The sequence below is a fragment of the Pantherophis guttatus genome, chromosome 2 (genome assembly GCF_059756535.1).
Source record: "Pantherophis guttatus breed Tessera chromosome 2, ASM5975653v1, whole genome shotgun sequence".
In the NCBI taxonomy this organism is placed as follows: domain Eukaryota; kingdom Metazoa; phylum Chordata; class Lepidosauria; order Squamata; family Colubridae; genus Pantherophis; species Pantherophis guttatus.
Genome location: NC_142064.1, coordinates 119,526,383 through 119,658,249, shown reverse-complemented (window position 1 = coordinate 119,658,249; position 131,867 = coordinate 119,526,383). Strand labels below are relative to the sequence as shown.

At 42.4% G+C, this 131,867-nt stretch overlaps 3 protein-coding genes across 8 annotated transcripts in view; 2 read left to right on the top strand and 1 right to left on the bottom strand.

The window, feature by feature from the left end:
* Window positions 1–3,414, top strand: part of UBL4A (ubiquitin like 4A) — a 9,641-nt gene extending 6,227 nt beyond the window's left edge. The window contains exons 3-4 of one of the 2 annotated variants that reach the window (XM_034434147.3): window positions 18–223; window positions 1,832–3,414. In XM_034434147.3, the coding sequence (XP_034290038.1) occupies window positions 18–223; window positions 1,832–1,942 (317 nt within the window). In that variant the 3' untranslated portion in view covers window positions 1,943–3,414. The remainder of the gene's footprint in view (window positions 1–17; window positions 224–1,831) is intronic. The other variant, XM_060683368.2, reaches the window with a different exon arrangement.
* A 5,874-nt stretch (window positions 3,415–9,288) lies between these two features.
* On the top strand, window positions 9,289–12,675 carry LAGE3 (L antigen family member 3). The gene is made up of 3 exons (XM_087886590.1): window positions 9,289–9,392; window positions 10,810–10,938; window positions 11,512–12,675. The coding sequence occupies exons 1-3, from the start codon at window positions 9,364–9,366 to the stop codon at window positions 11,621–11,623; spliced, it is 270 nt and encodes an 89-aa protein (XP_087742716.1). The 5' UTR covers window positions 9,289–9,363; the 3' UTR covers window positions 11,624–12,675.
* Window positions 12,676–54,549: 41,874 nt separating this feature from the next.
* PLXNA3 (plexin A3) lies at window positions 54,550–129,233 on the bottom strand. Of its 5 annotated transcripts, none has more exons than XM_034434155.3 (34): window positions 129,102–129,233; window positions 128,833–128,982; window positions 127,770–127,889; window positions 123,395–124,624; window positions 122,880–123,062; window positions 110,163–110,291; window positions 108,498–108,598; window positions 106,628–106,751; window positions 105,076–105,226; window positions 104,401–104,500; window positions 98,038–98,152; window positions 95,879–96,079; window positions 86,595–86,691; window positions 84,676–84,866; window positions 83,471–83,616; window positions 81,110–81,230; window positions 80,782–80,918; window positions 79,177–79,350; window positions 76,829–76,922; window positions 75,161–75,400; window positions 72,898–73,041; window positions 70,799–71,033; window positions 68,885–69,027; window positions 67,772–68,028; window positions 67,427–67,493; window positions 66,940–67,086; window positions 66,043–66,202; window positions 65,789–65,892; window positions 64,368–64,464; window positions 62,256–62,449; window positions 60,122–60,291; window positions 59,576–59,788; window positions 56,263–56,413; window positions 54,550–55,419 (listed from the first exon to the last, which is right to left on the bottom strand). In XM_034434155.3, exons 4-34 carry the CDS (start codon window positions 124,565–124,567, stop codon window positions 55,324–55,326), a joined length of 5,655 nt encoding a protein of 1,884 aa, XP_034290046.2. In that variant the 5' UTR covers window positions 124,568–124,624; window positions 127,770–127,889; window positions 128,833–128,982; window positions 129,102–129,233; the 3' UTR covers window positions 54,550–55,323. The 5 variants fall into 5 exon arrangements, with proteins under 5 accessions (XP_034290046.2, XP_087744756.1, XP_087744754.1 ...); XM_087888630.1 differs by lacking the exon at window positions 128,833–128,982 and adding an exon at window positions 125,954–126,010 and having other exon boundaries at window positions 129,102–129,119; XM_087888628.1 differs by lacking the exon at window positions 128,833–128,982 and having other exon boundaries at window positions 129,102–129,187.
* Window positions 129,234–131,867: the final 2,634 nt, after the last annotated feature.

The following is a 131,867-nucleotide window of genomic DNA, read 5'->3' as shown; positions in this document are numbered from 1 at the left end:
CCTTCCTTTTTTCCTAGATGAACATCGTTTGTCTGATTACTCTATTGGACCTGAGTCAAAGCTCAACCTTGTGATCAAGCCTTTGGAGAAGGCATCACCTGAGGATCCTACCAGCAGAGCTGGCCTCCCACAGAGTTCAACCATCTGGCACATGCTGGCCCAAATCCTGAGCAGGCATTACACTGTGGCTGATACTGAGAAAGTGCTGGAGCAGGTACAGAAGGTAAATTTTCCTTTCTATATGAATGGAAATATAGTGGGGAGATCTCTAACTCTGATAGCATTGTGCGACTCTGTTTGTAGGCATGCCAACATAACCGCAATGTAGCAGTAGTAGAAGGTTACATGGGTATTAGATTAGTTTTGAAAGGGCTCAGCAAATTTAGGCCTCTTAAGAAGAGAGGGATTGGTCCCAAGAGTCCACTAGAAAGTAGGAAAAAAAGAATCAGATGGGGTATTATTTGGGGGCAGGGAGAGAATTGTAAATAAAAATAAGTTCATTCATACATAGAACTTATTATTGAATTTTATCTTGCATGTTTGCACTAAGCCATAATGTCTGGCCTGAGAAGATTAAAGTAGCAGAACAGACATATTTTAATTGAGGTCTCCCGAGTTAAAATCTATCACTCTATTTAAAGAATAGCATTATGTTTACTTTTTGTAGCTTTCTACATAATATAGAAAGAGGCCATATACCCACCATTAGAAGTACTGCTACAGAGCAGGAAAGTAATCTGTCTGTTTCCCTCTTTATTCAGCCTATAGAAACCTGGGTTCTTTTTAACCTTCTAGAGCAGGGGTGTCAAACTCAAGGCCCGCGGGCTGGATGTGGCCTGCGATGTGGTTGGATGTGGCCCACAATGTGGTCAGATCTGGCCTGCGGGGCTATCCTGGAAAATGTAAGGGGCCAGCCCACGTTGCTTCGGTCTGGTCTACCCGCATCGCTTCAGCCCTGTCTACTCAATGCAAAGAGGAAACATCGGGCCAGCATGGCTTCGGCCTAGTCTACCCAATGCAACGAGGAAACATGCCAGCAGTTTGGGGAGTGGCATCAAGTTGGCCACACCCAGCCAGTCGGCCACGCCAACCCAGCCCCCCCTCCTCTCCCGAGGTCAACCATAGCCCTGATGTGGCCCTCAATGAAATTGAGTTGACACCCCTGTACTAGAATCTGCCCAATTGCTCATGAATCTGCTTCCTCTTTTTATCCAGAGATGAGGTAATAATAATGAGGTAATTGTAGAGCATGAGATAGCTCATATACTGGCAGAGCAAAGCTACTTTCAGGTTCCAACACCAGAGCATCCACAATATCCAGGTTTTGCTGTGTGGGAATGAACAAAGCTTACGGTATGTTTTGTAAGTACGTGCTGGTTACCAGGCACCCAAATTGTGATTGCACAACTGTGGTGATACAGCAATGATCGTAAGTGTGAAGACCGAGGACGGTTCACAAGTTGCTTTTTTCAGTGCCATTGTGTCTTCAAATGATCTCTAAACAAATGGTTATAACTCGACCATTGTATTTCTTGGTGATTTCCCATTTCAGTGCTAACCAAGTTCAGTCTTGTTTTGCTTTCTAAAGTCAGCCAAAATCAGCTAGATGCTGCCACCTAGTTGTTCTCAGGGGAGGAAATGCAAAGAATCTTTCCTGGACCATCTTCCCAGGAATTTTAGGATTGCAGCCTCAGTGGCTTTAAATGTATTTGCATTAATGCATACACCAGTGTCTGTCTGTCTCTCTGTTTTTATTTGGAAATGTTTTGGCCATTGCCCAACAATTTTATTCAGTCCTTTCTCTTTCTCTTCCTCTCCTTCCCTTCTCTAGGATTATGAGCGGAGCCTTCGATTGCTGAGCCTAGATGACATAGAGCGTTTAGCCACCCGCTTGCTTCATCCTGAAGTAGCAGAGGCTGTGGAAATGGGTTTTTTGGATTAGCTGCTGGAGAATTGAGCCCTATTCATCACTTTGGACAGTAAACCCCTGGGCAGGGCCCAGTTTGGGGCCTAATGCGAGTGATTTCTCTGGACTGCTGTTAAAGGGTCACGGAGCATATGTAACTTCTCCCCATCAATTAAAAGTGGTGATAGGTGAGATTAATCTGTTCTGTCTAGTATGTTCAACAGAAGTGGGAGAATGGCATTCTTTAGAGAAATTGTTTGCCTTTTCTTGAGAGACGCAGTTACCTTTGCAGTTGAGGGTGGCTTTGTTTATATTTGAATTTCTTGTTTAACCCCAAAGCCTGGTTGCATCTAATAGACTCCTTTTTTATTGTTTTACTCAAAGGCTTTTCTGGCCATAAAAGTTCACTGAAGCTTCCAGGCAGAAAATCAAATCTGAATAATACAAATTTGAATTATGACTTTTCAAAACTAGCATTGATACTCTCCAGAATGACTACGCAAGCTTTGACAATGTAAGGGACTTATTCCGAGTCCCCTGTTTAATTAGCATTGTTAGATAGGAAAACATTTGTCAGATATTTTAGATTGTTAAATGTTTCAAGAAACAAGATAACTGAATGTTAATCAGATGGCTAAGCAGTGTTTACTGGCAGAGATCTGCATATATTCTGTATGTTTAATATTTCTTAGGTAGATCAATTGAGCCCTTGTAGCAATGCATTCAGCTGCAATCCAGAGTACACCTAAATTTGCTGGTTCACTGCCCAAAACACCCTTCCCCAAATTAAGTGCAATCCAGATGTGTGGTGGGGTTTTTTCAACTTCCAGAATTCCCAATCAACATCTGGAGAGCACTTAATTTGGGAAGGCTGGGCTCAGGAATTGTTAGAATAAGGCAGCAGATGTCCCTAGAAAAGCAGATCTACTGCCTTGGCTAAAAGCCAGGCCTCTCTACCTAAGCCCTCCCCTTTCACCTGGTAGTATTTTTTATTGCAGATCCTGAAAATGGGGTAGAGTTACAAGTTGATTATGAGCCACACAGAGAAGGATTGTGTCTATGACCCCTTATTTTTATTGATGTATCCATATTCCTGAGTTATACAAGAACAGGATTTGGTTAAGTAATTATTGACTCCAATGAAAGAAGAAAAACAAAAGACCTCCTACTAAATTTGTCTGTGTTGTTTTCTTATCCTTACGGAGATGGTTTAAATGAAGCAGACAAAAGTATGGTATATCCAGCCTTCCATGAAAATGTGACTTATGATTGCTCTTTAAATCATTGATAAATGAACCTCACTTTTAGAATTATGTTTTAGTAATCTGTCCATGCCATGCTTGATTTTACATGTCTCAATCAGGTTCCTCCAATGTCTCTTGTTTTTTAAGATAGGATCCCAAATGCTGTAGCCTATTAAAAAAAAATTCAAACATGGTTATCAGAATTGTCTGGAATATTACAGATGTGGATGCAAGGGTATTAAAGTTTTGGCAGTTTTACTTTGATCTTTTTTGCAACAATCCATAATCCGGAATGTGCTTCTTGCATATTTCTGCATAACTCACACTGAATCAGCATCTTTATTGAGCTATCAACTGTGTCTCTGAGATTAGCTTTTAAGGGCTCAAACCACAGCCCTTACAGAAAATGGTGAATGTAATTATTTTTTACCTTCTAACAAAAATGGGAGCTTCTCATAAGTTTTCCTACTGGTGGTGGAATAATACAGGCTTGGTCACCCGGAGCCATATTTTTAGAATGGAATAAAAAACAGAGCTGGGTGTTTTCCACAATGCTGTAATCTCAACAGTATTCAATACCACAAGTTGAAATGGATACTGTACAGCAAGAACTAAGCTCTGCTTTTGATTAGAGCAATGGCACTGGGAGGTGGAAAATTCTCTGCTGCTGCTTCCTGCCACAATACTTAATGCCATTATGTGATCAGTGTTTCCTCCACCAAATACGACGCTGTGAATGCCTAATTTAGGAAATTACTAAAAGTGCTGTATTGCAGTTGTGTGTTTGTGTGTGTGCACATATGTGTGTAAATATTAAGAAATTCAGGAGTAGTAAGAACTCTTGATTTGTGCATATGTGGTAAAGGGAAATAGTAACACTTAGTATTCCACCTCTGGAGGCACTTTCCCAGATCTCCTACATCATATATGTTTCAATTGCAGGATTGCATCCACATTCACATGCATAAGCTATATAGTAAAGTTTATACAGTAGCTTATGTGGCAATGGCAATTCAGAATAATCAGCAAAATGTCTTCACCTTAGGTTTCCAGGGTCAAAAGTAGTAGCATTATAATAGTATTAATTATGGTCTCAGGTTCAATAGTAACTAGACCAGTGTAGCTTTTTTCCTTTAGAGTTTAGACCTTTGAATGGATTGGGTCTGAAACTTTAAAAATTCCCACCCAGCATTTGGAGAGACCTAAACTGGGAGAGAAAAAAATCAATTGATGACGGTGTTGCCTGACCCAGGTTATTGCATTAAGCCAAATATTCATTTGTTTGGGCATATGGTGTAATGTATGGTATATGTGTTTGCATGGGTTTAGTATGTGGTGTGAGTCAGACACAGAGGGGGAAATGGAGCCCGGATGAGAACATTAGGGTAGCATTGAAATACAGAACCATAGGGAAAAAAAGAATGGTGTATGAAAAGGGTCAACAGCTTGATATACCCAAATATTTGAACTTTGGCTTCCAGTAACCCAGCTCGTATAACCAATGTCAAAGAATGTATTGGGATCTTGGTGCTACTTATTAAGCCTTTCATGTGTGGAATTTTTCATGACTCTACTGTTTATTTTTTGGTTCTTTGAGGGTTTTTTTTTAAAAGGAAAAGGTATAGTTTGATTAAATAGGAACTAGAGGAAGCAAGGTTGTATCTGTTCACTAAGTGACTCTCCAGAGAATGAGATTCAAGCAGATGGCTCTTTAATACCTTTCTCCCCAATAATCAGCTTCAGTTTAATTGTAGCAACGTTTTTCCCTTATGCACTTTAGCCGCACAGCCCAATTCATATTGTTTTGCTTTTGGTACAGGAGTGAGCAGCTGAGGTGTGCAAAGGGAAACATTATCAAAGCTGCCAGGGTTACAGATCTTTAGGTATTTCACTGGGTGGAAGCGATAAAGAGTCCTTTGCTAGAGACTGGGTAGAAGCAGGGGTGAAATCCAGCAGGTTCTGACAGGTTCTGGAGAACCAGTAGCGGAAATTTTGAGCAGTTCAGAGAACCGGTAGCAGAAATTTTGAGTAGTTCAGAGAACTGGAAAATACCACCCCTGGCTGGCCCCAGAGTGGGGTGGGAATGGAGATTTTGCAGTATCCTTCCCCTGCTATGCCCACCAAGCCACGCCCACCAAGCCACACCACGCCCACCAAGCCATGCCCACAGAACTGGTAGTTAAAAAATTTGGATTTCACCACTGGGTAGAAGGCAGGTGATGCACATAATAAACTTGGAGTGCTCTCCCTCCTCAAGGGACCAGGTTTTGGCCTCTGGGTTACCGGATAACTCTCCTGTACAATGGTTAATTTAATATATGACCCTCAGTTCTTATCTGCTTGAACAAAACAACCTACTCTGTAGTGTGTCAGTGTTGTGATTGCATTTTCAGATCAGATCTGTACTAATGGGTTATTTATTTATTTTTATCCTGCCTTTATTATTTTTACATATAACTTAAGGCAGCAAACATATCCTCCTTATATTTTCCCTATAACGGCAGCCCTGAGAGGTGAATTGGGCTGAGAGAGAATGACTGGTCCAAGGACACCCAGCTGGCTTGCATGGCTAAAACAAGACTAGAACTCACAGTTTCTGGTGCACCCACACAGTAGGAAGGGAAAACATGGCTGCAAATGTCTGGAGATGCAACATTTGTTTCATGTCTTGATTAAAAGTAGAAGCATTTAAAATAATACTCTGAATGGAACCTACACTTTTTGTTCAGACCTTTCATTGTGCCATGATATAGTTGTATAAGAACTGTATTCCTGTGGGTACTGGGTTCACGAAATCAGAGACAATTTTGCCCTGGGATCAAAAAATGGCTTAAAAATAGTTGAAATATGAAGTGGATGGGATAATTATAAGCAGCTGCATCTTCAGTTACATAAGCTGCAGTAGCTTTTCCTGGATTTTGGGCAACCTTGGTAGCTATTTTTCTAAACTAACTTTGAAACTGTAATTTTGGCTCAGCCTTTGGGTGGGACGGGAGTCACAAAAAGAACCTTGATTGTATCCTAAATGCTTATATGCTCAGAGAAAAATTAACGGCAAAAATCCAGCAAATTCAAGTTGTTATACCAATATGGCCCAGATTTTAACAATTTTATTTTGATGTCAAATCACTTACTCAGTGAGATAGTCACTTTTTAAGTCACTTCAAAGTCAAGTCCATGGAACCTACATATTCATTTTTATACAAACACGTGTTTGTGTTTCCAGTAAGGACTTGAAAATGTGAATACTATAGATCTGCACAGGTCTAACTCTGCAGACAGAATGTATCAACTCATTTCCTGTCAGGCCTAATATTTTCTAACAATTCACACATTCCGTAATAAGAAAGAACTGATTTTTAACTGTAATATCTATGAATAACTTGTGTATGTGAATGACCATCATAGATGTATTACCACAAATGGAACTTGCACAATGCCTCACAATGATTCAAAGGCAAACTTTTCCAGCATTTCCTATTCATATATTCTGTTTCCTCAGAAAGGGATTCATACATGGATGCTTGTTACCTGAATTATGAGAATGGGTAAACAGAGATACAAAAATCAGAAAACTGATACCTCAGAACTTTTGGGTGGAGAATCCATTAGAATCCTTGGCCTCAAATCACATAGCATTAAGCAGGGTTGATTCTGTCATCATCCCAACTAGCTAGAAAAATCAGATGATGAGAAATGGTTTGGCATAGTTCCTAAAATGCTGGGAAGTTTTTTTTTTAATGGCAAAGATTCAAGTTACAGAGTCAGAGATACTTTGATCTCAAAATGGGAAGTGATACATGCCTTTTGAAGGTGCTTTCCTGTTAAAGATAACACACATTGATGCCAAGAGATAAAACTCCCATTTATATTCTGCTTTATCCCTAGGTATCAAGGCAGATTTATTTTGGAACATGAAAATGTAAACTACAACAGCTACTGTTTGAAAAACGTAGGTTGGTCCCAAGTCTGTTTGGTGCCTTATTTATCTCTCCTCACTCATTCATTCATCGACACTGTCTTGGTTCACACAGACGTATCTACTGTTTAATTTCTTAGTACATGATCCCAGCATCTCTGGGGCTAGTTGACAAGGGTATAGAAATCATGGCCAAGACAGATTGAATTATCATAATTGCCTTCAGTACAGTATTTTATTTCCAAAGGAATTGGTTTGCATATTCAAGAGACAAGTTGTCAGAAAACTCAAGCAATTGATATCATGATCATGAAGAAGACAGCAGCCTAGGGAAAACTTAAATTGGTTAGATGTTTATGGTGTGCCACGTTTAAAATGCCACACAAAAATATAAAATGAAAGCCTGTTTGGTTTAGCGGTTAAAATGCTAGATTAGAATCGAGGAGACGATGAGTCTAATCCTGCCTTATAGATATGAGTGACCTTGGGCTGGTCACTCTCTCAACCCTAGGAAGCAGCCAAGGACAAACCACTTCTGAAATCTTGGCAAGAAAACTGCAGATATTTGTTTTTGTGGTCACTGGGAGTCAAGGTGACTTGATGGACTAGTAACAAAATGCAAAACATGATAGAAATTCTGCCTTCCGGATTATAGCCTTAAGAAATGTGGAGGGAAAGGTTTTATGATTTGGGGTTTACCATTTTTATCTTGCGTGCCACGGGTTACATGCCATTGTTGATGCTGTTTGATCTTTGTTTGCTGTCCAGAGTCCCTGTTGTGAGCTTGACAGTTACAATTAATCTAAATAAATAAAAATAGGTCCTACATGAAAGAGAACGGGTTTGTTGCCCAAAACAACTGTAAAGATTTAGCTGAGTTAGACATAGCAGAGAATAACTTGAAACTGATGAGGTTGGGTATGGTGTTAGCATTTCAGAAAGCAGCTAATCTGGATTGCTGTTTCTAGTATTTTTATTATTAGAGTTTTTTAAAATCCCACTTTTATATAACTCAAGGCAGCAAACGTATCTGATATGCCTGCCTCCTATTTTCTAAACAACAACCTTGTGAGGTGGGCTGGGTTGAAAGATAGGAACTGATCTGGCTTTCATTCCAAAGGCAAAACTAGAACTCATCTCTCTTCGTTTCTAGGCCGACATCTTTACCACTTCACCCTTCTGGCTCTCCTTTTTTAACCTGCCTATTTTTTAAAATTTAATCTCTATATTTTAATTTACATATCGAATTTGTAAATATTAAAGTAGAAGGTTATTTGTAATGCTTTTAACCAGTTGGTTAGCCGATTTGCTCCCTAGTGGAGAAGCAGGATAAAAACATTGTAATTTTTTTAAAAAAAAATTCAAATGAATCTAAAAGTAATAATAGAATAGAATAGAATAGAATAGAATAGAATAGAATAGAATAGAATAGAATAGAATAGAATAGAATAGAATAGAATAGAACAGAACAGAACAGAACAGAACAGAACAGAACAGAACAATAGAATTTTTTATTGGCCAAGTGTAATTGGACACACAAGGAATTTGTCTTGGTGCATATGCTCTGTACATAAAAAGAAAAGATACATTTGTCAAGAATCATAGGGTACAACACTTAATGATAGTCATAGGGAACAAATAAGCAATCAAATCATATTAGGAAACAGTCAATATAAATCGTAAGGATACCAGCAACAAGGTTACAGTCATACAGTCATAAGTGGGAGGAGATGGGTGATAGGAACGATGAGAAGATTAATAGTAATGCAGGTTTAGTAACTAGTTTGACAGTGTTATTTGTTTAGAAGAGTGATGACGTTCAGGAAAAAAACTGTCCTTGTGTCTAGTTGTTCTGGTGTGCAGTGCTCTATAGCGTCATTTTGAGGGTAGGAGTTGAAACAATATATGTCCAGGATGCAAGGGGTCTGTAAATATTTTCACAGCCCTCTTTTTGGCTCGTGCAGTATACAGGTCCTCAATGGAAGGCAGGTTGGTAGCAATTGTTTTTTTCTGCAGTTCTAATTATCGTCCGAAGTCTTATTTTATTATTTATATTTTATTTTATATTTTAAAGATCTAACTCTCCACACATACACACACACGAACATACACTCCGCTACTGAGCAGATGAAAAACCGCGATTATTTGACTGTGATAACCTGGATATAAATATGAATTAAATACATCTGAATTAAAGCGGTACAAAAAAAATCTTTCTCTCTCCGCCCCTGACAGCCGGCATCTCCGGAGCCTTCCCTTTCCACCCACGTGGCTGGGAGGAGCGACGCCGAGGCATGGCTGTTCCGGGGTCCGGCCTTGCCTTGTATCCAGAAAGGGGACACGGGATCGTGAGAAAGACCCGATCCGAGGCTGGGCTGGGCTGAGCTGGGCGGGCGAGAGCGGGATGCAGCCGTGAAAGGAGATGGGCTGGGGTTAATTTCCCAGGAGCGGTTAGGGAAAGCTTCCTTTACTCAGCAGGGACGATCCCCTCGTTCTCATAAGCCTGCCGATGCCATCCCTTCGCGGGTGAGCGTGGCTAGAAGCTATTGCTTGCGGGGAAATAAAGAGGCGGAAAAGGCAAGGGCGATGGGGGTCAAAACGCGTGTAATTACGGTGTGTCCAAGTCCCCGCGTGTTTGCTGTTGAGATCTGTGTTGAAGCAACAACTTTAAAATAAAACCTAGATTGCAATTGCAGTTTGGCGGGAAAAGAGAAACGTCTAGGGGACGACTATTCGTGACGCTTTCCGAAGCTATGGGCGGAGCAATGTCCCACCTAAAAGATGGGGACGCTAATGAAAATATTTAATAATTTCTTAAAGTTTAAATCAACCCTACAACCTTTTAAAAGCAATAAGTGGAGCTGAGGTCAAACAAGAGGGCCCCTAGTGTCCTGGCGTTTTCGATCCATTAAAAAAAGGGGGGGAAATGCTCCTTTGAGTCAACTTCAGTTCCTGGTGACTACATGGATATGTAATTTCCTTAGCCACAATATGAAAATAGTTTCTTTTACCTTATTTTACAATGTTTTTTTTATCTTCCCACACTTGTCTTCAGATGTTTGCCAATCCTCATACTAACTAGTCCAAATATGCTTACGTTTTTATAAACTCAGCTATCAAAATGGACATTATTAAATACATATACTGGAAGGTATTAGAAGCTCTAACCGCTTATTTATTTGTCTATGTAGTACAAAGATAACATTTATTTACTAAGAGGTATAGCTTAATAATACAGCATAAAAATTTAAAACAACAGAAGAAATGAATGCAATGTTATAAATAAAAATAAAATAGTAAAAAAGTTAAAAATAAGCTAAAAATGATTCCCCAACATATGACGGCATTAAGATAGCAATAATTAAAAGATTCTGAGAAATTCAGGTGTAGGGGAAGAAAAACAAGAGAAAGGAAATCAGGTTGGCGCCAGGTGAATTTCCCCAAGGAAATGATACTGACAGAAAGCTATAATTAAACAAGTCCTGTCTCTGGTCTCCACTGCTTGAGGTTCAGGATGAAAGGCTTGGTGAAATGGTGGATACTGAGATCACAAGCTGTGAAGAGGCCTGTCTATCTCTTGAACTTTAGCTTGAAAAACATTGATTAAACAGAGATTAATATATTTCCTTTTTAAAGATAGGGAGAATGTATGATGTGAGAAGATAGGGTGAGGAAGTGGGGAGTTGCCCTATATACTCTTTTTCTATATTTTATGTTCCTTATGATTATCTCAACATCAGTGAACTGAAAATTCCTTTTCCATCGTCAACATTGGCCAAGATTGCCTTGGGTTCCCTGGCTCCAGATCCTGAGCCTCGCAAAGGAGGGATCACCAAAGAACTGAATGTGACAGACAACATTTTACATGTGTGAGTGTGACTCAGGCCTCCATCTATAGCATAAACTCTAGAAGAGGCAGGAAGCATGATCTATCAAGAGATACAGCCTTAGAGGAACCAGAAGGAGGGGTCTGCGGGTTTCTGCTTGCTAGTGCAATTTCATGTGTGATGTTGAGTTTGCCATTGAGATATTGGGTTGACAGAGCTCATCCTTGGAGACTTGAAAGCAACAGAGTTTAGTGGCCAGGGCTAGTTTGATGAAAGACCCAGCATGCTGTATGGTTTAAAGTAGTGGATTGGGACTGGAAAGACCTGGGTTCATATTCTTGATCAGGCATAAAGCTCTCTGAGCCAAGATTGGTCAGCTTTACTTATTTTATAGTTGTTGGGAGGGTAAAATTTGAGAGAGATTATTACATATGCCACCTTAAATTCCTAAAGGAAGGTGAATTATAAGTGCAAAAAGTAAGGGAAATCAGTCAGAACTGCACATTCAGACAATAAAACTTAATATATGGTATTGTAGAAAGTACAGAGTCGATGTGAGACCAGTCTTGTACAATTCATTATTCATTCATTATTTTTGTTACTATTAATTTCTAGGCAATGGAGAGCAGAGGAAGCTAGGATCCTGCGTGTTTCCATTAACTCCTTCTTGGAGCATCTCTCCTTGGTGGTGGAAACTATGGATCTATTTGGACCACCCGTGGCTTGATAAACTGTTACACCAGATCATGAAAGATTGTGGATTTTGTTGGATACTGGACTTGGCCATTCAATGCTGATTTCAGAGGAGGCATTGGACAGCCCTTTCTTGGAGCCAGGATGGGAAAAAAGATGTGTATTTGCACTATGGTGCTCAAGAATCTGATAAACCATTGTGCACCAAGAAGTAGGCAAGCTTAGAACTGTCTTGGCCTCTCCCCCCCCCTCCCCAACCTGATGTTCTCCAGATATGTTAGACTTCAACTTCTACAAGATATAAGCAGTCTGGCTAAGATTCTAGATTGGGAAGATAAATTTTAATAAAAGTTATGTTTATATGATATGTATTTTTATGACATCCCATTCATCTTAAACCCTGCATGTGTTTACTAATAAAATATTTTTGACTATGGGAGAAAACTGCTGGACCAATGACATGGTCATAACAAAATCTTAAGAAATATGTTTTTGGAAGTGGCCTGAATTAAAAGGTTTATGAACATGATGCAAACATCAGGGGACGCTGATGCAGTATTCAGAAGAGGATGCCATCTGTGATCTAAAAATAGAAACAGGAAACATCATCTATTCTTTTTATTAAATATGTCAAGCGGGAAGTCCTGCAAGGCTTATGAGTTTATGACTGGTGATTTCTCCAGTAAATGAAATGGACAGATCTATGATTGGTTTTTCCATCCAGCTGGTTTGATAGGGCTGTTTTGAAATGTAAACAGGACATTGGACATCTGAGTAGTTTTTTTCCAAATCAAAGCCAAAATATGTTGGAAACATTAGTTTTCTGTTTTCTGTTGTCCCCTTGCTACAATATTTTTTCCCTTGAAGGTTATGCAACAATATGAGATTGGTAGTTTTTAACACGAGGAAATCCGTCAATTCCTAATCCCATTTATCTAGGAGTAATCCCGGTTGAATTTAATGGAGTTAAAACCCATGTAAATTTGCACAGTTATAACTGACACTGCACAATTTGTCTGCACTTCTGCTGAAAGCACCCAGCACTTTGTGTAACATCTTAAGTGAATAAATCAATTTTCTCCCAAAGTCAACTTGAGATAGTACAAAACTGAGCAGAGAATATGGGTAACACAGTAACAAAAATATGAACTGACATTGATATGAATGGCAGCCATTGCCAGAAATATTGGGAAAATGCTTTGGGCAGTTTACTTTCTCAACAGGGGCTCATGGCAACAATACATAGATACGATTGCTCTTATAACACATCCTTTCATCCTCCACAAATCAAGCTGCTTAATACAGAGAGCTTATTTGGGTGTCAAGTACCTCCTTTGACAGGTATGTAGCCTTCCAATATAGTACCTGGAAGCTGATAAATCACCAAGGATGCAGACAAGTGTGGCTTTGCTTTGCTCTGGTTGCTTACACCAGAGCCCCTCCCCCAACCTTTTGGGCACTAGGGACTGGTTCCATGGTGAGAAGTTTTTCCTCAGACCAACACGTTTCATGTGTTGCCTGCATCCTGCAGATGGGGTTTTGCTGGTTTGCACGGCCCAGTTTTTGGCATGCCAGGCCCGGTACTGGTCCATAGATTGGGGGTTGGGGATCCCTGGCTTACACAATGGGGAACATACATGGCTTGATTTTGAGTCACACTTGGCTGGCCCATAGTCTTAATTCCAAAACTCTGCCATTCAGAATGATAATGACAATTTGCTGTGTGGAAGGACATTTAGAAAGGACAAAGGGGAGAACTAACCAATGGGTTGCCGCTCAGGTTTAAAGGTGGGTTGAATCTGGTGGGTTTCAAAATTTTTTACTACCGGTTCTGTGGGTGTGGCTTGCTGAGTTTGGCTTGGTGGGCATGTCAGGGGAAGGATACTGTAAAATCTCCATTCCCACCCCACTCCGGGGAAAGGATACTGCAAAATCCCAATTTCCTCCCGATCAACTGGGACTTGGGAGGCAGAAAATAGATGGGGACGGGTCCAGTCAGAATTTTACTACCGGTTCTCCAAACTAGTCAAAATTTCTGCTACCGGTTCTCCAGAACTGATCAGAACCTCCTGAAACCACCTCTGGATTGAATACATTCACAGCAGAAAGATCTACCTTTTTTGAAAAAAAATTGAGGTCTTTAAATAGTAAAAAACCAATTTAAATTAAAAGAAAAAAGTGTGGAAAGAAGGGGAAAAATAATAAAGAAGTGACTTCCAAATTCCACCATATTCAGCGTAAGTTGTTATTATTATTATTATTATTATTTATTGAATTTGTATACCGCCTTACTCCCAAAGGACTCAGGGCGGTGAACAGCCAAATAAAATACATATAATACAAATGTTAAAAAACTATTAAAATACAATTAAATAATTGGCCTGAAAAACAAAATTTAAAACACCCCAATTCATAAGACAAATTTAAAATTTAAGAATTTAAAAAAATTTAAGTTTAAAAGAAAAGTTAGGCCAGGCCGGCCTGCTGGAAAAGAAATATTTTGATGCCACGGCGGAAAGCGTGCAGGTCCGGGATCCTCCGTATCTCCGGGGGGAGCTCGTTCCAGATGGCGGGTGCCCCCACAGAGAAGGCTCTCCCCCTGGGGGCCGCCAGTCAACATTGTTTGGCCGACAACACCCTGAGAAGCCCCTCTCTATGGGAGCATACTGGTCGGTGAGAGGCCACTGGTGGCAGAAGGCGGTCTCGTAGATACCCTGGTCCTAAGCCATGGAGCGTTCTAAAGATGGTAACCAAAACCTTGAAGCACACCCAGAAGACCACCGGGAGCCAGTGCAGCTCGCGCAGGAGGGGGGTCACATGGGAGCGCCCCGTCGCTCCCATAACCACCCGCGCGGCCGCATTCTGGACCAGCCTCCGGGTGCTCCTCAAGGGGAGCCCCAATATACTTTTTCACCCCTTTTTAAAGTTACAAATAGAAAAACTCACTCTTCTCCACATAGTTTAATTCTTATTTACTGTATAAGCAGTCCAAAAATTATCTTTTCAATCCTAGTTCAGCAAAAAGTTCATTAGGAGTAGGTCCAGGAATATCAAACAAATTGTGTATCCCTGGTCAAACAGTCCAACTGCACAGTATTGCTTCTTCTTGCCCTACAGAATCTTGACCTTTAAATCATTCATATGGCATCACAGGATTTCATTTTTCATCACTTTCTGGTATTTAAAGAAGCCTTCACCACCTTTCTTTGTAAATCTCACAGAAGTATCATTCATAGTTTCTTGTTGCAGCTTTTTCATGTCCAGAACCTTTTCTTGATTTGGCTTCTGTAATCTCATTTTAGTAATCTCAATTTTATTGTCTTCCATGCCTTCAAACTTTATAATGTTTATGTCAGGTTAAAGTTTTTTTTTTAATTTTCTCACTAGCTTCTAAAAGTTTATCCATTGAAATATGTAACCGTTCTGAGATGCTAATTATGAATACTTCAATCCATGTAAAAAAAAACCTCTTTAAGATAAGAAAAAGGTCTATTGTGGCTGGTTTAGCCATTTTAGCTCTTTTCTGCCTGGCCCTTTAGCTCCCTCTAGCGTTCATTTGCAACCTTCATCAAGCCTCAGTTACTAATATGGATTTAGTTCAGTTTCAAGTCATTTCTCACGAATATATTATTTAACCATGTAATTTTTCAAATCTTACAGCAAAACTAATATTCCAAATCTCTGTGGTCTGCCAATCCATTTAAAACTTTTTTTTTTTTTTTGCAAATGTAGCTGACAGATGTGGCTGGCATCTGAATAAAGGCCGCTTGGTAACATACAAACCTAGTTGAAAGTTTTTTTAAAAAGTTTGATGAAGTGATAATGGTTACACCTTCACTATAGTTTTTTTATCCTCTTCTCCCCATTAATTTCACCCCCTCAAACTCCATCTGTTTCCCTTCCAGCCTCAGGGTACTTTTTTGGGGGGGTGGGGTGGGGCTGTCCAACCTCTTGAACTTCCAGACATGGTGCTAAGTTCAGGGATACTCCTTATGAGCACTCAGTATCCCCTTAGTCAGCAATACCAGTTAACCAGCCTCCCCATTATCTTTCTAGCTGCCTCCAATCCAGTGGTGAAATTTTTAAACTACTGGTTCTGTGGGCGTGGCTTGGTGGGCGTGGTGTGGCTTGGTGGGCGTGGCAGGGGAAGGATACTGCAAAATCTCCATTCCCAACCCACTCCCGGGGAAGCATATTGCAAAATCTCCATTCCTACTCCACTCTGGGACCAGCTAGAGGTGGCATTTGCCGGTTCTCTGAACTACTCAAAATTTCCACTACCGGTTCTCCAGAACCTGTCAGAACCTGCTGGATTTTACCCCTGCTCCAATCTATGCACTCCACGCCCTATCTACTAATTACCTGGTTCTTATTAAGATAGCAGGGAGTGGGGATAGAGGTAAAAATCTAACAAGATAAGTTGGCCCATATCACACACCTAGGTTTCCATCTTTTAACTGGGAAATTAAAGGTGCCACCTGGGTCAACACTCGCCCAACATCAATATCTCCCCAAAACGTTCCAATCTAAAGCTCAAAAGTCAAGGAGTTTAGAGAATAGAATAATAGTTGGAAGGGACCTTGGAAGTCATCTAGTCCAACCCCCTGCTCAAGCAGGAGACCCTATACCATTTCAGATAAATGATTGTCCTGTCTCTCTTTGAAAGCTTCCAGTAATGGAGCACCCACAACTTCCGAAGGTGAGTTGTTCCATTGGTTAATTGTACTCACCATTAGGAAATTTCTCCTTAGATCTAGGTTGCTTCTCTCCTTGGTTAGCTTCCATCCATTGTTTCTTGTCTTGTCTTTTGGTGCTTTGGAAAGTTCGACCCCCTCGTCTTTGTAGGAACCCCTTGAATATTGGAACATTCTTATCATGTCTCCCCTAGTCCTTCTTTTCATTGAACTAGACATACCCAATTCCTGTAACCATTCTTCGTATGTTTTAGCCTCCAGCCCCGTAATCATTTTTGTTGCTCTTTCCTGCATTCTTTATAACTCTTTATATATAAAGAGTAACAGAATCTTAAAGTTGATGTTAAACAAAGTCCAACATGATAAATTAAATTGGTCGCTGATTCATATGGATAATTCAATGGAAGCTGCAGATCCACCAGCCTGCTCCCACTCCCACTCTACTCCATATTCATACCGGCCAAAATATTTAATAATTTTAATGGACTTTTAATGTTTGTATTATCTGTATTTTATCTTGGTTGTTCACCACCCTGAGTCCTCCGGGAGTAGGGCGGTATAGAAATTTGATAATAAATAAATAAATGAATGAATGAATGAATGAATAAATAAATAAATAAATTAATTAATAAATAAATACCATCCTTGAGCTTCTGCATCTACTCTAAAGATTAGGGGGAAAAAAAACACAATAATGTTGGCCCTGAAGAGCGCTTGACTACCTGAATCTGTTTCCCCATGAAGCTCAAAATAGATTGTTTCTGCATTTATGTGACTTTCAATAAGGAAAAGGTCTACCAGTTTCTATCATGTGGCCACAATCTAAATTCATTTATTGATGGTTAAATTCCTACAGGAACTGTTTGTGCACAGTAGCAGTACTGCTTCAGAATGTATTCATGTAGTTAAGATGTGCTGAAATTTCTCCAGCATCTCATTCTTAGCATAAGCATTTATCTTATTTTTAGCAGAGAGAGAGTGATTTGTGCAAGACCAACTGTCTTATTGCACGATTTATTACTATGGGCTGCATGTTCATTTACATATACGCGACTAAGAGTAATCCTTGGAGTGGTGCATTATTAGACTTCAAAGTTGACTAAGCCTTCTCATTTTTAATCAGCCTGCTTTTAAATTCTGTGACTGTACTTTTAAATTATTCCTAAATTGTAGTGATCCTGCAGGCTTTATCCTTGTATTCGTAAGATGGTCAGCTTTGTAAGTCTTGGATTTCCTGTAATTAAACATTTGTTCTACAACATAAAACAAATTTTAATAATAGAAAAGTAATATGTGAAGTATAAAAGGTCTTTTGTGACATTCCAGACCTAGAATCATAGGGCTGGAAGAGATCTTGAAGATCCTCTAGTCCAAGGGTGGGCAAATATGGCTCTTTTACAACCTGTGGACTTCAACTCCCAGAATTCCTGAGACAGTTGTCTCAGGAATTCTGGGAGTTGAAGTCCACAGGTTGTAAAAGAGCCACATTTGCCCACCCCTACTCTAGTCCAATCCTCTGCCCAAAGCAGGGGGTTCTTATGCCATCCTGCACAAATGGTTGTGCAATCTTTTCTTGAAAACCTCCAGTGATGAAGCACTCACAACTCTGGGAGGCAAGCTACTTCCATTAATTAATTTCTCCTTATTTCCAGGTCCAATCTCCCTCCGATAAGCTTCCAGCCAGTTTCTTGTCCTGCCCTCAGGTGCTATGGAGAGCCCTCTTCTCTGTGACAGCCCTTCAAGTATTGGAAGATTGCTATCATGTCTCCACTAAGCCTTCTTTTCGTTAGATTAAACATATCTAGTTTCCTTAGCCAATCATCACATAATTTAATCTCCAGGCCTCCTAGCTCTTTTTATGCTGTTGATACAGAGTTAGAATAATCAACCTCTAAGTGTGATAGCATTGGCCATTCAGTACTGGCTTTTTGAGAGCTCAGTCTGAACTAGATGTGGATCCGTAATGCAGTGGTGAAATCCTGCCGATTCTATCCGGTTCGCCCGAACTAGTAGCGGTGGCGCGTGGTTCAGTGAACCAGTAGTGGCGGCAGTGCGAGGCTCCGCCCACCCATCCGGATGTCATTACTTCCTGGTTTTAACCAGGAAGTAACCTGTTTTTGACCCTCTGCGCATGTGCAGAGTGTCAAAAATCAGATGTGACGAAGAGTGTGCACTTCTGAACCAGTAGGGAAGGTAAGATTTCACCCCTGCCGTGATGGTGAACCTATGGCGTGCGTGCCAGAGGTGGCACACCGCGCCATCTCTGATGGCATGCAAGCCATCGCTTCAGCTCATCTCCATTGTGCATGTGCCTCCCACCAGCCAGCTGTTCTTCAGGTACCAGCTGTGCATGCATGGGGGGGCAGGACATGTGCAAGAGGTGTGTGCAGATGTGCAGGGGTGGGGCACATATGGGGGCTGTGCATGCATGCGAGGGGCAGAGCGCGTGCAGGGGGTGCGTGTGCATGCATGGGGGTGGGGTGCATGTGGGGGGATGTGCGCACATGGGGGAGGTGGGGCATGTGCGGGGAGCATACATGCATGCACGGGGGATGAGGTGCATGCAGGGGGCCATGCGTGCATTGTATTTTGAGGGTCCGGGCACACATGCATGCATTTGTGTGCACACGCACGCGCTTTGGGCACTCAGTCCAGAAAAGGTTAGCCATCACTGATCCAGAAAATGTTCATCACCCGGGTCTAATGGAATGTTCAAACAACAGGTGAGGGATCACCTAGTCAAAGAACTACAGACCTGACACAGATTGGCCATCAAGCCTTTGTGACTAAAGGAAATTGCAATGAGGAACTAAGAGAATATGAGAAGCCTGTCAGAATTGATTTCTGCATAAGGGAAGCCTGTCAGTATTGACCTCTACAGTAATTTTTCTTCCCTTTGGTGTTTTTAGTTCAAGGCAATTACTGGCCTAGAATTTGCATCTTTATTTTGCCAGAAGTCAACCCAAGCAGATGTTTGGAACTCTCTTGCTAGTGGAAAAGAAACCACGGATCCTTCTCCCAATTTCTCTCTTCCTTGGCAGGCTCCAACCATTTCCCCTTACTGTGGTGATTTCAGGAATCTACAGTGGGAGGGGAAACCTGAGAAAATTTTCCTCTTTTGCTCAGCTAGTGGAAAAGCTGGATGAAACGGTCTGCTGGCTGAAAGTATCTTTTGGTGCACGGGGAGCCTTTTTGTTGGATCAGGCCCAGAAAAATAGATGTGTGATTATCTCTTTCCAGGGTGGAATGTGGATAAGTGTGCGTGTGGAGAGGGGGGAGAGTCTAGACTGGGTCAAGATTGTGCCAAGTCAAGCAATACACTGGCCACATTTTCTTTGTTGTGTCTTGAATATTTTCTGCTGCCCAACCCTTCTGCTCCACCCACTCCTGTGCATTCCATCTTTCCACCGTCTCCTCTTTCTGCTGGATTCTTCTACCTCTTCTCCTTCAAAAGAGCCACCTCTTGAAAAAATAAGGAAACAATGTCAGTGCCTTGCAACCACCTTATAAAATCAATTTGTTGGGGGCACTGGGAGGAGCAGGTCAACCCATTGATTGCGCTGAATTATTAAGGCCTATCTCCTGAGATCCAAACTAAAGCACTCTTCTCTGGTATTTATTAGGGTAATTATTTATAAAGTGCTTAAGGTGTGCTATGTGCAGAATATAGATTAAAACTCATACTTGGTGATAGCACCTATCTGATCTTGGCAAAAGGTAAGCAGTATCAAACCAGGTTGATACTTGGAGGGGAGACCATGGGGAAGCACCAAGGGAATAGACGAGACTGAGAAGGCTAAAAAACATCCTGCAAGAACGGCAAACTACTTTGTATTCTTGTCAAGAAAGCTGCATGGACATGGACATGAAATCTCCAGAAACTGAGTCTGATTTCAGAGAGACTTTATAGATTGAAAAGTCTATAAGTCTATAGTTCCCACCCAGAGGCTTACAGTCAGTCTAATAGACATGATATGAAAGGAAGAAAAGCTGAAGAGGGAAAAGAGTAACCAAGCTTGCAAGCACCAACTTTTACTGGCTTGCCTTAATGATACCACAAGGTTAGGGGGGCCTGAGTAAGGTTTCCGAAAGCCAGTACTCTGCTTTTGCCAGATATCATGGCTTTTGTATTTTAGGAAAAGATTCCTTGACTGAACTGCATCATCTTCTGAAGCTGTTCAAAGGTTTGGACCTCTACATTTAATTAATTTTAAATAAATAATTTTTACAAAGTTTTATGAAGATCATAAAATCAACTAATGGAGAATAAGAACGATAAAGAAGGAAAAAAAGTACAAAAAGAAAGAATAGAAAAAATAGAAGTTTCCAATTTCCTTTCCAGCAAATATAAGTACAATTGCAAAATTATCTATGATTTAAAAAAAAAAAAGCTCATTTTTTCTTATTATCCAGTCAAAACCACACATCATGAGCGCATTTTTATTTTCATTTCATGCAAAAAAAAGTCTGTAGGGGTTTCCAGTCAGCCATAAATGCAGATATTGTTTTTTTCTCTAATCAAAGAGGTTAATTTAGCCATCTAACATTTCATTAAACTAATAAGCGTTGTGGTGAACTGAGGGCAGAGACGAATAGCCACGCTCCTGACTGAGTGGACCCAGGAAGGTGATCAAGAATAAAGACTCAGGGAGAATAAAGAATAAAGATTGCTGTTTCTGGCTCCAGTTGTTGGAAGCCTCCCATCTGCCTAAGATTGTCTGCTCTTGTGCAAATCTCGGTCACAGCTTCAGGCCTGAATAAGCAGACTCAGGTTGTGGTCACCTTAAAATCGGCTGCTGTCTTGAACGTGGTTTCCACAATCATCTGCAAGCCACATTTGTCAGCCCATTTGACCAGCAAGCAGAGCATTCCAAAGCCACACAAGTTTTCAGCTTTTCCTTAAATGTATGTATAGGCAAAATTATGATTACTTCAGGGGAAATGTGAAATAATTGCCTGTAGTAACAGTCTCTTTGCAAAATCTCGTGTATTGTACTGTCCCTCAGAAAGAGGCCAATGATGGCATTTAGCTGTGAGGAAAATAGGGTTTTCTTGCCCACAGTCACTCAGAGAGGATGCTCCCCTGACCCGTCTGTTTCACCCTCCCTTTGCTTCCCCTTTGCATACAAAACGAAATTTGCCCGTTCCTAAAAAGGGTTTATGGCAGGATCTCAGAATTCCAGCCCTGTGAATCATCCCACACCAGGTCTCTCGGTGGTGCCAATTATAGCTCGCCCGTTTTTTGTTTTTTGTTTTAATCCTCCCGCTTGGGCTGCACCAATGGGAGTTCCTCCCTTTCCCTTGTTTACTCCTTTTGGATGCCTGCGTTGAGGGGGTGGTGGGGGTAGGGAAAGGATAAACGAAATGCCCTGTTTAGCCTCCCACCATTTTTGTACCTCTATTGATAGAGATTATCGGGGGGGGGCGGGGGGAGGACCAAAAGAGGAGGGGGCAGATTCCTGAATCCGATTCCTAGTTCCTTGGAAATGTGGGTGTGCGAAATGGATGATCTGATGCTCCAGAAAAGGGATCAGAATAGGCTGGGGATGCAGACGCTTTCTTACTATAAAAGGAGCGCGTTGGAAGAGGGGAGGGCGAAGAAGGTTGCTAGATGGTTCGGCGACAGATGAAAGGGTGTGGAACATCTTTTTGTGCCGGGGAGGGGCGGCGTGCAAAATTAGCTCCAGGCGCTCCCTTGCTTGTTGCTCAAAATGGATCGATGGCCCCCAGATGGCGCCATTGCCTCGCCGAATTACACTGGCGTCACCTTGGCTCTCCGAAGCCCCGATTTAGGGTTTCAGACGCAGGAATCGACCCGTGTGTGTTGGCGCCCCTTTCTGACGACCAACCCTCCCTCCCCACACGATGCTGCGCCGCCGCGGTTAACTCGCAGGATCTCTTTCCTCGTCGAAGGAAGCTGCAGTTCAGCATCGGGAGAGCGGGGAACCCGACCAGCCCAAGACCTTTTGCACCCCATCCCATCATCCCCAGCTGCTGAAATGCTGCCTCCCAGGGAGCCATGAAACGTCTTTCTTGTTTTGGGTGGTTAGTTTTTTCTGAGCCTCCCTCCGTTTTTTGTTTTTGCTTTCTCGAAAGGGAGGAATCATGACTTCCCGGCTCTAGAACCCTCCCCCTGAGTTGGGGGGGGGGGGTGTTGACCGCAAGGCCCGGGCAGAGGGTCGAGGAGCACGTGCCTCTCTGGAAACAAGGCGAGGGTTCCAGCCCTCATCTGCAACCCATTTCCTCAGGCGGAGGTCTCTAATATCACACATAGCAAGAGGGGAAAAGAAAGCATTTACCTCCCAGATCTTTTTCCTTCTTCAGATCCCACCACCTCCCTCCCTGCCTGGTATCTTCACCTACCCCGAAACGCCCTAGATAGAAGAAGTCAGAAGTGGCTGCTGAGGCCACAGAGACTGACATCATCCTGCATCCCAAAATGTGCCTTTTGTCTTGGATTCTTATTATTGATGCTTACTTGTCTCTCACCTTGCCCTTACTAATAGCAATAAATAATAACCGAAGACAAAAGAAACAAGAAAGGAGATCATAGTTCCCTCATCTGGGCCTGGGGCTTCCCATCTCTGGATTTATAATCAGCTGTTATTCTTCAAGGACTGTCCTACTAGAACAGCTATTCCTGTGGGAACCAGATTGGGGCTTAATTGTGGGAAGAGGAGAGCAGGGAAAGGATTCAGCACTGCCTCTCTGCCGGCTTGAAATGCTGATTTGTTGATCAGCTTTCATCCTGGGCTCCCTCTGACTGAAGCAGATGGATTTTTCCTGGCTCTCCCAAATCAAGCCCTTGAACCCCTGACTGCAGCTTTGGGATACCGTATTCCTCTCTCCCACTCCCCCCTGTCCTTGTTTCTGAATCTGAGGTGCATGGCAGGGGAGTCTCTTCCATTCCCACCTCTCCTTGGCTGAAGACACAATTGGCACACAATGCCAGCGCAGTACGCAATTAATGTTCTAAAAGGCCCCTGATTGTAATTAATCTTTATGAGGCTGCTCTGAACTTCTAGCCGATTCACATTATAATCTTTTGCATCTCTCTACCCAGAGGCAGAAATGGAGGGGGGGGACGTGTGAGGGGGAGAGAAGGGGGGAGATGCTGAGGATGGAGATTTTTACAGGCACACAACAGTCTGTGGCCTAGTGCTAGACTTTTTTTAAATTAGAGAGAAGTGTTTAAGGCCATTTGGGTTTTTTTTCTTCTTCTTTGGGACCACACCCTGGTTACTGATGAGAAAGCAAGTGGGTGGGTGGGTGGGCTTTGTCAAATGGGGGTCTTCCAGAGATATGGAATTGCCATTCTCATGATGCCAGAATACAGAAAGATTACAGGGCTGGTCCTATTAGGGACAGGCTTGGGTTTCAAGATTCCTTCCAAATAATGTAGGGAAACTACTAAGGACTTTATTCCCCACCCCACCCCTCCCTGTCTGCTATTTGTGGCAAAACACACTGCAGAACTGGGGGGCTTAGGTTAGGGGTGTTGCTTACTACATCTTTTGCTACTTAAAAGTTTTTTTCATTTGCTTCATCTTAAAGCTCTCTTGTGGCCTGTGCAATGGCCAGTGGGGCTGGGGCCTCCACATGACTAGAGTGGCTCTCTTTGTTCAAACCACAGGTCCCCTTGTTCAGAAAAACCCTCTCCAATAAGGAATGTTGTGTTGGATGAACGTAACAGTCTGCCCAGCCCAGCTATAGGCCTCAAAGGAACCACTTCCTTGCTTCCAGTCCTGGGGGATTGATATTCAGAGATAGGATGCTTCTGATCCAGAAACAGTAAATGGCCAGCAGTGGTAGTCAATGACATATGCTTGTTTCCCAGCATTATTATTTTGAAAAATAAATCAAGGCGACCAACATACCTAGTACAGTGGTAACCAATCGAATTTCGTACTCAATGCATTTTGACATGAACATTTTGTTCTGTACTCATCATTTGTTTGATACTTAACGCACAACCTAGAACCTATCAATGTTGGATGCTTGTGACTTACTACATTATTCCCTATGGGAAAATCTATTTAGCACTCATCATTTTTGGTACTTATCGCGCCTCCCAGAACCAGTGAACAATGAGTACCAAGGTACCATTGTACTTCTTCCTCTTCCCTATTTTTCCCACAACAACTTGGTGAGTTGGGCTGAGAGACAATGGTGATATTCAAACAGCAAAGCAAGAATAGGAAGTCAGATCAACCAATCAGCAGGTAGGATGTGCACCTTTGCACATAATTGGGATTTGGGAGGTGTGTGCATTGGCCCCTCTGCAGCCATCTGCAATCTACGCTTACCTATCAATCCCTTTGCAGTGTAGGTATGTTGTGACACCTATGTATAGTTGCGGAGAACTCTAAATCAACCCTTACGAGCCTTGGTGGCACAGTGGTTAGAATGCAGTACTGCAGGCTACTTCTGCTGCCTGCCGGCTGCCTGCAGATTGGCAGTTTGATTCTCATTGGCTGAAAAATTGATTCAGCTTTCCATCCTTCCGAGGTTGGTAAAATGAGGACCAGATTGTTGGGGGCAATATGCTGACTCTGTAAACCGCTTAGAGAGGGCTGTAAAGCACTGTGAAGCGGTATATAAGTCTAAGTGCTATTGCTATTCCTGTGCTGCATTGCAAGTTGAAACAGAGGCAATGGATGATGTTGATTCTTTCTAAGAAGTGGAGAAGAAGTTCATTTACAAAAGGCTGCCTAAATAACTGAAGAACTGGAACTTTTTCCTTATTTGCAATTCCTCATTTTTTCCCCCCTTTGCAGGAGAGAAGGAAGGGCATTAAAATAATTTTCCATTTTAGACCCAAGTGATCAAAATTCAGACCCAGTCTACTATATAATTCTCCTTCATAGGGAGGAAATACTGTTGTGGGAAGCAGACAGCTATTTCAGAATGGAATGCTAAAAATATCAGTAACCCAATCCCATATTTCTCAAAAGGGAATACAAATAGTCCTTGTTTAACGACTGCCTCGTTTAGTGATGATGGTTCGCAGCTATGGTGATGATAAAAAAAGTAACTTTATGACAAATCCTTGCATCTGCAACCTTCTGTAAAGCAAATGAAATCTGAAGAAAGTTCATAAACACAGTCCTCATTTCACTTAGCGACCGCTTTGCTTAACGGCTGAGTTGCCAGTCCCAATTGTGGTCACCAAATGAGGACTACCCATAGTTAATCCAGCTGAATTGACAAAGTAGTGCATGTATTTGAAATACGGTTTTATGATCATTTTCATTTCCGTCTTTGTTTCCCTTCCAAGCCAGCATAATGTCATTCAAGGGTGTTGCAAGGCCAGTATGGCTTAATACCACATATGTTCGACTATGAGGTTGTTTGTGGCTGGAGCTCAAACCTACACATCCTGTCCCAGAGCACCATTCTCCTGGTTTAGATTACCGCAGTTCACTCTATCCCTCCCAGCTTTTTAAAAAGCACAGAAATCTTTATTCTGTTATAACAGAAGCTCAGGCTGGATTGTTAATAGCTACCCTTTTCATTCTAGCCGCTGCCCCCAAGCCTCTTCTCAGGCAGGGAAGCAATTAACCATGTTAAAGCATTTATTAATGCTTCCAGGAGCCCACAAGGTGAGGCCTAATGAAGCAGGGAAGTACGGTTGCAGTATGTGTGGTTTGGCGTCTGTGGCAAATGGAGGGCAGTGGCAGGATTCATCTGCAAGTCAGACTCCTTAGCTCAGAAAATACAAAGTCATTCAAGTATGGGCAATGGGCACAGGCTGTATTTGCATGACCCTAAACCACAGGTTAGCTAACCACATTGCAATCCTAAGCATTGTGCAACCCCCCCCCCCACCCGGTGCCTTTAGTTCAAATTAGCCATGAGCAGGCCTGTTTTGTGAGCACTCCCTCTTACAAGTCCAAGCTTCTGTCTCTTGGTTTACATTAAACAATTCAGTGCAGTAAAAACAATTTCAGTAATGGTGTCTGATCCAAAGCCAGCTTTCTCGCACCTGGGGCTTCCTGCTCCAGTGTCAATGTACATTAGAGCATAGATGCCATGGGTGAAATGCTTGAGACTCCAAATATGGTCAGACTCCAGCTCCCAGCTTCTTTCACCGTCAGGTTGTTAACCTGGAATTTTTTCTTTAGCTTTTTGATAAAGGTGATAATAGCATTTTAGCATGGCATCCTTGCTTCCTTTTGAAGTTTGAGAGACCCATGTTTTCTTTTCAGCAGAAGCCATATCTTTTAATGTGTAAAAACTAGCCTATTCTGGAAGTCCTTGAATATATTTGCAAGTATTAAGCAAGATACGAACTTAAATGGGAAAGGGTGATGTAAAGCATAAATTTGTCACTAGTGGGACGTTATGTAAAATCAGTGTTTTCTATTGTCTAATTCAAGGGTCTCCAACCTTGGCAACTTTAAGACTTGTGGACTTCAACTCCCAGAATTCCCCAAGTCTTAAAGTTACCAAGGTTGGAGACACTTGGTCTAATTCTTAGGGTCTAACTCAGTGGCTCCCAACCATTTGGGCACCAGGGACAAGTTCCATAGAGAGAGCTTTTTCCGCAGACCAGAGGGGGCGTGGTTTCGCATGCTGCCTACATCCTGCAGATGGGGTTGTTTGTATGGACTGGTAGCTGGCATGCCGCGGACTGGTGCTGGTCCATGGACTGGGGGTTGGGGACCCCTGTTCTCACTAATGTACCTTATTATTTGAGTTGTTTCTTTCTGACGCATCACAGATATAGGATGTATGTATCATCTGTGTCTATACCTTACAAGACTTAACCTTTATATACAGTAGATGAAGAAAAAACTTTTCTTTTTTTATCGGAAGTAGTTATGATTCACGCTGTTGAGAGGGGTGACTAACTTTGCAAAGTTAGTCTCTCTCCCAAATTCAGAGATTAAGTTTTAATTAGTTCCATGCCAAACTCTGGTGCCTGAGTTTTAAAGTCAACAGGGTAAGCTAGCAGGGGCTATTGGGACTGTAGTTCAACAAAGTCCCATTTTGTTGGGACTTTGTTCATCCCACTTAGGATGAATCCCACTAAGATCAATTTTAATTCTTCACCCTGAAAATTATGGACTTATGGACAAGTATGTTGGTGGGTCAAACATACCTGGGGCAAAGGAAGACTGAAAAAGCCAAACCCTGAAAACTGGTTAATTTATAACGACCGCCTTATTACTTGAGAGCAGCTCATTTGTATGAGCCCTTAAAATTCATATATCCTCACAAATTATGTATTTCTATCACCTTGCCATCTTTGAAGAAGAAAGTGATGCCTGTTCATGGATGGAATTATTTTAAATTCTTTGAATTATTCTAAGCTAAAAATATAAATGTATAATCCCCTACCCAAGATGAACCATAAACTCCGCATTTCCCTAATTCACTTTTTTTTTTAAAAAAAAGTCTTTAGTTTTGATCCCATCTGAGGCTCTCCAGATTATAAAATAAAGGCTGTATCCCACCCTAGGATAAAACTCCCACTTTTAAATTAGTCAAATAATAATTTGCAAAGGCTGACACGTATAGTCCAGAGGAAAAGAACTATTTGGTTTTATCTCATTTTAAGGTTTTTATTGATTTTGATAGAGCAGAAGGCCAACCTTTGAAGAACCATGCTTGCTGTCCAATAAAATATAGCTGAAGAGATCAGGGATCTTACAGGATACATCTAAAGCAAAAGTCAGAATGCAAGGATTTGCTTGAGCTTGTGAGCCTTTAAAAATATTACCCTGCCAATGCAGATAAGCTCCTTCCTTCTTTTGCTGTTACTGTAGAGGCTGACCTGTTAATATACAGTAGCTACTTCGTTAAGGAAGAGGGGCAGGCATTAAAGTAATATATAGTAAACCTGCAACAAACTCTCTAATTGCGAGATTTTATTTATGTTCCTTTATGGAAATGCCGCTGTGGGAAGGACTACAAAGTTGATGAGCGCAGCAGTAGAGGGCTGGAGGAGTTATGGAAGCAGGAGCATGTGAAAAAATGTTTCCTAATTTCTCCATGATCCGCTGAATGCTACCATCCTGCACCAGTCCAGGGGCAAAGACCTGGGGCAGATTAATAGTGGTCTCTAATGCAAAACATTACGGCATATTTATGCAATAGCTCAGAAGGCAGCATTGTGAAACAGTGCCAATCTTGGGAATTGTGCTTTTGACAAGGCGTACGTTAGATAGCAGTCACTTAATCAAGGGGGACATATGTTTCGGGGCAAGTACACTCACATATGTTTCAAATCCGGTAAATAGGTAAAAGTCACGTGCCATTTTGCCTGGAAATTCATTGACAGGAAAGTGCAGACAGAAAGCATAGCCCACCTCTGGCCTTTTCCGGCAGAAACATATGTGAGCACGCAGTTATGACAGCTCAATTTATTGCTTCAGCACCCGCATTTTATCTCTCCTATGTTTATTTAACAATATTTTGAATATACATAGCTGATGTTGATGCAGTGGGTTTGCAGTTTGGACTTTATTGCTTTGTTTTGTATTCCAGCTTGTGCTACTCAAGGAATCTCCTTGGGGTCCCAAAGAAGAATAAAAGGCGTCTTATTTCTCCATGTAAAATGAGACCAAATGTAGTCGAAAACCACGTTTTAGTGTTTCAATCTGTTCCAAGGCAGCTAAAAAGTCTCTGGGATGTTCTTACTACTTTTAAAAGACTTGCAAACATACCTTTTGAAAGAACTTGTTGTTCCAATAGCTAATTTATTTCTTTACAGTTAGATCTTAAGTTACAGCATGCCCTAAACCAGCATTTCTCAACCTTGGCAACTTTTAAGATAAACCTGACTCCAATTCAGGCTGGGGTTGGAGAAAATGCTGTGGCTGGGGAATTCTGGGAGTTGGAAGTCAACATATCTTAAAATTGCCAAGTTTGAGAAATACTGCCCTAGAGGTTTGGAGTTGAAAATTTGACTTATTCTTTCAAATCAGCATGTAGATGTGCCCTTCCTGTCACCAGTGCGATCTTAGTAATCTGCAATTGTTCTCACAATTCTCCTCCCCTTTCCAACCTGGATTTTCAATTTTCCACCAAGGCTTCCTCTGCCAAATTAATCCCCTCAAAAACTAAAGGCAGGGGTGAAATGCTACCGGTTTGCTCCGGTTTGGGTGAATTGGTAATGATGAAAATTACCGGTTTGGGCGAACCGGTAGTAAAAAAATGCTTTAAAAAGAAAAAAAAAAAAGGTTCCGACAATCACAGCTGTGCCACGCGATCATCGGAACCTTTTTTTTTTTTTTACTTTTTCAAAACGATTTTTTACTACTGGTTCGGGTAAATAGTAAAAAATGCTTTGAAAAGTAAAAAAAAAAAAAAAAGGTTGGCCATGCCCACCCAGTCACATGACCTCACCAAGCCACACCCACCAAGCAACGCCTACAGAACTGGTAGCAAAAAAATTTGCGTTTCACCACTGACCAGAGGTCTTGTGAGAAGACGTGTTTATCTGAAGGCACCAGTTCCAAGTCTAAGCTAAAGATCAAGAATCGTAAGAGTAGGAGGGAGGAATCTTGGAAATATCGAACAAGCAGCAGCCCCTGGAAAGCACACTGATACTTCATCAGGCTTTTCCACAGCAGGGAGACATACAGGTGGTCCTTGACTTACAACAGTTTGTTTAGTGACTGTTCAAAGTTACGACACTGAAAAATGTGACCTATGACTGTTTTTCACACTTACAACCGTTGCAGCGTCCCTATGGTCACGTGGTCAAAATTCAGAAGCTTGGTGGCTGGTTCATAGTTATGACGGTATCCTGCAGTATCCTGGGGTCATGCCATCACCTTTTGAGATCTTCTGACAAGCAAAGTCAATGGGAAAACCAGATTCACTTAACCGAATTATTAACAACTGCAATGATTTACTTAACAACTGTGGCAAGAAAGGTTGTAAAATGGGGCAAAGCTCACTTAACAAATGTCTCACTTAACAACAGAAATTTTGGGCTCAATTGTGATAAGTCGAGGACTACCGGTGTTTTTCTAGATAAATTAGACAAGGCAATTTTTCCTTGCTGGAGAAAGGACAGGGAACATCAAGTTTACCAGCAGTTGGTATTCTTTTCCTTGGTGTTTTGATATCAAAGGGTTATTTCTTTTTTCTAATGGCATTTTCATTAGTAGTACCTTATTTGCGTCCTTTCTCAGTGAAGAATTATATCCTCAATTTTTTTACAGTGAGGCCCTTCTTCTTTTCTTGCTTTTTTCTTCCTTTTGTGTAAGTAGAACTTTCCTTTCCTTTCCTTTCCTTTCCTTTCCTTTCCTTTCCTTTCCTTTCCTTTCCTTTCCTTTCCTTTCCTTTCCTTTCCTTTCCTTTCCTTTCCTCCCCTCCCCTCCCCTCCCCTCCCCTCCCCTCTCCTCTCCTCTCCTCTCCTCATTCCCTTCCCTTGCCCTCCCCTCCCCTCACTTCTTCCAGAATACTTCCACCACTGGGCAAACTATTGCATCCCTGAAATAGAAGCCAGTGACTTACTAATGTCTCACTTCCCCCAATGGGGTGCCCCACTGTGAATAGGCCTGGGGCCATATTAGCATCATTTGAGCAACTATCAAAAGAGCCACTACACAAAAAGTGGAGGCAACCATGCCCAAACTGGGGTGGGGGTGGGGAGAAGGAGAGTCCACTGGAAGATAAATGCAATGCTTAAATTCTCTGTCTGCTTTTGTGTTGCTACCTGCTGGGTCAGTCCTGACCATTTTGCTGTAAACAGACCTACTTTTTTCAAGCCTCCTTTTGTCTCATTTTCTCAAGACTACTTTCCACCACCATTTTACTGACATCTGAGGAGATGAGAGGCATGATATGCTCAACCCAATTTGGACAACGGGTGATATAATTTTGCAGAGCAAATGCATACAGTGTACCTAGCCTTGGCCCTTTGGTTTGGATGGCGGGAAGGCAACAGTAACAACAATTAACAATATTTGCTAAGTCAGGAGCAGTTGAGTTTTGGTAGATTGTGGTTGTGAAACGTATCATTAACTGTTGAGGAAAGAGCATCAGAACAGGCAGAGAAACTGAGGTAGGGATGGGCAGGAAGAAGGGTTCAGCCCCCAAGCCCCATCATTCCTTTGGCTGCTACCTCCAGGTCAAAAATCCTCTTGTGAAACATTTTTGCTTCCTTTGGCAGATGGAAAAGAATTCCATCTCACTTCCCTACCTCTGTGCTCATGGTCCCCGCTTCCTGCAAGAGAATTTACTTTTATTTAGCCAGTCTCAGTGCAGTGAAGGATTTGGTCATTTCAGACTAGGATCCGCTATAATAATCATGCGTCTTGCTGACTTAGATTTGCATTTCCCACTAGACTGCCAGGACTGGGGTTGGGAGGGAGAACGCTGAATTATAGCTCTAGAAATCTGAGCTTCACCAGGATTTGGATTGCTACTGCATTGTTTAGAGATTATTACAGGCCAAGGAGCAAAGATGTTGCAAGGCGGTCTGTTTCCACTTGGAGCCCTAGATTCTTTGCACAAAAGACAGCGAGATTGTCCTCCAGATCCAGATTAAGTTAAGCCTTGGCCCAGTTTGGGATTCTGTCTCAATAAAGTTGGGAGCAGGCAGGGAGCGTGGCAATCCATAACGCCCTCTCCTCAAATGAGTTGTAACTGAAGAGCAGGAGAGTAAATTCAATTCTTCCTTCCCTCTCCTCATTCTGAGATCATTGCCCCCCCCTCCCCTCTCCACCCACCCACCCACCCCTTTGCAGGATTTATATCTTGGCTCTTTTTCTCTCTGGATTTTTTTTTTTTTTTTTGAGACAGAAACAATAAAATTTCATTTACGAGGCCATTAGCGATGGCTGGTGGGTGAAATCACCACTGGGGTGAGGGGAGAGGCAAAGAGGGCTATGACAGGCCTTGGGTAGGATTGATGCACCCCCCCCCCCCACCAGCCACCCTGCTTTCTGCTCTTGATAAAATGTTATGTGTGGTGCTGCCAGCCACTAATGGACACCAGCAACTGGTGACGGCATGAATCACACATCGTGGCAATTCGGGAAATGTAACTACACAGCAACTCTCTTCTCTCCTTACCTTCCCCCTTCCCGCCCCCAACTCCCTTGGATGAAGTAGAAAGGCAGATGTGAGTTTAGGGAAAGTGCTTACGGAAAGGCTGACCCAGATGACGGAGGCAGTGTGCTCTTCCACAACATCTTCTGCAATCTTCTCTGGCAAGGCCTGGCTCATAAAGGGAGTACTATATAAATCAGAGAAGTGCAGGCCACTACGAATTCCAGAGAACACTTTCTAAATCAGTTCAAACTCGGAAAGTCTGAGAGACAGAACAGCCAGACTCAAAAACCTTGTCAAAGGTCTGGACTGCATTCGAAACAGTTTTTTCGCCCAACCCCGTGATTAAGAAACGTCCTTCGACAAGCGTAGTCCTCAAAGAGAATAGCGGGATTGACAAAGCTGAATGTTCTTCACTTACCCAGGAAATAATAAGGATATACCTTAGAACAGGGGTCTCTAACCTTGGCAACTTTAAGCCTGGTGGACTTCAATTCCCAGAATTCCCCAGCCAGCAAAGCAAAGCTGGCTGGGGAATTCTGGGAGTTGAAGTCCGCCAGGCTTAAAGTTGCCAAGGTTGGAGACCCCTGCCTTATAGAAGAAAGGTAGCAACAACGAAAAAAATGTTTTTTTAAAAAATGTGTAAGCCTATTGTGGAGGTTATGCTACTAGTTTTGTGCACTTTCTTCCTCAAAATTTAATTTCTCTTCCACTTCAATTTACCAACTGAAGCAGGACTCTTCATTCAGCTAACCAAACATGTGTCTTTCTTTATTCTTCAGCTGTGTGATTTATATCCTGCTTAACTACTGAATCTAAGCACTCAAGACAGCTCAAACGTTCCCAATGCACACATGCCTACTACATCAGCTATATATAACCAACAGTATATACACTCCCTTAATTCATGTTTAGGCATGGTAGTGACAACTTCTGTATCCGCATTAATATCAAAATGGACTACTGTAATTTGTTCTGCTTTGGACTCGCCCTGGAGGCCAAGTGGAACATTCTGATGGCACTATATTGTCGTATACCTCCAGTATTATAGCATACCGATTTAATAACTAAGTAAATAAACCTGCCACTTTGTTTCTGGATGCAGTTTGATGTGTGAATAGTAACTTATAAATGGTTGCACTCAAACTGTTCATAATATTTTTTCTAACAATCTTCCAGAATCTGTCTCCTTACATTTTATAGCCATGATTCTATGTTGTACCTTCTGGAACAAGAGAACAAGTCCAGAACTCCTTCTTAGTGGCACTCCTTCAGTTTTTAAAGAGTGTTACCATATCTGCCGCCTACTTCCCTCACATCTTCTGAAGATTTAAACTTTTCAAGCTGTTCAATCTATCTTCACACTTTTTAATTGTAGTACCTTGATATTCCTGCTGCTTTCCTCTATAAATCTGTCCCAAATTGTCTGAATCTAGACTGGTGCCCATATCTGGACACAACATTCAAGATCAGGGAGTCTAACCAATGCAGAATATAGTGGAAATGCTACTTCTCATGATTAGAAACTATACTTTTTTTTTTTTACATGGATGATGAATAGTATTTGTTAGCAACAAATCATGCTGCCGATTCACATTTAGCTTGCAATCAATAACTATTGCACTTTTTTTCACCAGTGCCAAGTATCCTTCATTCTATAGCTGGGCATTTGCATTTAATTGCTTAAGACTTGTATGGCCAACCATCTTAGAACCACACATAATTATATAAAACCAGATATCATACAAAAATAAATTTAAAAAAGAATCAAAAGCCAATAAAAACAAGAGGAACCTGGCACCACAACCAATCTTCCTTGATGCAACCAGCAGCAATATCATCCAACTCTCAATCATTCAGTTCCAGTGATTGGGGGAAGAGCCACCTCTTCACAGCTTTCTGGAAAGTTAAGAGAAGGGAGGGCTGCTGGATCTCAGGCGAAAGGTGTTCAGAAGGGGGCTACCACTGAAAAGGCATATTTCTTAGGCCCCACTAGGTGGCAGTATTTAAAAGAAGGCCCCTGGAGTGTGCCTACTCTATGAGATCTGGTGGAATGGCCAGATTCTATTCTCAATAAGAGGTAATTCTGCAAATAATCTGGCCCTGTGCCATGTAGGGCTTTAAAAGTGATAATTACCAACTGGAATTGCACCCGGAAGAAAACTGGGAGTCAGTGCGGTTCATTCAACAGAAATGTGACATGGGTGAATCTAGCAGTACCCAACACTATGTGTCCTGGCCAGGGGTGGGTTCTAAAATTTTTTACTACTGGTTCTGTGGGCATGGCTTATTTTGTGGGCGTGGCTTGATGGTCATGTGACAATTATTTAGGATTTAGCAGAGGTACTGGCCTACCAGGCTTTTAACTGCTTGCAGAGCTGTACCGATCTACCCATTTATTTTTGCAGGCACTGATCTACTCATGTATTTTTGCAGGCACTGGTCTACCCATTTATTTTTGCAGGCATCGATCTACTCATTTGTTTTCTTTTAACACTGATCAGCTGTAGGGCGGCCCTTTGAAGCCCTTTGAAGAGTTTAAACAGTTTTTTTCCCTCTAGCCATCAGCTGGAACTCAGGAGGCAGCAATAGATTGGGGGTGGGGCCGAATAAAAGGTAAGAATAACGTGGGGGGGCCCAGAACCGGTTCGGTGATGTCATATCGTCACCGCTACCAGCTCGGCGGAACCGGGCGGAACCCACCACTGGTCCTGCCACATTCTAGACCAGTTGTAATTTCCAGGCGGCTTTGAAGGTCAGCCCCTTGTAGAGCACATTGCAGTAGTCCAACTGGAGCTACTTTGCTTCCCTAAGTAAAGAAATCTGCATGTGTCTTTGTTAAATTTCATGTCTTTATTTTTAGTCCATTTCTCCAACCTAGCAAGACTATTTGATACTTTACTCTATTCCAGGCATCTTTATGCCATCCAGTTTGACCCATCTGGAATTTGATCAGCATCCCCTTCCCCTACTTATCCAAATCACTGGCCAAGGACTAAATCTTGCGACCCACTGCTAGATCCTTGCTAAAGTTTTATGAGAATCCTCTGAGTGTGACTTTTCAATGAGCTGTGCATCCTTTTAATTGCCATTCAGCCCACACATCATTGCCCAGTACACGATTCAGAAGAAATACAATACAGGTAATCCTCAATTTAACAACCATTCATTTAGTGATTGTTCAAAGTTACAATGGCACTGAAAAAAAATGACTCATGACCAGTTTGCACATGTACGACTGTTGTAGCATCCCCAATGGTCACATGATCAAAATTTGGGCATTTGGTAATTAGCATGTATTATTATAAAAGAGAATGAAGGCCCTAAAATCATCCTGTTGCCTTCATGCTGGCATTTCCTAAACATAACCGGTTTAGCCACTGGGTTGTATTTCCTAGGAATCCCCCTTTTTTCTATCTAATATTAGCTCAGGTATGCTTTTAAAACTCTCAATAGGGCAACCAAAGGCACAGCTAATGCCCCATTAAATACAGCACAATCCCTTCGTTCTCTTACCTACATTTTGGTTTTTGCATCCAAATTTAATGATGTCCTTAGCCTTTCTATCAAGCAAAAGTAAAAATGGTGTAAGACCATAAGAAGGGCTTTGCTGGAAAGCGTCTCACTGTGGCCAACTAGATGCCAATAGTCCCAAAGGTGCTTTTTCAGGAGGCAACTGGACTTCCTTGTTTTTTCTGTTGAAGACATTTCACTTCTCATCCAAGAAGCTTCTTCAGCTCTGACAGGACAGTGGGGAATGGAAGGACCACTTTCCTGTCAGAGCTGAAGAAGCTTCTTGGATGAGAAGTGAAACATCTTCAAATGAAAAAACAAGAAAGTCCAGTTGCCTCCTGAAAAAGCACCTTTGGGATAACCATGACCTGGATGACTGGGAATCTCTACAGACTCCTAGATGCCAATAGGGGTTCATTATCTTCTTCCAGAAGTTCTCAGAATGTGGAAACTTAAATAGCCAAAACAGTATCACCCATGAAGAAAAGGGTAATAGCACCACACACACAGAGAGAGAAACACAACTATATACAGTTCAGGAGGGAAAAAATCCTTGAGATGCAGACCAATGAGAATGGAGCCTGCTTAGTAATCATTGAATAATGCTTGGCTCTTTGAGGTCTATGTTCAGCTCCTTCTGTCTCCCCAATCCTTGTGTGACCTAGCAGATGGAGCCAGCACTGCACCCTCCCTCAGCTCCTAACCCGTCACTGTCTGCTTCCGTTGATAATTAATTATTCATCCCCTCGGGTAAACAGCTGACACAAGGTTAATGGATGAAGTCAGCAATGGGATTCCCAGGTCTTCCTCTCCACATAAGCTATTGCTTAAAGTGTGGGGAGACCTGAATGTTGATAGGAAACACTTGGGGGGGGGGGGCGAGAGAGGAGGCTGCCCTGTCAGATGGAAAATCTGTGTTACTGAACCGTTCCTTGCATAGCTCTATGCTCTTTGTTGTCAGATTATAGATGAATCCCTGTAAATCTTAAGTGAAAACATGCAGGGATGCCCAGGGCAAATCATTATAAGCCTAATGTGAAGGTGACATTTCCCATATAATCTTACAACTCTTGACGTGTCAACACTAGAGATAGTCTCAGATTTCTGGGACCATTTTCCTGGCAAAGCCTTGAATGAAATCTTGAACTTTAGAAGGTAAGTTGGGAGCGGCTTTGCTGGGAAGATGGATCCCAGCCGTACAGGAATGTAAACACATGGGCACAGATTCCCAACATAAGTGCATGGCTTCCCTTCTTTCATGCTTACCTGTCCTTGAACGTCATCATTTTTATAGACCAATAGGGCTTCCTCTGCTTGGTGGACCTCTTGGAGAACCAAACCAGTACATATAGTCCTCGATTTACAACATTTTGTTTAGTGACTGTTCAAAGTTACAATGGCACTGAAAAAAGTGACTTACGGCCATTTTTCACACTCGCGTCCGTTTTTCACACTTACGTCCATTGCAGCATCCCCATGTGATCAAAATTCAGATGTTTGGCCACTGACTCATATTTATGATTATTGCAGTGGTCCAGGGTCATGTGATCCCCTTTTGCAACCTTCAAAGTCATTGAGGAAGCCAGATTCACTTAACAACTGTGGCAAGAAAAGTCATAAAATGGGGGCAAAACTCCCTTAAACAATGTCTCACTTAGCAGCAGAAATTATGGGCTCCACTGTGATCGTAAGTTGAGGACCACCTGTAAATGCTACTGACTGTATTTGAAATTACATTTATCTAGAGCAGGGGTGTCAAACTCGATTTCATGAGGGCTGCATCAGGGTTGTGTTTTACCTTGGGGTGTGTGGCTGGGGGTGTGGCCACCCCAATGTCACTCATGTTGCGATGGCCTCCTGCAGCCCTCTGCCAGTGAAAACGGAGCTGCAGGAGGCCATCATGGCCAAAAACAGAGCTAGAGGGTGCTGCGCGCGACACCCCTGAGCTCTGTTTTCACTAGCAGAGGCACTGCGGGCCTGTCCTTTGCTGTTTCCAGGATGGCTCCACGAGCCAGATCTAAGCACCCCAAGGGCCAAATCCGGCCCACGGGCCTTGAGTTTTGACACCTGTGATCTAGAGGCATCTCTGATGGGATTAATGATGCCATTGACTTTTTAAAAAGTAAATAGCTATGGTTAGTATACCTTCAAATAGGCCAAGAAAAGACTGAGCATTCTTGTGCCCATGTGGAGCCATATTGGATTCTTCTACTATAGTGAGAAGAGATCAGACATGCTCATTTTACAGATGAGAATCCGGGAGTTTTATAACAATCATAATTCCAAAGGGTTATGTCTTAACCCTTTATAGTCTGGCCCAGTGGTGGGTTTCAAAATTTTTTACTACCGGTTCTGTGGGTGTGGCTTGGTGGGCATGGCATGGCTTGGTGGGCTTGACAGGGGAAGGATACTGCAAAATCCCCATTTCCTCCCAATCAGCTGGGACTTGGGAGGCAGAGAATAGATGGGGGTGGGGCCAGTCAGAATTTTTACTACCGGTTCTCCGAACTACTCAGAATTTCCGCTACCGGTTCTCCAGAACTGGTCAAAACCTGCTGAAACCCACCTCTGATCTGACCTCGTTTCTTCACCCCAAATGCAATTCCAAACGGGACTGTAGTTATTTAACATCTCGGCTCCCTTTCAAAACAGAAGTTCCTGCATAAAAAGGAAGAGGACTTGTCCCACCCTTGCGCAATGTTGCCTTTCCCCTGGTGGCACCAGAAACAAGTCTCTGGAGCTCAGCCCTGTCTTTAGCTAATGGGGGTCTTCCCTTTGCCACAAGGCAAAAGGTTTCACTGGCTGCAAGAAAATAACTTCAAAGAGGCTGGATTCAGACAGCTCCTGCAGGATTAAAGGCACAACTGCTGCTTCCCCTTAATAAGGGATAATCTTGTGAAGGGGGGAAATGCCAGGGAGAAGCTGAAAGGGGGAAGGGTTGTCACTGATGGGCTGGAGATGAGAAAGAACATAGAAGATTTAAATTCTCTCGGCTCCAAGGATTATTTTACGGATGATTGGGTGGCAGGAAGCAAAGGGGGAAGAGAAAGAGGCCTTGAAGGAAGCAGCAAGCAGGAGCCAAGGAGGAGCTGCATGCATGCATAACCGGAAAGGCATAACCGGGGAGAGGTCTGAAGTGGGGAGGGCATGAGCCATGCAGTAGCTGGATTCAGCTGCAGCCTGTCAGCAGAGCAAGTTTAATGGGACTGAACATTTCATTTCCCTGAGTGGCCCTTTGTGGGCTGCGCTGTCAAAGCTGATGGAGCCAGATTGAATTAGCTGAGGATGGGTGGTGCAGTGTGGTGTTTACGGCTCCCTGTCTTCTCCTTTAAAGCCCCAGGGTAAGAAATGGCACACATCCATGGACCTCCTTCTTTTTTTTTTTTTAAACAGGGCAGGTAGATAGCTTCCGCTGTTCCTTTTCACAATGTTCCTTTGCAGTCCTTTTCATAGCACTGCGAGTGGAAGACAATCCAGCAATCTTAACAAAGTCTGTTTCCTAATAAGAAATCATTTCCAGGGTTAAGGGGAGTATCACCATCTGTACCCAATGCTCTAGGTCCATGATGGCGAACCTATGGCACGTGTGCCACAGGTGGCACGTGGAGGCATATCGGTGGGCACGCGAGCTCAGCTCTGGCGCACATGTGCGCGCCGGCCAGCTGATTTTCGGACCTTCTGGGCCCACTGGAAGTCAACAAACAGGCAGTTTCCGGCCTCCGGGGGGTGGGGAAGGCCGTTTTTGCCCTCCCCAGGCTCCTAGAAAGGCTCTGGAGCCTGGGGAGGGTAAAAAATGGGCCTACCGGGCCCACCATGCCATCATGTGCCAAAAGGGAAGCGCGGGGCGCATAGAATTATGGGTGTGGGCACACACGCGCATGACCCCCACATGCTCCCCACGCTTTTGGCACACGATGGCAAAAAGGTTAGCCACCACTGCTCTAGGTGTTGGTTATCCCTTCCTTCAGCCTTCCCAGTCAGGTTCCCTTGTAGGGAAGTCCAACAGAGTTGGGGGAAACCAGGTTTCAGAAATCTGCATACTTAATGTTGATCCTGGGATTGGCAGACAGGAAGGGAAGAGAATCCGGAAGGATGGAATTAGCAGGGGAGTTGCTAGTTGTTAGAAGAGGTAGGGGTAAAGAAAGGATAAACATACATGTTTATAGAATAGAGTTGTTCCCGCCCACAAACATAACCACAGGGTTTTATCTCAACAATCAACCATCTCTTTCCTTTGCAGCCTTTGCAAATCAAAACTAAAACACTTCTCGTTTTGAACGAAGTACAGAAAGTCCTCGACTTACAACAGTTCATTTAGTGACCGTTCAAAGTTACAATGGCACTGAAAAAAGTGTTTTCACACTTACATTTGCAGCATCCCCTTGGTCACATGATCAGAATTCAGACACTTGGCAACTGGTTCATATATATGAAGGCTGCAGTGTTCTGGGGTCCTGGGCTTCTGTGATCTTCTTGTGACAAGCAGTCAATGGGGAAGCCAGATTCACTTAATAACACCGTTATTAACAATCACAATAATTCACTGAACTACTGTGCCAAGAAAGGTCGTACAGTGGGGCAAAACTCACTTAACTAATGTTTCACTTAGCAACATAAATTTTGGGCTCAATTGTGGTCATAATTTGAGGACTACCTGTGTTTTATATAATTACCTTACAGATTAAATAACGGGGGAAGACACATTTATACACAGATAAGGCAGTGGCACTTTCTTGTGCAGATGTTAAGGAACAGAATCTTAAGACTTGCAGATACTTTTGGATATATTCTAGGTTTATATTTATTCCAAATTCTCAGAATGACACATCTCATAAAATGATTTTTGAAATCTACATTCAAACTTAACCTTATTACATCATAAACAGGCGTGTCAAATTGTGCCCTTCTAAGTCCCGGAATCTTCTGTCTCTTAGCATAACCCATTCTTTCAACCAAATTAAGCAACAAGTTATAAGGTACATTTTAAAATCCAGTATGGCTAGCCCTCTGCTGTCTTTTAGAGTAATGCAGGAACTTATACCTACTTCTTGTTTTTTTTTTACCTTGACAAACAAATTTAGGTATCTCTTTCTGCTGTTGTTCAAATTGTAAATCTGTAGTCAAAATAGGCCTTGTTTGAAAAAAAAAAATAACATTCTGGGTAAAACATTCATTTTGATCATAAAGATTCTTCCCTATAATGGCAACTATAATTTATCCAATCTTAAAATACCTTTTAAAAACTTCATTCGCTATCTTAACTATTATTCTTAAGCAACATATAGTTCATGTTAGTCAAGGTAACATCCAAATATTTTACTTTTTTCTCAGTCTTGAGCCCATTCTATTAATCAATTCTACTTGATCCCATGTTTTCTTTTGTGTTAACATCTTTGTATTTTATTAATCTTAAAGTCAGCTAACATACAAAATTCTTTTCTCTTGAACACTTCTGTTCCTTTCAACAGATCTTCCAACATTAACATAACATTATCTGCAAATGTTCTCAATTTATGTGTCTCTTAAGCTTTACCCATTATTCCCTCATCTTCCTTTATGTCTGTATTCAACACTTCCAAGACCAGTGTAAACAAAAGTGGAAATAATGGGCAACCTTATCTCATTTCTTTTTGAATCTCACAGGGTGTTCTTAAGTCTCCATTTGCTTTCTGTGATGTATATATCAATTTTATCCATTATTTTATCGCACAGTTCTTATCAAAGTCTATAATTTCTATTAGTTTAAACAAAAAGTGCCGCTTGAGATTAAACAAAACTATTTCTGCCTCTAAAGAAGCGTTTTATAGAAAAGAAATGGCAACTACGGTAGAAAGAAATGGTGAAGGTATGGTATACTGCTAGAATACTTTCAAGATGTATTTAAAATAAAATCAAGAGATGTGGCATCAGAAAAATATAAATTTCAGTGATTTCATATATGCAACTCTCAGAAAGATTTAAAATTGATAAAAGAATATGGCTTTGAAATTGATAAAACATTTGAAATGGAATTATACAGTAATGATAAACATTGATAAAATGTATAAACTTTTTTTGAAACAAAAGTTCCATTGAAGATGAACAAGTTAAAAACTGCATGATAAAATGGACTAAAAATTTTGGAAGTAAGATACAATTGCAGTAATGGGAAAAATGTGGACAAAGGAATTGAAATTTATTGTATGTACAATCTAAAAGAGAATTTCATAAAATGATGTATAAATGGTATTTATCACTGGAAAGATTGTTAAAAATGTATAAAGGGACCTCAAAGATAAGCTGGAAGTATAAACAGCAAGGAGGGACAAGATCTTCGGTGAACTTGTAAAAAAGCTAAAAACTACTGGACTAAAATATATACAGTATATTAACTTTAAGAAAACATTGAGGCCAATATGCAATTCAGACCCATTTTTGTTAGGATGGACAAAAACTTGGAAAAATTGCATGGTACCTTCCTATTATTATAATGGCAGAAAGGCCTATATATGCCCAATGTTGGAAAGATTTGATACCTGCAATGAAAAAGTAGCTGTTAAAGCTGATGGAGTTGGCTGGAATGGTGAAACCGACTGCTTTGATTAGAGAAAAGACAATAACTAAATTTATAACCAATTGGAATCCTCTTTTGGACTTTTTGCAGAAAGTATAAAAAATGAAATTATGACATATGGATTTGATGACAAGCAATTTTCAGAGATGATAAAATGGATGTTAAGCTTGTAATTTTAGAGTTAAGAGTTGAACTTAAGTTTCATTTCCATCTGCTGTAAAAGAAATTGGAAGGCATTTTAGAACTCAAACTCCCTTCTCCCCAGAATTATAGGCTGTGGCCAGCTCACGCAGATTATGGATTTTGACATGATGTGTGAAACTTGGAATAGCCCTGAAAAATTTCTTCCTTGACTTCAACCAGAGGAATGGCTTACCAGCTACATGTCTCTCTTGGTGGCTTCTCCGTGGCCTGCTGAAGTATCTATAACTCTTCACCAGGGGTGTCAAACTAGATTTCTTCGAGGCCTGGATCACTGTAGTTCTCCTCCGTGGGTCGGCCAGGGAGGGAGGGAGAAGGGAGGATGTTTTGGCCAGCAGAGTGCTGCAGGAGGCTGTCCATGCGCGGCCCGCACCCTGTTTTGGCTGCCAGAGGCATTGTGGGCCAATCCTTTGCTATTTCCAGGCCAGCCTCGTGGGCCAGATTTAAGCACCCGGCAGGCCGGATCCAGGCCTTGAGTTTGACACCCCTGCTCTTCACCAATTGCGCCTTCCTGCCATCAATTAACTACCACTGTTGACAACCAATCATTTTTGGGAAGAAGATGCAGCCTAAAATCTCTTAGCTTCCTCTTTAGCACAATCCTCAAAGTTTCTCCTTTCCTTTTCCAGTGTTTCTAACAAGATAGTTGTTTCCTTGATTATAGTAGCAGGCAAACCACATTTCCCAATGGGGTCGTTGGAAATGAAGGAAAGAAACTTAGCTCCTACTATGCTAATGAGCACTATTAGCTCTAGTGGTGCAGTGGTTGGAATGCAGTATTGTAGTCTAACTTTGCCCACAGTCTGGAGTTCGATCCTGATGGAGCTCGAGGTTGACTCAGCCTTCCATCCTTCCAGGGTCGGTAAAATGAAGATCCAGATTATTGGGGGCAGTACATTGACTTTGTAAAGCTCACAGAGTGCTGTAAAGCAGCTGCCCCCAATCTTTTGGGCAACAGGGATTGGTTCCGTGGAAAGAGGTTTTTCTGTGAACCGAGGGGGGGGGGGGGCGTGGTTTCACATGCAACCTGCATCCCGCGAATGGGGCTTCGCTTATTTGTATGGTTTCTGGCATGCAGCACACCAGTGCCAGTCCACAGACTGGGGTTGGGGACCCCTGCTGTAAAACAGTGTGGAGTGGTATATAAGTGCTATTGCAATTGCACAATACAGCCAAGATTGTGGTTTCCCTGGCAGGGAGGGTGCCTGGCTGGGTAGTTTGGAATGCTTTCAACCCACCCCTCTGTCTCTGCTTGATGATCCCTTTTCTTTCTTCTACCCATCCCGCATGGATGTAGCCCAATCTAACATCAAGTTGAAAACATAACATGCCAGTAGGATAAAAGAGCAAAAGAAAAATGAGAACAAATGACTCATCATAACATATACCAAAAAAAAAGGAGTATTCTGAAGTAAATAAGTAATCACTGGAGTGCACAAGTTTTCACTCCTTTTGTGAACAAAGAAGAGGAAGATGACTGACAATTACATACCTGCCTTTGCAGTATACATTTGAGAAGGTAAGTTCTACATCACAGGCCTTTAGAGACTATATATCCCTTCTTTCCTCATGTTCACATTACAGCTGAGTTTAAAACGCTGTAATTCTGCAAGGCAGAATGATACTTTGGAAGCACAGTCTTCCCCCCGTACCCTGGAGCTTCTGCTAATGAGGCTCCTGATGCATCCATGACTTATTCATAAACCGCCACCAACAATTTCCTTTTATCTCATTTCTGTCTCCCCTACAGCCGCCTTCCTGGGTGCTGCTTGTTTGTTCATCCCCACATCCAAAAATCAAAATACACACCATCTTCTGCCATCCCCGCCACCACCTCCACCAGATAGTCACAAGTGCCTGAGGAAACCTACAATGCATTCTTCAGCACAATCCCTGGGCCCTCTTCCTCACTACCAGTTTTTTTTTTTAATTAAGAAAAAAATCCTCTCAACTCGTCCCTTCTCCTAGAAGGCCTCAGTTGCTGATAGCTTCAGAGGCACTGAACCAAGTTCTATAGCAGCAGTCCCCAAACTGGTGTCTTCTAAGTGATGGGGGCTGTACAGATAGTCCTCGATTTACAACCACAATTGAGCCTAACATTTCTGTTGCTGAGTGAAACCTGTGCTAAGTGAGTTGTTAAGTGAATCACTGCAGTTCTTAAATTAGTAACACAGTTCTTAAGTGAATCTGCCTTAGCCATTGGCTTTGCTTGGCAGAAGGTCCCAAAAGGTGATCGCATGACTGTGGGACACTGGAATCGTCATAAATGTGAGTCAGTTACCAAGTGGCTGAATTTTGATCACGTGACCAAGGGGATGCTGCAACGGTTGTAAGTGTGAAAAATGGCCGTAAGTCACTTTCTTTAGTGCTGTCATATCTTTGAATGGTCACTAAATGAACTATTGTAAGTTGATGACTACCTGCAATCAAATAAAGCTGGAGGTCTCCAAATCCAGAAAGGACGGGCTAAATATGCAACTTAAAATGATACCCACTCACACCAGAGGTGGGTTTCAGCAGGTTCTGACCAGTTCTGGAGAACTGGTAGCGGAAATTTTGAGTAGTTCGGAGAATCAGTAGTAAAAATACTGGCTGGCCCTGCCCCCATCTATTCTCTGCCTCCCAAGACCCAGCTGATTGGGAGGAAATGGGGATTTTACAGTATCCTTTCCCTGGAGTGGGGTGGGAATGGAGATTTTACAGTATCCTTCCCGTGCCACGCCCACCAAGCCACACCATGCCCACCAAGCCACGCCCACAGTACCGGTAGTAAAAAATTTGAAACCCATCACTGACTCACACCCTTTCATGCAGGTGAGGTGATTGTTAGCCTCTTTGCCAGCCCTACTGGGCACAGGTGATTTGAAGCACTCCCTCCCACCCTCCCTTGAGTCAGCAGGAAATTATTCTGGCATGCAATTTGCTCTTCCCTATTGCCTACTTTAATCCTGTCTGCGTTTCCTATTTCTACCAGTCCCAACTTTACTCCAAGTCATCAGGTGACAAATCCTAAAAGATTTTGCACCTGGAGGGTGTCTGGACCATATTTTATTTTAGCACAGGTACACCTAAGGATGCCTTCAGCCTGTCTCATTGATGAGTTAGGGATGAAGTGAAGACAACAGTTATATAGGGCGGGGAAGGGAGGGAGGAAATATATGCCAGGGCATGTTTGTGCTGTGGTTAGGGACAAATAGGGAAGGCAACAAAGTATGTAGATTTTCATACACTTGCTGCTAGTCTGTCTACAGTAGGGTATTGTAATAGCAAACAAAAGAATAGAGAGCAAGAGCTGTTCCAGAAAAAGCTCTTTGAGTAACACGGATTGCCAACCGATTGGAGTAGGAGGAGGGAGGAACCAGACAAAAATATTTTCTCCCATTTCCTAAAAAAAATCTCCCTTCAAAGTGTATGCCATAAATGAACAGATTGAGGGATTTTGCCTTAGGCTCCATTCAACTATCAGAACATTTTAATTCAAGAGCTGACAATTATCTCTCTCTCTATAAATATATATTTGGTCCCTGTTGGTATAAGCAGATGTAGTATGCTTATACATACTGTCAAGGTAAGCATGTAAGTGATATATCTTTCTGTCACATTCCATTTGAAACAAGGCCACAGCTTTGCTCTCAGCCTTCTACACAGAGGCTACAATTTCACAACTGCCCTGGCTCTGTTTTCTGTGAATACTGGGATACATAATGAAATCTCTGATATGAAGCATACAGAAGAGTTGTTAGTTAACTAAGGTTGTGTTAGATATAAATGCCTCTTTCCCTACTCTGTAAATAATGTATATAAGGAATATCAAGGGTTAACTGACTCTCTGACTTATAATATATTCATGACTCATCACTTGTACATATAGCTCCACCCATTGTATATATAAGAAGCTGATCACCACTTTTACCTTGCTTCTATCTGTAAATATTCAGTGAATATAGAATGCCATCTGTGATTAAACAGAGCTTTATTTGAATATATAATTCTTATCTTAATTATTGAGTCTGATCCTGAAAATATTGCAACAATCTGGTAGCAGAGGATGGTTTGATAGACTCAATAAGGACTCGATAATGCTAAAAAGAGATAGACCCAACACCAGAGCATACAGTAAAGAGATGGAAGAAGATTCAGAAATAATAGATGAATCCACAAACGCTATTTCAAATGAACCTGAAGAATATACTACAGAAGATGAAGAAATAATAAATGAAGATGATGAACAAAGCGAAGTAGAAAACAACGAACTCAGGTCAGAAATATTAAAGATATTGAAAAGTCAAAAGAGTGATGAAAATCTCATCGCGAAACTCCAAGATGTAATAAAGAACAACGGAGCAGCGAAAGAGAAACACATCACCAATAAAAAGACTAAAGACCCAAAAACAGTAAGTGCTGAATTTGTAGACAAAAATACAACGAAGAGGGAGAACAGCGGTCCCGCGCGAAATTTTGAATGGCGGCCATCTTCATTGCAACTGACTCCCATAATGGATGAAGCTGAGCCAATCAGAAAGCCAGATTCAAAATGTCTGGCGCGAAAAACTCTGCACGACATGAAAAATGAGAAAGAAAAATCGCACACCTCTGAAGAATCAGAGACGGAAAATGAAGAAGACTCAATAAATTTACAAATAGAGTCTGCCATGAAAACGCTGTTTGCTGCATTTGGACCGAAATTAAAAATATCCAGAAAGTCACCGGAGAAGCAAGCAAGCAAGCCAGCAAATCGAAGACTGCCTGACACTACCCAGAACTCGAGGACAGCGACGCCCGAGCCCAGAGAACCTTGCCGATTCTACCCCACTCCGAAATCTGAAGCAAGCGACATTATCCGGGAGAGAAAGAGAGAAACGATCGCTGCAAGCAAAACACCAAAGACTGAGCCTGAGACCGAATCGTCTGAGGAAGAGCCGAACGATCGGGCGGCGATGGAGAGAACCTTCTACGACGAAGCCACGAGCAAAATGAGAACTGCGCATGCGCGAAAACTCAAAGACAGCCCGGGAAGATTTGAATTTCTGGAAGAGCCACACAGACTTGTTGCTGACATCCCCACATCTTTCTGCAACTTTAGACATTTACAAGATCACGGACTGCCTCAAGTTGTGAGTAACGGTCAAAACAATATAGGGAACTTGCCCAGCGATTTTCCAAAATTGAAGGTGGATGGAAATAACCTGCAAGAATGGTATCAACAGCTTCAGGTTATTTTCATGAAAGAGAATCTGCTATTTTTCATTACCAATCCCCCAAGAAGACCTTGGGCTTTAAAGATAGATAACCTACACCATAGAGCCTTTTTTATAATAATAGCTAGTATATCTCCTGCAATGTATTATAGCATCAAATCAAATTTGACTGTCTCAGAAATCATTCAATATATGTTTAATTTGTTTCACAGCAACAGTGTAGCCACTACAACAAGGATGTCTAAAGATTTCTTTTCATCCAGAGTAAAACCAGGGGTTTCTATAAGTGAACATTTAATATATTTAAACAGAGTAAGAGCTGAACTGCAGTTAAGAGGGGAAGTAATCTCTGACCAAACAATGAAAAGTGTTATTATCAATTCACTTGATTCATCATGGGACAATTTTATGTCACATTTAGATACCATTAACCTAGGATATCTATCAATAGAAAATCTATCCAATAAATTGATAACTGAGGATAACTACAGAAAAAGTCGCTCTAATAATCATACGGAACATAGAACTCTCAGAAAAGTAGCTTTCCAAGACAGACATAATGAATCATATAGATGTCATAATTGTGGATCCAGAGAACACAATAGAAGAGATTGTCCCAGATTTTCAAGAGAAAGGCGTAGACCAGAATACACAAACAGATATAATTATAGGCAATCTTCTGTAGACAGACACAGATATAGAAGCCCACCAAACCACAGAGAAAATAGAGGGGGCAGGGAAAATTCAAGAGATAGAAAATCTGGTTCACTAAATGGATTAAATAGACATGACAATACAAAAACAATGCGAAATGATAACAATAATTGGCTTATAGATTCTGGGGCCACAAATCACACCACCAATAATAAAAGTATATTGTCTTCTTTCACAGAAGATAAGTTTATAATAAAAGTAGCTAACCAAGAAAAGGTTCAAGTATTAGGCAAAGGAAATGTAACTTTACCTGGTTTAGGAGAAATAGAGGGGGTATTGCTAGTACCCAAAATACCACAGAATATATTGAGTGCTTTAAAACTTAGCAGAGAATCTAACATTAATATTACTTTCTCAAAGGGAGAAGCAATCCTTGAGAAAAATAAATGCAACATAGGTACTGTAATGATTAAAGGGGGACTACCTTACTTCATAGCAAAGGAAGAATGGTTACATAATGTTGATTCAAATGTTGAAGAATGTATAGAAACTGATGATGAAAATGTCAGCAATAGTGACAATGATGATTGTAAAATAACCCATGATCATAATGATACACATAATTTAAAAAAACCAAAAATAGGAAAGCCTATTCATGATGAATGTGCTCATATATTGCACAGAAAGTTAGGACATGCCAGTTTTCCTGTAGTACAAAAAATGACTGAACACGCAGAAGGTATCAAAATAAAAAATTGTGAAAACTATTTAGAATGCTCAGTATGTAAATCTACAAAGCTGAAAACTAGTTCCAAACCAAAAAAATCTACTAGAACAACCAATAAAGTTTTTGACTTAGTACACATGGATCTAGTAGGACCGCTTACCCCATCAATCACATATAAGAAACGTTATTTTTTAACAATAGTGGATGATTATAGCCGCTATGGTTTTGTTTACACATTAAAACATAAAGATGAGACCTTTCAAAAATTTAAGGAATTTTATAAACGCATAGAGACACAACACAATATTAAAATAAAACAGATCATGACAGATAGAGGATGTGAATTCATGTCTCAAGAATTCTCTCAATGGTTAAAGGATAGAGGAATGCTACATTACACTTCCAGTCCATTTTCAGCATTCCAGAACGGAATTGCAGAAAGAAAGAATTCCACATTACAAACCATGATTAGATGTACATTAGAGGATGCTGGTTTAGGCAAACATTTTTGGTCAGAAGCCCTACACTATTCAAATTATACACAAAACAGGACATGGTCCAGCATCATAAATAAAACACCATACGAGGTGATGTATAATAGAAAACCAAAATTGGCACACATGCATATCTTTGGGGTCACCGCAGATGTACACATACCTAAACAATTGAGAAGGAAGGGAGAAAATGTGTCCAGAAGGCTTAAATTTATGGGATATGAAACTGGCACAAAAGGATATAGGTTCATTGATAGTAATAATAAGTTTATAGTTTCCAGATCAGCCGTGTTCCATGAACAGGCCAACTGGTCTAAATTACACCTTAATGAAATATTCCCAAACAAACACCTAGAAACAAAACACCATAAAGAAAGAACTGTAAACATACAAAATACTAACAAACATAAGAACAAAACAAAAACGTGGACGAATAGCCAACACAAAATAAAAATTGATACATTAACAAAAAAGGAAGCAAGATATATGCATGACAACAATAGTAAACCAGAAAGAACTTTTAGAAGCAACAGAAATAAAATGCCAAACAAATATAAGGATTACATAATGAACATGAATAACGAACAAACAACTCCCAATACATATGATGAAGTTCTAAAACTTCCCCAGGAAGAAAAAGAAAAATGGGAGCTCGCTATGAAAAAAGAAATGGAAAGTTTGCAAGGATTAAATGTGTTTACACCCATAACTGCTCCTAAAGATAAAACTATTATTGGCACCAGGTGGATATATAAAATTAAAAATTTGGAAGGAGGCAATTCATTATATAAAGCTAGATTAGTTGCTCAAGGCTACGCACAAAAATATCCAGAGGACTATACAGACACTTATTCCCCTACTGTAAGGACCGAGAGTGTCAAAACAGCTTTAGTGGTAGCATCAGCACTCAACCTTGATGTATTCCAATACGATATACAAACTGCGTACTTACACGCAAAATTAGATAAGGAAATATATGTAAGGGCCCCTCATAGTCAATACACTAATAGGAATGAGACTTGGTTGTTAAACAAAAGCTTATATGGATTAAAACAATCCGGTAAAAGATGGTATGATTGTTTAGTGAAAGTACTCAATACCATGGGTTTTAATGCAACCTCTGCTGATAACTGTTTCTTTATCAAAAGGAGTAATGATTGTATTGAATTTGTGTTAATTTACGTAGATGATATATTGTACATTGGTAAACACAAAGAAAAAAGAGAAATGTTTGTAAACAAATTAAATGAACATTTCTCACTAAAATCATTAGGTAAAGTAAACAAATATCTTGGTGTACAGATCAGTAAAACAAAGAAGGGTTTCCAGCTCACACAAAAGGATAAGATTTTAGAACTCTTGAACAAATGTAATTTGATGGACGCTAAACCTTGTGATACACCTATGCAAACTGACTTTCTTAGAAATACTAATGAACCATCTTTGGAATTCAAAGATAACACGTTTTATAGGTCAATTATAGGTTCACTCCTTTATATATCTAATTGGACTAGACCAGATATTGCTTTACCACTCAATTTATTATCTAGGTATGTCAGTAAACCAACAACATATCATTGGGAAGCTATCAAAAGAATTTTAAAGTATTTAAAAGGCACAATAGATTTTTGTCTTGTATTAGAACCAAATTGTAACAAGGAACCGAGACTTGTATGTTATGCAGATGCGGATTGGGCAGGAGATACATCTTGCAGAAAAAGTACATCAGGATACATTTTCTTTCTAAATAACTGTCCAATTTATTGGTACACCGGCAAGCAAGAACTAGTAGCTACTTCAACGACTGAAGCAGAATACATTTGTTTGTCTAAAGCTGCAAATAATCTTGTATGGTTTAATGACTTGATCTCTGAAATTTGGAAGAAACCTGCTTTACCTTTCATCATGAATGAAGACAACAAAGCAGCTATTGAAATCTCTAGATCTGATGCTATTGGGCAGAGATCTAGACACATAGATATAAAGTTTAAACATGTGAGACAACTGTCTCACGATGGATTTATAAAAGCTGTGCACTGTGATACTTCAGAACAAATAGCTGATATATTAACAAAGCCTTTGCCCGGTAAACAACATAAATATCTAACTTCCAAACTGCATGTAATGTATAGTCCTGAACAAGAATGTAATTGGTGTCATACAACCAATCGGCATTTAGAGGGGGATTTGTTAGATATAAATGCCTCTTTCCCTACTCTGTAAATAATGTATATAAGGAATATCAAGGGTTAACTGACTCTCTGACTTATAATATATTCATGACTCATCACTTGTACATATAGCTCCACCCATTGTATATATAAGAAGCTGATCACCACTTTTACCTTGCTTCTATCTGTAAATATTCAGTGAATATAGAATGCCATCTGTGATTAAACAGAGCTTTATTTGAATATATAATTCTTATCTTAATTATTGAGTCTGATCCTGAAAATATTGCAACAGGTTGTCTATTGCTAACTATTCTTACAAAGTTTGCTCTGTTATGCCGTACTCATAGTTAGTTGGGCCCAGAATAAATTGGGTGCTTTTCTTTTGGTGCTCAAATATTGCCCTTGGACCAAGTAAAAAGGAACATGCCACAGGTAAGTTAGCAGTGCCATGCAGGACGCTTAATTGATGCCCCAAAGGTTTAAGAGGGCTTAACATTTTTTAAAAATGCCTGGATTTCAGCAGGATAACTGTCTCAGAACAACTCAACAACAGAAGCAAATGGCACCCCGGCAGCAACAGGTAACTTTTAATTCAATGGACACTGAAGCAGCAAAGAAGAACATATGGAAGTGCACAAACATACGTGGTTAAGAGGTGAAAGGAAGCATTAGGCAGAGCTACATTTCTACGTAAGTGAAATAACTTGGATAGTTTTCACACTTGACCTCCCTAGTGCTATTAAGAGAGTTTTTGTTTTGTTTTGCAGCACATGAAACTGAAATTAAAACAGTGGTTGCACAGCACATTTAATTTAGTACTGTACTATATTCTCTCACAACCCCCGTTTCTACAGCTTTAATTAGAAGTTTCCTCCTGGCGACTTCTGCCCAGGATTCCAATTGCTGCCTTAACAGTGGGATTTTAGCTATACATTAATTGTCTTGTTTGTTTCTGTTTGGGGGGAGCTTTAAGTATTATTATTATTGTATTATTATAACACTATAGGTGAACAAAAGGAGAAATGAGAAGTCAACCATGACTTACCCTCTTTCAGAGAATAAATTATTGCTGTTGTTCACTGGTGTTATCCCCACACTGAAACAAGGAGCAGAAGCTGTAAAGGGGAAACTGCTAATTAAAGGCACAAAAGCATGAAAAACTTAACACCACTTTATCAGTTCACATATTAGATAGGCTGCTAAGGCAATCACATAAAAAAAACCCAGCAACTAAAATGTCTTTAAAAAGTGGGAAGGCAATACAGGAATATACTGAAATGTTGGCAATTTTTATAATTCGGGTCTCCACAGAGAGAGAGTGAAATGACGGACATCAAATCCCTATACAAGAATGGAAGCAACTTGGTTCCATGTGATCCAGCAAGTGGTGCAAAGCTGACCCGACAAAACAGGTTTGAGGTAGATGAACACTTTTTAAAACTGTTTTCTCTCTCCCTTTTTAAAATAATTTTTTGCAAATAGAAAATAAGCCCAGTTGGAAGTTGCCGAAGCAAGGATTTTTGCTTTGCAAATGTTTGCTTTGTTAATGTTACATTTTCATAGAAAGATGTTTCATATATGGAAAGATGTTAGTAAATTCCACCGCTGACCAACCCTCAGAAATAGTACAGTCTATCTCAACTCTCCCTAGTTTATTTGGGTATTTGGAGGTCAGTCTAGCACTTCAACAGAGGAATTCCCTGCCCCAGTCAAGGTTAAACAGGCTCCCCGCTTTGTGCAGCAGACACGTTACCCATTCATGACCAGTAAGCATCCTTCTTAAGGTTTCTGACAGACGCATTCAGAGTGGTGAGTAAGCAGCCCAAATTGGCTCAGTCCACAATGGGTATTTAAGGTTATAAGTCTTCCTTGATCTGTATACACAAGCAAATTAGTGGCAGACACATTCAGTGTCTAGAAAGGGTTACGCACTTGGGCAAAAAGAAGAAGTTGATGCAGGCATATGAATCAGCTAGAATTATACTGTAAAAAATCAACATTTGTAATGCCTAAATGGACTGGTATTGTCCCAAAGGTGCAATTCAAAAGAACAGCCAGGCTGCCCAAGGGGATGCCATGTCCAAAGTATCTCCTTGTAATACCGGAATGCAAGAGGATGATGGCAGAGCAGTGGTGGGTTGCCACCGGTTCGCACTGGTTCTATAGAACCGGTAGTAAAACTGGCAGGAGGCTCCACCCACTGACCTCAACGTCATCAAAATGCTTCCGTGCTTGCACAGAAGAGCGCACGTGTGCGCTCTCTTTGCTCACTCGCGCGCGCAGCCCCACTACAAACCAGTAGTAAAGGTAAGTAGAACCCACTCTTGAGGCAGAGATGGGATTCACTTACCTTCCCTACCGGTTTGCAAAAATGATTGCATGTGCCACCTCTGTGCATACGCACGGCCTTCTGCGCATGTGCAGTAGTCGCACATTATGTCCGGGCGGGTGGGTGGAGCCTCCCACAATCACCGCTACCGGTTTGCGCATTCCGGAGAGAACTGGCTGAATCCCACCACTGGATGGGGGCCTGTTTCCGCGGAATACCCATTTTCTGGCATTTCCCCCAATCCCTCCACATCATATCAAGAGCAGTGTTTTTTTCCAGGCTTTTATTTAGCAAAAGAAAAAGTAATTATAAAATGAACTAATAAAAAGCCCATGCTGCTGCAGGGGCATTCCCCACCCCACCACAATTCTTTAATCCCTGAAGGGGGATTCTTATTCTTATTTTTAATTTATTTTATTTTATTTTTTGGGAGGAAGGGGGGGACTGAATCCCTCCAGGCTGCAGTGCAAATATTTACACAGACTCTTAAGAACAAAGGGGTCGAGGGGGGGATACGTGAGGGGGTGGGCAGGATGGAGGACTTTTTACACTGAAATCTCTACACCCAGGGAATGGAATCATTTACAGCCAATAATCTTAACAAGATGCAATAATAAATTAATGAATAAGGCACTGCACCCAGTGAGGGCACAACAGGTGGGGTAGGAGTGAATGTTTGAGGGGGGGAGCACTGTCAGGTAAGATTAAAAATATCCAATTGCCATGGTTACCAAAAACAGAACAAGGGCAGATTCCACCAGCTACCAACAAGGAGTGGGGGATTAGGGAGATGATTGGTATGATTGAAGGGAGGGGTCCACAAACATTTGGGATGGGGGGGTTCCATTTAGCTGCCGGCTTGAGGGGGAGGGGGCATGATCAGGCTGCACCCCAACCTCATTGCTTATTCTGGGTGGCTCCTCCCAAGGCAGAGGCAGAGGAGGGGCGGGTGCTTGTTATTGCTTCCAGACTGAAGGCTGGGGAGGGGAGGCACCACAGCGACTTTCTGCCACCCCAGGGGAAAAGGTCACAGGTCTCTTGCTCCCTCCCCCCGGGAGGTTAAAAAGATCAAGTCTGTTCCCCTTTGTGGGGCCACAAGCCAAGTTGGAGGTAGAGTCCCTTCGGAGGCACCTCTCCGGGATGCCTGCTGCCCGCTCCCTTTGCCCTCCTGCCCCCTCCAGCATCCTCAGCTTGTTCCCGAAACAAGAGTGGTGACTTGTTCCAGCTTCGGCTTCAGTTTGTGTTTCCGGCAGGCAGCATCCCGTTCCAACGCAGTCAGGATCTGGGGGCAAGGCGGGGCGGGGGTGAGGACGAGAGATTAGAAGCAAAATGTTCAGTCCAAGAGGAGGGAGGGAGGGAGGGAGGGAGGGAGGGAGGGAGGGAGAGAGAGAGAGAGAGAGAGAGAGAGAGAGAGAGAGAGAGAGAGAGAGAGAGAGAGAGAGAGAGAAAGGCAAAAGAGCCCAGGAGGAGCTAAGCACTAAATTCCCAGGGGCAAAAAGGGGTATAAGATCAAGGGACCAGGATGGAGAAATATCCAGTAAAATTGAAAACGGATGTTCAACAGCAAGGAGTAAAAAAAGCTGGCAAGATGATTGCCCACTTATTAGGATGGAGTTTTGGGCTGGAGTTAAGAGTGTTCGAAAAAGAGAAGCTTCCTTCCCTGGGACAGATTTACAGATCTTTGGCTCCTTGGGATTAAACCATCTGTAAAACAGGGCCCTTCCTCTGAAAGCTGACATACCTATTTACAAGAGGTAAAAGTGTGACAGGCATAGAGGGGGAAACTAAAAAGAAGAGGAAAATGGATGGAAGGGTGGTGCAGATATTAAAAGGTAAGGCTCCATTTGTTACAATATCTTCTCCAAAGCCGTAAATCACCCCTTGGCTATTGAACCGTTGGACTAATTTTATGAGAGGCCCCAGAGCTGAACAAAAGTAGAGGCTACCAGAGGAGTTGGCTGAGAATATGTCTAATCAAATGCCACCCTGCCTCCACTGAACAAGACAGGTTCTCTGCCCTATAAGATGTATAGTTAGCAACTCCCTTGAGGACAGGTGGGGGGTTTGCAGACTGGTTCAGAAGGGGAAGGGGGAAGGAAAAGTTGCAACCTAGCCATGGCCTCACCTCATCACGGTACCTTCCCACATAGCTGTAGAGCTCTCCCAGTGCACCCAACGTGTTAAATTCCCCTGCGTGCTGACGGGATTGCTCTACTAGGTAGGCATCCATGTCTTGGTCACTAATGGAAGCCATCTTGGTGATGTCCCGGTAGTACCTAGAACATAGAGACAAATATTGTTTTAGGATTTCATATACCAGCAGATATAGTAGATGACTCCGTCTCATCTCAGTGGAGAGAGAGAAAACAAGCACAATCCTAAACATACTGCTTATAAACATAAATATGATGCAATTCTATTTTTCTGGATTCATTGTAATTGATTTTTGCCTTGAGTACACCAATGGCAGCCAGCGCACAAATTTAGCAGACTAACATCCTTGACACTCAGCTGCACGTTCTGAAATACTTAGCTCAAATATTGCATAAATGGCATATTTGGATAAACATTGATTTTAATCATTAGTCTGGCATGCAAACTTCAGGTGGCGGGGGGAGGGGACATAGATGCCAAATTTGGTATCTGGCAGAGAGAGCTGCTATAATGCCAGGAACTTTGGGATGACAAGGCAGAAAAGCAATCAAAAGGAGCATCAAGGAACTAGAGTGCTACAATCTGGAACAATTCAATCTTCATTCAGTCCTCCCTACATATATTAGATGAAATCAGCTTTGACCATGGGCAGTTGGATAATAAAGGGCAATACTCTAAAAAAATGTGCAAGGTACTACATGGACCCATTCTTTCCCATGATTCCTTAATTTTGGACACAATCTATAGAATGCAATTACAACTGTTTCCAGATAAGTCTAAGAAATGAATTGTGTGATCTATTTTTAATATGGCAACTCGCTCCCCATCTCAAACTGAAAATTTTAAGAAAGAATACCAAAACAATGTCTAAATCTAATTAATTAACTTTCCACAATCATGACACTCTCCCAGTATGTGGAAAGACTTCTAAAATTTTCAGCAATGTCTGTGCGGGTTGGGAAATTTGGAAATTGGTCAACCCAGATTAGAGAAAGTTGGGCAGATTTATTATAGATTACGTGGCTAAATTCTTTTGCTATAATTTCTGGACAGTGTCAAGCTTCGGATAGCCATAGCTGTAAATCCTGGCTCTCTAGACAAATAATTCCTTATTCTATAATTGGCTGATTTGGTTGAAGGCTCACAAACATGACTTGGCAAGATTAATCTCTATTGCGGACAAGACTGAAGCCATATATACAGATAAATCAAAGGTTATATAAATCAATACTCCAAGATTTAAACTCTAGGCTTTTTTGCTCCTTCTTTTCTGAGTCAATAGATATTTGGTCTTCTCTTGATGGCCTCAGAAAGCACTTGATCTTGCTGACATAACAGTTCTTTCTAACATGAGAATGGTCGATTCCTGCTTTGCCAACTGTATTCTCTACAAATGGAGTAACCACTAGATCTGTGCTGGTGGCCTTAGTTCACTGGCAGAAAACAAGCTTTGTATGCAGGAGAGCTTAATTAGCAGCACATGATGAGGGGAAAACCTGGCCAAAGTTCCTAAAAAACTGATAATAGTGGGGGGAAAAAAAGTCATATGAACCTAAAGGAGTTGTATACATAAGGCAGGTCAACCGTTTTTTCTTATAACTTCCCTTTTTATTAGCACACAGAACAGTTGATAGGAGGGTGGGCGTTGATCCATTTTACAGTATATAAAATAATCTTCATATTTCCTACCTCAAAACAGCAAGAAGTCATACAACTGATCCTTAAAAGTTATGGCTGAAGGAGTCGGAATGCCACATGTGATACTTAGGGAAAGAGTCCCTTGGATTAAATTGTATTGTAAACAAATTTCTCGCAGGATAATATTCTGTACAAACTTAGAAAAAAACTAACTCGATTGCTTGTTACCTTTTTCTGTGAAGTCATGTAATGGCCTAAGTTTACACAAACCATCAACAGGAATCATCAACAGGCTACTGAAGATACTGAGTGTGAGGCAGTACTGCTGGCCATTCTTTGGGCCAAGACATGAGTCCAACTGTACAGGTAGACCTCAAATTACAACCATTTGTTTAGTGACTGTTCAAAGCTGCAACAGTCCTGAAAAAAGTGACTTATGACTATTTTTCATACTTACAACTGGTGCAGCACCCTCATGGGCTGTGATCAAAATTTGGATGCTTGGCAACTGGTATGTATTTATGACAGTTGCAGTGTCCCAGGCTCATGCAATCACTTTTTGCAACCTTCTGACAAGCATTGTCAATGGGGAAGCCAGATTCATGTAACCATCATGTTACTAATTTAACAGCTGTAGTGATTCACTTAACAACTGCGGCAAGAAAGGTCGTAAAGTGGGACAAAACTCCCTTAACTGTCTCACTAAGCAACATAAATTTGGGGCTCAACTATGATTGTACGTCAAGGACTCCCTATAGTATTCTAGCACCTGGGTTCTCCTATCCCTCTGCCTTAATTGCTACTTGAAAAGAGATCCATTCCTTTGTCTATGCCAGGGGTCGGCAACCCGCAGTTCTGGAGCCGCATGTGGCTCTTTCATCCCTCTGCTGCAGCTCCCTGTTGCCAGTTGGCTCCACAATTGTCGGCTCCACAATTGATACGGCTTTCGGTTAGGACAGGTAGAGGAAAAAGGACGCTGTGCTAGGAGGAGACTCTATGGTGGGGGGAACTGGACTTCCGGTCAGCTCCACAATTGAACGGGGGGTGGGGTGGGGCTTCTGGTTAGGAACTTTGTGGCTTTTTGAGTGTTTAAGGTTGCCGAGCCCTGTTCTATGTAATGCAGTGGTGTCAAACTCGTGTCATCATGTTGTCGTCATGTGACATGACTTTTTTCCCCTTCTCTAAAACAGAGGTGGGTGTGGCCAGCGCATGATGCATTTGGCCCGCGGGGTGCGAGTTTGACACTCCTGATGTAATGAAAGGAAGAGGAGGCCACATACCACACATCTTTTAGTGATTCAATCAAGCAGACTTGGTTTTGTTAGCCATACTTGTTGAGTTCACACCGGATGATTAAGCTAAATGCAGTTGGCTAGTGTGTATTTCAGCATGTTGTGGAAACCCTTTGGTTGCTTTAGCATGTTGTGTGAACTAGCTCATCATATTAATAAGTAAGAGAGTTTATTTGTTTGGATACAACATATACTGTGAATGGAGCAATTGTGTTTTGTTAACCAGGAGTTTGCCATGCATATGAAGTCTATGATCTGGAAATGGTACAATTTCCATTTTCTAGAAGAGGAAGTGATCTGCCAATTAGTGTCATCATCCATATTCCCCCCCACCCCACTTATCCAGTACCTCACCTTTCCACCCAGCCTTTATAAACAGGGATATCCTTGGCATATAATAGCTTTGTCGAAGGGGAATCCTTGCCCAGGCGGTGCTCAGAGGTGGAGCACGAGTCCATGAAGGTCTGGGCCACAACGGAGAGGCAAGCGTCCGTGATGCTGCTCTTGTGAATATCAAAAACAAACTGTGGGTTCTTGATGACATTCACCCAAAACCTCAAGGGCAAACTAGAATTGAGAAAGAGGTAAGTGGTATGAGACATTGATATTGGAAGAACTGCCATCACTTGAGCCAAATGATCTGTCACAAGAAGAAGAGAAAATGAAAGGGAGTTAAAGGCTGGTGTTCAATTTCATTTTTCCATTTGATGCTTTTGAAGAGTGGAGTTGTTTTGTTTTGCTTAAAGCTGTGTGAACTCTGGGAAACACCTGCTCAATTCTGAGTTAAGCAGACTGATACCGTAGGTACTCAGCCATGCTAGGCTGTGGGTTTCCAGCTGTGGTTCACAGACATACAGCCATAGCATGTGTTGACAACAAACCAAAATGCAGAATTCTCACCAGTTGCTTTTCCAGGTATGTCGAACATCAGGATCACCAATCTGTCTCCGCTCTGCTTGTTCATCCAGGAAGTCAAACATGTATTTGATGGGCAAGGGAAGGGCACTAGCCCGGTGTGCTGTGCTGAACACTGTCTCAAACAGATCATCAACAAACTTCTGCAATGTACCCTGGAAAAGATAAATACTTCTGGAATGTATCTTTTGAGGAGGTTGGAAAGAACAACTTGTTAATCTGGGGATATCACAACGGCCTTTCCTAACTCCACCCCCCCCCTTCATTAAGAAGTACCAAAATTCCACCAAACAAAAACAAACAAACAGAAGTAATCAATAATGGGAGGTTTTCCCTTGAACTTGGTAGGTGGAACATCTGGCAGGGTAGAGGCTGTGATTTGAATCTAGAAATATTGATTGATTTCATTTGATTTCATTTCTATAGCTGTCCATCTCAGCAAAGAACTCTGGGGGGCTCACAATATCTATCTGAGGAGTTCTTCCTAGATCCTGAAAATGGCAATTTCATTACCACATTTCAAGTCTTCATAACCTTGGAGAAAAATGTACACACCTGCTTTGGGAAAGCCAATCTTGCAATCATCAAGAGTGCATTTTATTTGTCACCCATTACTTCCACTAGATGCCCAAACTGGCCCATTTTTCAGTTGCCTCCTCAACATGATCTGAAAACTGCCAAATGGTGTCTAGATCAAAATAGTTTGCTAAATTATGCAAAGGGAGAATCATTAATTTTGCAAACACTATGGTCCTTATTAGGATCCCACAGAAAATAAAAGGAGTAGTTGTAAACAGCTGTCAGAGAATAAATTTAATCTCAATATTTCCCAGAAAAATAACAAGGCTCAGTGTTTTGTTTCAGATATTCTTTCCCATCTTGTACTCTGTTACTAGAGTTTGACTATAAATCTATATCAAATGGCCCTGATTTGGAACTATAACATTAATCCCTTCAAAATCCACAAGTTTAAATTGCATCTACATTTCAACAGAAGCTACTTTCACATCAATTTAATTTATTGCTGCTATTGCCAAGGTACATGGGAATGATTGCTCTGTGAGGATCTTGATAGCATTACTATATATTACCAAATAATATTACAACAAAGTTCCAGATAACAATAGTGTAATTAAATCAAGCACAGAGAGAGACGGAACACAAATATACACGACTACAATTCAGACTTCAAATGATACTTGCTTTTCTTCTTCGCTACCTGGCAATTTACAGCTTTAATTTTGCCAGATCTGATGTTGCAGTGTCAATAAAGCACTTGAAACTTTATTTAGATGTCAGCTGGCAAGCATTGAAACGTGGCCAAATAGCATAGAGTCCAAAGCAAGGGAACCAATGTTCCTGCTCCTGTTGCTAGATAGGAGGTAGGTTAAACAATGTTCTGTTCGGAAGGGACATTCAGGCTTTCTATGTGAAGAACTTGGCAAGGTTGAACAAAGACTGAAATTTTGGGGAGAAAATTTGGAGAAATGTCTCTTTAGCAAAGTTTTGTTGAAGGCAAGAGTTATAGAGCCAACAAAAGCTGAAAAATCTCTTGGTCGGCTGTTAAAAGGACTGGTTCTGAAACTGTGCAATACCTTATCTTCCAATGAAAGACATAAATCAACCAAAGAATTTTGGCAGGCGGGGTTCAGGAGAAGAGCCTTTTCTGCTGTGGCCCCCACTGCATGGAATATTCTCCAGTTGGAGATGAAGTCTTCCCCCACATTCCTGGCCTTCTGGAAGAGCCTAAAAATCTGGCTCTGCTGCTTGGCCTGGGGCCCTGACAGGGGCTTGCTATGTTGGGGGTGGCTGAATGGGTAGAGAAGATTCTCATCCACAGGCCACCCATCATCTTGGTTTTTAACTTTTAACTTTTCTATTCAAATTTTAATTGCTGTTTCGCACTGTTTTTTATTCTATTGTAAGTCCCCCAAAGTCACTGAATTAGCGAGACGGGCAGCATAGACATTTAATAAACAAATAAATAAAGGGTTGATTTAAACTTAGACTATCTTGTCTGAATGCCTCCACTCCAGGTTGTAGGGTTAATGTAGGGTGATGTAGGGTGAAGACTAAACCTGTCTACTAACTCCGAGATCCAGGTCTCTTCCAACCATACCTTGGTGGCAAGAAGCCGGGTGAGGTAGATCTCAGAAACCATTTTGCTCCCTCGCTCCCCTTCCTTGGGGTCTCCGAGATGCTCGTGGTTCTTGACCAGATGCCAGAGGCGGGTGCCTGAATCTTGATCTGGAGTGAGGATGGGAGCTCTTGAGCGCAAGCTCTCTGGACTGCTGGAAGTACGCAACAAACTCTCTACAAGGGTTGGGAGGGGAGAGAAACCAAGTCACTTTGAGTTTGCTCAATTCAATCCTGGGCCAAAGAGCCTGCTTTCCAGGCAGCTCCTTCCAGCCGAGATTAAACTTTAAAAAAAACCTTTCTATATCCAGAAGAAGGGTTTTTTTTTCTTTCAGGCTCAGAGCCTGAAATCTGAGCAGAACCACTATTACCATCATCCTCACCCCTCCAGAGACCAGGTAAAGTATACCCCTTCTGCTCCAACCACAAAGTGGGAGTGGCTATAAAATTATAGACATTTCGTGCCTGGAATAGCAAAGAAAATTACAGCTAGGCCAGGATAATGCTGGGAGGAAGCCCAGGGAATAAAATTCAGACGTGGCAAGAGCTGCCTGTCAAAGACTGATCACGGAAATACTAATAACTTCGATCTCAGGTTTGCGGGGCTGCTGAACACATAGAATGGGGGTGGCCCTTCTCATGCAAAGAAGTATCTACAGCACCATATAAAGCCTATGTGTGTGTGTGAGAGAGAGAGGACATGCCTCTGCATGCCAAGCCACATAAAAAGACGACAGAGGCTCATTTGCACAAAGCTATAATCTCAGTTTATGAGGGCTCAGACAAAAGATGGAAAGGCTGTATCCTGAAAACAAGTCCCAAATGCCAGAATATACAACTTCAAGGGTATGCCTTCCAGTTTCAAGGACGACAAGCATGCTGCAACTCAGCAGGAATTAAGAGCAAGCCCGGAAAATGAAGCATTTCGACTTCTTTCTTACTTTCAAGCAAATTTCTAGAGCTTATGGTTATAACAACAGCCTTAAAAATGTAAAGTGAACTGCAAGCAGGTAAGATTTTCAGTGTTTGGAGAACTACAAAAAAATGAGAAAGGATGAACATTTGCACAATGTATACAGATTGTAGAATTCGGCTCCTTAGTCAGAAAGTCTGGACTGCTCTAGCATACATTTTCAAAGAGTTCACTCTGCAAGTTACCCCACATGCAGGGGTGGGCTTCAAAAATTTTAGCAAGGGGTTCTCTGCCTGGGGCCTCCTGCACTGGGGGGGGGGGGATTTTTGCCTCCGAAGGGTTTCGTGGAGCCTCCAGAAAGGCAAAAACAGCCTTCCCAGGCTCCGGAGGCCCAAACTTCCGGTAGGCCCGTTTTTCGCCCTCCCTGAGCCTCTGTGCACACCCTACACTTACCTGCATCCAAAATGGGCCATGTGGGGACTTCTGGGAGGGGCAGGGTGGGGTGGGCAAGGCCAGCCAGGAGTGGAATTTAGGGGTTCTCCAAACTGCACAGAATCTTAGTTAGAGGTTCTCCCGAACCCCAGCAGCCCACCCCTGCCTACATGTATGGAAAATGTCCCAGGAACATGCATGGCTGCTTTAAGGTGTTCCTGATAAGCGCAAAGGGCATGTTCACATCTGCCCCTCCAAATAATATTTAAATCTGGATCTCTGCATAGCCCTAGTCTGTAGCCATCTGCTTAAATCTTAATGAGGTAGCCACAATCCCTTGGAAACCCTGTTGAAGACTCTACTCTGAGGTCATCTACATCCATATCCCATCCTTCCCTCTCTCTGTTACCCATGCTGCTTACTTCCTTGGGCAAGAAGCATGGATTCTTCCCTTGCCTGGAAACTCTTTGAAAGTACAAATAATTCTTTCCAAGGGTGCTTCCACAGGGACAACCTACCTATCTCATATACTACTTTGGCAGAGGTCCAGGCAGCACATAATTCACAAACAGCCCTGCTATATTTTAGAGTACTTCACACCCGAACTGAATTAAGCATTTCTTTGCAATGTTAGGTTATGCTGCTGGAGAAAAAATCCGGGATTTGCAAGTCATTCAGGGCAGACATGCATCTCTGTGATGGTGAAGATCGGGGTGGGTGGGTAGCTGGGGTGGAGGTGCCATTCCTTACCATAGCGACTCAGCGAATGGGTGAAAGTGAAGGAGCTTGCAATATTGTAGCCTGATGCCTGCCTAGGAACCAAGGCCACCGTGGAGCCATCTGCTACCTGTGTGTTAAATTGCAGAGATGGCAGGAGTGGAAGGGTGGGGGAAGTGGGTTTAAAGATAAGATGGATTGGGATGGGGGAAGAGAAGAAAGAGGAATGTTGACCAGTTAACAACATTAATAATACTTAGCATTAATATAGCATACTTCAAACTATGCAGTCCTTGGTGCTCTCTGAGGTTGGTGGTTTGGTTGCAGATGTTTTATTACCAAACTAGGTAACATTATCAGTGCTCTGATGATATCACCATCCCAGCACCTAGTTTGGTAATGAAACTTCTGCAAGAAAACCACCAAACTCAGAGAGCATCAGGGACCCCCCACAATCTAACCCTGATATTCTCTTCTATCAGTACACTTCAAACTTTCAATGCATTTTAGGCAGTCATTGTAAGTTCTGTAAATTGAGGAGAATCATTATTCCCCTACCGGAACCTAGAGTAAGGTTATAGAAATGAGAGAAAGTTTGTGAACTTTTTAGAACTATCTGCAATCATGCAGTCAAGAGAATATGCCAACACATCAATTCATAAATACTTGCAAATAAATACTATGACCTACCTAATGTGATCTGAGCTTCATTTTGGCTGTTGTTTGTTTACCACAGTAGCCTGTGGTAGGTGACAATACTGCTGGATTGCAGTAGGTGACAATACTGCTGGATTGCAGATTGCTCTAAAGGGATTACTAACTTTCTATCATCACAGTATTTGTGCACTCCTTCATACAAATATTGGGGCGGTTAAGAGAAAGCTAGTTTGGGCAAAGCCCTCTGATCAAATTTATGATCCAGCCAAAAGCTGAACAGGAAGCTTCTTAGTTCATAATTTAAGCAATTATACATTGCACTAATTTCTAAAAAAAATATACAAGAACAAACCGCCAACATGAGGAGGACCTCTGAGGCAATCCAAAACTATTAAGAGTAGCACCTTGAGGTAAGCCTTAATCCAAAACCAAGAGCCGTTGGGGGGGGGGACTTTATTCAGAGAAATTCAATTTCCCCCTTTTGATTTCAGTGGATTCTACTCTAGTGGTGACTAAAGGATTCTTCACAATGTGTTGACTGCTGGCAATATTATGGTAAGCGTGACTACTATAATACAAACTACTCAGAACTTTAAAAGAAAGCTAAAACTATATGTTCATGTACACTATTTAAGTTTTTAGTCCCAAACTGAAGCATACATATTAAGAAAGTTAATTAGGGATGGTGGTGAATATCCTTAGCTCAGGTGGAGGATGAGGTGAAGGTTCGTTCTCTGAACTCGGAGAACGAATCTCCAACCTCACAGTTGATTAGTCCAGAAAAGGAAGGCAAATACCTGATAATGTCCCAACGTGTTGAGCCGCTTCCAATCTCCCTCAATTTTACTTGTGGCGTCTTCATCCTGCAAGATGGTCCGTCCCCCAGCACCCTGACACCACTCTGGGATAAACCGGAAGACGAGTGGGAAGACAGTTGGCTTTATTATTCTCTCTTCCTATTTAGTTACAAATTTAAGCCAGTGGCTGATTACCCAGGTCCATTCCATGCTCACAACCCCACCTGCTTTCTGCCATGTTCCCGTCTTCATACCTAGCTCCATGTCTTCAGCTCGTGGCCGCTGTGAATAGGGTACTCCTCGATATACGGCATCTAGGAGCTTCTCCTTCACTTGTGTCACTGAATCACAGTTTAAAACTTTAACAGGCACTGCAGGTCCCCCAGGTGGCTCAGGAGGGGTGCATAATAATGTCTAGCAGGAAAAAGAAATCTCATTTTAATCACGGTAAAGATACACATGTATGCACATCTGCAGATCTGGGATTTGGATTGAGAAGTAACTATCCCACTTCTCTCAGCTTCCATAGCTAAGGAAAAACTACACATTTAGACCTCTGCATTTTAACGCAGCTCCCAACAAGTGTTTCAGTGCTCAGTGTGTTAAAAAAACTTTTGCCAAATAATGGATGTAGATAACAGAATTGCATTTGGGGTTTGTGATACTGAAACTAGATGAGGCCTATTCACAGAAGGACAAAATATTTGACTACTTTGTTGAAGAGCCTTTCAATTTTCCCAACCAGCTGTCTGTAAGTAGCACCTGTTGTCTTTACCATGGCTGAGGCCCAGCATGAAATACCTTGCAGAGTACCAATCAAATCCCAAATCTCTGTAGCGTTATGGTATTTTGCACAATGTTAATCTTTCATGGTACATCACCCATAATTCCCAGCTCTATCTACGCTCTGCTTCTTCCAGGCTGGTTCCCCCATTTTTGAAATTAAGTAATTAACCCACTTAGGAAGGTTTCCAATTGTTACAAAATGAGAATGCTTCATTAATCTGGTGGCGCAGACACCTCCAAGCCAGAATTGCAAGCTTAGAATGACTTAAGCAACAAGCCCCTTCTCCCACACATAGCCATGATTTACTGAAGTGGAATATGTGGTGGGCTCCCTGGCTGCTTCTGTTGCCACCCCAAGAGCTCACCAAGGTCTTGTAATCAATCTGCTGGCGAATGAGCTTGTCCTCGCTCAACGAGTAGCGTGCCTCGCCTGTGATGGCATCTATTGGGCCTTTCTCCATCTGCTGCTTGATGGCACAGAACAGCATGAATAATGGCTCCCCAGCACATTCCTAGGTAAGAAAGAGACAAGCTTGAAGCAGGAAACAACGGAATCTGCAGGTAGCAAATGAGATGATAGGTAAACCTGGCTCTGTATTTTCTATTCTCACCAAATCTATCTGTTCGTTTTTTAAGGGACGCCCTAAGGATTAAGGTCTTCCACATTTAAGGCTTACGTTCTATCTCTGAATAACAATGCCCAGGATTTTTACTCAAATTTCCCACTGGGCAGAGAATATCATTAAATTGATGAAGCTAATGATTCCAGGGTTGTAACAGAATAAGTCTGAAGACCCAAAGGTGGCCCAAATTTCAGGCACTCATATGAGCCCAAGTTTTAGGCACTCTTACCTTCAGGAACCTATGCAGCAGAAAAGTAAACCAATTGGTCAACATTTTCTCAGCCACTGACTCCGTCCTGGAACAAGAGAAAGATAGAGGAGTGTTGCTTGCGACTGTTTGATGGAAGAAGTAGTCCCCTATGCCTGCAGTAGTGTTTTGTGAAAAGGAAGAAAAGGATCTGGATCTCTCCACTCTTCTAACATCGCGTCTGAAACTTGTGTTCTGACTATCCCAAGAATATTGTTGATAATACGGACTCATGCACTGTTCGCTGTTGCCAATTTAATTGTTAAATAGCAACATTTAATTGGGACCAGGAGGAGAGGAGCATGGGAATCAAAGAAGGTCTCGCACCGGCGGAGCAACAGCTTGGGGTGGGCACGGTTCTGCAGATTCTTCTCAATGAGGTCAGCCAGCAGCTGCTTCAGCACCCCAGTAGCATAGTCAAGCCTGCCCTGCAGGGCCACCATCGTCAGAGAAGCAACAGCGCCTCTATCTCGCATGGAGAAACCTCGCTGGCCTTCCAGGGTGTGGATGAAGGTCAGCAGGAAAGGCCGAGTGTGTAGCAACTGCCCAAAGAGACGGAGCCCTTTCTCTGTGCTTGGTGGTGTCTGCAGAGGCAAGAAAACAGAAACCGCTCCCTAAGCCAATATGGCAACATGGCTAGCAAGGGCAATGACAAATATTCCTTGCAGCTTTCCACATGCCATAGGCCCGATGTTGCTCACAACCGGGAAAGTCTTTTTATCTGCCCTTGACGTCACATACCTGTTCCACCTCTATGCACTTTGGAACATGCAGACTGTCTTGCTGGATCATACCACTTCATTTCTAGTAGCCCCAAGACAGACAGATAGATAGACGATAGATAGATGATAGATGGATGGATGATAGATGATAGACAGGCAGACAGATAGATATGATAAATGATAATGATAAATGATAGACAGATAGGTAATAGACAGATATAGATATGATAAATGATAGATGAATAGATGGATAGATGATAAATGATAAACAGACAGACAAACAGACAGACAGAAAGATAGATAATCTCATAAAAAAGGGTAGTTTTCCTCTGTTTGCTTCCACTCTTTAATACTATTAAGAATATTGCTTTTGAATGCAAGTTTTGTAGATCTAACAAGAGTGGAAATGAAGATCAATAAGAAGTTCAGCTTGATGGCCATTATCTACAAACTAAAGGGGTCTCTGTGCTGGTCTGCGAAAAGAAGGAACTCCTCGATCCATCATATCAGGAGCAGAATCAGCCTCAATAATTTCAGGAACAAGCATCTGAGTTGACAAGTTCAGGAGACAATGATACCAGAGATATCGAAACATAAAGACCTCGGTGTACCAAACCTCAGGATAAACCAATCTCTCTAGCTCAATTTATCCCCAACTTAATATTATTGTTAAGACAGCATGTCACGCAGGTCTCATTTTTCCATGACAAGCACTCACACTGGTTTCTTGAAGTGCCGGGTGATCATCCACCCCCGGAAAGAGCACACGCCTTGCATATGTCCGATAATCCAGGAATGGGATCTTCACACCATCCATGTTGTTTGTCAGCTCGTTAATATCTGTCTGCAACTCAGCAAAAGCTAAAGAAGGTAGAAGACTGTTAAAAATGTTGAGTTGTTTGCAAAGGCAACTTTTCCTTCCACTCTGCTTCTTTTGACCTTAACAGAGCCAAAGAATTAACCATCAAGCCATCCTTGCCCTGCAATAGCCCTGCCTCATCAGATCAGGCAGCAAAAATGAACAGGTATATTCCACGTGGAAAAGACTGCAGATCATCATGCTTACATACTACATGTGCATGTTTTGGCAACATATGCTAAGCCTTCTTGTAAAAGCATCTAAATTCTTAATTTTTCCTTTGAGACTAGCTGGCAACTGGAACCACATCACGTCTCTGAAGCTACCATCCTTCCTCTATGTATATGAAACTGGCTCAGGTAAACCTATCATTTCAGACTGGAATAATGGCTCAAAGCATGCGATATAATATTCTTCAAATCTCTTCTCTGCTTGCCCTTCCTTTACTCTAAAACATTCTGGGTTGAAAATAGAGTTTTATCATAAGGCAGAGCTGCCACAAACCCCTTGGTTTGGGGTGTCATGGTCACCCATTCCCCCTCATCTTTAAGGTATTATTAGTGTATTTTTCCTTGCTATTGAGAGGTAAGGAAGGAGGCTTGTGGGATCTTCTGTCTCAGATTGCCTTAACAATTGGTCTTGAGATACTATGCAACTGAAGTGAAAATGCCATTTAATGCACTCCGCTTGGCCGTTATGTACCTTAGGTTAGCCCTATAGGATATTCTCTTGGGACAGTGTGTGAGTGCGTGAGTGTGCGCACACCCACCCACCCTTATGCTCGTACATCTAAGAGGCATGAAAATAATGTACTGTACAACCATTGGCATTCTACTTTTCAGTATGAGCTTTTTTTGGTCCAAAATACACATTTTTATTTTTCTGTGAAAACAACTTTACAACACAGCCATGTTTGCTTTTCCTTTTATAAATTTAAATTGCATGAGATAGATATTTTGTCAAAAGCAGAATCTCTCCATGGCTGCCCCCCTCCCCCCCCGCCCCACCATCTCTTCCCATGATTTTCAGGGGGAAAAAATTCAAGGCGACATCAGACTCTTGATATCATCAGAGCCAATTTAAAGGACTCTACACAATTGCATAAGTCGAGTATGGCAGCTTTTGCTAGTGAAGTAAAGGTAAAGCACTGCCTACACTGCAAAGAAAAATATATTGGCTTGCCTGCATTTGCTTTGTGAGTCACACCTGGTGAATTTTGCCTACTGTCTAGTTTTGTGGGCTGTTTACTTTTGTTAGTGAACGTAAGGCACTGCCACACTGCAGAGAAAAGGATCTTGGCTTGGATTTATCCAATGTGTGAGTCACAACTTGGTCTGTTGCATATGCAAATGCATATGCAAATGCATGGAAGTCAAGGTGCCCTCTCTTCTTCCCTTGCCAAAGTTTAACTCTTGGGAGAGCTGAAGAGGGAATGAAATGTTATGAATTCTTCCACGACTTTGTGGCTATACAAAATACATTTTGATGTAAGAATGGGAAAAACAAAGGATCCCTCTAATCTATAAGAAGCAAACAAAACTAGCTGGGGAATAAGCCCTGGTGTTATAAAGAGCTGGGGAAAATTCTAGATTTATTTACTATGATATATGAGAACTGCGTCTGTGAATATGACGTTAGTCAGGGCTGTATGCCAATGGAGACATTGATGAAATGTTTCAGCCTCGGAAACAAAGACAATGCCCCCTCCCTCTTTCTCTGGCCACTTCTTGACAGTTTTATAGCACTTCCGTCAATTTCCATTCCCGTCAGTACCTTCCTTGCATTCCAGAGCCACCCGTGACTCCAGGTTGTCCATCTGCAGCTGCAGGCGCTTCAGAGTACGGTCTGCATCCCGTGTCTTCCGTTTGTAGGCTACCAGCACCCCAATGATAGCCCCCAGAAGGAGGCTTCCTCCTGCCCCTAAGCCCACCAGAGCTGGCAAAGGCAAGGCTGCCTCAGGATAGATGTGAAGGGTGCCTGGAGAGAATGACAGACCTCCCACCAGGATCTGCAAGGAAAGGAGAGCAATGCTATTTATCTATCTATCTATCTATCTATCTATCTATCTATCTATCTATCTATCTATCTATCATCTATCTATCTATCTATCTATCTATCTATCTATCTATCTATCTATCTATCTATCCATCTCCCTTCCTGTATTATTTTTATAAATAACTCAAGGCAACAAAATACCGAAGATGCCTTCTTCCTATTTCCATCACAACAACAACCTTGTGAGATGAGTTGGGCTGAGAGAGAATAAATAAATAAATAAATAAATAATTTTATTTCTATACCGCCCTTCTCCCGAAGGACTCAGGGCGGTGTACAGCCAATTTAAAAACACAAGACACAACAATAATTAAAAATTAAAATAATTACATAGATTTGGCCGATTTAAAACCCCAAACATTTAAAATACCCCAATTAAAATTATTAAGTTGATAGCCCGGCCTGGCGGAACAACAGGGTCTTCAGTGCGCAACGAAACACTCGGAGGTCGGAGATCTTGCGTATTTCCGGGGGCAGTTCATTCCACAGGGCTGGGGCTCCCACAGAAAAGGCCCTCCCCCTGGGTGTCGCCAGCCGACATAACTTGGCTGATGGCACCCTGAGGAGACCCTCTCTGTGGGAGCGGACTGGTCGGTGGGAGGCTATTGGTGGCAGAAGACGGTCTCGAAGGTACCCGGGTCCTATGCCATGGAGCGCTTTAAAGGTGGTAACCAACACCTTGAATCGCACCCGGAAGACCACTGGGAGCCAGTGCAGCTCGCGCAGGAGGGGTGTCACGCGGGCGCAACGAGTTGCGCCCATAACCACCCGCGCGGCCGCATTCTGGACCAGTTGGAGCCTCCGAGTGCTCTTCAAGGGGAGCCCCATGTAGAGAGCATTACAATAGTCCAGCCGGGAGGTGACAAGGGCATGAGTGACCGTGCGCAAGGCGTCCCGGTCCAGAAAGAATGATTGGCTCTCCATGAGAATCGTCTACCTGGATAGAACTAAGATCCCATTTTTATGCTCTCTTTCGAATTCTAGCGGTTAGCAGTGAGATACCGTCTGGATCACACAAGCAAGTCATTAAATCTTTCTTTCTTATTCACTCTTCATTTTTCAACCGGGTCAGGAGTCAGTACCCACAGTTTGGGTAAATACCTCATGTTTCCTGATTACTGTTCATATGGGAGGACTTCCTTATGGAACCCTGCATCTTTTCCACATCCAAATGTTTCAAGTACAGATGTGAATTTGTAGCTGGAAGTCGCTTGTATTTGACAAAGCTGGACATGATTGAAGTCACTTGTGTCAATTTTGAATCTAAACTATACGTCTTAGGGAATTTTTCATTCCCCAGAGATTTATCAGCTTTAAAAAATATCATACAAGTAGTCCTCAAGAAGTGACTGCTTCATTTAGTGACCATTTAAAGTTACAATAGTGTAATAAAACCAGCTTTGAAACCAGTCCTTACATTTACAATTGTTTCAGTATCCTGTGTTCCCATGATCACCATTCAGGCACTTTGCAACCAGCGCACAATTAAAAGCATTGCAGTGTCCCACGATCAAATGATCGCTATAAGTGCGCTTCACAACTGGCTTCCAACAAGCAGAGTTGGTGGAGAATGTGGAGGTGAAATCACAATTTGCGATCGTGTGATTTGCCACCTAGGAACCAAGGTGCTTTAGCAACAGACCTCCAGTTCCAATTGTGGTCACTAACTGAGGACTACCTGTATTAAGGCATGTAAAATGTCATCAACTGGACAAGTTCTGATCTGCCCACGACATTAGTGACACTCCCCAGAATGGAGGTGAATGGCTGAAGCCACTGAAGTCCTTTACTCAGCCCCGCCCCCAAATCAGATGTACCATGACTGGCTGCTCTCCAGTTTGGCTTGGCGAATCACACAACAATTGGGTTTCTGAGACAGTCAGGGTGCAAGGTTCTCCACCAATCAGCACTGTGTAGTTGAGTCGTGTACTGCCGGATACTGCAGGGATCAGATTCCGGCCCTGAGAAGAAAAATATAGGAAATATACGATTATACCACCCTCAGTTTAGATTTGGGAGCTAATTTAATGTTTAAGAGTCATTGAGAGACTAGGGAGAGAATCTAGGGGAGAACAGGACTGTTTTATTATATATGCTGAAAGACAATATCAGCACCTCCTCCATGAAAACTATATTCTGGTGGTTATTGTTCAGAATCTTTAGAAATCAGAGCCTGAATTTCAGGGGTGGGATTCAGCCTATTCGAACCGGTAGCTCCGACGATCAGCTGAGAGCCAACCGGTTCGCTTCAACGATCAGGTGGGCCCGCCTGTCGGCCCCTGCGCTATACCGACCTATATTTCCTTTGTTTGAAGCCCAGCTGGTCCGCGCGGCAAAGTGGATTGCCACGCCTCAGCTGTTTTACTTATCAGGGCTGCAGTAAAAGGTAAGTTTTAGAGCTGTTTCCAAACGCAACACACGTGCAAAGCACGTGCTCAGCGAACCGGTTGTTACATCGGTTGAATCCCACCATTGCTGAATTTGTATCCACACCTCCCCTCTGGCATCCTGTTTTCCTTCTGTGCTATGTCTTTTACAGTAGCTGGTCCCTATGAGCAAGCATTTTTTTAAATTGATTGTAAACTACAATTAAGATTGTAATTTAGAAAACTTTTATTTTTTTTCCCCTTGTGAATTGACGGTAAGGGACATACGGGGCAACATTTGTTGCCCCTTCTTGCAAGCTTCCCATTTCCACTGATTAAGGTAGTCCTCAACTTACAACCAAAATTGAGTCCAGAATTATGATCATAAGTCATTGAGGTTGTATGTGAAGGCACCAAGAATGCAGCATTTTTGGTAGCGTTTGTTAAGTGTTTGTTAACACCACGGTTGTTAAGTGAATCCATTTTATCCGATTGGCATTTTTTGCCAGAAATTGGAAGTAAATGCCAGAAACTGGCAAAAAAAAAAAAGAGAGAGAGAGAGAGAGAGAGAAAGAAAGAGAAAGAAGAGCAGAGTCCCTGATTCTTAGAATATTTTTCAGGACATCTTGCACCAGCTTCTAATTTTATTCCCCCCCCCCCAAAAAAATGTCTTTATATAGCCATAATGTCTTTATGCAGCCAAAGGCAGCCGGTTCGGGCCAGGTCAGGCAAACTGGTTGTTAAATTGCTGGCTGGCCCCTCCCCTCCCCTCCCCTTCCAGGAGTTCCCATGCGCCCCATTTTTGCTCCCAGGTAAGTGCAGGGAGGCCTACTAGGCCCAGGGTGCCCCCCTGCAGCCCATTTTTGCTCCCAGGGGGGTGCAGGAGGCCAAGTGCTGCCTGTCACACCTCCTGGCCACGCCCACATGACACGCCCACCCAGCCAGTCATTAGGGCAGAGAACCAGTTGTTAAATTATTTGAATCCCATGACTAGCCAAAGGTCTAAAAGTTGCATTATAGAAAAGGGAAGAAACATTAACACCCTCATTAAATTCTGCGCTTGTGTGGCTCAAACATAATAAGAGGCATTTGCAGGGGTGAAATGCTCCCGGTTCGGACCGGATCACCCGATCCGATAGTGATGGAGGCGGGTGGTTCAGAGAACTGGTAGCAAAAATCCCTGCCCCCCGCCATGCCCAGCTGAGCCGCGCGATCATCAGAGGCTTTTTTTTTCTTTTAAATGCTTCTGACAATTCCAGCTGAGTTGCCTGATCGGCAGAAGGTTTTTAAAAAACCCTCTGCCGATCAGGCAACTCAGCTGGGATCGTCAGAGCCTTTTGAAAGCCTTTCTTAACAACCTCTTTGCCGAAGAGGTTGTAGAAAAAATGGTTTTAAAAGTAAAAAAAAAATTAAATTGGCCACGCCCATCCAGTCACATTACCCCCACCCCCACCAAGCCACGCCCACAGAACCAGTAGTAACAAATTTTAGATTTCACCACTGCGCATTTGCCATAGTAGCCTACTGACCCTCTGTTCTTCTGGGCCATCTTATCTCTGACCAAAAGGATTTAATGCTTATAACATTGCAAAAAAATATTTGTCACAAGCGTGGCTTCCAACAAGTAGGTTCTGGAGAGACCTGTATTTTAAAACACTGGGAGAATCTCATTACAATTATATTTTCAAAGCCCCAACACAGACTGCTTCAATACCTTGAGGACAACGTGGGATCCAGGTTTAATTTCCAGTATGCCGCTGGGCCCAAATGTCTCAAAAGTCGGGTCTGGATAGTATGTAAAAGCAGAACGGTTCAGGGTCCGGGTGGCAGCCACATCATCCAAGAGGAAGCCAAACTCATCAGGGTGAGCACCTCCAAGGGGCAGTGCCTGCTCCCGAGGTATAATGCCCGGGGCCTTGCACAACATTATGGAGTCATTTAGCACTTGACAACTCTGCAGGGAAGCAAACCAGAAAAAACACACAAGCCCCACAGAGGGCATCCATCAGCTCTGCCCTTCTAAAACCAGCCCTCATCCTGTGCAAAAAATAGACATAGCCATCTTTGCAGTTGGATCTTTGCATTGCTCTTAGCTTTCAATTATACAGTATGCGTCTTTTCAAGGATTGGGAAGAGAGGTATGCTCCCAGCAGTCCAATGCTCTGAGCATCCTCTATGCATTTTGCATTTGAAACCTATTTAAAAGTAACATTCACTTGCAGTATCCATGAACAAGAAAATCACATGGTGGATAGCCTTCTGAATATATACAATTCTGACTTTATACATGCACCATTCAATACTTTAGCAAGGCCCATGCCACATGGTTCACCTCAACATAACCGGTTAGATCCTAAGGGGAGCTGCCACATTCTCTGCCCCATTCTTAATTGTATCTTGGATATATATTCTTTTTTCTCTTGGAATAAGACAGTAATCTTATTTTTAGGTTTTGTCATTTTTATTTCTTGTCTGTCCTTCCAGGGAATTCCAAATGCATGACAATGGCTGGTAATAATTTTTGGTTCACTTACGAATAAACTATCAGAGACTACAAACTAAGAATAGTGCTATAGCGCTTATTTATTTATTTATTTATTTATTTATTTATTTATTTATTTATTTTCAAATATTTGTATGCCCCCCTTCTCCCTAAGGCTAACACAAGTTAAAAAACATACAGTAATAAAAGAAAGCCAAATTAAAACCAATTAAGGCTTATCCTTAGATGCCGCTCCATCTGTGAGCAGCTTACATTGTCAGCATATTTCCCCCAACAATCTAGGTCCTCATTTTACCGACCTCAGAAGGATGGAAGTCTGAGCTGGTCAGGATCAAACATCTGGATGTGGGCAGAGTCAGGCTGCAATACTGCACTTTAACCACTACGCCATCATGACTCATTGCAGGGCCAACCTGCCTTCCCATTCACCCTCTTTCTAGAGGTTGCCTATGTAAGTTAATTTTGATCTTAATTGCAGCTGGTTGTACACAATGGACAGGTAATAATTTTTGGTCAAGACCATTTTCACTCATGAATAATCTATCAGAGGCTACAAAATAAGAAGGCACACTGCAAGGTCAACCTGTCTTCCATTCACCTTTCTTCTACTCAGCGATTCCTTAAGTTAATTTTGATTTTAACTGCAGTGGGTTGTACAGAAACACAAGAGTGCAAATTGCCCAGTACTGCAAAATGGTCTGATGTCACACTGAATCTTGGAATATTGTAATAAATATGAACTCTGCAACTCCACCCCACCCCAAAAACAAATTAATCTACAGTATCCCTGGAAACACCCTCTCTTGTTCTCTCTTTGTTCCTTATGCAAAGATCTAAACTCTGATTCCAGTAGGTTTTCATCTGCCATAGAAGACTCACATTGATGGTTTCTATCCCGCCATAAGCAGCCCGAACCCGTGGTTCCTGAATTGTTAAGAGGTGGGTCCCACTCACTGTGAGGCTTGTGCTACCACTGTAAAAAGATGGGCAGAAAAGAAATCAAGGTTTTGGTCTGCAAACACTACAGGGAAACATAGTCAGAGAAGAGAAACTTAGCATTTCCAGAACACACAGGGCTGGCTAGTCTGCATTTTCATGATGCCATCACACCAGGGGTACTTCTATAACCACAATACCTGGGAGGCATTCAGATCGAGAATTCAAACTATACTTACCAGCGCATAAATACAATCCAAAACAAATGAGTAAAAGAAATTTGCATCCAATAAACTGAACAGGAAGAAAGGCTCTTCAACATTTGTCCTGCTTCCTTCACTTCATAATTCAATTTTCTCCAGAATACGACTGTCTTTGAAAGTTCAGATTTTAGGTGATGCGGGAAAATAACAATGTTACATTCCACAAGTCAATTACAAATGCCCCTGCACACATGGGCCTGTCTATCCTGCATCCCTATTACATAAAATACAAAAATGTTCATATTTTTCAAGTCAATAGATGACCTTACAATTGCCAAGTATTATTTTTTCCAGCTTCTGTAAGTTGCATTATGCATCTATAATACTGGGGTATCTTTTTATGCATTGGTAATACCATTCCTTGCATTTGGAATAAGATACCTGTGTGCATATATATTGTGTGTGTGCATGTCTGTGTGTCTCTGTGCGTATGTACACAAATAATATATGTGTGGATATGAGTATCCATCTGTATCACCATGAACGTGAAACATTTACTCCAGTGAAAGAAACCGGAAGATATAATTGAATGTATAATGTTTTCCACATCACCCTAAATGAGTAAATGAAGCAGGAGATCAGTGGCAAAAAACAACAACCATGAGTCATTTTTCTAGGAGAAATCTATCTTCAAGAGCAGGGAGGAGATCTGGGTCCTTCCAACAGCCCTGAAGTGTAAGGAGATACAAGAAATTATCCAGTTTCTTTAAAAAAGAACCAAACCCAAAGGACTCCTTCAGATCAAATGTGATTCCTGGTAGTTACCGTATTTTCCGGCATATAAGACGACTGGGCATATAAGACGACCCCCGAATTTTCCTGTCAAAATATAGGGTTTGGGCTATACTCGCCGTATAAGACTACCCCTCTTCCAACGCACACCAAATAAAAATTAAAAAACATCAACTGGCTCACCCACAATGTAAAAGCAGCTGTGCTAGACCCAAAATGGCCCCTGAAACAAGCAGGAACCTCACACAGCCACAAAAAGCCCCAAAAACCAACTTTCACACTTTACACACACAAAATTCTACATACAGCTTTGTGAGATTTTTTGTGTTTGTGTAGTTAGAGTGAAACACTACAGAAACACACTAAATCTCAGAAAACTGCACAAATATTATTTTATTTTATTTTTATTTTTATATGAAAACTAAATTTAAAACTTCCTAAACTTTAAATGGCTAGGTCTAAAAAAGAACAACTAAAAAAAACCCCCAATTAACTATTTTTTTAAAGCTCCCAAAGGGGGAAAAAAACTTACCCAATAGAACAGGGGTCTCCAACCTTGGCAACTTTAAGACTTGTAGACTTCAACTCCCAGAATTCCTCAGCCAGCTTTGTTTTCCTGGCTGAGGAATTCTGGGAGTTGAAGTCCACAACTCCCTGCCTGCTTGATTGCAGGCAGGGAGTGGCTTGCTGATGGAATGGATTCAGGCAAGCGAAGCAAGGCAAGTGTTGCGACTAGCAGCTAAGGTAAGCAAGCTGGAGGGGGAAAACTTTTTTCCTTCTCCATGGCTCTGGCGATCCCAGCTGAGTTGCCTGATTAGCAGGCAAAGCTGGGATCGTCAGAGCTTGGATCGCCAGAGCCATTTAAGGCTCGTCAGAGCCTTTCGGGCTGGTGTGCCTGGTTACAGGAGAACGACACCCGGCGTATAAGACGACCCCCGACTTTTGAGAAGATTTTCATGTGTTAAAAAATCGTCTTATACGCTGGAAAATACGGTATGTGACTATGCTCATTTTGTTCCAGCAATATAGAACTCGGTTGCTAATGTCTTTTTCTGTGATAATTTGGTCTTTCCAGTCTAGCCTGCAACCGGGGATTTCTCAGTGGCCCTCTCTACAAGTCTGACCCTGCTTAGCTCTTTCCAAGATCAGCTAGTCTGCTATGCGCTCTGGATGCTGTCGCAAAACTCCTGATTAAAGGGGAATCTGATTTATTCAGAGCAGAAATAACAGAAGCTCCCAGAATGCTAACATTCTCCTATCGATACCACATAGGACAATCAGAGGCTTAACACTTACTTTGCAATACTCCAAGTAGGCTCTACAGCTGTGACCACTGGGTCGGGACTATAGCGGAAGAAGACTGTCCCATTTGTGCTGATGTTGGCACGATCAATGCGAAGACTGAGGTTGGCAGGACCTGGGCCTAATGCTGAGGGGGGAGACAGGCAGACAATCTCCCCTGCACTACGCCTTGGGAGAGCAAGGAAGAAGAGAGCATTAAAGGCATGACTCCTAATAATTGCCTCAACCTCATAATAAAACTGTAAAATGGGTCTCCCTCAATCTTGCACTTTTTCCAACAGTACACAGGCTCCACTGCCACTACTCCCCATTTCACACCATATGATCTCTATTTTCCCTCCCATTTAGATAATACCTAATCAGAGCTCTAAGGCTGAGCAGGGCCTGTATCTGCGCCTTCCCAATTTAACACTTTTCCTACAATTCTACACTGATTCTTAGACCATTTTTTTAAAAAATTTGATTTATATGCCGCCCTTCTCCGGAGACTCAGGGCGGCTTACAATGCGCTAAGCATTTGCTCTCTAAGGAGACCAATGTCTATGACCGTGATGGCAAACCTATGCCACAGGTGACACATAGAGCCATATCGGTGAGCACGCGAGCGTTGCCCTAGCTGAGCTCCAGCGGCATGTGCACGCCGGCCAGCTGATTTTCAGGCCCACCAGATGTTGGGAATGGGCCATTTAGGCCTCCAGAGGGCCTTCGGGGGGTGGGGAAGGACCCTTTCACCCTCTCCAGGCTCCTAGAAAGCCTCTGTTGCCTGGGGACGGTGAAAAACAGGCCTACCGGGCCCACCATGCCATCACATGCCAAAAGCGGGAGGAGCACAGGTGGGTCACGTGTGCATGTGCGTGGGGGGGGCAGGACACATTGAATTATGGATGTGGGCACACGTGCGCATGACCACCACCCCCGTACTCTCCCCCGCTTTTGGCACGCAACAGCAAAAAGGTTAGCAATCACTGGTCTATGAACATTAAGTGGCCCAATGTCTATGAACATTAAGTGGCCCAAATGTCTTAATGTTCATAGACATTGGTCTCCTTGGAGAGCAAATGGTCTAAGAATCAGTGTAGAACACAAGAATAGGAACAAGAATAGGAACACAATCTTCCTATTGTGTTTTCTTGACACATTGAGCCGTTTCCTTCGCTCAATGGTGGGATTCAAATAATTTAACAACTGGTTCTCTGCCCTAATGATTTCTTCCAACAACCAGTTCATCAAACTGCTCAGAAAGTTAACAACCGGTTCTCCCGAAGTGGTGTGAACTGGCTGAATCCCACCACTGCCTTCGCTAGTATGGCTTTATGATTAAAATTAAAGCACCTGATTGACCAGTGCTGGTAACAATACCATTGGGTCATACTGTCTGCTAAATTATGACTTGTTGAATAAACCATAGTGCCATAATTCATACAATATAGCTGCCCATAAACCATAATCTGCAAATAAACCATAATCTGTGTCTAGATTTCATACAGTACATTAAACCAAAAATGCTCAGCACAATGCTAAACCCAATCACTGCAATCTTTTGTGTTTTTCCAGTTTGATCAAAAAGATTCAATCCTTCAATTGAAAAGTGAATAATACCTGATTAGGCGACACGGTGCTCCTCGAATTGCAACTGTGACATTGCTCCCAGCATCGAGGTGGTTTCCAAGGAGGCTGATTTTTGTCCCACCTGAGGTAGGACCTCGTTCTGGATCGACCCCAAAAAAGCTGGGGGTCTACAGGGGACAAAAATCAGTAATGAATTGCCTGCTAAGATATACATTTCAAAAAATTTCTCGTTCCCCAAGAAAATCAACCTACCTCCTGGGCAAAACCCACCCTACCACTCTCTGGGAAATGTCGCTTGCATTATAAACCATCTAGGACTATCCAAGTAATAATGACTCTAGCCTATAAAACTGCTTACCACAAAGGTGAAAGGAGTATCCGACTGGGTCCGGTAGTCTGCACTGCAGTCCCCTACGCAGAGCTCCACGGGACCTGGGGGAGGATCTGGCAAAAGTGAGGGCTCAAGTTCACACACCAGCCTAAGGGGAAGGGGTGAGATCTGTCAGAAGAGCCAAGGCCAATGCACCCAGCCCACCTTTTCCATAAGCCCTTCTCTATCCACCATCCCTTCTTTCAGAATGGGAAACTCTCTTGAGCAGGCTGGACATACAGAAGTCCTGATTTACCCCAGAGTAGCTTTTGTAAGTCTGTTACCGGCCCTAGGAATTCTCTCTTAATGTCGTGGGGGATTCAGGAACAGTTAGCACTGTTAGCATTACCAGAAGTGTCTAGTATACCCTTTGGCATCAATGGCCCAGAAAGAGGATGCCAGGAATACTTTCTGCTAGAGTTACTATGCTCCTCACTCAACTCTCTCAGAGGTTGGCACAAAAGAGGAGACCCCAAAGGCCTGCCTGTGAGAGAGGGTGGATGGAATGGCACCCCGCCTCTTATGCTTTTGCACAGAGGGAATTGAATATTCCCAGGAGTTTAGGCTATGAGATTTAGGTTGCAGGAGACAGTCCCTCCAAACAGCAGATCCTACGGGGTGGGAAGCCAGACTTGGGAAAGAAGGCAAAGTACACATGTGTAAAGCAACCAGGGACAATCCAAGGCAGACAAAACATGAACAGCCCCTCATAATTCCACTTGTGTTTCCTAGCATGCCAGACTATGATAGCAAAGAAGTTGGTTTATTTTGTTTTTCAAAATGAAGGTTGTAAATGGAAGTATGAGACAAATGTTCTTTTTTCTATTAAGTCAAATTCCCTCAAATGCCATAAATCAGTCATTTTAACACTCTGTGTGTGCATGTCTTCTTCTTCCCTCTCTGCATCTTCCCTCTCTGGGTGGCAAGAGGGGGAAATAGTACCTCTTGCATTTCAAGGACTGACTCCTCAAACAAACTCTGAGACCGAATATGTGACAAAGGGAAAAGAAAATCAAGGAATTAAATCAGGTCCTTTCAAAGATGCTGCAGATAAACTGAAGAGGAACAGGTGAGTGCAAGGCAGAATGAGTAAGAATGCAAGACAGGCAAGTCTCCAATCCTAACCTCATCTCAGCAATGAGCTCGTTGGCGAGCTAAAAGAAGCCACAATTTGTGGCTCAAAGAATTATATCCTTCCTTATTAAGCCAAAGCACACATTAAGAAGAAAAGAGCAAAGGTGGGGTATTCACATCACAGGCACTGTCTCAATTATCCTTCTCATGGCTCCAGCCTGCATGCTCTAACTAGGTAAAGCAGAACACAAATGGTTTCCTCACTCTGCCAAAGGACAATGCGTTGGTACAGTGAACCAATTCCTACCATCTATTCATCACGATCATTCCTGTTTTAGATAGGTTTGATCATATTGCATGGTTGGGCAGGTCCAGCAGCCTCTTCCCACATCATTTAAGGTAATAAAACCAACCTGCCTTTCCCAGTGCTATTTATAAGGCTCATTGAGGACCAAAAAAGGTATTACGCATAGATGTGCTTAACACACCCTGACGTTTTGCATGCTGGTTTTCAAATGTAAAAAGCAGGAGCAAAACTGTGAGAGGGTTGGGGGGGAGGGGAATTTTGAAGAGAAAAGTTAAGGGCAAAGAACATATTAAGGTTCTCCATCCAGCACTTAACTTCAAATTTGATTCCTCCAAGCCAAATCTTGTTTGGGGAAAAATAAAAAAAAGCTCAAGGAAATTATACACGCAAGACTGTTTGGCCTTAAGATAACATCTATAAAGTGTTGTACACAAATTGAAGTACTAGAACCACTAAATGCCATCTATTACTGGTAGGTTCAATACTCCAATATTTCTCAGTCTATTTTGTGGTAGTTGCTGCAACAGGTTCTTATGAAATGTTAGCCAAAAGGCGCTACATCATGTCCAGGAACAAAGCAACAGACTTTGCTAACAGACTTCAGCCTCAGCTATAGTGAAGAAGCTGAAATATAACATCCAGGAGTAGATTTTTGCAGTCTACATAGAAAGCACTCTTTGGCAGAATCAAGTGAAAAAAGTGAAAGAGGAAATGGGAAGGATGAGATTTTTCACATAATAACTAGTGTTATTATTACAAATAAAGTCAGGTTCCATCCATATGAAGAAAGCACTCCCTATTCCACCAGGGCTGATAGACTGTACAGGAGTAGCAAATCAGACCCTACCAAGAGATGACACAGCCTTTTTCTAATCTTTCGGTTCCTCTCTGGATTCCCTTGTTCTGTTCTTAGACTGATCCCAGGTTTTACTCTACCCACTTTTTTCCCTCGCCCAATGTTCACCTACCTCTCAGCACTGATGTATTCTGCAGGGAGAGAGCTACACCGGACACCTGCTACCCGTACACCGACCTCATAGAAATGAAGCCCTAGGTTTTCACCCCAAACTGTCACCCGAGTCCCACCTTCCTTGGGACCAGTCAGTGGCAATACCTGCAGAAAGAAGGAGATGAAACAGGGAGAGAAGGAAAAAGCATTCGCTGTGGGAAGTAAGGAGTTCATAAAGAAAAGTCTTGGAAAATTCTTTCTTTCTTTCTTTCTTTCTTTCTTTCTTTCTTTCTTTCTTTCTTTCTTTCTTTCCTTCCTTCCTTTCTTTGTTTTCCTTTTTCTTTCCTTCCTTTATTCCTTCCTTCCCTCCCTCCTCTTTCTTTCTTTCTTTCTTTCTCTTTCTTTCTTTCTCTCTCTCTCTCTCTCTCTCTCTCCTTCCTTCCTTCCTTCCTTCCTTCCTTCCTTCCTTCCTTTATTCCTTTATTCTTTCCCCATCTCCTCCCTCCCTCCCTTCCATCCATCCATCCATCCATCCATCCGGGATACAAGAGAAGATTCTAACATTCATAAAAATCATACTGAAAGCATCCCTAAAGAAATCATCCAAATTAGGAAGTGGCTGATACAATCAATTTCCATGCTCATCAGATACATAATCAGAGTGGAACTGGACTTATATTAGCCTCCCAACCACTGAAAGACTACACCCAAGATGTGTAAGCTTTAAATATACCACAAAATGGTAGTAGATGCCAGTGCAAACAGGACATTGGGTGAACAGAAGTGATGGCAAAGTGGGATGGTCTCTCACATTTCCATATTTTTATAGGTTCTCCTCATTACATTTCATGTCTTTATAACATTTCAGAATATAAAGGCAAGGCTGCCAATTCAAAGAAAGTTTCAAAGAAACAGTTGCATCTTTTACTGATTTTTTTAAAGTTAGGTGGGTTCTTTGCCTGGTGTCGGGGGAAAGGACCACGGTGTTATTCATGGTTCTATCATTTTAATCAGTTATGAACCATCCTAATTTTTAACTGAAGGATGTGGAAAGCCCGTGTTCCTCATTCTGTAATTTGCTAGATGTGCTGGATTACAAATCCCATCATTCACCATTCAACATGTACCACAACCATGTTTGCTGAGGGATGATACAGGCTGAGAAAAATTGGGTTATATAATTGCTAAAGAACATATGTGAAGATTTACTGATAGGCTTCTTACCTGTGTAATACGAGGGTGAGTACAACGAGCCCCACGTCGACCAGGTGGCACCCAATTTTGCCTGGAAGCTGGACAGTGAGGACGCAAAAGGCAACGGCGTTCAGGTACACACCAACCACACTCATAACGTGGATCTGATTTGAGGCACAATCCACAGCTAGAACGCTGGGCCGAACACTTATACAAGAGAGCTAAGGAAAATGGGAGAAAAAAATAGAGATAAAATAATAAAGAATCTGCAGATTAAGAGTAAGAGCCTGTAGTACAGTGGACTAAAGCACTGTTATTAACAACTGCTGCTTGCAATTACTGCAAGTTCAAATCTCACCAGGCTCAAGGTTGACTCAGCCTTCCATCCTTTCAAAGGTAGGTGAAATGAGGACCCAGATTGTGGGGGCAATAAGCTGACTTTGTATAAATATACAAAAGTATGAAGGCTATTGCTTAACGCATTGTAAGCCGCCCTGAGTCTCTGGAGAAGGGCGGCATATAAATTAAAGCAAAAAAAAAAAAAAAGATTGCTTGGCACCAGCTGCTATCTGATAATTAACCTATAATCATAACTATACTGATCCTATTGAAGATGGTGCTGAGATAACTTGTAAGATAACAAAGTGACTATTCACATATTCAGTTTTCATGTTAACTTGTGTTTTGAATGCATCCAGGCTGGTATTCACTATAGCAGAATGAACTGGTGCAGGAGAATGAAGTGACCCATTTTGAAGAGCATCATAGAAACTGAAGTGGCTGGATTTGCTGGGAGAGGGGAAGGTTTAAGATATTTCTATGTGAGGACAGAAAGCTACTCTAGATCTCTATTTTTGTGTGTGTCAATAAAACTGTGCAGAACCTGTGAACAGTCCCTTTTCCCTACTGCAGAAAATGCTTGCATCATCTCTCCGCCATGGGCATCAGCCACAAGCTAATCCTTTTAGCAGAATGCTGACTTGATTTAGCAGGTTGAAATTGACAAAGAGTTTTATTTCTACTTTCTCTTTGGCAGGAAGCAAGCTGCTTGCCAAACACTAAGCAGCTGCTGGAATTATTATTTTTTTCTTTCCCTGAGAGAGGTGGAATTTTGGTTACTTCCCCCAAAAGGAAATGGAGGGAACAGCAAACTAGACATATTACAGTAATTCCTGTAGTTTAAAAAGTATGCATTTTTGTTTTGAACTTGTAACCTCCTCTCTCCTTCACTTCAGCTGCCACCTTTACTATATTAAGAAAAGTGCCTGGCTGCAGAATTGATGACCTGTTATCGTGCCACCTTCATTGCTCAGCATAGCATTTTTAATCTAGGATGAATGATGGCTTGGTAGCTAAGCAGTTCATCCTGTTACAACTGTTCATTTCCCCCCCCCCAAACAACCAACACAAAAAGCATATACTGAAAATGTGTGTATGAGAATGGGTGGGGGGGAGGGAGAAACAGGGAAGGGATATACTAGCAATTTTTTTCGTTTATTTTTGTGTGGTAGAAAAGATGTTTTTTTTCCTGTTGTTCCAGTTGTTTTCATAAGGCAACAATTGCAGAGAGTGGTTTTTTTTTGCAGATTCCTATTGGTCAACTGCACAGCACTAATGGGCTTACTGTGTTTTTGGTATTGCAAGATCAACAAGGGAAAAGAAGATAGGCAGGTCTGTTTCAGGCTTGTTTAGAGAGATTAGGCCACAGAAACAATGAGACATGGAAGTAACCTTAGTCTTTGCTTTAATTAGCAGAACATTCTCGACCTGCATAATTGTTCTGACACATTAAATCCCTGGTATTATTTAATTAGGCTACTTATAATAATAAAAAAAAAATTCCAGGGAACTAGTAAACCAAAATCGATTCGTACCGGTTTTACAGTGATAGACTAAGAGGAATTGTGTGTCCTTAAAACCTACACACATTTGATACCCAGAGCTGGTACCTTTGAATCCTGGTGGCTTGTCAATGGCAAAATCTCCATCCCAAATGACATCAAAGTCCAGAGGGAGTTCACCCAACTCCTCACCATCGTACCAATACTAAAGAAGAAATAGATGGGTAACAAATTATTGAAGATGAAAAGTTAAAATGCTGATCTGTAATTACAGGGAACCCAGTAATTGGGTTTCCCTATTGGGGAAACAGCAAGGAAAGGATAAAAACAGACTTCCTGAGAGCTGAACAAACATTTAAGTAACCCTTCACCTAACAGCCATCTGCAGGGCCCTGAACTGAGTCAGCCAAGTTGTGATCTGCTCTTTGTCTGGATCATAGATGAGAAAGAGCTACAGTGTTTGGTAATTGATTAAATTGGGGAGTAAGCAAATTGCTTCATCATGATGAACTTCTTTATCACTACGTATTCGATTTCTTTATTCCTGGTGCTTCCTGCATTCTTAGCCTGTTAGGAGGCCTCTGCAGAGACAAACCCCACAGTTGCTAAGAGAAATAGTGGAGTTTCTGTCACATTTATTATATACACATACTGTATATTGCACACATGGCTAGGTTGTGTATAGACGGTCCTTCTCGGTGCTATTAATAGATGGGATGAAAGCAGAAGAAAAGTAAAAGCAGTCTTTTACCCTCATTGAGTCCTAATGAACATAGCTTACAAACTGTGGCTTAAAAAGAAGAATACTCTCAGGTTTGTAGCCTAATTAAAAGCTCGACTGAAATAACACAAAAGGAATAAATGGAGAAATGTATGGCTTTTCCTGATCAAATACATATTTCTATGATGGGTAGTTAGCACTACAAACAACACATTTACTAATGGACGGCTGAAAACTTTTGGAATCGAGCATCTATGTCTAGAAAATATTCAGCAAGTTCTAGCAGCCAAAATAAAAAATGATTTCAGCCTGGTTTCTTCACCCCTTTGGACTATTTCAAAATGATTATAGAATTCAACTGAGGAAAAAAATAACCCTCACTTATGTAGAACAGATATTTCCCTTGTTATAAACTAACCTTCCTTAACCTGGTACTCACTATGTATATTCTATCAGTGCAGTGGTGGGTTGCCCCCAGTTTGCACCGGTTCTATAGAACCGGTAGTAAAACCGGAGGGAGGCTCCGCCCACTGACCCTGATGTCATCAGAATGGTTCTGCGCATGCGCAGAAGAGCATGCACGCATGGCCCTGTTGCGAACTGGTAGTAAAGGTAAGTAGAACCCACCCCTGTATCAGTGTCACATCTGGACAGTCCAGATTAAAAAGATATAGTTGTTCCACAGTACAGGATGCATAATTATTATTCTAATCATTTCCCAACATTCTCCAATATTCTCCTGCATTTTTGACGGGTGCTCCATATACAATTGATATTTTGCTGAATATGATCTATATTATACTTCTGCTATCTTCTTCCTCTAATTGAAAATCAATAATGCAGCCAACACAGGGATCTTTAAATGAATATTAAGGATAAAAACACATTGTGTCCTGGACCTGGATGGGGAAAGGCTTCTTTCAAACCACTTATCATATAAAACTACGGTCATTGCTGATCAGGATTCCAGATATATAAAAGAGATGCCTCCTTCTCAGTACTTTGCATGTATATTAATACACAGTACTGTCAGACATTTTGCTCCTTGATCAACCGATTTTGACTTTTTATTTATGTACCTCTCTCGGTTTGTTTATGCCTGGTCATTTGGAATTATGCTGCATTGCCTCCAAAACATCTGAACCCCTTCAGAGTCCATCTATCCTCTTTCACATTATTAATGCATGTTAAAAGTAAACAGAACGAGTGCCAGCAACAAATCTCTAATATTTATGTCTATCTAGTGCAAAAGGAAAGCTTTCAATCTTTATTTAAGGCAAACAGAATCCTACATCCCATCAGTATTCTAATACCAATTAATAAATAAATGTGCAGAAATATTCACTAAGCACTTAAAGAGATGGGAATGCAAGAAAAAGGTTTGGTTTCCAAGTACGATCCTCAAAATGTCAGAACGCATTATCCCAGACTACAGAATCATTAAGTAAAGCAAAATGAAGTACCACATTCCTGGTGATTAGATACTGCAGGATTCATTTTACCAAACGTTCAGTTTCATACGTCAAGAACAAGTGAACCACAATAAAGTGCTTATTGGGAGAGCAGCTTAAACAAATGAGCCAAACTACATCGTGGTACAAGAATTTCACACTACAAAAAAAAAGAGTGACACAATTACTATAATATACTTGTTAAAGAGAGCTATTGAGAAAAGGAAAGAAAAAAGACATTTATCTTCCTCTTGCAATTAAGGGGAAGTTTACAAAATCATATTCAGGCACCATCTTTTCAGCCTTCATCCCCCATTCATATTCCCCGGAATATTCCCAACCGGGAGTAGATCAGTCCACGTTGCCTTTACTGTAAAGCACCACGGAGATCAAAATGTAACTTCAAATGCATGACATGTAAGCTCTCTTGGTTTGATTGCCATTCCTCAGACGGAAGATGCTTTATCAGCAGTTACATCAGAAAAGTATGAGTCACTGTGAAGAAGTGTGTAAAAGCCCACAGAAAAATGAGTGTCTAACCTCATAATAATAAAATGTGCAGAAGTGAGGTAGTTATTTGCCAAATACTGAAATTAGGAGAAACAGAAGTCACCCAGAGAAAATGCCAAACCTCAAGAAGCAATTCAATGGGAGAATAATCAAAAGGGACGGAAGGAAACCGTTCTCTTCCACAGATGCATTCAAAATTATTCTGTAAATGGTCCAATATTAAGATGCATCGTCGCATTTTTGCTAAAGGTTAAAATCTAAAAGCCCAATGTTTGGTATTTGTACAGTATCCAAAATGGCATCTAAGTCGGTGCAGATGAAAATGATTGTTTTATTGGAAAAATGCTTGGCAGAAAAATTTCACTGGTTCATTAAAATTACCCAAGAGACCTACATGCAGCAGATTTCCCACTCTTCAAAATTGCTCCCTGGATGGCTCTGCATAAAAGCAATGGCGGCAGAAAAATCATTTTTGTTTGCTGCCATCACTGTCAACAGGAGCTCTGTTCTGTATTTCATCAGATCTAGGATCATTTTTTGTTGCTTTCTGTTCTAGTTGGTAGCCTTGTCGCTTCTCCTCACTCAAAAGTTCTGTAGTTTTACCAAGCAACTGGCCAGCTCTAATCAGCAGCTAAAGACATCTATGAGCAACTACATCAAATGGCTGGTCCAGGATTACTGCCTGCCTTGTCAGAATTTAGCTTCAATATTCCTAACAGAACTCTTGAAGCCCAAAGTCAATCCGGTAAGCATGGCTCAACCCTAAGACCACCTCCATCAAATCACAGGAATAAATCATTACACCAGTAGAAAATGTTTTCAGTCCAGTCTGCCAAGTAACAGCGACACGCAAAACAGAGGAGTTGAATAGGGAACTAAAATAATTCTTCTATTATAGAGGTTCGTTGCACAATCAGCCATGTTCAGACTGAATTTGGGATACTTATCCACCTATTGAGTCTTTCTCAAGAACCAGGATAGGCAGATGGTGGCAGAGGTATTGTTGCAGAATGTAAAATGTTCCGAGTAAAGCTGCATTTTACAATTGACTGATGGTGAATTAATCTTCTATTCTATATTCAATAACTCTTCTATTATTACCGGTATTATCCTTATTGTTGTTGTTAGTAGTACAGCAGCTGCAAGTTGTATTAATAGTAATTTTTATTTGTATGCAGATATTCCCCTCAATAATAAAATGCCATTTACAATAAAAACAAAACCCAAAAAACTTTGCAATAAAACAATAAAATCAACAGCATTTTATTTTATTTATTTAATAATATAAAATAAAAATTTAATAATTAAAACATATGTTGCTCAGCAATTGATTTGGAAACAATCTGGTAGTGGGGCAGTTGCTTCCTGAAAACGCTTGGGTGAAGTATCTCTTAAGCTTTCTTCTAAACGTAGGCATTATAGACTCAACCATATTTCCCTTGGAAGGAAGTTCCAAAATAGGAATACCACCCCAGAGGAGACCACAAGCAAGAGTTTTCCAGCTAAACTTAGACTAACTTTCTTCAATTAGCTGCCTATCAGATATGCTCAGGCTTTACCCAAAATTATAAGATAGACAGCCAGACTAACCACTGCTCTCGTCTTCTTTGAGCCCTTAGTTCATGTCAGTGGAGTAGTGAAGCTCTTAGTCTATCATAGGGATCCCCAACCCAGGTCCGTGGACTGGCACCAGCTCTCAGCGTGCCAGAAACCGGGCTGCACAAACAAGGGAAGCCTCATCCATGGGATGCAGGCAGCATGCGAAACTATGCCCCCTCCCATCTGTGGAAAAACTTCATGGAACCGGTCCCTGGTGCCCAAAAGGTTGGGGGCCACTGGTCTATTGGCTAAGTTAAGAGCCAATATTTAAGAAGTGGAACCTTCAACAGTAGAGTCCTTAGTCTACTTAATTAGTGGTCTTCGAACTTGAAAGAATATTGTTGGGTCAAGTATAATCCAATCTCCTTCATCCAGGCAGAAGCAATAATAAAGTCCAAGGAGGAAACTTCAACAGTCAACTGTACAATATGGGTAAATATAGAAGTCCAGGTAGTCCTCCACTTACAACCACAATTGGGCCTGGAATCTCAGTCGTTAACTGAAGCAGTCATTAAGCAAGACACCACATGTGTCACTTCACTTAATAACCACAATCCTGGCTCTCTCAATTCAGAATGGGACGACTCGTCGCAACCAGCTCGCCATGGCCAATTTGCCATGGCCAACTCATCATAGCCAATATTGCCACAGGAGAATTCAGCATGGGATAACTCACTGTGGGACAATTCAATTTAATTATTTAAAATAATTTAAAATTTATTTTAATTTTTGTCATTCACATTTTATTTTGTCTCTCCCTTGGCATCCTTTCTTTAATGATTCTATCTGACTATTTGTTTGATATTAGTGTAACTCTTCTTCTGCATAAGTTGTTCCGTGGTGAAGTGGTCATGGCCAGCTGTTCCACAGCTAGTTAGCAACAGCAAATTGGCTGTGGTGAGTTGATCGACTATATGGGTTTTGAGCAGAGTGCTGGGGAGAAGGCCTGGGCCTCCTAGGCATGATGGGGTAGAGAGAGGGCCCAGGCCTCTCACCATACCCTGGAGATCAGGGCTATCTCTCCGTCCCAATGGGGAAAATGATTATGAGAACAATGACATGCACTAGCATTTTCACCAGATTTGAGGTCCATTCCTCTAATGGCTCCAGTACTTGCTTAGCAAACACACTGCTTTGGAAGACTCAGAAAGTTGGCATTCACTAATTTTCCCATCCAGAGGAGTGGGAGACAATGACATTCACTAAAACGCCAGTGAATGCCAGGATTCTAAAAGGCTCAGGATGCTGGTATTTGCTAGAATTTTAGTGAACGTCATTGTCTCCCACCTCTCTGGATGGGAAAATGCTAGCGACCGCCTGAGTTTTGAAAGTCTCGGAACCCTGGCATTTGGTAGTGATTTTGCCAGATTTGAAGTCTGTTCCACCATTACGCAGAAGGATTTCACCAGTGTACATGGAGGAAGGGGAAATATCTTGGTACCCTGGGGGAATGGACCTCAAATCCAACATCCCCTCCACTTGCAACTTTCTCCGCCAACTTCCCCATTGAGTTTCTGGGGAAGTCAGCAGAGAAGACTGCAAATGGAGATCACACCATCAAAATGAACTTGGCAACCAGTTTTAAATGTGAACCTGCAAGAGGAGGAGTGGCAGAACCTGAGGGCGGAGTTAAAAGAGGGATCAGCCTAGAATTCCTAAGTAGCCACAAGCAAACTAAGTCCACCTTCCCTTAAATTCTGTTGACCCTTATCTAACCCCAAGCAGGTGTTAATAGTTGAAAAAAATATTGTGCGTAGGCGTGATTAGCAATAAATCAGTTTAATTAGACCTTCATGTGTCGACCTGATCTTTCATGCCTGATAGAACCAGTTTCCAAGTGGTCAAAATTCACTCATGTGATAGTGGTGGGCAGGGCAACATTTTACAGCCATAAATGCGTTACGGGCTATAAAGCACCACGAGACCATCATGACTGGTTGTAGGTCGCAAGCTACCTGTAGCTACTATGTTTTGAATTCCAGGATATGATATGGTGCTTGTGATGGCTGTAGATAGCAAGAGATGTTTGGCAGCTGAAAAAACAAGAAGGCTAGATGCCATGAAGAAGGAACAAACATGGAGAAGAACCATGTCAAACTCAACAATGTTTAGAGCTGTTCTTAGTCCTGTTGCTCTTGGGCTGTGACCTGAATAATTTCAACCTCATTTACAATCTGAAAGATTAATAATCAAAAGAAGAGGATGTAATACTGGTTTGGACAGCAGAGGGCAATCTCACTGAAGAATCTGATGAAGAATCAGATTACAATAGTGCAGTTTTAGTAAAGATGAAAAACAGAGCAGGGCCAGGGCGATTCAAGGCTTTTTACTCCTAGCTAATCTAATTTTAATAATCATTGTTCAGATCAGATCTCTGCCATTAGGGTGGGGGGGGGAGGGAATTATGGAAGTACAAGACCACAACTCCTAAAATTCAAAGTTGCCATACCACTGGGATGTATCTGGGAATTCATACGGAGGTCAAAAGGAGACTTCCCTTTCATTTTTTGTCTCTAGCATCTGAAATCATATGCAAAAAGAACAGATCAAGGCTTTGCTACTCCAGCAACTCGAATCTCACAGGGACCAGCCTGACGCCTACAAGGATAACGAGAAATAACCTTGGGCTGTGCTGGCCCCCATATTCAATAGCATGCAGCCTCTGAACATGGGTAATTCCATGAAAACACGATGATTAATGGCCATTGGTAAATGCACAGACACAAGCTTTTTTGAATCTGCTTTAAAGCCATCTAAGTGATTGGCCTTCACCACCATTTTGTGGCAATAAAATTCATCAGTGAGCACACTGGGCAAAGAGGCATGTCCTTCAGCATGCCTCAAATCTCATGCCCATCCATTTAATTGGATGGGCCATAATTCTAGCATGACGTGAGAGGGGTAAAAACTTTTTCTCTCCCCCCCTCCCCATTTTCCCCCACATCCAATTGTATTAGTTGGTCTCAAACACAATATTACATGAGAGAGAAAAGGAAGGCTGTAAATTCTCTTGACAGACATTTTAAATATATATATATATAAATATATATATAAATATATATATATATATATATATATATATATATATATATATATATATATATATATATATATATATATATATTCTCCTACTAATAGGTCTCTTAATTTAAGAATAGGCAACATGCAGCCCTTCAGATGGGGAATCATGAGAGATTACATGTACTATAAAATCTGGAGGGCTTCATGTCTACTTCAATTTCATCTATCATTTAATTTTCATTTCTAAATATCTTCTAGATATGAGAAGACAAGAACATAGCATTTGGATAATTCAACAGTTATTGCGGTACTATTAATCTTCTGTCCCTTTCAATCTTCTTAATGCCGAAATGTTTTTTTTTTTACCACTGCTAACAACAAATTGACAAATGCAATTAACTTGCCCCATTATGATCTTGTCCTAAGATAGTTGTGAGAATGAAAAAAAGGGTTATGATGAAGGCACGTCTAATTCAAAATTTTGTTCCAATAGAGTTGAACCAGATGCTTCTGCAACACAATGGTACTTTGTGCCATTTCCTCCGGCAACTTGACAGCTTCTGCTTTTTACTGGAAATAACATCCAGCTGCAGGTAGTTCTCAGCTTACAATCACTCATTTAGTGAAGTTACAACAGCACTGAAAAAAGTGACTTACAATTGGTCCTTGCACTTCTGCATGACTGTCATAGCATCCCCACAGTCACCTGGCCAAAATTTAGTTGCCTGACAACCAATATGTATTTAGGGCAGTGTCCTGAGGTCATGGGGTAGCCATTTGCAACCTTCCCAGCTGGCTTCCAACCACGAAGTCAACAGGGGAAGCCAGATTCGCTTAATGACTGCATAATTAAATTAACGACAGTAATTTGCTTAACAACCATGGCAAAGAAGTTCCTAAAAATAGGGAGTGACTCATTTAACAACTCTTGCTTAGCAACAGAAATTCTGGTCCCAGCTGTGATCGTAAGTTGAGGTCTATCTGTATAGCCACTGAAGCTTTAGTCTCATTAAGCAAGAATACAATACAGAGCATTAGTATCACCCACAGTATTTTTGTACAAGTAGTAAGGCCACATGCAGACCTCCCAATGCCCTTTGTGTGGTCTTAAGAGCTAGCAAGGCAAAAGTTCCATTTTCTCATCCACAAACAAGAGCTCTGAGACATTGACAAGCAACAAAAATAGAGGTTCCCATTTGGGGTGAAAAAATGGCTTCTTCTTTGATCCAGTTAGACCAGAAGTCTTCAAACTTGGCAGCTTTAAGCCTTGTGGACTTCAACTCCCAGAATTCTCCAGCCAGCTATGCTATACTGGCCGGAGAATTCTAGGAGTTGAAGTCCACAAGTCTTAAAGCTGCCAAGTTTGAAGACCTCTGAGTTAGATTGTAATTAATTCCAGTCTGCATTTAGTTACGTTCAGCATCAGCACATAGTGCATTCAACCAAGGTTTAACATGGTGCTAGGTACTTATGTAGGTAAGCATGAGCTGCAGACTGATTTGACAACTCTCTGCATTCTGTTTTTCCAATTAGGCAAAAGGAACATTATCCTGGAAAATATGGCTAGAAAATGAGTAGATAAAGAAAACAAACTAAAAGTTGCAAGGGTCAGGGAAGCAGGGAACTTCAGTTAAAAAAAAACCCAGCTTATTTTAATCTAGTGATGTGGTAACTCATTTATGGAACCATACAGGACTTTACTACTGAGGGTACCAAATATTTTAATGAATTCTTACATTAAAAAAAACTGTAATCTAGGTCAGTATTCCCTTAATACACATAAACAACTAGTAGATCTAAGCAAGTCCATGGCTCAAACTGAATCCAACACTGCAACCACTGTGTTACTACGCACTACGATGAGCTTACAAATTCTGATGGCTGCCCTTAATATACCCAAGTAACACTACAGATGTTCAAGAAAGTTTAAAAAATTAGTAATTCATAGGCAAGTTGAAACAAAAGGAAGATTTGTTAGCACCTGCAGAAAGCTGAGACGCTGTATTGTTTTCAGGAAGTTCTGAGTCTTCCTGGTTGCAGAATAGTAGTAAGAGGGATACAAATAGGGCTATAAAAGATGTGATTCTCACCGAGGTATTCTGGCACTGTACACTGCTGGAGTTGAAGCGTACAGCTGGCACCCGCTGTTGGCGACCTTGGATTCCCAAGACACATTCGTAATTCTTCTGGCCCGACTGAGGTTGTGGAAGGTTCTTGGCACGCAGTGTAATGGGTTGTAACACTCCCACAGGAATCAAGATCTCCCCACCAGGAAGGAGCTCTGGGCAGCCCTGGTGCAAAGGAAAAGATTCAAGCCATGTGCTCAGAAACCTGAAAGCTTTGGCAAGTGCTGTTTGCAGGCAGGCGTGTGTTTGTTTATGACAGGAATATTCTCAAGGCAGGATTGCAAAGGGCAATAGTTCTAAACCCAAACTGAGGCTGGCACTGCTTTCAAAGTAGCCGTAAAGGGAACACGAAACACTTTTTCTAAAAAAAAAAACCAACAGTCTGATCCTACCCATGCTTACCAGAAGTACATTGACTAAAGTGATATTGCTTTTCTTTTCTTTTTTTTTTTTTTAGGACTGTCATTTGGGTTCCTGTGTGAAGACACCTATAATCATTCTTGGGGATAGGAAACAAGTCGCTCCCTCCTGGGGGCTGAGGTTCCTTCTCCCCCAGGGAGAAACAGCTGCCTAACCTTTCATATCCCAACAGCTCCACAGTGAACAAGGGTAAAGCCCAGGAGTCTGGCTCCCGGCTCCTCCTTTGCCTGTGGTGACCGCCTGAGAGAGATGGAGATGAAAGAGCCTGCTGGGCGCTCAGAGTTTCCATGGAAACCAGAGTCTGGTTAATTGCTCCTTGGTACCAAAGGAAAGGTAGGGCGGGGGAGGCCTGCTGGGCTGGCTGCTCTGTTTACGGGGCTAGCAAAGACACAGGGTGGCCATGACGCTGGCAAGCAATACAGGAAACGTAGTCCTGACCTGGAGAACAATTAAACCCCGGGTGCAACTTCCTATGGAAGCTTAAGACAATGGGGTCAAGACAAAAGGCCCGGTCTGTGGGAAGAGGAGCCTGGAAGCGCCAAGCAATTTTCTCTTCTAGCTCTTTCATTCTTTAAAGTCTAGACTGAAAACAAAGTCCACACAGGCTGATCTAGAAGTCCCGAGCACAACAGTTTTGCCAGCACTCCCTAACCTAAGAGTCACAGGCAACATTTCACTTCCCAGAGCCTCAAAGCCTGCTGTCCAGCCTCCTCCCACTCCAACCACCACATCCAACCGCAAACGCTGGCCCCTCTAAGGGAGCTGCTATCAATTACCTACCCACAACGAGCCCCGGGCGTCTCTAGGTCTATTGATCCCGCTGCCTGGGCCAGACGATTGATCACGAGCCACTGGCCCCATTACCAGCAAACACTCTGGCCTCCCCCATATCGATCCAGCCTCCCACCCAAATAAAGGCACTTTAGTACTATTATCATTTCCCCATGCTGTTGATCTGCCACCTGCTGACTCTTTTCTGATTGCTTGGGATTCCCTGGTCTGAGATTCCTTCTATACAAGGCCTGTGGGGGACGCTACGCATAAGGGTAAACTTAAATATGTGACTTCCAGAAGCCTTTCCTTTTCAGTCTGCTGGTGGAACCAAGTTTCTAAAACTCATTGTTATGAAAAGATATTGTGATGTTGCCAGAGCTGGAAGACAGAGTTTTAAAGGAAAGAGAGAACTGCATCTTGAATGTTCCCTTCTTGTGATTCTTATTTCTTGTCAAACCCTCCATTTGTGCTTTTTCTCCCTTTTTACCCTATACCGTTCTCAGCAAAGCAATTTGAGCTCTGCAGAGGGTCAAAATATTGCAGTTAAATGTATTCATGCAGTTGCACAACTTGCATTAACATGGAAATGGAATCATGGCTCCCAAATGTTCGCTCCAATGCTGGAAGAGCAGGCTATGAAATACTACAGCTATTTCTGCTGTTATGCAGAAACAGGGAGCTCTTGAAAATGCAAGGAAGGAAGTTGAGCTGGGAAGAGGAGTAGATTCAAAGCACATGGGGAAATCTCTCTCCCGAACTCCCTCTGCCCTGCAGGTCAGCAGCGGGAATAAAATTGCCATTGATTTCCCCAGTGGTGAAGGTTTCACAAACAAAAGATGAAAAGGCACAGGGTGTTCATGTCCAAAAATCATCCTAATGGCTGGCAGGAAGCTCTCTCGAGATGGTAGCACTCCAGTGGCCTTTCTTACCTCAGCAGTGTTGACTCGGCCCTCTAGGAAGAAGCACTTGGCCACATTGTGGGTGCACGTATGCCTGTATTTACACCAGTGGCACGGATAGTGGCTGCTGACACAGGACAAGCACCTGTAGAACGAGGAAAATTAAAAAAAAAAAGAAAACAGGAAAGGGGGAAAGAATGCATGTCCTGATCTACAGATGTCAATTCTCTCTCCTCTTGTTTCCTTCACCTTTATTCCTCTGAAGGTTTTGTTCTGCTTAAGGATATGAAACTCGTGGGAAGGAAACAGAGGAAGTGAAACACTGATTGAATCAGATCTTCAAATCTTGTCCAACCTATCTGCTTACTGTGGAGACAAGGCCCAGAGGGAGGCAAACCTAAACTACTGACTAGCTCAGAGGTGGGTTTCACCAGGTTCTGACCAGTTCTGGAGAACCGGTAGTGGAAATTCTGAGTAGTTCAGAGAACCAGTAGTAAAAATTCTGACTGGCCCTGCCCCCATCTCTTCTCTGCCCCCCAAGTCTCAGCTAATTGGGAGGAAATGGAGATTTTGCGGTATCCTTCCCCTGGAGTGGGGTGGGAATGGAGATTTTACAGTATCCTTTCCCTGCCACACCCACCAAGCCACACCCACCAAGCCATGCCACGCCACGCCCACCAAGCCACACCCACAGAACCGGTAATAAAAAATGTTGAAACCCACCACTGGACTAGCTGGTGTAAGCTAGGAGAGCCCCAAAACTGAGAGGAAGGTGTGTGGCATTTCCTACTTTACATAACAGTGAGGGAAAAGTACAGCATGCTCTGAGGCGGAAACACAGGGCAGCAAATCTGGAAGGGTGCAGATACATCAGAACTTGTTTCCAATAAGAAGAATATAAGGCTGGCTCAAGCAGTCATGGCCTGTGGCTTGAAAAAGGCCTTGCCATCAACTCATCTAGGTTGCAAGTCCTAGTAAAAAAAAAATGTTCCCAAGTCCAGTCACCTTTAGGACTGGGTCAGGCCTTCAACACTGATGAATCTAGAAATCTTTTGCCTCTTCTTCCAAATTTCCCCTAAGGAAATAGATGGGATTGCAATCTCCAGGGGCAAGGACTTAATTGATTAATTGTTTATATGTCTAAGGCCTCCCAATTCATCAACAACTCCGAGTGGTGCAAAACCTCAAGTCAGACAGAAATGTAAGATGGCTGTCCAGGGGAACAAATACCCACTAAATGCCTCTAAAGAATTTTTCACAGAAGCAGCAGCCCACTTTCCATCCCAGATGAAAGTCAGGGGGAAACATCAGATCAAAACACGCATAAAGCAGGACAGAGTCGGGACTCTTCAAATCTCTAGGGCAAGGTTTCACAACCTTGGCGTTGTTAAGATATGTGGACTTCAACTCTGGGAAACACTACTCTAAGAGAATTCTGTTCCAGAAGATGGGCTCAACAGAGAAGGCAGATTTCCTAGATTTCCTATCAGATATAATATATATATCTAAATGTCCTATCAGATGACATTGATTAATGGAAGGGACCCAGAGCATGCTGATTCTGTCTGAGCTTATGGGATGGGCAGAAATAATGGGAGAGTGAACTCCTCAAATAAATAATATCTTTGTCATGCAGGACTTTGTAGATGACACTTAGCATCTTGAATTGCACTTGGAAGCCTACTACTGTAATAATCAGTGCAGCATGCAGAGCAAAGTTGTTACGCAGATGTACTGTGACACACTCATAATTGCTTATTCCACCATGTTCTGCACCAGCTAAAGGTTATAAGTGGTTTTCAAGGTCAGTTGCATGTACATCAAGGGTGAAATTCAGCAGGTTCTGGAGAACCGGTAGCGGAAATTTTGAGTAGTTCGGAAAACTGGCAAATACTACCTCTGGCTGGCCCCAGAGTGGGATGGGAATGGAGATTTTGTAATATCCTTCCCCTGGAGTGGGGTGGGAATGGAGATTTTGTAATATCCTTCCCCTGGAGTGGGGTGGGAATGGAGATTTTGCAATATCCTTCCCCTGCCACGCCCACCAAGCCACACCACGCCCACCAAGCCACATCATGCCCACCAAGCCATGCCCACAGAACCGGTAGTTTAAAAATTTGAATTCCACCACTGATGTACAGGGCACTGCAAAGTCCACACATAAATTGACCAAGTGACAATGGCAAGGTGCTCCAGGTCCAAGAATAGGTACAATTAATAGATGAGATGAATCTGTGTGAAAGTCTTCTTGACTACAGTTGCCATCTTCCTTCTCAATCTGCAAGTCCAGGAGAACCCCCAAACTACATACTAGTTCTAACTGGGGAAGTGAACCCCTTTCAAAGTTAAAAATAGGAACTCTTCAGGCCGGGATGGTCCATGAACCCATTAGCACTCAGAATTGCTAGGGTCAAGCTTAAATCCATTCCTCCCCATCTGGACCTTAAGAGCCTCCGGGCACCGAGACAAGATCTTCAACAGCATCATTTAGTTGACTAAGACTTGAGAACCAGCTGGCTATCATCACACACTGATAACTGACCCATGTCAACAAATGACTCACACAGTGACTTCATATAGTTATGAACAGGAAGGATGTGGCACTCTACAAATCAAGAGGTTTCAGCCTCTCTTTTCCAGGCAATACTTATTGGAACCATCCAAGAGAAAGGCAAACAACCACAACATCAACAGTCATTGGCTTCATTCAAGACAGTGATGACTCTGCATATAGATGGGAGGCTGAACAAATGGCCCTGGGATATAGCCATATAACAATCTGGAGCTGAACATGCTTAAAACTGTAGAGGTAGGAGTGGATTTTAGGCAGTGGTGGGATTCAAATAATTTAATAATGGGTTCTCTGCCCTAATGATTTGCTGGGTGGGAGTGGCTGGGTGGTCATGTGACTGGGTAGGCGTGGCCAACTCAACATCACTCATCACACCAAGCCCTGCCTCCCAGCCACTCTCCCTTTCCCCAGGCCTTGGGCCTATACGCAACACCTCCAGAAATGAAAGGGTTAACCAACCCTCAGTTTCCTGGTGCAAATCCAGTGGTGGGATTCAGCCAGTTCGCACCACTTCGGGAGAACCGGTTGTTAACTTTCTGAGCAATTTGGCAAACTGGTTGTTGGAAGAAATCATTAGGGCAGAGAACCGGTTGTTAAATTACTTGAATCCCACCACTGTGCAAATCCCACCCCCCACCCCAGTGAAAGGATGGGGAGAGACCAGCAAAGCATTCTGCTCCCATCACCAAGGAAAGTAAGACATTGGAGGCTAAGTTTATTAAAAAGCAATATATTGTGTCATAACAGCCAACATTTCACACCTGAGATGGCAGAGGCAATAAATCCCATTGACTCCTCAGAAGCAATTTACAATTAAAGCCCATTTGCACCCCAAAAATAATAAATAAATAGCAGAAGGAGAAGGATTGACAATATTTGTGTGCAGGCAATTCTGAAAGAGTCTAAGATAAAGCTGGATTAACCCCTTCCTTCCTTCCTCCCTCCCTTCCTTCATTTTTCAGCCTGTTTTTCAGCCATTTTCCATTGTTTTTCGGGTGAAAAATGGCCCAGAAAATGGCCTGAAAATGGCAGAAAAAGGAAGGAAGGAAGGAAGGAAGGAAGGAAGGAAGGAAGGAAGGAAGGAAGGAAGGGGTTAATTCAGCTTTAGCTTAGTCTCTTTCATGGCCCAGAAAATGGCCCAGAAAACGGCCTGAAAAATGGGTGGGGGCGGGGGGCCAGCCAGTGGTGGGATTAACTGGTTTGCTGAACTGGGCAGAATTTTAACAACTGGTTCGCCTGAACCAGTCCAAACCGGTTGAAGCCCACCTCTGATTTTAGGAGGAGCCCTCCTATTTTACCTCCTCTTACTGTATTTGACAGCATGATATCAGCAGTAGAGTCCTTCAAGTCCTTCAGGACTTGAAATGGATGCTTAATATTCGAACCATCATTAAAAAGGCACAACAAAGAATGTTTTTCCTGCTTTAACTCAGCACCTAAAATGGCTTATTCTGAGATTTATTCAGACTGCCCCAGGAGCTGTTGATACGGTTTTATAGAGGAATTACTGAATCTGTTATTTGTAGTTCTATAACTATTCGGTTTGCTACAGCAACCAAATAGGACAGTCAGAGTCCAACTACAAATGATTTTATCTTTCAGATACCTGAAATATTTCTCCCAGTGGCCCTGGAAATGTTTTTCTTGATCATCCCTTCCCAGCAGAGAACAGGTCGTTCTGAAAAGGGCCACTGCTCAGCTATTTGTGAACACAGTAAGAGTGGAAAAATAGTTATATTTTGTGGCTCTTTTTTATTACTATGACATAGTCCCTAATATGGTCTCTTAGTCATGTGCAATCAGATTCATTCTTCATCTTCCTCAAATGGCATTCTAAGCCTCTCTTCTGCCATTTTAACTCCTAGTTCCCTGGAAAATAATTCTCATCTGTCCTAGCATGTGGCCACCTGCATTAATTAGGTCCTGACTCTTGAATATTCTGGGTCAGATCCATGGTTGTGTGGAATGAACTCCCAAGCCATCTCCAACTCAAATTAGATTAAAATCTCCCAGAACTAGCTCTCCACTGCTAATTCCACAGCTCAGGCAGAGATGTCATGGTACAGCACAGAGGCCAATACAGCAACAAGAAACTTCGCTGTTTTCTAGTGCCCAACTTCAACTCCAGGGTCTTACATCTGGTTATCTGCAGCAATTTGCTGCTGAAAGTCAGTAGGGTTCCAGGATGACAACTGCCACCTTTAGAGCGCTCCATGGCATCGGACCGGGGTATCTACGAGACCGCCTTCTGCTACCAATAGCCTCTCACCGACCAGTACGCTCCCATAGAGAGGGGCTCCTCAGGGTGCCGTCGGCCAAACAGTGTCGACTGGCGGCCCCCAGGGGGAGAGCCTTCTCTGTGGGGGCACCTACCATCTGGAACGAGCTCCCCCCAGAGATATGGAAGATCCCGGACCTGCGCACGTTTCGCCGTGCTCTCAAAACTTTTCTATTTCAGCAAGCTGGCCTGGCCTAACTCCCCTCTTTTAAATTTTTTAAATTTTTTAATTCGTGATTTTATAAATTGGGTGTTTTAATCTGTGTTTCGGCCAAAATATTTAATAATTTTAAGGGATTTTTAATATTTGTATTATCTGTATTTTATCTTGGCTGTTCACCACCCTGAGTCCTTCGGGAGTAGGGCGGTATAGAAATTTGATTAAATAAATAAATAAAATAAATAAATTGCCACCTGCCCTGGGATCACAGCTGATGCCAGACTTGAAAAACTAGGTGAACAACTTGCCCCTTTGCTTCTGATGATGATCAGATTCTTCTGATGCACATAGTATACACTGAGAATGCCACATAATCTGAAAATCTATTTACAAGACAGGTAGATTAACTATCCTAAATCATTCGGGATTAGGATTAACTATCCTAAATCATTCAGTGGCTGGATAACCGCATCATCTTAAGCAATTGTGAAGTTTGGTTAATGATGGCTTAGTATACTGCATGTTGCACTCAAGTTGCAATTAACAAAATCATGTTTTAGTGCAACAGTGTGTGAATGTGTCACTGTTTCTATCTCAGATGAAACCTATCCTCTTAGCTGCTCCATCTCTTACCTTAGGGATAAGATCTGTCTTCCTCATATAGCTTGGAAATGTCTTTCATGCTAATGAAGAGCAGATAGTCCTCATGATACAATGGAAACTGGGGTCAGAATCTCCATTGCTAAGTGATGCGGTTGTAAAGTGTAGTTTCAAATGACTTGCATCACTTAGCGAGAGCTATCCCGGCACTCCCTTGCTGTCATTAAGCAAGGATTGTGGGTTGTGAGTACCAAGGAGTAAGGATCTCCTTGGTACTTCCAACAAGCAAAATGAGTAAGCCAGTAGGAAGTCACGAGACCCAGGCAGCTCCCAAGCAGGCCAATAGGCAGATAAGTGGCTGCTGCCGGATAGGGGAGGGTGTGTGAGTGGCCATCAATTTTTAATATGATCTTTTATAGGGATTTTGACAGATTTCTCATTTTTGCTAGAATGAAATTTAATTAACTGTCAATTGTATGCTGTTTGTTTTGAATTAATGAAATCCTGATTAGGGGTTAATGGAGGAAAAAACATGACAGTAAATCACTAAATAAACCAAGTGTGTATGTTTTAACTATAAGCAAAGTGTAAAGATGAAAACTATTTTTTTTTCAAAGTAGTTAACAGTTGTTGGAAGCTGAGATTAAATCTTATTTTGCAACAGTTGTAAACAATGATGTGTGGGTCACATGTCTTATGTATAAATAAACTGATGGGGATCAAAAAAGAAAGTCATCCCCCCCACTTCCCCATTAACAGCCTGTGCCCAGTTTCAAAACTCACGTGCGTAGAAGGCTGCAATCATAAAAGACAAAGTTTGTACTGGCAAATTCCATGCCAGTTTCCTTGGACAGAAGTTGGATCCTAACAGTTCGTACATCACCTGAGACAGTTATAGGGAAACAGGAAAAAGGAAGAGCAAGTAACATCAATCATGGTGTGTTTACAAGGTCACATTCTTGAATTCCGACACAATCAACTTCTGCTTCCACATTCAGAATCATCAAGCAAAATTAGAATTACATGACTCCCCCCATCAGCATAGTTTTGCAGAAGAGAGAGAAGCATTTATTTACCACTGTTTCAACATGTCAGTTATAGCCATGCAAAAACCCAGCATCATAGAGCGGCAACCAGTCTGGTTAATGACTGTGGGAGCAGCATGAAAAGCAGGAAGGCAGAAAGCAGAAGTCCAAAATCTCTGACAAAGCACCATTTGACTTATAATTCTAATTCCATCTTGAGCATCATCATCTGCCTTTTTTTAAAAAAAAATTGCATACAACTTTAGGCTTGTTATGAGGAGAGGATCAGGGCTAAGGAGAATTTCTTTGAAGCCATCAAGAAGTTTCTGTCAGAGGCAAGGTAAGGGCAGAAAGGTGGACTATATCTTGCTTTCTAGCTCTGTTCCATCTGAGTACTACACCAGTACTTCCCTTCCCATCATCAAGCACTTACCATATTCTCCAGGGGGCTCATCCCTCAAAGTAGGTGAAAGGCAGTGGATCCCTCCATCTACCTGAAGCTGTCCCTCGCTCTCACCAAGGCCCTCAAAGGAGCAAGTCACACCAGAACTAAGGTCTGGGACATTGTGGACTGTAAGCTGAAGCTGGAAACATAGCACAGAAGAATGATGTCATTAGATGAACTAGTATGTTTGAGAATTATGTCAAAAGAAGGGAAATCATAATGTGTGCTATGTACACATAAATATAAGACACTTCTCAAGTTTTATGACGTACAGTAGCCTAAATGCAGTGACACGGATAAAATGATCGTGGTTAATCCGATTTAGTCTGCATTTTCCCTACTTTGCAATAGCCATGGTTGATGAATGGGAAACAAAAAACCCTGCAGAACACTGAAATTTGACCACTGGAAATTTTACTCAGCAGTTTATCTGGCTTCTGAATTCCTACCAAGCATTACCCAAGCATATCTTGGCAATCATAAAGCTGAACAGTTACTTAAAAAAAAAAAACACACACACACACAAAGTGAAGGAAAACGGTTATTTTTACAAAGCTGAATGGTGTGGTGACTATCATATTATTCGGGCGCAGCTTACTCATCATTATGGTTCTGTTTGCCTAGGGAGGATCTTGTGACCTTTCAGATGCTCTGAGTTGCAAAACCCAGCATCCCTCACCAATGGCTGCATGTGGCGAGGGCCCTTGGGAATTATTGTTCAGCAACATCTAGAGCAGTGATAGACAGGCAGCCCTCCTGTATTGCTATATGTCAATTCTTATCAGTCCCAGCTAGCATAGTTAGTAATGAGAGGTGATTAGTTGCAGTCCAACAATAGCTGGAAGGCCACATGTTTTTCTCCCCTAAATTAGAGGGCCATGGAGTCTCTATCCCTACCATGGACATAGCAGAGGTATAGATTATGGATCAAAGCTATCCTCCGCTATGCTTTTAGTAGCTAATATGAAGGCTGGGGATGACCTTGAAGAAGAGCAGTAATTACCTACATAAATACAATTTAGAGCACTAAACCAATTACTCTTGTTTCCCAAAGGATTCTATACTCAAGGTAGTTTGCAAGACATAAGAAATCTTATCACTAATCAAAGATCCTCTGAAGTTAATGAGTGATTTTTCATGGCATCTTCGAAATATAACTCCATAGTCCATGAGTCCACAGAATATAATGTTGACAGTCTTCCATAATAATTTACTATGTCAGCAGCAAAAAAAAAAAAAAGTTATTTCTTTAGTAACTTGCTGATATGGATTACGGCTAGAGGTCATGGTCTTCCAAAATTCACTTTAAAAAAGTACCTAGCTTTCCTCTCTCCTAATACTCACAGTATATTTTGTTCAAATTTCCACTTTCAGAGTGGTAGCTGGCCTCAGAATGTTGAGGCTCAATTGATCAAAAACACAGAAGACGAAGAGACCAATAACAGAGAGAGAAAACAAAAAGGAGATAAAGAACACTTAGCCAGCAGGATTAGGGGAGCCAGATGTTCAAAAAGGCCAGCAGGAGGGAGCAAAGACTCACCACAATGCTAGGTTCTGTCACTGAGATATTACTGGGCTCAACCAGCAACTGCACACATTGTGTCAGAGTGGCAGTAAAGCGGTGGGGTTCTGCAGCACGGGGGCACTCGCTTTCTCTACAGCACCTGAGGGCACAGAAACCAAAAGGGGTAGGGAGCAAAATGAGAGAAGTCTGCACAACCTTACACCTTCCTCTGTTCCTCTTAACAGCTTCTCCTTCTTCTTTAGTGGGGCGCAAAAGCTCCTGTGAGTTCAGGTCAGTCAGAGGCAGGGACCATGAGACAGAATGTGTATCGGAGATCTCTACTGAGGGGGGGGGGTGGAGGGGACAGAGGCATAATTGCCATACCGGCAGCCCAACTCATAACTAAATCCAGGCATAGGAAAGACATCTTATGTGGGAAAGTTGACAGAACTGAGATCAAAAGGGAGGGGGCAATAAAAGCAAGGCTCGGTAATTTAAGCATGTGAGAGTGCACCCACCAGGGGATGAGGGAGGAAGTCAGCTTGGGGACTGTAATGCAGACCTGCTGCTTCCGCTCAGGGGCCCTGGAGGCTTGTTAACATTAGACGGAACCAAGGATGCTTAGGGATCTGGGGACTGAGGCGCCTGCCTGGAGAAACGATGACAGCAACCATACATTCGCAAGCAGGGTGGAGTGGGGAAGGGCAGCACGCAAGTAATCTTAATCTTAATATTGGGATATTGCCCATCCCAATAAAGGGACAATATCAGAGAGATCATCCTGGATGGAATGAGACCTGGGCTCGGGGATAGGAAAGGATGGTGAAAGTCCACGGTTTGCAAGCAAAGTGGAAACGCTTCGGCTGAGGATGGGAGGCATAAGCACTTCTCACTTTTTTGCACGCTTCCTGCTCCTTCTCCCGACCGCACCACTGCTTGGGGGGGGGGAAGTGTCACCTCTGCTTTCAGCCCCCCCTTCTAAGTGTTATCACATAGTCTATATTAAGGAAGGAGGTGCAAGCTGCAGCACCAGGTGCTGAGACAGGGAGAGGAGATGGAGGGTGGGAAAAAGGGCGAAAAACATCTGCTGGGAGAAACACAGAGTGGGGGCTTCTGCAGGGCAGGGGAAAAGGTTGCTTCTTATTCTCTTGCCTCTTGCTTCTCCCTCCCAACCCATGCTATGCACTGTCCCTTCCATGGGGTGGGACCAGGGGTGAAATCCAGCAGGTTCTAACAAGTTCTGCAGAACCGGTAGCGGACATTTTGAGTAGTTTGGAGAACCAGCAAATACCACCTCTGGATGGCCCCAGAGTGGGGAGGGAATGAGGATTTTGCAATATCCTTCCCCCAGGAGTGGGGAGGGAATGGGGATTTTGCAGTATGCTTTTCCTGCCACGCCCACCAAGCCACACCCACAGAACCAGTAGTAAAAAAAATTGAATTTTACCCCTGGGTAGGACCCCAACATTGATGCGGGAAGCAAGGACCAACTTTCCTTTGGAAGGGAACACACCTTCCTCATCCTTTGCAATGCCATATCCAGCAAAGGATTGGTGGTGGGGAGGAGGGGGAGCAGAAGCAAAGAGAAAATCCTCCTTCCCTTTCCAAGTTGGGGAAGGAGAGCTGCTTCGGCCCCCTTGCCTGCACCTCCAACCTCCTCTTACTCTTCCCGCCTAGTCAGCTGAGTGCTGGCAGCTTTAATAGGATTAAAGCTCCTGCAGAGTTCAGATAAAAGGGGCAGGGGAGAGGAAAGAGTGTAACTGGCTGTCTCCTCCTTGCTTTGCCCCCAGACTTGGGTGAAAGCACAAGAAGAATGAGGGGGGGATGGGGGGGATAGGAATGGCAGATCAAGGGTTCTTCCTCCCAGCTTGCATAGTTGAAGGTAGAAAGGAGGATGATCTCTCACCTATTGTGCAGGACACACCAGCCACAGTGTGGGTCTCGGGAGCCCAAGCAATCGGCACAGGAAAGATATTGCCCACAATTCTCCACAGGAAGCTGCACCACCTGAGGGAAGAGCTGTATCAATATACATCTGCAGACCTTTCCCCCCCACTGATCATTCATCCACTTTGGAGTTTCCCCACAGACTTTGCTAGCCTGGCTGGCACCCTCTAGGTATATCGGACTAGGGATTACTTCCCCAACATAAAGAGTCAAAATGAAGGAAACAGAAACAGGGTTCTGCTATACAGAAAGGCACTTGTTGAATTCTTGCCTGGGCTTCAGGTGTGAAAAAGTGAATCCTGCCTGAGGCAAGAGCAGGACCACCAGAAACTTTGAACAATTGTAAAAATGTGGCAGGAAAGAGTAAGGGGGTTTCTGTATCCCCATCTCCCTTTTGCTGCCACTGAGTACTTCTCCAGATTTTTACAGCTCAGATCTGGTTATTCTAGGAAAATAGGTAGCAAATACACATATACCCAGCAGCCCTCAGTCTCACATTTGCCAATCTCCCTCAACCTCCTTCCTTCAAATTCAGCATCTGCGTTTTATACATTCTTTGCATTTTGCTATTTGAATAATTCATTCACAGTAAAGAAAATACAACATTCATGGCATCCCTCACTCCTTACATTTGTAGGCATCTTGTCTATTGAGAAGAGACCTCATTGGTGTATTCAGTCCTGCCCAGGGCACTTTATCTTATGCTCTCGACCTTAATTGGCCATAGCAGTGTGGAAAGGATTTTCCCACCCCACTTAGAAAAATGAAATAATCTTCACAGTCACTCTTCATTTTCACATTTTAAACACATTGAAATGTATGCACAGTTATCTTGCCCCAATTTCTATTGCTGATGTAAAGCACACACTTCCCTAAAGCTTAAACTCATTTGAGTTGCAATGCAGCTATTAAAAAATTAAAAAAAGGTACTGAAATTAAGCTTTAACTCTCCTAAGGTAAGTATAAATCTGCTGAAAGAGGAAAAAATAAATTTAAAAAGGAGCAATAAATAACTTTAAAAATGCCATTATTTACAGAGATATGGATTTTCTAAAAATATAAAACACATAAATAGATATCCAAAAATCCTACCACTAATGATGTTGTCTAACAATAATATTGATAATATCATTATTATTAGACAACATCATTAGTGATAAGATTTAAAACCCGCCTTTCCATGCAAAAAGGCATTCAGGAAACTCTAAAGTAAATAATTTCTTTGCTAGCCTTCTTTATCTTCTGCTCCTGGAATAAAACCTGGCAGCTAGCCAGGCAGCCAACAATCAATCAGTCAATCAATCAATCAATGAACAAAAACAAAAGCCCTTTCCCCCAGAACAGGTAAACCAGTTGTTACTAGTTTGTCTGAATTACAATTCCCTCTCCCTGCCAGATGCCACGCTGGTAGAGTTTGATGCGAGTTGAAATTCAATACTGCATACATGGAGAGTCAAAGTTCCTGATTAAGTGCCATCAAGTTAGGTCTATTCTTAGTGACCACATAGATAGACTTTTTTCAGGATGACCTGTCATCAATCAATTTCCCACCAGTGGCTTATTCTTCTCCTTCCTAGCTAAGATACAAAGAAGCTGCTGCCTGTCCCATCTCCCTTAGGCTGACCTGTCTCTGGCTGAGCAAATAGAGGTAGCGCTGGTCAGGACTCAGGACCATGTCACGCAGTATAGGTTCTCCAGGCATCACTGGCACAGACTCATAAAGATGGGCCTCATCCGGATTGTCCACACGAACCTGTAGGATATAATGACAAAAGCAGCTCTTTCTCCCTCTCCAAATTGGAAGGATGGAGAGCAGGATAGGGTTTTCCCCCATCCTTACCAGAAATAGAGGGTCTCTTGACAAGATGGCTCCTAAAGCCACTCTTCAAAAGATAATGCAGCTATTTTTGTTTTTTTTCTTTCTAATGTTTTCTTGGCAAGAAAGAAAAAAGATGAAATATTGGCAAAGTACAGGATTACAAATGGAAAATAATATAGTCTAGACCTTTAAGAAAAGAATGAGTCAGGGCCATTCCTCATGAAAAATCCTGTATCTGAGGGGAGAGATTATTGAAAATGAAATCTCTCTCTCTCTCTCTCTCTCCCTCTCCCTCTCCCTCTCTCTCTCTCTCTCTCTCTCTCTCTCTCTCTCTCTCTGTGTGTGTGTGAATAGTATGTCAGTAGAAATTTTTTAAAGGACTGATTATTTGGGGTATTTTTGGACTCCCAAATTCCATTATTCCATCAGCAAGACTTATAATTTTATAATTTTGATAATTTCTGAAAACTTCTGGATGGTTTTCAGAAGTAGTTTCTCCATGCATGTCATATAGGAAAAATAGATTCAATGGATCAAATTTAAAACCTAAAACAGCTTACTCTTCATTTTGTTTAATTGCACTTTACAAATAGATTCCATAATCTTATATTTTTACACATCTTAAAATGAGAACAATGATTTACCTCACAAAGTTGTCACAAACACAAAACATTTCAATATAGCTAGCCCCAGGAGTTAGAAACTTTACTAAAATAATAATGATGAGATAATGAAACAAATTGCATATGATGGCAATTGTGAAATGTGTGGTGGCTTCCTCTGTGAAGCTATGGACTCAAATTGTACGATCCAAGGACACCAGCAGCCAATTAAAATAAAATTTCTTATTTTAAAAAACACTTTATAAATAAGCAAAACAAACTTACAAGTTACAAATCCAAGTTAAAATGTGTATGCTGCACTCTTTGGCAATCTAGTTATTTCCAAGCTTTTATATATGACCTGTTTTATAAGACCACAAAGTAAACTCCGCTTTTTTGCTGTGTGAGTTACAACCATCGTGCATTTAACAGCTTTCCCATTTGAAAAACATGCAAGCAGCCAAGATTGTCATCACCCGCCACCACACTTTTTAAAAAAGTTAAAGTTGTGCATTTGTGTGCTCCTCCTAATTCAAGGATTGCATGAACTATCAGTGCAATTGGGAGCCCTAATCTCAACCCTTATTGTTCATAGAAACAGAATAGCATTTCTTCATAACAGCTCTAAGATATATTGAGTTTATGTGAGATAACCAATCTGCAATTTTTAAACATATTTTTAATTGACTTTTGATTATTTAAATAAATGAATGTTGTTGCTTTTATTTATTTTTATTTAATAAACTATACATGCTATCATGACAAATTTTCTTTTTCTATTCTTTTTTTTTGGGGGGGGAAGGGTTGAAGTTTGATCCTATGGAAGCTGAGCTGACAGGTGTTTGAATCATCCCTACAACATGTGGCATTCATAAGGAAGGAGGCCGTTGATAAATAGCAGATGAACAATTGGAAAAAATGAGCCTCCGCCATTTGGGTTGGCATTATGAGGTGATGAAAAGCAATTTTGAGGAAGGGCAAGACACTTAAAGTTGAAATTGCTATTCTAAAGAGCCCCGCCATGGTGTTTTTTAGACATTTGGGAAACAGCATGGTTGCACATGGGAGGAGCAGGAGGAGTGACAGGCACCGAGTGAAATTATCTCTCTCTCTGGTTTGTTTTAGTGTGATTTAATTCAGTCCAGCAGTCTTGCTCTTTGCACGCTGCTTGGCTTGGCAAATTAAAAATAAGCAAAACATTTAGATACCAACAGAATTGCAGAAGTTAACCAAAGTGACTTCTGTGTGACAACAGGGGGTGATTAATACTCCCACATTTTTTTACATAGTGCCAGTTCTGGAGAGGAAGTAGCTCCATGGCAAGTGAAAAACAGGCTGCTTTTTATTAAACATCAATTCTTTCCAAGGCTTACACAATCTGAATTTCTAGCAGTTACTGGTAAATTCAAGAGATCCAAAAGATTGGTTTCTGACATTGAAGTATACTATCCCAGTATTTTCAGAAATACAACAGTTGGGGCCCCATCCATTCTTCGCACATTTCCTGTAAAACGGTAACCCTGGATAAAGGGCTGTTTAATTGTTTAAACCAAAGCTAGGGAAAAAACACAGGTTAGTTCAGGTTTACACCATTGTTTGTAAAAAAAAAAAAAGTTATCTTCCAGTCCCTAGCTATATATCACAAAGGGGAAGCTGAATGCTTGTAAGAGTTGGCAAATTCCCAAAAGCCTCTTCCCGTTTTTGCATAGAATTCAGATGGAGCTCAGCAGATACTTTTCAAAATGGCCCCAGAATGTGACAGTGGGACTCCAGGAAACAGTTCTGTTTATTTGCTTTTTGTGCCTTCAGGTCAATCCTGACTCTTGGCAATTGCATGGACAATCCATGCATTTTCTTGTAAATATTTTTCAGAGATGGTTTGTAATTGCCTGCTTCCTAAGGCTGAGAAAGAGAGACTGGTCCGAGATTACCCAGCCTGCTTTATGCCCAAAGCAGGACTAGAACTCACAACCTCCTGGTTTCTAGCCTGGCATCTTAACCTCCTGGTTTCTAGCCTGGCACCTTAGCCACTATATTAAGGTGACCAGATTTTAACATTGGTAAAGAGGGACATTGTGGGCGTGGCTTATTTTGTGGGGGTGGCTAGCTGGTCATGTGACTGGGTGGGCGTGACTAGTTGGTCATGTGACCGGGTGGCCATGGCTATGTGTATAGGGTAAGGTGAACAGATTTTAACATTGGTAAGGACACCATTGTGGGCGTGACTTATTGTGTGGGCGTGGCTTGGAGGCCATGTGACTGGCTGGGCATGGTTAGCTGGTCATGTGACCGGGTGGCCATGGCTATGTGTATAGGGACTACTCAGAGGGCTGAAAAGTCATTTCTGACAGGTCCTCACACTTTTGACTGGTCCTCACACTTATGACCATCCTCACATTTATGCCCGTGCAGTATTCTTAACAACCATGTCACTCATTTCACAGCTGCTTCTCTTCACCATGGTGACAAGATAGGGCAAAAACGTAAAATGTGAGGACAGTCGTAAGTTCGAGGACTGGTCAAAAGTGTGAGGACCAGTCAAAAATAACTTTTTCAGCCCTCTGAGTAGTCCATATGCACAAAAGGACTAACCAGAGGGCTGAAAAAAGTCATTTCTGACAGGTCCTCGCACTTTTGACTGGTCCTCACACTTATGACCATCCTCACATTTATGCCCATGCAGCATTCTTAACAACCATGTCACTCATTTCACAACTGCTTCTCTTCACCATGATGACAAGATAGGGCAAAAATGTAAAATGTGAGGACAGTCGTAAGTTCGAGGACTGGTCAAAAGTGTGAGGACCAGTCAAAAATAACTTTTTCAGCCCTCTGAGTAGTCCATATGCACAAAAGGACTAACCAGAGGGCTGAAAAAAGTCATTTCTGACAGGTCCTCGCACTTTTCACTGGTCCTCACACTTATGACCATCCTCACATTTATGCCCGTGCAGCATTCTTAACAACCATGTCACTCATTTCACAACTGCTTCTCTTCACCATGGTGATAAGATAGGGCAAAAAACGTAAAATGTGAAGACAGTCGTAAGTTCGAGGACTGGTCAAAAGTGCGAGGACCAGTCAAAAATAACTTTTTCAGCCCTCTGAGTAGTCCATATGCATAAAAGGATACAGCAATAGAGAGGGATGAAGGAAGGGAAGGGAAATTAGAGTAGGAGTGAGGGTAAGAGGGGGAGGAAGAGAGGAGGAGAAGGAGAAAGGAAGAGGAAGTAGGGAGGAGAAGAAGAGGGGGGGAAGAGAAAGTAAGAAGGAAAGAAAAGAGAGAGGTGGTAGGTTTGAGGAGAAAGATTGCTGTACAATAAAAAAGATGAAAGGGAAGAAAGCCAACCCCAAACAAATATAAAGATATTAAGATAAAGAATGACTGGTTAAACTTTAAAGAATAAAAGAGAACAAATATGAATAAATAGCAGTAATTAGAAACACACATACAAACATACAATTTATTTTCTTTGAACAGAGTATTTGGACGGTTCACAAATTTAAACAGTGTTTAGTCACTTCAATTAAATTTACAATTTCTATATTTCCTTTTTGCCATATTTATTCCTCATCTATTTTTTTTTAAAAAAACCAATATTACCCTTCATCCTCATCTCTAATCTTAATCAAATTCAATTTTTCCCTTCTATTCTATATTATACCCCTTCCCATTGTCATCTATTTTTATATCCATCCTCACATTGTTTAATTATGTAATTATGTAATACAGTTGTTTAATACAAATTCAACATTTTAATATAAATCAATTAGTTATAAAACTATCTTTTTTGTATATTAATCAATATGAACATGAATATTCCAATTATTTCCATGCAATCCAATTTCTTACAAATCAATTAATTATATTTACCAATAATAATAAACCAAATAATTTCCCCCATATATTCCTCTGAACCACAACTTAACCATTTCTGCTTTCAACACAATATACAATTAATAGTATCTCAATTATTACAATTCCCTAGTTAAATACAGCTTTTTTTTCTTTTGTGTTTTAAAATCTTGAACTCTCCTCCTAAATTTCCCATTGTTTGCAGTTTTTCACCTACCTTTTTTGGGGAGGAAAAATAAAAATAAAAATAAATCTCTCTCTGCCTCATTTTGTCACGTTGCACCAAAGACCCTGGTTTCAGTTTCGGTTTCGTTTCTGCAGCTTAGCTAGGGGGAAAAAAACTGCTTCAGGAACTCTTTACACTGATTGCCTGTAGGGCGGCCCTTTGAAGCCCCGGGCAAGAGTTTAAACAGTTTTTTTTTCTTCTAGCCATCAGCTGGGGCTCAAGAGGCAGAATGAAAAATCGGGACTTTTTTGAAACGCCGCAGGACGCGGGACAAATTGCTAAAAATCGGGACTGTTCTGCCAAAAGCGGGACGTCTGGTCACCTTACACTATATTCCACTGGCTCTCTCAAGAAGCTGAGAGCTCAGATACCATCTGGCAACCCAATACTCTTCTTTCAAGCTCCTGGAACCATTCATGGGCCTTAATAAACTCCAATTTTAGCTTTTTTAATTCTTAGCTATCTGATTTTGTTTTGGGTTCAGTAAGGGAATACCTCATTTCACCGAGCAATATTTTTAAAGCTTCGTAATACATTATAAAGCAAAATATCTTGCTTTTTACCCAGCCCTACAAAGGGAAATTTGAAACAGTGGAGGAATGAGAGGATTCTCTCGCAGCTACTGTCCCCTCCCATATTGCATAAAATAGCTGTGAGAACCACTTTTGTCCTTGGGATACCTTATTCTCGCACTAATGATCATTATTTAATCTCCCATCCCACTCATCTTCCTAAATTACACTAGGCAGAAGAAGTGCTTTTATCAGTGCAGCATATTATACTCATTTGTTCTCTAATAGCAGACTCAGTTGCTCAATCCTCAATGCCTTCCTTAAACTGTCCAACTTCCCCATGTACGATTTCAGAATTTTGCCTTAACCTTGGATGACAGAGAAGTTATACAGATAGTCCTTGACTTACAAGTGATAGTTCAAAAGTTACAACGGCACTGGAAAAAAAGTTTTTCACACTTAACGACCGTTGCAGCATGCCCATGGTCATGTGATCAAAATTCAGATGTTTGGCAACTGGATCATATTTATGATGGTTGCAATGTCTCGGTGATCACTTTTTGCAACTTTCTAACAAGCAATGTCAATGGTATAGTTAGATTCACTTAAGAGCCTTGGTAGTACAGGGGCTTAAGGCACCCTGTTATTAAGCTGATTAAGACCAGCTGCCTGCAATTCTGCAGGGTTCGAATCTCGCCAAAGGCTCAAGGTTGACTCAGCCTTCCATCCTTTCTAAGGTAGGTGAAATGAGGACCCAGTTGTGGGGGCAATAAGCTGACTTTGTATAAATATACAAAAGGATGAAGGCTATTGCTGAGCACATTGTAAGCCGCCCTGAGTCTTCGGAGAAGGGCGGCATATAAATCAAATTAAAAAAAAAAAAAAAAAAAAAATAGTCGTGTTACTAAGTTAACAACTGCGGTAATTCACTTAACAACTGTGGCAGGAAAGGATGTAAAATGGGGCAAAACTCACTTAACAATTGTCTCACTTAGCAGCAGAAATGGGGTTAATTGTGGTCATAAATTGAGGACTACCTGCATTTTTAATGAAATCAGCTGGACTACAAATGGATTGAAAACATCTCCAAATTTCCACTGCCTTCTAAACAAAACCCCATGTGTTAATAAATGGCAAGTTGTTAGAGAAACAATCGAAATGCATTTCATGTACTCCTAACTTGCATTAATTTTTCAGGAAAGAATGGACACATATGAAACTGACAAGCTTGAAAATGCACAAATAATTTTATCCTTATGATTAGATTCAATGTACAAAAGAACTGATTATTGTGCTACTCCAATTTTGTTAATTCATTTGCTCCTAAGAAAAGTTGCACTGAAAACACAACATGCTTAGAGAATAACTGGGCTGCAGTTGGTGAACATCTCAACTATAAAACCAAAAAAAGCATAACTTTGGTATCTGCTTGGGGAGTTACTCATAAAAGTTTATATTGATGTGTTTTATCTCTTTACTTGTCTGTTCTATTTATATTATTTTAAAATGTGTGTCAGTAGTACAGCTATAGACATTCCAGACATAGTACCTATTGGAGATACCTTAAAGCAACTACATCTTTTTCTGGACTCCTACCTCCACAACTGTCAAACAATCCTGGGAAAATATCCATTTGGTCTAAGACATTCTAAACAATGTTGTCTCTAATGTGCTCCAAATCACGTATCTCCCTTTGAATCTAAAGGGATGACCAACCCTAATAAATAACCAGGCCTGGAATGTCTTCTGAACCAGGGTGTTAGCAAATGGAACATAATAGCTTCCTTTCTCTCAAACTTAATAAAAAAGTGCAGTCATGCAGTAGAGCCAAGATTTCGTATATTACAGAACAGCTGCAACTTAATCCGATTCAGACATGTTGATGAGCTGGAGAAACTATTACTGGAGGGAAGAGTAGTTATTCTGTGGCGCTGTGTGCCCAGATGTGCCTAACACACACATCAAATGCACAGATCCAGCTCCTGATAAATGGGAATAAAACTTGATGGACGTTAATAAAGCCTTCCACAATGTGATGTTGCAGATGTGTTGAGTAATAGCTCCAATCGGCTGTATCTCAAGACATCTGGAGGGTACCACTTCCAACAAAGGAAAAGAGTAATTTAACTGGGAAAGGCTTAAACAGTAAAAAAGCTTCCCAATAAATTAAGGCAGTATAAATTACATGATTCTTTGGCATCAAAAAAGTCCAGTTTTCATGGCTGGGAAAGGGAAGAGAAGGAGAGGGGAGGGGAGGGGAGGGGAGGGGAGGGGAGAGGAGAGGAGAGGAGAGGAGAGGAGAGGAGAGGAGAAGAGAGGAGAGCATCATTTTTTCCTAAGCTTTGTTCTATTAAAAAATAATCTTTAGTTCTTCAGAGGTGTAAGGAGCACAGCAGACCTCCCAGCCACCCAGGAGGCAATGCCAGTGGTGAAGATAGGCATACTGTCTGAGAAATCTAGAAGATGTAACATGTATAGAGGCTAGACAAGAAAGAGAAGTTGTGATTCCTGACATGTAGGTAATCTCCCAAAAATTAACCCACAGACAATGGGGGAGGGGAACGCTGAAAGAAACTAAGAATTCAATCCTCTTAGCCTAGGTTTGGACTATCTATTATATTATTCTACTTTACCCAGGGCAGTTCAGTTTTTGAAGGACTGCCATATGCAAATTAAATTTAAAGACAAAGAACTTAGAATACAGGGTGGGAACTTGAAGTTGTCCGAGGTCAGCTTTTGGACATCAGACTAAAGTGTAATAGGCGTCCATATTACATATTTCCAAATTGGCATCTGTACTTCTAATTTAACATGAGTCGCGGTGGTGCAGTGGTTAGAGTGCAGTACTGCAGGCTATGTCTGCTGATCACCAGCTGCCAGATGTTTGGCAGATCAAATCTCACCAGGCTCAAGGTTGACTCACCTTTCCATCCTTCTGAGGTCAGTAAAAATGAGGACCCAGATTGTTGGGGGAAATATGCTGACTCTATAAACCGCTTAGAGAGGGCTGTAAAGCACTATGAAGTGGTATATAAGTCTAAGTGCTATTGCTATTAACATATTAACATGCTCTGCAATTCTGCCTGGTTCTTTTCATAATGTTGCATTCCTTTCTCCTTGCAGTTGCAGGAAGTGGCACTCTAGGCTAGGACTCCATTTTGATAAAACTTCAGTATTTATCCATAACCTTTTCAGGTAAGTCAATATAAGAGAAAAGAGCCTTGGTGGTGCAGCAGACTAAAGCACTGTTAAGTAACATCACTGCCTGCAATTACTGCAAATTCAAATCTCACCAAGCTCAAGGTTGACTCAGCCTTCCATCCTTTTGAGGTAGGTAAAAGGAGGACCAGGTTTGTGGGGGCAATAAGCTGACTTTGTATAAAAAGATCACCGCTTAGGGGTGGGCCGAAAGCCCTACTAAGCAGGTATATACAAAAGTATGAAGGCTATTGCTTAACGCATTGTAAGCCGCCCTGAGTCTCCGGAAAAGGGCAGCATATAAATCGAACCAATAAATAAATAAATCGAACCAATAAATAAGCAAGTCTGGGGAGAACGTAGCTCCCCTTACAGAGGAGGTAGGTGATAGGATGGGGCTACTTTCTACACTGATCCTACATTGCATGGTATCTCCATCAATTAAGGTGAAAAGTAGATATATCTGCCTCGTCTGCATTTGAAGGTGATAGTTCTCACAATGGGAAGGAGACACATACTGGCCTGGAAGAGAAAGCTCAAAGGGTCTTTCATCCTGACCAACAAAGCTCCATTGAGCCTCCCACACATATAAGGACAAGACCTCTGGGTCAGTACAGTTATGGAGCTGGGAATTTGGATTCAGCTCCCCCTGTCCCCACCCCAAGGAGTAAGATAATAGTCCTTTTCAGATTTGATTGAGGGAACAGGCAGGTCACCTCCAGCATAAGGCTCCAGGCTAGGCAGCAACAAGGCAATTAGTGTACTGAAGACAACTGAGGGAGCTCTGGGAATGGCAAAGACACACGGGCAGGCTACCACCCGGCCTCCTGCCATCCTAATTGAATCTCTACCATTTGCATGAGGAACAGAAGGGGGTCATGACCTCCCCTCATGCTCCCTGCTAGAGGTTCAAAAGTTTAAACAGCATTTCTCCTCCACCCCCAATACACATATAAGCAAACTGTAACTTAATTCCATGTGACCAGATGCCACAGCCTCCAGGGGAACTCTCCCTCCCCCTCCCATTTTCAAAACTGAATCCACAGCTGGGATGAAGGGGGTAGAAGGGATGGGAATTGGGTTGATTTCCCCCCCCCCCCAACCAGTTCAATCAAGAAGCCAAAAAATGCACCTTGGTCCTCCTCCTTAGAGATCAATCTGAGCAGAATGAAAAGCTAAGAGATTAATTGTTAAAATCTGGACTGTCAAAGAAGCTATGTATATAAAAAAAACCCAGACGCATACTTGCCTAAGCCAGCATTTAATTTTTATAATGAGAGATACTGGAGTTCATATTTGCCTTGTGATAAGCTGATCTGATTAAGCTGAAGAGCTTTCTAAGACACCCTTGACTGCAAACAACTGAACAGTAATGATGGGAAAATACATCTGCTCATGTTAATAGACACTAAATAGGTTCATATGCTTCAGTGATGGAATCTATTATCCAAAAGAAGCTTTGGAAATCCAAGACTTGGGTGCACGCTGAATCCTGAGTTTGAAAATTGTGTGGTTAATTTTTGTGCCAGTTTTAGCTCACATTCCTTTTTCCTCCTCGGTACCGACACATCCAGCACATCACTCTCTCTTCTTCCAAACGGCTATTCTACTCTGTACCTATTTCCCATCCCCTCTCTCAGCCTCCATGCATACACACTTCAAAAGCTGCAAAATCGGGTTAGAAAATGCTGAGTTCAGGGCAAAATGATTCTGGGAGAAGGAAATTGTATTTTAACTCTGCAAGCTCTGAATTAGGGACGGTGCAAGAACAGTTTGTCGGCACGTTTCTGAGGGACCGGGTGCCATAAATGAAATGGGAGTTACAATCTGGATGTTGACAAAGAAGTACTTGGTCTGGGCAGAGTTCTGTGGAAAAAAAAATCCAAGCCTGAGGAGATCTACACATATCGGTGGTCATGGCTGAGCAGAGACAGGACACTGAGGAGATGGAGAGGGGAGTAATCCATTGGGATGTGCCATACTGGGGTGTGGTCTCTGGCTGCTGAGACCACTGCAGGAAAGAACAGGCTCGATAGCCAACAGAGAGGCAGCAGAGGAGGGAGGAAGAAAAGAAGGCCTGCCGAGGAGATCAGGAGTGGGGGCAGATGAGCCAGTGGGCCATGTCTCCTGAGACATAACTGGCAGCAGCTGAGGGAGAGGAGGTGCTGCGGCCAACCTGGAATGCTTTGGCAGAACCTCCAGACTGCCTCAGTCAGCTTCAGGTTCAAAACCAAAGAGATGTTCTCCATTTCATTCACCTCTTAGTCTGAACCTTCTGCCAACTGTATCCATGACCCTCCGCTTCAGCCTCTGCCAGCCCAATGTCTGGACTTCACACCCCCTTTCCAGCTTACACCATTCATCTCCCGCTCGGCTGTTCTTATCTTCGCTCCCAATCTCTCCCTTTGCCCAGATAGACAGGGGAGGGGAGTGCCGACTCCTTCTCTGCCCAGTTAATATTTAATGTGACAAGTCTGTTGGGCACAACACTGTGCAGAGTGGTAACTAATGGCAGCTGGGAGGGGGATGCTAGTAACCACCATGACTCCTCTCTCGCTTGCAGCAAGCAGAGAAGAAAAGGCCTAAGAGCAAGTGTGCCATTGCAGATGTTCCTCTGGAACCTTCTGAGACTGGAGCCACTGTGGCTTCTGCAAAGGTCTCAGGGGAGGGGGAATAGGAGAAACTATCTGTACTTACTCAGCTGTTCCATGCCCCCTTCCACCTACAAGTTCAGTGGGGAGAAACCTCATCAATTTGCCTTCTGGAAAAAGAGTGCCTGGTGAGTAGCCTCTCATGTTGTGGCAGCCATTTTGTCAGGGCACCCACAACAAATTTCAGAATTCCAAGTGTATCAGAAGGAGATCTCCCTCAGGAAGAGAAGCTTCTGGGAATATTAATTATTTTGCAAAGTTCTGATTTAGGTTATTAATATTATTTATCACTTCATACATCTCCCCTTAGTCATCGCATTGTTCCATTTAGCTAGAGTTTTCACAGCTGGGCAATTTAAATGATGCATGGACTTCAATGCCCAGTATTTCCTACCCAGTGTAATTATGGCTGAGAATTTGGAGTGTTTTCAGCTTTCAATTTCAGGTTTACAAACGCTGATCTAATTCAACTGTTTTCCCCTTCAGATATGATGGTACTACAGCTTCTGGAATGAGTAGCCACACTAGCTGGGAATTGTAACCCCAGTGCATCAAGAAGGCACCACATCAGACACACCTAGTTTACACTCACTGGCAGAAGCTCAGGCTTACTTGGAGACTTAGGGTTAAGGTTGGAATTTTCTGTAAGCATTGTTGTGACACAGTAGCTCAGTGGTTAAGCCACTGGGTTTATCGGCTGGAAAGCTGGCAGACCAGGTTTGAGACCTGAGCGCCCCGCAATGGGGTGAGCTCCCGTTCTTGCCCCAGTTCCTGCCAACCTAGTAATTTGAAAGCATGCAAACGCACATAGATAAATAGGTACCACTTCGGTGGGGAGGAAACAGCACTTTGTGACATCATGCTGGCCACATGACCATAGAAATGTCTTCGTACAGCACTGGCTCAGTGGCCTTGAAACAGAGATGAGTACCGCCCCCTAGAGTTGGCAAGGACTAGCAAAGTAAAATCCGCAGGGACTCCTTTACCTTCTGTATGCAAAGTGTGTGTGCTCTGTCATTGAGTCACCTATGAAACTTTCTTGGAGGATTATAAGGGACAGGGGGGAAAATCCATATGCTGACATATGTGTTGTAGCAGGAAAATAAAATTTGATCAAATTGTTCCCTTAAATAATATAATATTACTCAGGCCACCCCACTATTACTAGTATTTTCAGCCCATTGTAAGCAAAGCTATTAAATAAATGGTTTTGCAGGTAATAGGGCTTCGCTGCTGCTAAGTTTCTTACTCATTTTTCTCTCAGAGCACAGACAATGATGATGTATACAGAGCCGTGTCACCAGCTGGGAATAAACATAAGTTTCTTTACTTCTCTGAGAGGTAAATAGAAATACTGGGGAAATGAAAACTCTTGAACATTTGTATATGTTCAGCCCTTAGTCATCATCTTTATCCTTCCACTGATTCTTTCCAGGTTCTACCCCAAACCCCTTCCCAGGCACCAAGAACATCTGACCTTCTTCAGGTTGCCAGCACGGGTTCCAATGAAGACGACTGAATGGCCACGATAGGTATAAGCAGCAACACTGGCCATGCCCTCCGTCTGTTCTTGGAGTAACGGGCGTCCCTCGATGACCTGCAGCCCTCCTAGGGGTTGGTTCAGTACCAACCCACAGAAATTGCCATTGATCTGCATGGGCTAGAAAGACGCAAAAAAGGGGACATGAGGGTCAGCATCACATGGGAATGAGTAACTTAAGTACACAGTATTATCCAACAAGCCCCCTGTCTGTGCATATTACTCAGATATTTGTGCCCCTGTTATCAAAGTATGTCATTAACCACAAGGGCCAAACAAAAGTTCCCAGATTTGAGCTGCAGTCTTGGGATAAGATAAGAGCAAAGAGCAAAGAAAAAGAAAAGCAATTTTCAAAGGCCGGGATGGCTGGGATTCTTATTTTAGAAGGGAATGGAAACGGACAATTATTAGGTAGGAAATGAGGAAGCAGAGATTGCTTGATAGCGTAATACCGTGTTGATGCAGGGCAATTCTTTGTTGAGAAGCCACGGTAGAGAGAGTCGCCCTTCACCACGGTAGCATGACTGGATACGCTCACGGATGCGTTGATTGACTTCATCCAGCGTGAAAAGGCAGAGCAGGCTCTCCCGGGGTGGTGCTGCCCTGTTCTTCTGGCCTTGCGAGAAGGCGGCGTAAAGCACATCTTGCCCTTCTGCAATGCCCAGCGACTCGGCCAATTGTCGGCCAGCTTTGGCCAGCTGAGCCGCTTGGACCAGACGGTATTCCACCCCGTCCTTGGAGCAGCCCAGAGGAAATTCCACATAAGAGTAGAACTCTGTGTCATTGGCACACAGGCGCACAATCTTGGATGAAAAGAAGCGCTCCCCACCTGTTGCGCCAGGGCCAACGGGACCTCCAGCAGGCTCGAGGGGCGTCTGAGCAGTGTCAAGCTGCAAAGTGAGGAAGTACACAAAACCGCCAGACACAAATGCAGACACGTAGTAGATATCAAAGGCAGGGTAGAGCGAGAGAGTGTCAGAAGGGACCTTGATTTGAGAAGAGACAAACTCATCCTGATACACCAGGCTGAACATCTCTGGGCTGGTGGCATCAGGAGTAAGCCGGCGGCTGGAGAGTGTAGGGAAGTACTCCGAACGTCCTCCGATTGAAGTGCCCACAAAGAACTGGCTGGGCTCTCTCAGCTGTTCCACAATCACACCGACCATGGCGTCTGGTTCACGGCCCCCCGAAAGGTAGTGCTCTTTGCGCTGGTGAGGCTCCCCTAGTTTGGCCAAGTCCTCCAACCGCAGGAGCTGGCATACTCCCTGCCAAACACTGCCACAGGCCACAAGACGGTTGCCAGCATAGTCAATCAGAAGCAGCTTGTTGACATTGTCAGCAGGGGACAGCCGATGGGCACAGAGCCGGACACCTGGGGGAGGGTAGCATCTGGGGTCATCCGGCACTGGCCCCGTGGTGTGAGCCCGTATCTGGGTCAGGTTGGCTGAGAGTTTGTAGATGCGGTTGACGGCACCCAAGTAGACATCCCCGGTCTCATGGTGCACAGCCAGATGGGTAAGGGCCATGTCTGTGACCGTGAAGACAACATGGGTGCCCCAAACAGGAGGTGGCCAGGAGAGCAGGACACCAGCTACGATGGTGACAGGAAGGAGCAGCCACCACATGATCACTGGGGAGTTGCCTGGGGTCAGGCAGGGCCAGGCACAGGCAGATCATTCAGCCTGCAAGGGAGACAGAAATTAAGGTCCAGCTTCAATGTGTGTTGCGAATGAAAAAGAAAAAAAATCCAGAAAAATAAAAAGCACAGCATAGCACTTAAGGCTGCATGGCATATACATCCTTATCCCATCTCAGTAAAATGTGACCATTTTATAAGGTCTGTTGGGCTCATCCCACCAATCTGGGACTCCTCTAGCTACATGCCCCCAAGAGGTTCTGAATGCATCATGACAGCCCCATAAAACTTAAGATAGGGAGCCCCATTTCTCCAAAGGAACAGGCACTGCCTCAAAAAAAACCCCCTCCTTTTCTTGTTCCATACAGCATCTGTTTCCAGCTGCAATTTAGCATCTACCAGTATCGGCATGCGGGAGTGAGAAGGAAAGCCAGTGCTGCATTTCTCCTGCACATACATGCAACAGCTCAGAAAAGCCAAACCCAACAATGGCACCTGTCATGAGGAAGGAGCAAAGACTGCACACCTGAGCAGCAGTTTCCTTCTCAGTATTACAGATATGCACATGTATAGTTCCAATTACAAGCCCTCCAATGTAATGGCTTCTCAGTATACACACCGGGGGGCTTCGTTTAAATATATGAAGTAGGAAGAAACCTTCTTGTGCTGCACATTGTGCATTCACTTTTATACCCACGGCCCACAATTATCATATGTGCACCATTATTACAGCAGCATAATTGCAGATCCCTCACATGCTAGCAGTTCATATTGCAACAGGTTTGTACCCACTTTAAATGCTGTGCATGTGCACTAGCAGATGTGCATGATCACAATGGAGATGGGGATGGTGTTGCCTTCAATACTTTACAATGAGACCTCAAAGAACTATTCAGCTAAACAGCTCCATTGCTTAATGGGTTCCATCAGCAAGGGAAAATTTTGCATGTGTGAATGAACCATTAGAAAAATGCCACATTTTCCTATCCACTCCAACAATACTTTCCACTAAATTAGTTTTATTCATACAGCTAGATAGTTAAATAATGTGAAATCAAGCAAGGTGCATGCTAATAGCCTTCACGATCTCTTTATGCCACTCAGATATTTTTCCCCCCCATTTCTCTTCTCACCTTTCTCAGTATTACACCATCTCCACAAACACTTGGAAAGAAATCTTTCCTCACCTAATGTGGACAAATTCACACTTTTAAAATTTCAACTGCATTAATTCACAATACACATTGTCCTCAGATCTACAAAGACGACTGAATCTGACTGTGAACATTGAAAGTAACAGGAGAGGGTTCAGGAGGAAGAGAACCGCAGGAGTGCATTGCTACAAATTGGTAATTAAAGTACAATATGTACTTACAGCTTATAGGAACCAACAAACAGACAGTTGTAGCTCCGAATCCATCCACCCGAAGCCCTATCAAAAGTTAAGTTCATGCAGTAAATATCACGCATTCCTTCACATTAAAAAAAAAAAGTTTTCACAAAAGTCAAGAAAGATAGCAATACCCTGCTTTCATATTCTTTTTCTCTAAATTCAATACCTTAAGCCAAGTATGCTCCTGGACCACTGAACAAACTTTTGGAAAATGGGGAGAATATGAACAACCCATTCTCTATGTTTTCATTTAAAGTGTGTTTCCCATTTAAAATTTAGTTTCGAAAAGCTGTTTCTAAAAGCTTTTTAAAACTAAATTTTGCACACATCCAAAATTAAATATTTATTCATTTTTTTACTTCAATGTATGTATTCTATTAACAACTGTTAGAATAAATTTCCTGGTCAAGAAAGTTCTTTAGTAGATATCTCTGAGTACCAACAGTCTAGAGGTGAATGGGTGTTTAAATCTATTTAGATATTTATCATTTTATTAGCATTTTTATGTTGGGGTTCTTTATGCCAAATTGCTATCAGCACAGCAAATGTGGACTGAAGTTAATAGCTACACTTGAGATATGTTTGTTACAGCCTATTTTCTGAATTTTAGTACCCACTTCATTTCAATGACCCAATTTTCAGCCAATGATCCAACAATCCAGCATATGTGGAAAGACAAGAATGAAGGCAATGAGTGGACTTTTGCCTGTGAACGATGGGGTGGGGAGGTGGGGGCTCTATTTCCTTGGACTATCAATGGTCTATGGACCACACAAAGAATTCATGCTCTAAAACCAAGAGGTATTTGTACAGTCCATCACATAGCTTGTAAAGGAGCTTCAAAAGTTTCAGAAGTAGGTCAGCCACGCAAACATGCTTTTATGTACTCCCAAGATTGTGTGCCACCCGCCCCCCACCTCCCACAACTCATTCAGTAAAGAGAGGAAGAAGTCAGATTAAGATAGGTCTCTCTGCTTTGCCTATTCTAATTGGAAGAACACAATCTCTAGTCACCTTAAATCTGGTTTTCTTATCCCAAATCATCAAATTTTATAAATCAAGAATATGGGATCTTCCACAGAAGCGTACCAGTCACTATGGTTGATCTATAGACCAAATTTGGAGATAAGAAAGAGTTTGTAGTTTGAAGGTACTTGGAAGGATCCATTGTGAGGTTTCTTCAAACATGCACATAAAACAAAATTCATTGCCACTAAGACTGCAATACTGTACACAGACACAGAATATACTCCCTTGCCACGAATATATTCATACCTACAGTACCCTCTGTTGCATTTCAATCATATTCAATCCTCCACACCCACCCACCATGGTTTCTCACAATAGATGCTAATAAATAACAATATAGGATTACACTAGAACCTTAGTCTAATGTTCAATACTTTGCCTTCAGATTAATCCAATCCACATATACAAATTTCCCTTTTTATTCAGTGAACCGGCTCTGCTACCTGTGGCCACTTAGAAAGAATTCCTAGAAGTAGAAATCACTACTCAGAATATAAACTCTCCAATACACTATTTAAATCAAGCTTCTCTATTATCCACCTTGCAGTAAAATTCTCCCATCCAAATATATCATATTTTCCTCTCCTTCCCAGAGAGGCCTGGAAAAAGCATAACTAAACCTTGGATAGAAGAGCAGCTGTAGCCATCTCCCCCCCCAGCTGATATGGATTAAGAATGGATACCTTAAAATCCCAAATTCATTCACAAGTGAGAAACCTTGGAAAATCAAGATCTACCCATTTTTCTCTTGACAGGCAAGGAGACCAACCTGTTACACATGCATTTCATAGCAGTCCATTGGAACCCTCCAGACTGGAGAACCTGTGTCACAACAGAATTTGCAAGCAGAGCTCCTCCAGGATGAAGCTGATCTCTTGATTTTTCCAGTCTGTAAAATGGGGATAATTTCATTTGACCTATGGCATATATATATATATATAGAGAGAGAGAGAGAGAGAGAGAGCACTTCTAGCAACATATTCAGTTGTAGATAATGAGAACATCTCAAATGCTTTTCTTCCAAGAATGCATCATCAATCAAGTTGACCCAATTCTCACATAGGGGATCCCTTCTCTTGAAATGGAATATATATATATTCCATTATATGCCTTCTCTGAATGGCACAGCACTAGTGATGTTGGCTGCCAGCATAAGTTACAGCTCTATTAAGATAAGGCATGTGAACATTTTCCTAAATCTGATTATGGGTTTGGAGTTCCGACAAAAGAATGGGGTAAGGAGAGATCCTCTTCTTTTCCTACAAAAGCCAAGCACCAAAATACCAAGGAACATACTGACTGACAAATCCCAGGAAACCACAAGATTAAGGGGTGGTAGGGTGATGCATATTATCGAGTAAGCAAACCCCCCCCTCCCCACAACGAATCAACCCCAGCTGGAGTCTGATGGGCGTTAGCCAGCCTTCTCCACCCCTCCTTGGGCTCAAGCAGAATAAGAAACCAAGCCTTTGTGGGGAGGGAAAAGCGGAGCTCTCCCCACCACCACCACTACCTCGCCCTGATCCAGAGATAGCAGCTCAAAACGCTAGCCTCCTCCTTATTTTGCATTCTCACACATATTATCTTACCTGTTCCGTCTCGTCGTCCTGCCGCCCCCTCCCCACGCCCCCGGCCCTGTTTCCTTCCTGTGACGGCCGCACGCTTGCAATAAGAACCTCTTTCCTAACCAGACCAGGAGGGAAACTAGAGATCTTCTTGAATGGTAGCAATAACGAATGAGGGGAATGGGGAGGGGGACAAAAAACCGTGCAACCCCCCCCCAAAAAAACAACACAAGACAAGAGGGCGAGAGATGGGGCGTCTGCTCTCACCACAGAGACGGTCACTGGTTCTCCCCCGCCCTGTTGTCCAGAGACCCAATGCAGGCGGGGACGGAAAGAATCGGCCGCCTCGATCCGAGACCCCCACACCGCGGACCCTCGCGACCAGCTCCTCCGCTTACGGCGCCTCTTAAACGGCGTCTGCTCGGGAAAGGAGAAGGGGAGGATGAGAGGTGCCGATCTGCCTGCTCTATTCGTCCCCTCACTCCGACTCTCCCCGCCCCGATTGCTTTGCGATTCGCGCGAATCCGAATTCTAACCTGCCGCTGTTTGCAGCCGGTTCCACGCCCGCCCGCGAAGACGCCCGCCCTCCCGCCTCCAGCCGCCGCGGTCGCTCGGCGTCTGCGCCCGTCCCAACCGGTCTGAACCCTTTAAATGTGGCCAGAACCACTGGAGGTGGGCAGGGGGAGGCGAAAGATCAGAGATGGCTGTGGAAGCCCCTCTCCACTCACCCCAGTGGATCTCTCTTTCCTGACTCCCCGGGACTGAGCCTCCGCCCCTGTCCTCGGTTAAAAGCAGGGGATTTTTCTCTCTCTCTCTCTTCACCGCCAAATAGTCGCCATGCACGGGCGCCCCCGGACCCTGAAGTGGTATTGCCCGGGCATTCATTCATCCAGACCAGACCCTTGAGCTGAGGCCAGTTGGAAAGTCGGGGTGTTGAGAACGGGGTGGCTTCAATGTAGGCTGAGCTTGAGCTCTGTGCTTGAAAGAGCCGAGACGGAAGGCAGCGGCGGGACAGGGGAGATGCCTGTAAAATGTGCGAGGCAACTGGGCTGAACTCTATCCAGCATTGAGGGTGTGCGGGGCTCCCTCGAGCTCTCTCCCATTTGTTTTGTAAAAGCTGGATCCGGGCTTCAAGAGGAAACCTTCAGCTGTAGCTGTACAGAAGGAGACGAAGCGCGATTGCACAAGCGGAGCGTTAACCTACCGGCATATTGTCTCTATTACGAGGTCTCTTGCTCTGGTTTGAACTAGCTCATTTATTTGAAGGAAGGCGCCTGAGGAAAAAAGTGCTGGAAGCTCCAAATCTCGAGAAAGAAAAACGGAAGATGGCTGGATGCGAGCAATGAGTTTGCCCCTTAGTTTATCCTTTCCCTATTTACACCCTTTCCATCCCATATCCCACTAGTGTCTTCAGCCGCCTGAGCCCCGACGTTGGGCAGAAGGCGCCCCCTGGCGGTGAAAGCGGAGAATCGCCGCTTCCTAAAGACACTAGTTGCACGGTTGTGTGTGTAAAACCAGAGTGTATATGCGGTTGCGTCTCCTAGTATCTCCCCTCCCTCGGTCTTTTCGTCACTGAATCCCACTCGACCACCTCGTGGCCTTTCTCCCCCCCCCCTCTCCACGGAGCCCTAGTTCCTTCTCCCCCACCCCTTTGCTAGGCTGCCGCCGCCGCTGTTGGTGTACCATCCAGGGCACGTTGTCATGGCAGCAGGAGCCAAGAGATGAGGGATGATGGACACCTCATGGGTGGCGGGGAGGAGGCAGAGCACGCCGGGCGATGGAGAGCGGGGATGGATCACGGAGGAAGAAAGGAGATCGGGCGGTGGGCGACGTGGAGACGTTTCGCCGCGGAGGAGCGAGCAAGATGCTCTATTTCCATTTGACACACGCACCCACGTTCACTCCCATCCCAGCTCTGTCCGGTCTAGCACCCCCCTCCCGCCCTTCTTTTTTCTCCCCTAGCATTCATTCGCTCACGATGAGTCATAAACCGCGGGGCTCACGGGAGGGGCTCTCTTCAGAAGAAACGGGGGAGGACCCGGTTCAGCCCAACCCAACCCGGGATGGGATCCAGAGAAGAGAAAGGAAGGGAAGCGGGAATGGGGGGGGGGGAGGGATGTTGGCTTGGATGCTCCCTGGCATCGCAACCCTCAGAAACCGCTGAAACTCAACACTCCCTAGGCCTCTAATGGGAACCAGATGCCACTGAGCTAGCGCTACCGAGCTTGGCAAGGGCCACGTGCGCCGGAGTGTGTTAAGCGGCGGGAGCAAGCGAGGGGATGCGGGTGTGACTCCACGTTTAAAAACAAACGGGGAGAGAAGGTGGGAGACAGACCCACCAAGCTAAGGCAAATTTTTCTCGGGTTATAGTGCCCTGTACTGGGAAGGAAAGGGAGGTCGGGTCAGGTGGCTGTGAGTAGAGGGGTCAGGGTTTAAATCGGACTGGAGCAACTCTAGTAACGTTTTCCACCGAAGGGTCAGCGAAGGAAAACTAAATGCATCATTCACGGAGAGGTTCCCTTGAACATATGGACAGCACATTCCTTTGGACTGTTCTGTAGCACTTGATAGTAGCAGTTGCTACCCACACAGATTTGCAACAAGGTCGAAGTTTTAGATATTAAATGGTCTGTCTGTATCTAATTTTAAAACGATTATTTTTACAGATCTGAACGCCATTCAACAATGCATGAAGCAGATTAGTTCAACCAGAAGGAGTTGATAAAGGAAAATCAAGACTATGTAGCAGCAAAGACGGGCCAAAAAGTGTCTATATAACAAAATTGGGATGGTTCAAAATTAGCGTGCGCAAAGAGAGATCCTCAAAGCACATATAAACACATGACTGCAGGATAGTATTTTCCCCTATACATAAAAGAGGATCCTTCCTCTTTTGCTACGAGTTTGTTTTATTCTTCATGCACCACAAACATTGGAAGCATCCTTCTCAATGGTGATTTGATCTAAAGATTGTTTGTTCTGTTCCAGGTTTGGAAGCAATTTTGTCCGTGATCAAAAGGTCTCAAATCCTTTCAAGCCAAGCTCAAATGCATGGAAGGCTGCATGGCACTGCAAAAGCAATATTTAGTGTAATCAGTAGCTGGAAAAGAGGGTTTTTCCTCAGAGGCCAAATTCTCTCCAAGTGGCCATGAGAGTGGCCACAGGTTGTAAACAGAATCAAATGCAAAAGTTGGGTGGCACGTAAGTTTAATAAATAAAAATACATTTAAAAAGAAATAGTGGTTTTCCACTTTTCATCAATCTGCAGCAAAGATCCAGCTAATATCCCTGTTTAACAACCC

Coding starts and splice junctions, on each gene's coding strand:
- LAGE3 (XM_087886590.1), top strand. CDS start 9,364: ATGGCTGTTCCGGGGTCCGGCCTTGCCTT. Junction 9,393..10,809: donor CCGGGGTCCGGCCTTGCCTT/GTATCCAGAAAG, acceptor TCTCAACATCAG/TGAACTGAAAATTCCTTTTC. Junction 10,939..11,511: donor ACAGACAACATTTTACATGT/GTGAGTGTGACT, acceptor ATTAATTTCTAG/GCAATGGAGAGCAGAGGAAG.
- PLXNA3 (XM_034434155.3), bottom strand. CDS start 124,567: ATGTGGTGGCTGCTCCTTCCTGTCACCATCGTAGCTGGTGTCCTGCTC. Junction 67,087..67,426: donor TGCTGCATAGGTTCCTGAAG/GTAAGAGTGCCT, acceptor TTTCTTACCTAG/GAATGTGCTGGGGAGCCATT. Junction 64,465..65,788: donor ACACGTTGGGACATTATCAG/GTATTTGCCTTC, acceptor TTTAACACACAG/GTAGCAGATGGCTCCACGGT.